At 40.1% G+C, this 144179-nt stretch overlaps 1 protein-coding gene across 4 annotated transcripts; it reads right to left on the bottom strand.

The window, feature by feature from the left end:
* Positions 1-8912: 8912 nt before the first annotated feature.
* fat1a (FAT atypical cadherin 1a) lies at positions 8913-90925 on the bottom strand. Of its 4 annotated transcripts, none has more exons than XM_040146052.1 (29): positions 90653-90925; positions 83846-87135; positions 69666-69980; positions 57538-57599; positions 51356-51688; positions 50151-50367; positions 47621-47760; positions 40132-40407; positions 39702-39912; positions 34961-39034; positions 34126-34322; positions 33848-34001; positions 32226-32459; positions 28413-28799; positions 27351-27565; positions 23712-23849; positions 23371-23514; positions 21466-21663; positions 20175-20780; positions 18842-19064; positions 18608-18739; positions 18367-18524; positions 17125-17593; positions 16242-16395; positions 15655-15765; positions 14866-15509; positions 13616-13753; positions 11750-11785; positions 8913-10535 (listed from the first exon to the last, which is right to left on the bottom strand). In XM_040146052.1, the coding sequence occupies exons 2-29, from the start codon at positions 87105-87107 to the stop codon at positions 9856-9858; spliced, it is 13908 nt and encodes a 4635-aa protein (XP_040001986.1). In that variant the 5' UTR covers positions 87108-87135; positions 90653-90925; the 3' UTR covers positions 8913-9855. The 4 variants fall into 4 exon arrangements, with proteins under 4 accessions (XP_040001986.1, XP_040001985.1, XP_040001987.1 ...); XM_040146051.1 differs by lacking the exon at positions 90653-90925 and adding an exon at positions 88756-88964; XM_040146053.1 differs by lacking the exon at positions 90653-90925 and adding an exon at positions 87391-87694.
* Between the last annotated feature and the right edge of the window lie 53254 nt (positions 90926-144179).

A 144179-nucleotide genomic window follows, 5' to 3' on the forward strand; every position in this document is an offset into this window, starting at 1 on the left:
GACATGAAGCCGCAACTTCAAACCTTCCCAGCGTGTGATCAAACAGTCCGGAGAGGAGCGGGGTTTTTATCTCGAGGGGGAAAACACTGACGCCTGGTGGCCGAGGGGAGGAAGTGCACATTTTAAACTGCGCCCCGCTCCTCTGTCATGTTCATTCATAGCTCCGCGGCCCCTTGCTTTGCTTCATTTCAGCCCATTCATTATTATTGTGGAGAATCATTCATGTTTTTATCCGTTTCAGGGAAAAGCCCCAATACTTACGGGGGATGCAGCTCACACGTGAGGAAGCTGCTTTGTGGCCTACGCGAACGTGCTGGTGATTGAAGGTGATTGGGTCTTTAAGTCATCCAGAATCCACAAGTCCTGCTTTGTCAACTTTTGCCCTTTGAAATTTTTTTTTTTTTTTTTTTTTTTGAATTGAATTGAACACTGAATTGATTCTGTGAAAGAAAAGGCGACATTATCCCACCATGCAGACTTCACAATCACAGAAATACTAATAAAATAACTTTGTGTGAGCAGCCCCGAGATTGGATGCTGGAGTTTCTATACATAGACTGGCCAATATGCTGTTAGTTAGTTAATGAAGTTCACAATAACCGAGTATATTTTTAGAGGACTAAATAGGAAACATTATGCAGAAAAAAAGCAAAAAAAAATATAGCATTTTTAATTTCCTGTTGTCTTTTCCTGTTAGTTGACTTGCGACCCCTTAAAATCGCATCTTGTGACCCTTTGGGGCTCGCCACTGATATACAGTATTGCCTCTTCACTCATTCCTGATGCATTTCTACCCTTTTTTTACTGACATATTTCTGTATTTCATGAACTACTGACTCAAACCTCGGTCCACTTTGTTTCAGGTGGTGCTCACAGAGCCACTCATCACTGGCAGACACTGATAAGTTCTTGATTACTTAATCATTTAAGTGAACTTTCAATTATCATTATCTTTTACCTGCATCATAACAAATACGATTGTCAATATGTTTTGATTTGGGCAAAGCTAAATCAATTAGCTACTCGTGTTGTCAGGATGTGACAGTAAACAAACAGCTTGTGAAGTCTTATTAGTCAAGAATCTCATTTTAATAAGGTTTGTTATACAGTCAGTGTTGTCTGTATCCTCAGCTGTCACTGAAAAAGAAAAACACTTGGTCTTTTAACATTATGCAACAAGACGCCCACAGCTGCTAATGTAAAGCTAGACTTGTTGAGAGCCAAACGCGTACTCTCTGAAAAGCTCGGACTTATTTGCCTTATGAAACCAAATCTATGGAAACGGTGAGGATACTTCTCTGTCATCAGTGCAACTTTGGAATAAAAAATATAGAAAAAAAATGCTGCTAAGTAACGCCACTCTTAGTTTCTTTTGAAGTCACAGAGTTCTCTTTCTTTAGACATGCATGCATGTTTCACTGATTTGCAAGTGCGGTATAACGCACTGACCGAGCCCTGACTTTGCTTTTTTCAGAGGAGACTCTCACCTTTTTCCTTTCCGTCCCTCACAACATTATGTTACTTCTCAACAACGTCCCAGAATGATTAGTCATAACAATCCTGTGCTGCCTTTGGAACTCTTCCTTTATGCTCCATTTCATTGCCTTTTGTCATATAATTTTAAATTTACAAACAGCTCATCATTATATATGTGAATTGCATTCATGCAAAACATTTTCTCGCCACGTCTATCTCTCTACATTACATTTTAGGTCGGTCTGTTTTTCACCGTGAACAACTCTGCTAGCGGATATTAATCAGCACACGCAGAAATCTGTAGTGCGTTAAAAAAAAAACACATTAGAGAAAACCCTGCTGTATATCAGAATAAACTGGAGGGAGGAAAAAGAAGCAGCAAGGACTGATTTTGAATAATTAAAGTAGTTAGCGAGACAGTGCAGCAAACATGCTGTAAGAAAAAGTAAATGGGGACCGAGAGGGAGAAAATGGGAGGAAAGGAAAGTCTGAATCTTTGCGTGTCATTTGCTGATGTTCAGTCACTTCCATTTTGCTCGATGATCAAAGAAGCTATGGCAGCGCGCAGCAGAGCAAGAGGAGCATTCTGAGCTGCTTCATCAGAGCTGCAAATACGTATTAATTATCTGTGATTCAGCAGTGACATTTTCTGAGGAAAATATTGCCCCTTTTTTTCTTGCTTTTTAACAAAATGAACAAAATAGGACTGTTTTACGGCTTTTATAATTAAAAATGAAATGCTAGTTGAACCCAGTTTCGCTCATTGCAAGTCACAGATTCTTGACCCACCCTTGGGGGACCCACCCTATTTCAATTTAACATGTTAAAATCGTATTGAAGCAAGATATTGCAATTTTAACTTCATACAATTATTTCATCCTCTCACTTTTTGTGAATATAAACTATATTTGTTTGGACGTATTTTTTGGAAATAGCATCTAAGCTTCAGGCTTCTCAGTGGACGTTTCCCATGGCACCAGTTGACTGATATTTGAGGGCCAGCAATGCTAGGAGACGTGCGGTCATCGGAGCATGAAATAACCCACAAACGTTGATATGGTTGGGGGGTTTTTTTTCATCCTTTTCAACAAGTCTACGTAGCGTTGGGCTTGTACCGTTTGTACGTCTGTCCCTTTGACATTAGCACTGATTTTCAGTAGACGTTACTTTTAATTCCTGTTATTTCAACATCTGCTGAGTCGCAGTTAACTCCGCAACTTAAGTGGCGGGTTATGCTACTGACCGGCGCAAGTTATAGCCCTGTAGCCTACGAACGTTGACACGCGATGTTTTTTTCAGCCTCCCTTTCAACGAGTCCACATAGCATTGATCGTGCGATTTAAGAGATCTTGTCCGTTACAGAATTTGGGAGGACAGATCTTGTTGTTAACTTTGTGAACCGTTTAGACAGTAAAAGCTAGGAAGCTAACCTAACTAGCTTCCACAAAAAAAAAAAAAAAAAAATGGAAGTTAGTTAACACAGCTTGTTAATGTTAGCACAGATTCCTACTGGACTTTACTTTTCATTCATGTAACAACAAATGCTAAATCACTGACAGCTCCGCGACCAACGTGCTGCACGTGCTGCAGTTTGTATTCCAAGTCGAAGCTAATTAGCCTAGCCTGCTACCACCAGTGCTGATTCCCATTAAATGTCAGAACTAGTTTTTTATCCACGTTGTTTCAACGCTTTGCCGAGTCATCGGCAGCTCCCCCTCACCCAGTGCTGTGTTTGTCGAGGGGAGGGGGTGTGGCTTTCATTAGCCGCTTCTCTGTCACGAGTCCAGATTCGGTGATGGGAAACAATCAGACTGTGAAAACCCCACAGCAACGTGTAGTCCCTTAACGTCAGCGCCCTAATTCAGATTAAGTGCGGAGTCACAAAGTAGCATCGGCAGTGCTCAAATCACAGATAGGACTAAGCAGCTTGTAAGAGCATTGGATCTCAGATGGTTAACTGCTTGGAATAGGGATATTAAAAAACTATTTCCATGACAATTGAAACAAACCCCAATGATATATATACTGATTTATTAGCAACAATGATTCAACTTCAGTCACGCACACCAAAATATTTCCCCCTGTAAATGAGTAGCTGAGACCTCTTATTCATTGTTGGAGCCCACGATTCACTGTTTTCCCTGCTGTACTTTTCCAATCATCCAGAACAATGAGACTTTTATCTAATGGGTAATTGAAGCGGTTTTACAAATCGTCATCAGTCATTTCAGTGGTAGATGAGCAAGCATAGAACATGTAACGCAGCCCAGGACAAATAACGAAAAAGCATCTGAAAGGGAGAGAGACGTATCTGCAGGGGATACTGTGTTTGGGTTTTTTTTTTTGACTCTCATGCTTTTAGGAAAGCATGCTGTCGCTACAAGGGTTTGCTTTTATTAAAATGGTCCTAAAGAGTAAACTGGATAATGATTTGGCACAGGAGGCACCTGTGAACACTTGCTTTATGTCACGAAACTTTCTGTCATTTTAAGTCTTGAGAGGAACATCAGAGGTAGAAAGATGAGACACGAGTACATTTTGTAGCAGCTTTGAATTTAAGTGAATTTAAGTGACAGAGAACAGGAGGAATAAGAGAAATGGAGGAATGTTATCTTCTTAAAAATGGCTTCAAAGGAGCTCCTTCGCTTTATTTGCAAAATGAAAAAAAAGGGGATCAATTAAAAGGAAGGAGAGAGATGGAGAGGAGATGTGCAGTGTGGTTTTATCATACCAAAAAGAGAAACACTTTCAAGAGAGCGGTTATGAGTTCTGTGGGGGAAGGAGGGGGATGAAAAGGGGAAGGGTGAAAATGGAAAAAGGCGAGTGGGAGAGAAGTGTTGTATGTGGGGGAGGGAAAGGGCAGATGCACCCGGGACGGGGACAGGAGGGTGCCAGGAGGACCCCCCCACACACACACACACACACACATACTCCTGCGCACGTCTCTCATTTGAGAGAGCTGTCAGCAAAATGAAGGAGAGGAGACAGAAGTAATGTAATGAGTGCAGTCCCGACACAGCCCTGGCATGTCTCTGCCGCTCCACTGGTCATCACTACATCCCACAGAGAAACAAGAGTGTTTGCTTTTATCTGCTGTTGTTCCCTCCCCCTCCTCCTCCACTCAGACGGTTGCCGTGACAACAGTGGAGCTCCACCCAGGAAAGAGATGTGTATGCTGGGAGAAAGAGGATTATTGGGGTCAGTGGTCTTTGCGCGAGCGTGTCTTTCCCTCTCACGGCATATGATCACGCACTAACACAGAACAATACAGTAACTGATTATTTAACATGAACCGGGGTTCAGGCAAATAGGTTTTTGTTTTTGTTGTTATTGTTTATTTAATTCATCAACCCGCCGGAGAGTTAAAGGAGCAGCGTGTGGGATTTAGGAGGATCTAAGGGGAGAAATGGAATATCACATTCGCCATTATGTTTTCATCAGTGTATAATCACCTGAAACTAAGAATCGGTCTGTGTTTTTCGTCAGTTCAGAATGAACCCTTCACATCCACACAGGGAGCGGGCCCTCTGCCGCCACGTCGCACCGCCACGTGTCTGCAGTAGCGCAGAACGGACAAACCCAGCGCTGGCTCTACAGAGGGCCTTTTGCATTTTTACGTTACCTGAAGGCCACCGTAGGTTCTCCTGCACGCTAGGAAGCGGCGGGGTGAGGGAGGGGCTGTTCAGTTGGACGCAATCTGCGACCTCACCGCTGGACGCCGTCAAATCCAACACACTGAACCTGTAAACTAAAGAATACATTTGCCACTGACGTGCGGTTTATATGTTAATGGATTTGCATTTATTTTGTATTTTTTGATTATTATTCTAAAATGTTAGGGCTCTTTCTGTGTTTTTGCACTGTTTTTTCTTACATTTTGGTTTCTCAGTTCCTTTAAAAGGCTACGCCAGTGATTTACTAATGCACTTCCATTAAGTTGAAAGTAAAATTCTAAGTCATAATGATGTATTCACATTTCTGTCCGGCTGATGATTGGTTAATCGAAAGCACTGCTCTCTGCCACCCACTAGTCACAAGTGGCTGGATTTGTTACGTGGCGAAAGGGTTGGTACAAGTTGCTTCCTCCACCATGAAACATTCCGTCGAGAAGCTTAATGCAGTTCAGATTGGCACGGCAGCCATCTTCGCCTTATTTTGACGCCCGCTGCGTCTGTTTTGACCAGGCCGCCTCCGCAAGCGCCTTTGTTTTCCTACAGCAGCTCAGTGTATATCGCCCTGTCTGCAGTGTCTGCGGAGAATAATTTCGGGGGCAGAGAGCCGAGGTGGGTCAATGTTAATGACACCTCGGAGTCTCTCTGTATAGATCAGACGTTTCTGGGTCTGAGGGGGGGCTCTCGGCTCATTCTTTCATGAATGTCTGGGCAGTTTTTCAGGCTCGGGAGTTTCGATTTTTCCTTTTTTTCCCCTAGACATTCAGTACTGTGTGGACATATTTAAACAACTTGGCCTCTAGTTAATCACCTTCTTCCACTCTCTGCATTTCTCTCAGACACTCCTGTTTGATTCCACTCGATATTTGAGGTAACTGGTATTTGCATATTGGCCGAGGAACCACGGCTTGCATTTATTAACGGTTTTGTGCACACATCCTGTGCAAACAGCAGATCATAGCTTGAGGTGTGGACTGATGAAAAACTAATCTTCCTGTCACAAGCTCTGGATTACACTGAAAGTTTGAAACTTTCTGTGTGAACTTTTTTTTCTTTTAGTGCAAAAATTGCATACACATAATATATATGGAACATTTTTTTTTGATTTAACAAATGTGGCTACTTGGCTTCGAGGGTACAAGAGAGAGTATTAGAACTGGTAGACAGAGCTTTGAGGGGGAAATCATGCAGGGTTTGTAATCACTGCAAGTTTTCATACCAGCTGATCTGCGAATCGGCTGATGTGGCTAATTTGTGTTACTTCATCCAGCCGGAAGGATCTACTGAGACAAATGGTTTCTGGAGACTGCACATCCCTCAGAACCATCCTGTCCCCGCTCAGCTCTTATGAGCTGCCATGTGCAGCCATCTTGTGGCTCTCATGTTGTACTACAGACTCCCAGCCTCCCAGCTGAAAGCTAATAACCACGACCCTTGAAGCAGAACACCTCCCTTCCCGCCGAACTGCATTCATGATTCCACAATATGACTAATGCATTAATAGGTACGAAAGTCTTAATTTATTTAATGGAAAAACGCCTGGTGGCATTTCCAGAGTTAATTGGATCCATCAAGCATGACATTAAGCAGCACATGAGTGGTTGCAAAGTTGAACGATTACCCACTGCTGCTAGATTTTGAAATACATACGTTTCTCCTCATTACAACTCGCAGACAGTGGAGCTGCTTGAAACCTGAGCGATGGTTTTGAAAATGTTTCCTTTTTTGTTCTGCAACCCCGCTGGGAGAGAATTGTCTACTCCCACTACTCCGAAGCAAATGGGTCTATGCACGAGCCTTCTCTCACAGCGAAAAAATGCATAGAGGTGGAGGAGAAATGCATAGGTGGAGTCTGCGGCCGACTGTTTCGAAACCAAGGAATGTATTCAACTGCACTTTGATGCTTGGAGAAGCGGCGCAGCGCGACAACACCACCCGTGGGAAAGCGGTACAAGAACGAATGTGGGCTGAAAAAAAGCAGGAAATTCTAGAGAACAAACAATTTGTCGAGGTGAACACATCAGACCTAACTGAGTTGATACCTGGCCGATCTTTTTTAAATTTAATGAGACTTAACCTGGTCAAATATAGTGTATGTCAACACAAATGTGTTATAGGTATACTTTATAAAGGATTTATGCGCTTTAATTCATAGCTTTATCAAAACAATAACTCATTGTTTTACGGGGGTTATTTTCCAAACCAGTCCCTGCTCAGGACCAGTTACCAATAGCATGACCGCCCGCAGATTCTTCCTAGTTTCCGGTCTTTACGCTAAGCTAAGCTTCAAATAAATATTTACTGCAGAGAGAAAATGGGAGTGGTATAACAATCTCCTCACCTGGCACTAGGCAAGAAAGCCAAAACACCTGTTTCCCAAAATGTGGAACTATTCCTTTAAATTTGGAACGCCAGGCTTGAAAGATTATTAGAAACTGATGAGTCACTCCGCAGTTATAAAATTACATCTAAAACTGCAGAGCCGATGGCTTATATCAACCTAACTCCACTAATAAAGGGTCTTTAGCTTCTCACTTTATAATATGCCATCGGCTCTGCAGTTATAAATGTTTTGGGTTCTTCCACAACGATAATCCAGGAAGTCTGCAGCTCTTCGCCTATTAAGTTACCCACTGTATGTGTACAATTTGAAAATGTCCCCCAGTGGTACTATCCCAAAAGACAGCAAAGCCCACTGCCATTTATGTGACTGCAGTAGAATCGCATTAAAAATGTATTTCCTCAGATCACTGGAGAGATCTTCCTAATGAAAGGACACCGTGAGTTATGCCGCACAACTGTTGGCTATTTAAGCATTAAGATACTTATTAATACAACTATAAAAGCCATTAGTTGCTTAGTATTCCTCATTATAAAGAGGCACTGAGATTGCATCCAGCATGCACCCCAGTATGTGGCACAGTAGGAGGACTAGTCAGTCCCGCGAGGGACCGTAACCAGGTCAGCGCTGCGCACCGAGCCAAACAGCGCGAAAAGACAGGGCGCGGACCGACTGCCGTGGTAGCCCAGGCCTGGATATGTCAGGGTCATGTTAGTTTATCGGCCTCATGTGAGACAACGAGCGTTTGTTGATACAAGCAGCCACAGGGAGTCGGAGGAGGGAGGTGATACCAAAGTGTCACTCTGCAACAAGATGTGATGGAGAGTTCATGATTTTGATTTTTTTTTTTTTTTTTTTAAAACACGATGCAGTTTCCTGTTTGGTTTCCCCTTAAACACTGAAGCCTCGTGATTGTTAATGTCCTCTTATTCCACGCCCCCTGACAGTATCATATTTTTCTGTATCAGCATGTCCCAACCCCTCATTGAAACCGTATGTTTTAAGAGAGTAAAATATTTTTTTTACTGAGGCGGCGTTGAATCAAATGGAAAATTTTAAACACATTTCCTCGAAATTGAGAGTGGCATATTTGGTATCTCTGGAATCTCCACTACAACTAGAAATAAAGGTTTGTGTGGTTTTGTTTCTTTAAAACCATTGAAATGTTACTCTATGTAAAATGTTTTTAAAACTATACACCGATATGCATATATATCTCTGTGTAACAATCAACACTGGAATATATTATTAGGATAATCTACACGTTTATTTGTAATTCATCACATAATGTATGTTATACTTGATTATGCACAGACAATACTAGCGACAGCAGCAGTACTTTGACTAGATTGCTTCTTACTTCTTCAACTTGGTTATACTCATTCACATGCTTTGGAAATGAATTCACTTGGAGACAGTAGAAATATTTTTTAGGAATAATTTATTGCCAGTAGGAAAGCGTGAGCTTGTGGCAGTATTCAATAAAAACCTTAACAAGACCATAGCATTGCTCACAAACACATAGACACCTGAAAAAGTCACGTGTCCATGGATAACTCCGCACTATAAATATATTGGGTCCCATTTTCTTGGTGGAAAAATAAAGAGGTTCCAAAGTCAAAATTTACAAACAAACAAATAAAAAAAACAACAACACAAGAATATGCAGTCGTTCACTGAAGACCCTTTTTGAAATGAGCAGGAGACGATAAACTTTACGAGTACACTGTGCGGGAAAGCCCACGCTCTTCTCTCTCTTTTTTTAACATTTCTTTTTTTGTGAATGTAAGCACAGTAAGGCTGATAATGTCACACCATTTAAGTCTTTTTTTTTTGAAAATAAAAGCATAGAATATCTACAAAACCTAGTAAACTTTGAAATCAAAACTGTACATTTAAATTTACATTGAAAATGAGGACTTGTATAAAAACATTTTGCTTGGTTGTATTTATAGAAACAAAGATATTGTGGTGAAATCTTCTCTTTTCTTTTTTTTCCTGTTGTACACTGAAATGTTGAACCTTCGGACAATCCACTTCCTGTGTGAGATGACAGTTACTTAAAGCAATGGCACCGCCAACTCAAAGGGGCAGGAGTTGGACTGAGCAGACGCAAAGATGCTACAGAGTCTCTCTTATAGCTTCTTCGGATCTTCTCAGGCGATTCGCCTTCAAAACCAGTCTCAACAACCCGTGTTTTGACTCGATTCACTGTGTTGTTGTTGTTGTTGTTGTTGTTGTTGCTGTTGCCGTTGTTGTTGTTGTGTTCTGTGTGTCCACATACTGTGCGTGTTTTGTGTGGGTGGTATGTGAGGGGCTAACATCAGGTGTAGCTGTGGGTTCAGGCACTTTTGTTTGGATCCAGTGTCAGACTTCAGTGTGCTGCTGGGAGTCCAGCGCCGGGATGGCCAGCCGCTCAAAGTGGCCCTCGTCGCCGCTTTCGTAGTCGCTTATCATGACCTCGGACTCCTCGCAGCACGCCGACATGTCCGAGCAAGAGGCTGTGGAAGTGTACAGAGACATGGACATGTTGTCCAGAGCTGAGGAGTCAAAGTCCTGACTACAACCTAAAGGGTAGCCCCCTCTGTAGCCACTGGTGCCCAAGGTAGAAGCTGGGGTGGTGTTGGCTGAGGTGGAAGTAGCCCCTTGGCCCTCGGTGTCACCCCCATCGCTCGGGTAGGAGTGCTGCGGCAGGTACTGGTTAAGGCTGTAGAGCTGGGGCAGGGCCGGGCGCTGGCGGACCCCGCCAGAGCCACCTGGGCCGGCCGCAGGCGGGTCCAAGTCTCTGCCCAGGGGCCGCAGGGTGTCGCAACGGTCGCCGTACTCCGGCAGAGGTGGCGGCGGCAGGTCGTCGTTGGCAGGGAAGTCCTCTGGCGGTGGAGGGAAATCGCTCTCAATGTCGAAGCCGCCGGGATAGTAGTCGGTGTCGATGGCACTCGGGTCACTGTACAGAGGGGCAGGCGACTCCACAACCTCATACTGTGGAAACTCCTGGATTCCAGGAAGTTGAACACTTGGCATCCAATCAGACGTGTCCCAGTGATATCCTGTTTGAGAAAGAAAAAAGCGCACACCACACATTAGTGTTTGTAAGGCTCAATGCATCACATCCAGTTATTAACAGTCACCAAATGCCATCATGTTAATGTTAAAGAACCCACACCATGCAACAGGAACACAGTACAAAGTCACACCAACACAATTTGTTCATTAATACACACTTAGCTTCACACCACTTTGTGAGAGAATCTTTTAAAAACACACTGTGGACACACTCACAAACTTAAAGACAGTGAAATGAAAAAAAATCTCCCTGATTTCTTCTTTCAGCTATCTCTTATAATATCCCAACACTATGTAAAAGAATACTTTTTGATTATTTCTTTTCCTCCTGTAAAACATTGATATATTCGTAATGACTCATCTTGAACTTGGGACATATACGTGGATGTGTCTGATCAAATGTAATTTGGGGCGATGACCTAGCCCCATGCTCGTGGGTCGTAGTTTACATTTTCAAGAGAGCATGTTTCAATCTAACAACACGAGTGAGGGAGATGTGGGTAAGATCCCAGAGTCCGCTACAGCTCTGTACCTGATTACAGCTCCAAAATCGATCCAATCAGATCTGTAGGATTTGATTTTAATCTCTCTCGTAATCATACCTCGCCCACATATTCGGATTCACTCAGAAACACGTCACACAAATGAAGCCACAGACGGTCTAACTTTCGTTTCACTGTGACTTTAAGGCAGAGTTATCCTTCCCCCCACCGCCTCACCAAACGTATCTAAAAATATTATGGAACTCTGAGGTTAAATAAACCATTTGAACAAACAGTAAATTTCAGGGTCTAAGTCTTTTAAAAATAGTTACTGTAGATCCTGTGACAAACTCTTACACAGACACACATACTGTATACAAACACAAACGACTGAGAATATTTCCAGTTAGTTGCTGAGCAAAACCTCAGATCACATAACACTCGGATTAACATCCTCTCTAATGTTGTCGCCACATCAAAGCCATGCAGGGGAATGGTTTTTGGGCTAATAAATAATCTTAAGGAGGCGGTCGTAAAACCTTACGAGGCCACCGATGCAGAAAGCGCTCAGCGTCACACCAGCTTTACCTTGCTGCAGGAGGTTTAACCCTCTCCTCATTAAGCTTTGGGGTTAGTGGTTAAGAGTTAGAGGGTGGGATCGGGGGAAACACCAGTGTACATCAGGCAAACAAAGATGAAAAAAAAAAAAAAGTCACCTCTTGGGTTCTTGATATCATGAGCCAAAAAAGACTCTTTATGTGAGGCAAGGAGGAGAAGAAAGAGAAAGAACAAGTCACATTAGAACCTGAGAAGGAAGGAGCAATCGGCTCAGAACACAAATGAAATGAGGACAATGAAACACTAAAAGACAAAATAATGATAAAGAGTGACAGGTTAATTAATGGACGACAAGTTTGCCATTTTCTTAAACAGACTTCTTGAGGTGTGTAATCAAAAGTTGTCAAATATCAATGCTGGGACTTGAAGGCCCCTCTTCCGTGCCTGTTTAAGTCGGTATTTGCACATCTTTTTAAGCAGCAGCTGAATCTATAAAAGGCACATGTCAGGGTTGGATGGTGTTTGTCTGTGTAAGATAATGGCAACTCTACAACCTACACTTCGCATCCCGACACCAAGGACAAAACTAATGGCACATGGAAGCAGTAAAAAGAGTACCTTTCTTCTTCCACCATGTCAACAACAGAGTTGGCAAGGTGGATTACTGTCACTATGGAGGCTTGTGAAAGGGAAGGGAAGGGCGAGTGGATGGAAGAGATCTAGCATTAGTACAAATGCTTTTGTAGTTTAGAAAGAAAGAAAAAAAAAATATGGAGTACACGGTGGTGGGATTGATGCCAACACAAGTGACAATTCCCACACATTTTGCTGTCCTCGTCGACGGACACACTTTTTTTTTTTTCTTGGCTGGGCACAAGACGATGGGTGGAAGGTAACACAGTGTGGGGGAGGGTCTGTTTTTTTTTTTTAATGCAAGATAACACACAACAACAACAACAACAACAACAACATACTGAGATGCTACGGGGTGCCATTGACAGTACACATGGAAGAATCAGTGAAATTCCCCGGAGACAGAAACGCATTTCTAACCCTAAACACAGAGAAAGGCTTGTGTGTGTCTGGGAAACAAACTGAGGAAATAGAATTACCTGCTCAGAACATATCCCATGTCTAGTTTGTTTTGGGATTCATTCTCTTTTTCAGGGGTGCAGATGCAGGTTTTGATGACTTATGAGCAGCACAAACCCAATCATGATATCCCAGTGATGACAGAGGGGGATAAGTATGATATGAAGAGGAACTGGGAGAACATAACATGTGTGTATATACCCTTGTGATATGTTCCTTGATGCTTGCTTTAAACATCTGTTTGTGGCTATGTTTTGAAGAAAAAGAACAGAGACACACAGAAGGGGAAAAAAAAAAACATGCTTTTAAATAAAAAATGAAAACGCAGATGTCTGTCAAAGTCAATGACCTCGTGAGTGATTTTCAAACAGAACATAACTGCTGTCTGAGTAAGTCATCAAACTCCTTTTTTTTTGAAGCTGAGCACAGCTAAACTGAGACAGGCTGAATGGAAAACAGGGTCAGAATGCTTTTTTTTTTTTAATATATATAATCCCAGGAGAATTACACAGCACAAGTTGGTGTGATTGCTTCCGTCTGTACCGGTAGTGATTGAGGACTTACAGGCTGGACCCCCTATTTAAAACCTTGTTCTGGATCTGTGGACTGATTTGATCCATATGGGAGCTGAAGCCCCGCAGCGAAGAGAAAGAGAAAAAGAACATGTGACCCCAGAGTAACCGTTTGGGCCATCCATTTTGAGCATGCAAAGAAAGTGTGTTAGCGTTTAAATCATCAATGCTCTACAAGACAAAAGGTAACTGCTGCAAAATGGTGCAGGCTGAACAGACCAAAAAACAATAACTCATCACAAGTGCAAAAATGACATTTCCTACATGTGTCTGTACAGTGTTTTTTCAAACTATGCTGTCTTGTTAGATTTTCTCCAATCACTAGGAGGGATAGATTTAACATGCTGAGCGGCGGCATACCGTTATCATCACATGACTCCGACTGGAAGGAGCTGAGGGACTGGACCTCAGACATGCTGCCCCTGGTGTTATAGGGGTGACAGGCACTGTCCTCTACCGGCTTCTTGGTCAGGCACGGGTCCAAGTCCACCACTTTAGCTAGTAAAGAAAGCGCAGTACAATTTTAGTGTAAACCTACATGTGTGAGATATAAAAACGTCCTGTGTAGGGCATAGCGATAAGGTTGAAATCCATTAGTAGAGTACAAAGATGTGCAACAAACTTTTGAATATACAAATACGCGATATCAGGTGTTTGTGGATATTTCTGCATTTAAATAGTTGAAAATCAATATCAAACATATACTTTTTTGGTTGATCATAATACAATGGTCTGGTTTGTTTATAATATTGTCAAATTTATGTAAATTTTATGTAATGAGCTGTGACTCATGTCAAACAGTGGAGCACAGTGGAACACATGTAAAACCACAATGATTTTCTCTAATTTGGAATTTACTTTGGCAACACTTTATTTTAAGGGCCCATAATTTCTTAACAATTTCCTTGCCAGTTTACTGGGAAGAACTGCATAATGTGGAGCAAATTAGAGAAAACAGAGACAAAGTTCTGTTCTTTTAGTTTTTTAAAATAGACTTTAGTAAGGTGTGTTGAGTCTATAAGCAGTTGTTAACTTCCAGGGGAATTTCCCTCAAAGAACTGCCCCATTTAAACCAAAGTAAATTCATTCATTATGTATTTATTTAATTTTAGAAACTCCATTGTCCATACCATATATGCTGAATTGCAAGCTTGCCCCTGGAAACATTTACAGGTTAAACTCTCAAATAATTGTAACTGGAAGTTAATATAGTCTCTATTTTCTCTATAATTAGTACCAAATTACACCATCTGTTACAGGAACTCTCCAAGGAAACTATTAGGAAATCACAGAAACGTTAAATTAAACGTTACCTAGAATCTCACTAAATATGACGACACAGGTCCACTGACAGTTAGCGATGATTCTGCATTATCCTGACCTAGTCCTCCATATGTTAAAGTCTCTTAGGGGGCAGGCTGACACTAGGCCACCCGCATTAAAACATATGTGCACCCTCAATAAAAGCCCATGCTATGCACAGTGTCAAATGCATTAAATGTAAAAAAGTGTCACAACAGTAGTAATTTAGAACTCAATGGACCTCCTACCTGTTGCCCAGCAATAAGACACAGGTAACTAAAGCTGCTGCCAGCTAGAAGCAAACTTACTGTCATAATCATAGTCCCAGTTTGGCTTCTGGATGGAGTCGCTGTCTGAGACTGAGTTGGAGGGAGGGGGTGGGGGGAGATTGGGTGCTACGCTGCACACGGCCACAGTTTTGCGGTGACCGTGTACAGAGTCTGGGTTGAAGGTGCTGAACTCAGGATGCTCCGGGATGGCCGAGCCCTCGAACGAGTTCCTGTCCAGGTTGTTTCGGGAGTCGCTGGGAATGCTGGGAGTGTAGGAGATGGGCCGCACAGGGACCTGAGGCGGGATGTCGGAGTAGATGTTCTTGTTGAGTTTGGCGTCAAAGTAAGGTCTCTGGAGGAAGGAGTGAGGCACGTTTGAACCTCCAGGATGTTTGTCGTCATTGTTGGTCTTCGACTTGCTGCGACAGGCCTTCTTGCGGATGATGATGAAGATGAGGACCAGGATGAAGATGCTGGAGACAAAGACCACAATGCCAATCACCTCCTCCAGGCCGATGTTCCAGGAGGTGGAGATGAATTCATTGCGGACCTCAGCACGGAGTTCACACATGTGCCCGCTGAAACCCAGCGAGCAGTTACACTTGTAGGAGCCGTATGTGTTCTGGCACTGGCCTCCGTTGGCACAGGGGTTCTTGATGCACTCATCGACATCACTCAGGCACCTGGACAACACATGGGTATTAAGTGAGGTGTATTGGAAGGTGAAAAGCTGAATATTACAAACTACTGTTGCAGGGGATCAGACTTGTCAGGTTGGAAATATTACATCACTTATTCAGTTCAGTTCATGAATTTGAAAAGACAAACCTGTCTCCTTGGAAGCCTGCTTCGCATTCACATACTGGACCATCCAGACTGTCAATACACTTTCCGTTGTTTTTACAGGGGTTGTCTCTGCAGTACGGCCCCAGCTGGCACCTGATCTCAAAACAAGTTTTCATAAGCAACCCAAAGAAACTCCATTGCTGAGATTTGTATTCAGGGGTAAATTGGTGAAAATTACAAATGTAGCTTTTATATTGCTGCAGGATAAACTACTGTGCAAATTAATGGGCAAGACATAATTACAAAAATTGACAAATTAGAGGTTTGCAAGTCCCTCAGACTTGAGAAATGCTGGTCAGGTTCAGACTACCAATATAATCATTACCATTCATCATTAAATATTACTACTGAGCGTTAATTTCAGTATTAAATTACATTGAATGCTATAGAGCCTACTGATCATATTATCTTTATCTCCCTTCATCATATCATCATTATGACACACACACACACACACACACACACACACACAAAATCCCTCTACCAATGTTGCATCAATGCTGCACGTTTGCTGACTACGTTCACCTTTTCTATTTACAATTGAGACGAAAAAGAAAGAGTTGTTATACCTCTGTCCTGAGTACTGCCCTCTACACTGGCAGTAGAAGTCCTCCGCACGAGGGACACAGGTGCCTCCGTACAGGCAGGGGTTGGAGGCACAAGGGCTTATGCCAATCTCACAGTGGGTGCCCATGAAAGAGGCAGGACACTTACAGAAGTAACCTGGAGTATGAGGAAGAAAGCAAAGTAAGGACACTCATGCTGAGCAAGTGTCCATTTCTGAACTACTATAAAATCTCAAACAAAAGCCACTTTGGTTACAACAACTGGGACTGTGTTGTCTGTTAAAACAAGTAAAGGTCAGCAACGCTGGAAGTCAGGAAAAACAAAATTACTGGTACTTTCACTTTAATGGCTCGCTCGGTAAATTCTGCATAATTTACATTTTCTAAGCATAAATGTCAACAGGATAATAACACAGCCAGTATGTGCTGACTGTACTGTTGTTGGGACTTTTTTTGTAAGTAATATGATGATACTGAAACTCAACACATCCTGCAGATAATTTAAAAAACTCCTGGGTGAGAGATTATGCCTCCTGAACAGGTTTTTTTTTTGTTTTTAATGTGAAATGTTCTTACTATTAATTAACCTGCCTCAACTTGCCCATCTTGAGTGAGAACCTGGTTCAACTCTTAGATAGATAAATTTGAGAATTCGTGCTTCTCCATGTTGCAAGTAACAGAAAAGAAGCTATGACTGATTTGCAGTCAAAGAAAGCGAAGATATAGAATTTAGGACACGATTAAAACTCCTCTTAATCTCCTCCAAACCTAAGAAAAGGTACAAGCACTCAAGTAGTACAGGATACAAAAAAAGGAGAACTGGAAGTTCAAATTAAGCAGCTTCAGCGGAAATCTGACTGAGTGCAGTGAGCTGAGCAGGACAGACCTCCATTAGGCAGCGAGGTGCAGCTCCCGCCGTTGGTGCAGGGGTTGCTAGAACAACTCTCAGCAGGTGCGAGTGCACAGCCTGGAGCCACATCCACAATGTCCTCCAGCACAGCATGGGCCCGGTGAGCTTGGGTGTTGAGAGGCAGCTCCTGGCCATTCAGGGTGATGGCCTCCATGCAGCCGCGGAGCCCGTTGGTGACAGGCAGGCTCCGTCCATGGCGAGAGGATGCATGCTGGCGTACGTGACCGCCAAAGTATATACTGTTGTCGAGGTTGAGGGTACGCAGGGTGCCCGGTGCCGTGCCTGAGGCGGCGTGTACTCGGTCCAACACCAGCTTAGCATAGTTACCATCCACCTCTAGCGAGACAGTGTGCCACTCCCCGTCGTTAACCTGAGCGCTGTGGACTGACACGAGGCCGGGGCCACTGCCACAGTCAAACTTGTACTGCAGGCGGCCGTTCACAATCTATGATTAGAGGTAGAAAATACAGAGTTAGAACATGGTAAACCGTCAGTATATATCAGATTAACACTCCGCAAGATTAATACTTGGCTGGAGAAATTGTAATCAAATCATCAAGTCACCATTATAAATCAACGTATGGCACTGTCATTAATCACGCCCTATCAGAGAATGCAGGGCGCATCCGATTATTTTTTGATTAATGATGTCACACATTACCAGCTTTATACAACAATATAACTTCTGTTCACGCCTCTAAAATAAACATGGGATCTGTAGATATTAAAAGCCTTACATGGCAGTCTGATAAACAATAACTGCCTTCTAGTCAGGCAGGTTTTAGTCTGGCATGCAGTCTGCTCTACCAGACAGACTCTAAAAGGAATGTGTGGAAAACTGCTTTCTGTTTCCCTCCGAGTACTAAAATAGCTCTTGTGTGTGATTTTGTCAGCCCACCACCAGATTCCCATAGTCCCTCATGTGAGAGGAGTATCCAAAATGGCTTTCTGAACCCTGCAGCATAGTTGGCTGGTACCCATGGCTGGATGGTCTCAAGGGAAGGCAAGTCGTTTGGGTGTTTATTAAGCCCTTCTGATATGGAAATGCTGGGTGGTAATACAAGGATTGGCCAAGAAATGCAGAGGAACAATCAGTCTAGACCTAATTAGGATAAGTGAATTTATCATGTTCAGAGGCTGAAGGAACAAATGTATGATTACAGCGGAGTAATAGGGCTGGTAAAATAGGTTTACACACACACACACACACAAACACACCTCAAGGATGCTGTAGTCCGTTCCTTTAGCATACATGACAGTTGCATGGCTGGAGAAGGTCCTGAGCCTCAGGGACAGTTTCATCAATTCCTTGTTCTCATTCTCCAACAGGTGATATTTCACATAGCCGCTGCCGCTGAACGTCAGCGAGTGGCCATCTGACATGAAGGGACAGACATTTATTAAGCATAGCCGGGACAAAGATATCTAGGGACACGGATAAAGAGGTGGGTGGTCTTACCAGAGCATTTGCTCTTTTTGCCTTCTGGACAAACACAACTGTACATGGTATTTCTAGGATCTGCCACACACTCCATACCCTCAGGACAGGGGTTGTTCTCACACAGGTTGTTCAATACGGGACATCTGCCACCTAAGTACCAAAGTACATCCACTCAGAATAGGAGTTCTAATACACAATAAATGTGGAAATAAATGTGTGTGTGTCTGTGTATATGGGACGTAATCAATCTACCGTCACACTGGCAGGTTGCAGTTCTCTGGTGTCGTGGTGTGACGAAGCTGAGGCGAGCCGTGCTGTAAGTGGACATGGCGGTTTTATCCAGGGAGATGACCTCGTCGCAGAAGTGTAGCGGGCAGTCCAGCCCGGCACACAGCTTCTGCACCACCTTTATGATCCGGACCCCGGTCATCTCCTCGATGACAGCTGCAGACGAGTTCAACTTACGGAAGACAACCTGGGGAAAATTGAGGAAGGAACACCAGAAGACTCAATAAAGAGGATTAGTGCTCAGATAAGTACTCTGACATTCAAGGGTAAGCTGAGACAATTAGTTGATTTATCGGTCAATTGGCAGAATATTAATCTGAAACTATTTTGATAACTGACTAATCGTTTTACTTATTTTTCAAGGAAGTGACAATTGCTACAATGTTCTTGTACTCCAGACAGTTTTATGGACAGGTGAGCTGGAACATAAACTCTGACTGTAACTGAACAAAAAAATTCCACACAATGCCATGTCATCAGGTAAAAGAGCCAAAACATTGTGAATAAAATGAGTGCAAATGTGCAAGATGTTTTGGTTCTTTTACAGTCATTTTAACAGGAAAATTACCAACAATTTGCTGGTTCGTACTTCTCACTTGAGAAGATTTGATGCTTTTCTTTGGCATTTGAAAGTAAACTGAATGTGTTTGGGTTTTGGATTGATAATAAGATAAAACATGGAATTTGCAGATTTCATAATAGGCTCTGTAAAGAGCATTTTTCACTATTTCTGACATTTCATGGTCAAAAGCTTCTGAGATGGGAGTATTTGCTGATCTTTGCTGTTGTATATTAAATGTCTGTGACTTGCTTTTAGCTGAAAAAAATGATCTTCATATTATTGAAAATAATACTTAGCTGCAGCCCTAGAGATAATCATAACTTTTAGAGCTGAAATGATCAGTCAATTAATCAACTACCTGACTGACAGAAAATTATTCAGCGGTTTTGATAATGGTTTTAGTAATTTTGCAAGGAAAAATTCCAAACAATCTGTAGTTCCAACTTTTCAAGTGTTAAGATTTTCAGCTTCTCTCTCTTTTACTTAACTGCAAACTGAATATTTTTGAGTTCTGGACTGTTGGTCCAAATAACTGAGGAGATTACCTTGGGCTCTAAGAAATGTTGACATTTTTCACAAGTATTATAGATTTTACAATTAATTGATTGATGGTCGTTGGTTGCAGCCCAAATCATGTTAATAAATCTTGTTGCCTCAACAACAAAATAAAAGGTTGGCACCATCAGCTGCAAATAAAAGTCTAGACGCATTAAAACTAACTCTGGTTGGTCTTACCTCTTGAGACTGATAGGGGCTTCCAGATCTCTCTAGAGTCAGCAGCACATCCAGATCTCCTTGCTCTGAAGGCTGCAGGCTCACTAACTGCACATCACTCCTCCTCACCCCAGCAATGTTTCTCAGTGCCCGCTGGAAGTTGCGCCAGTAGTCCCCGATAAACTCCTCTGGAGCAATATTTGCAAAGCGTACAGCAATAGAGTTGTCCAGGGCCTGACGAGCTGCTTGCCGAATATGCACGGTGACATCAGCAGCCGTGGTGAAGCGTCCGTCAGTCACCGTCACATTGAGAGGGTAGTGACCCACATCGAGCGGCCGTAGGGCGATAACTTTACCATCAGCGGCGGAAACTGAAAACAAGGCACCGCTCTCATCGCTGGATGAGGAGTAGGACGAAGATGAAGGGGCGAGGCTGTAGGTGAGAGTGTCGTAGATGTCTTGGTCAGTGGCGTGGATCTTGCCCAGGACCCCTCCAGGGTATTCATCGCCAGCGGTGGAGATGAAAATGTCCAGAGGAAGAATCGCAGGAGGGTAGATGCTCTCCTCGATTACACGTACACTGATGAAGGCATTGGAAAAGAGCGGAGGTTTGCCGCTGTCTGATACCTAATATGAGAAAGGAGAAGGAGATACATCCATGAAGAAATAATGTGCACTTTTAAGTTTTTATCTGCAAGAATTATTTTTCCAGCAGCAGAGGGCAATCAAGCTCTTCCACTGCTGACATCCTTGAGTTGACGGCCTCTCCGTACAATAGGTGCTTTAGATATTAAAGTCAACAAAATAGCTACAGATCATGCACTTCATATGGATAGTTATTGGTTCTGTAAGAAAAAAAACAAAACAACTATGACTCAAGTATGAGTGTGCATCTTGTGTATAACAAGACTTCACACTTATATCTCATACTCCATCTGCCCACTGTTTTTGTCCACTGTTCTTTCCTCTAAGGTGACACATCAACATGCAGCAACACACACAACCGTGCCAACTCAAAGCAAATTGGTTTTTATTTATGCTCCTAGTATGAGATGCATTCTGATGCAGCAGCTTTATTGTATGCCTACTTCAATTATGCATTTTATGTGCAGGTGTTTGCAAGGATAAAAGCTGCATTTAAAACATATTAAGAGGGATTAAAGGGTGCAGACGCAGAGATAGCAAGTGAGTGAGGATGACAGAAAAAGTACAGAGTGGGAATAGAAGAGAGACAAATAGATCAGGTTGCTGTGGCTTGATGGTTTAATCAATACAACCTCTCAACCCTGGTTTGTCCTGTTCTATGACTCACCTGTGCTTGAAGTAGGTAGTGTTCTTTACTTTTCCTATTCAGCACCCCCACAGCTACTAGAGCTCCCTGCTGATTGATATGGAAAGCATCGCCCTCGTTCCCATCCACGATGGCAAAGGTGAAAGGTGGGCCATTGTGGGAAGCGTCCCGGTCCGTTACAGTGAGCTGAAGAACACTTGTGCCTTTTGGTCGATTCTCCTGTGGGATACAAAAGGGGAGAGTTTAATATTTGTGGTGAGAGGAGGTGGTTGTCATGAAGCTATTCAGCTCTGTGATTTTTAGCTACAAATGCTTTCTCAGAAGTTAAGATATGCACCCACAGCGCACTGCTGATGTCAGAGAAATGTCTTGCAGCAGTGACTCTCTGAAACTGTCAAATATCTGCCAGGACTATTTTTTTCCAGCTGAAAAAAGCAAAACTCTAGCAATCGTGGTAGGTCAATCAGGTCAGTCCACCACTCCAAACTGAACAAATACTTGATGCACTGCCACGAGATTTTGTACACATACATGGTCTCCAGAGGATAAATAAATTTCACTTTCAATCCTTGACTTTTCCCTTCACAAAACCCGCAGGTCAAAGTTTTCACTTAACCTGTGAATTATATCAAGGTCTACTAAATGGATTGGAACAAAATCCCGCACTAATATTCATGGTTTCCAGATGATGAACTCTAATGACTTTGGTGACCCCTGGATTTCCCCTGGCACCACCAAGAGGTTCACATTTATGATTCTGACTGAGATGACTAAATAACTATTGGATGGGTCACAATTAAATTCTCTCAAGACATCAATGCCCCGCTGAGGATGAATTGTAATAACTCTTGTGCCACCACCAGGTCAAATTTTTAATCTGCCAAATACTATGGTTTGTCGTCTGAGCTCTATTCCGAAAAACTTGAGGCGATATTTGAATTTGCATTTTGCAGTAGTAAAATCCATTTTCTGTCAACTTATAATAACTTCCATCATTGAGTCCTTCCAAAGGATGGATACAGTTAAAGATGAGTTGATGTTCTCCCACTGGTACTAGTGTTTGTCAGTTGTCCTTGTCTAATGGCTGGTCCGCAATTTTGTTTCTGGGCTTCTGATGAGTAACCGTCAAAAGGGACCATGTCAGTTTCACAGTCAAGTCTTTGTTTTTTTTTCTGTACATGAATGGGCTTCAGATGTGTCCCTTCTGTTGAGTCTTTCAAGAAATCACTCAAGACTCTCCTGATATTCCTGGTTTTGTGTAAAGTGTGTGCAGAGCCTGTGTTTTTTTTTTTTTTTTTTGTTCGGTTTTAGTTGTGACTTTGTGCTTCACTTTGATCAAAGTTCCAGAGAGAGTAAAATAAAGCCAGTCAGGATTTTTTCAGGGGCAAAGTAATGTTTCATCCTGATGGGCTTGAGCTGCTTTCAACGTGTACTGTGCCTCCTGAATCCCTCTTATATTACTTTTTTAGTTTTCTAAACAGACAAGAAAAGTGGAAATTAATCACCCTCCCTCCGACCTTTGGAATTGTTACCCCCCCTTTTTTTTGATTTTCCAAACAAGGATATATGTGCATTACCTTTCATTCTTCTCATCCTTACGCATTTTCCCTTTACTCCTTTACTCCAACCATCTATTATCAGCTTCAAATTTTCAGATAAATCCTTTATCTGCATTCTTATACTTAGGATGCAGGCTATGTCTTTCAATTCCCTCACCCTCCTTCTTCTCCTGTCTCCTTACCTCTGTTATTGCTCCATTCTCCTACTTGCTTCTTGACATTCTAGTCGCACAGTCTCCCATTATTCCTCCCTGTTAATCCCTCTCTATGTGTCCACCGCAATCCTCCCAGCACCTCCCCCTCTCTTTCTTCCTTTCCATCTACCTCATCCCTATCCTCTCGACACCGACCCCTTTCCCCCACTCACCTGAATGATGAGGCTATAGTTTGCCTGGGAGAAGAGGGGCGGGTTGTCATTGACGTCTGAGATGTCGATGTTGATCATGGCGCTGCTGGAGAGTGGGGGCAACCCGTTGTCTGAGGCTACCACCGTCAAAGTGTACCCTGAAGTCTGGGAGAAAGAGAGAGAGAATTACCGTAAATAGGCAAAGCTGCTTTTGTAAGCAATAATGCAGCGGAGATCGGTAAACAAGCCTCCCCTATTAGGCCTGACATGCCTCTGATTGGATTCTGCATAGAGTACAATTAGTTCCTCAGTGGATTAAAGTCAAAGTGTACAGTCAGCATTGTATCTGCTGTTTCTCTTACTCTCTCTCTGTCCAGCTGCCGAGAAATTTTAAGCTCTCCTCTGACCGGATCAATGGTGAAGGGGCTGCCTTGGTTACCATCCACGATGGAGAACCGCACATGATCATAAGAAGGCCCATCAAGATCCTCAGCCATCACCTTTGAATCAATCAAACAATCAAAACAATGATCAATCAACAACATTTGATAAGGGCTTAAAATTACAATTTAATGACTTTGCTTGTATATGTTATGTATATCTTATATCCTGTGCAGGTTTGATGAACTTACTGACATAGTATTATGTTACATTAGTTTCTGTGAAAATATGGTCCTCCCTTGCAAAACATGTACAACATTCTCTATTAATAAGCCTTGGATTAGTAAATCCCTGGCTGAAACTGCTGAATCAGAAGAAACTAACTTTTTATCAAGGGGGCAGCACTCAAAAAAAAGGTTCCAGAGGTGTTAAGAGGGAGATAAAACTAGCTAAACTCAAGTATAAAGACATAATGTGAGTCAACTGAGAAATGCCAAATCATGCAGCCTGGAAAGGTATCAAATCTGTGGTCGGAGTGCAGAATAAAAAGAGAAATTTGGAGTGTTTTGATGTGTCTGACATAGAATTGGCAGAGGAGTTAAATAAGTTTTACTTAATTTTAATTTATGGACACAATTTTAATCATGAACTCCCTGAGTTCTGGGACAGGGTACAGCGCTGTAAGATAGACTGATAAAGCCATAGTGTGTAAATACTTCAGCCCTTTCAAGGAGTGGCAAAGTCCTGTTCCTTGACCGCACTTGGGTTAAACTCCTGAAATGCTGTGCTAGACAACTTAGTGTTATGGTTACATATATCTTTCAGAAATATTTAGATATACACATACACACATATATATATATATATATATATATATATATATAGATGTATAGATATATTTTTCTTACAACAGCAGAAGTTACCCAGACTTTGGAAGGAATCTACCGTAGTTCTAGCGGCCAAAGCACATCACCAAGGTCATTAAATGGTTTTTCCCTGTGGCTCTTACCTCCTAAGTAATGAAAACCTTTGATCGAATTGTTAAAAACTAAATTATACATATGGTACAAGACAAACTGGATTATAAGGCAAGAGGAGGGGTTGAAAATCCCAATTTAGAACCGTTTCCAAATCCAATCGGAATCGTATGCCTCCGAGTTTATTAATTCCTTTTATCAATGAGGGAGTTTCACATTGCAAAAAAAAAGACATCAAACTCATGTCTACGCTACTCGAAACTTGCATAAAGAAGGCGGCCTGTTAACGTAGGTTAGGACCCGTCAAGGTAGATCAAATGATGCAGTTTCAACTTCTGTAGTTCTTATAGCACATCACCTTATTTCACTCTATTCAAACTAACTAATTTTTGGCCACACACCTATCTGAGTCACACGTGCTGCAGTAACTGACTGGGGAATAAAGGCTTCTCTGTGCGCAGCCGCCTAGCTAGCATCCACCAATATGCACGTGAGGCGTTTAGGGAACATCTATAAATTGCAGCTGCATAAAATAACCTGGGTTACACTCCTTCTAAACTGCATGAGTCTCTGCATGCACATCAGTCACACACCATGCCACCCACCGCCACGAGTAAATTCTCAACTTGAGGGAAACACTGGGTGGCTTCATTTCACGAAGAAATATGACGACAGTGCTAGTTGTAATGTCTGTAAAATGGTAATCTCAAATAAGGGTGGAAACACCTTCAATATGCTGAAACATATTTATATGCAATTTGGGCTTAAATTACAGGAATGCCATGTATCTTATGAGGGTAAATATCCTATGTTATACTAACATTAGCACCACGTAGACATGCTTCACAGATTTTTTTCTTTGACTGAGAGAATATTTGTGCAGCAGTCATTTTCATTTAAATTTTCTTAGAGACTCTGAGATAATAAAACAGTTGCGTTGATGCGGAAAACCTGGGTTTGCCTACTTTTTTCCCCCCCACACAGAAAGCTGTCAGGAATCGTTAAGGGAATTGATAAATAGTCAGACCGATAAACAGAATCGATAATGGCACTGGTATAAATAAAATCTTATCAATGACCATCCCTAGTGATGGGGTGCCCCCTTTCCTTTTCTTCCCTTTCTTCTCTGAGTTTTCGTGAAAAGTGACAATTTGACAACAGTGACACTGGCATTAACCTGTGTACTTTTGCTTATTTGTGTGGGTATGTACAATGGACTCCTCTATATACTGTGCCGATTATCACTTTTATTAATTTTTATATTTAGTATTGACTGTATTTTTAGAGTTAAAAGCTTTAAAAACATATTTTTACAAATAGCTTCTCACTATAAGTCACCGGGTCCTACATGAACACACAATTATCTGCCACATTTAGAATAAATCTGGTTATTTCACAGGAGAGATTTCTTTTGTGTCTGTGCTACTTAGTAGTTTGAAGTGGGCGGGATTCATTGGGAAAACGTGATGTCATATATCTACCTTCACCAATCAGGATTTAGCAACATTTCAGATATATTCTGATGACCATTGGTGATTTGTTGAAAGCACCCACACAGTCCTGATGAAGAAAAATTAAATAGATTTTTTTGAGTGTTAAACTTTTAATAAATAATAACTAAGGATTTTTTTTTCAAATCAACTTTATGTTTGATTGTTGTTTATTTATGAATATTTATTGTTAAAGAGAAATACTTTGGATTTGAAACCAAATTTTAGGAGCTTTAAAGCACTATCGTAAAGCTGGAACCATAAGTGGATTAGTCGACAGAAGAGTAATTATTATTACGACTAATATTTTTATAATAATTTCATTGAGTAATTTTTTTAAACAAAAATGTATTTATGTTTCATTATTTTCTGACATTTTATAAACAAACAAACCAATCAATTTATAGAGTAAATAATCGGCCTTTCGAAACTGAAAATATTCATTAGTTGTAGTCCTACTATGACAACGTCATACAGATACGTATGACCTTCTTCTCTCATTTGCACTCTTCCAACTCGCACGCATGCACGCACAGTTAAAACCCACCAGCCGTCACATATTGAAAGGAATCCCTGAGGAAATCAGCAGACAGTGAAGATTTACAAGTATGAGACAATGCCAGGTATTAAAATCTAATTTTATGATCGATAAGTTATATTCGGGTACATTAGACACACATAAATGACCATAAGCGGGTAGGAGGAGAGGTGGGCACCAGAGGTAGACAGGAATAGATGGAGTGAAAATTTAATATGCAAAAGGTAGAAAATGCCTTATCTTGGATAAGGGGCTTAATGAGTCAAATGCTTTTTAATTAAACTGTTAGAGCACGTGTGTCAGATAATGCACGAGAACAGGGGTGCAGTGAGCATGAAGAGCATTGGTCCTAATTTAGCTGTCCCACCAGATGGTGATTTGCCACAGGTGCAGATATGTGATAGTGTATTCAGTGAGTAATGGACAGAGAGAGGAGAAAGGCAGTGAGGGAGCAAAAACGACTGAGTGACAGATTTAGCTGTGGTTAAGTCAAGAGAGACAGATGAAAAATGTCTCCCACCTCATATGCATTTTATATTAATTATGGGTTATTTCCCCACAACAAGCACCAACTGTATGTAAACATGTCCCTAAAGTTAGTATGCATATTCTTACTGCCATCACGGTCTTTCCCAGCTCCGTGTCCTCGCTGATGACGGCTGTGTAGACATCCTGGCTGAAGACAGGTTTGTTATCATTGACATCAGTCAGGTTGATGTTCACAGTGGCCATGTCGCTGAGCGGTGGCGAGCCACCATCTGTAGCCTCTATGGTGATGTAGTATTCATGGGAGACCTCGTAGTCCAAAGGCTCAATCACAAAGATGTCCCCTGAGGACAAGGAGACAGGAGAAAGTCAGAAGGGAGAGAGTGGGCATGTGTCACATTACAAGAATTCTCACTTCAGTATCAATATTTCCAATATCTTCTATTGATGTTTTAATATTAAATACCACAATAATACAACAGTAATCACACAAAAAGCATAAACTTTTCAGAGGGGAAACTATTGTAAGTTATTGTCTTTTTTGCTGCTGTCATAACTTTTGTCAACTGGTTTGTAACTTTATAACTATGCAACACAAACTGCAAGTCAAATCGTCATCCGTCACTGACTCCAAAGTTATCCTTGGCTCAGCTGCTTTAACTTGCATCACTGCTTGCAGCTAGACAACACAACGGTATCCTATCCTTCTTTGGTGCTGCGTTGCAGCAATGCAGCAAGCCAATGACAGTCCAGCCTGACACAAAACAGGGTGTTGCTTTTGAAATTCAAGTTAAATTCAGTGGGGGCTGAACAGAGTTTGCAATGAGTTTTATTCGCAGTTGTTTTTTGTTTGCAAATGTCCACACACAGGGCAAGTAAGGGATTGCTTGATGATATGGCCATTTTTTGTCCCCATCGGCTTTTAGCATGATGCCATGATCAGTGTTGAGACAGGAATACAGACTGTGTAGACTCAACAACAATGTGACGGTATGGGTGTTGTGACTCTAGATATTTCACTCCATATTTAAGATCTGTGGTGATGATGGGAGAATAAATTTTGTTAACTTTATCAATATTGAGTTCAAGTTTTCAGAATTCATTATCAAATTTAATTGGACTACAAGTGGTACTGCACTAGTAGTAAGCTAAAAGCACAATGAAAGTAATCGATTTCATGCTACCACATACCTGTACGTGGGTCCACACTGAACATGCCATGCTCATTCCCACTGACGATGCTGTAGGAGATCTCTCCGTTAGCCTCCGTGTCCCGGCTCGCTGCCTGCACTCTGAGCACCTGTGTGCCCACAGCCACGTCCTCAGACACGGTAGCTGTGTATTCACGGTGCTCAAACACTGGCGGATTGTCGTTGATGTCCAGGACAGAGATCACCACTTGGCACAGCGAGGAGAGACGTGGCACACCTTGGTCACTGGCCCGGGCTTTCAGCTCATACACCGACTGCACCTCACGATCCAGGGGACGCTCCAGGCTTATTACACCGGTGTTCTCATCAATTGAGAAATATCCATCAGCAGAATCGACTAATGAGTAGAGGATGTCGCTATTAAGACCTGGAATGAAAGAAAAAGGACAATTTAATTTTTTTGTGCAACCTGGATCTTTTTACAGCATTTTGGCAAACATTCCTATTACTTATGATGTGATACCTTTCAGTTTTCAACCTGTCTGAGCGTGTGACCTCTCATGTTGCTTGACCTATCACCCAAATTTAAGCAATTAAGCTGGTGAGTAAAGTGTTATCATGACCAATAAGACTTGGGGCCACATCAACAGAAATACTCCGTCAACTATGGGCTGTAAACAAGTATATTGATTCTTATATTGACATATTGATTCTAGACTAATTCAAACCGTCACCTTCTATTCTCATTCAAAAGCATCCATCTTTCACATAGCCTCTGATAAACAGGAGCTGTAGATGTCTTATCCGTGCCATCCTCATAACTCATGTTCTCCCACTAGCAAGACGCTCCCAGCAACAAGACATAGATGAATCTTAATAATAATCATAATGCCTTTCTGCAGGTGGCCCCCATTTGAAATACGCTATTATATTCCCATTTATCAGGTAATCCCCCCCATCCTCAGTGGATCTCATTATCATGCTGGAGAGACTACCGTGGGGAGCCCTGCTTATACGGTTTCCCATCACGTTAATCTGGTTCGATCATCCTTGTGACAGCTGCTTGGTGGTTAAGAAAATTGTGTTGAATTATGATTGGCTATATTGCCTCATGCACATATGTTTACAGTTGTATGCTCATCTAAGTCCCGCGCCTGGAACATTTAATATTAAAGTAGAGCTGGAATGATTAGTCAACTGAAAGAAAATTAATCAGCAACATCCTTGTCATATTTGATAGTAAACTGACTATCTTTGGGTTATTAACTAGTAATACATCACCTTGAGCTGTTAAACCTTATAGTGGCCATTTTTGGGACTATATTTTTTAAATTTTATAAACACAATGATTCATCAGATTAATCGGGAAAATAACCAGCAGATTAATCAACAATGAAAATAATCCACAAATACATTTATTCATGTAAATCTCTGTAATATCACGAAAAGCAAACATGCTAACTGTAAACTGAACTTTAGAGTAAAAGACGGATTTCATTTTGTGGACAGCTGATACTTTTAAGACATCTTTTTCAACAGTTTTGGAGGCATGATTGTCAGGAACAAGTAAGAATCTGGCAAAGCACCAGCACAAAGCAGATTCCTAAATTCCTCCACAACGGCGCAAAATTAAAAATCAGATGAAGAAAATAGCAACAGCAAGACAGTGCAGACGGCACAGGGAGACACTTGGATCCCGGCAGTGATAAAGGTCAAAGCCGAATCAAAGAATCAATGTGTACTCGCATAACTTTAGTTTATCACAGACCAAGGGCAACAGTCTGGGTCTGTTTGTCTGTTTGATTCATAATCATTCCACACTGATAAGTGCTGCCTCTCAGAGATTGTAGCAACAGGCTGAACTGAGGAGCAGCGATGTGGGTAAGTATCAAACGTTTTCCAGCCAAATGGGCAGGCGGATCACAGAGGATGTGGCACACAGCAACCAGTGCCAAGAATGAGTCCACACAGAGATATGCAGAGTCAAAGATCGATGGAAGATAAAGCAACTCTTTTCTCTTAGAAGGGGGGTTACATTAGGCTTTGCATTTTGATGGTTGGCTGCAAGGCAATTGACTGGTGCCTGAGTGAACTGGGTCAAGGCTACAACTCCTATTTTTCTTGTACACTCTGCATATCTTTTTGGGACTTGCCAGTTGTTCAAGCTTGCACCTAAATCAAAAAATAGTAGACACAAAAAAAAGAACTCTAAATGTATGTGATACCCATGTGTGTGTGAGAGAAATACTAATCAACCCCCCCCCCCGCCTTCACTCAATGTAACTAAATAATTATTGCTCCTGGCTAAACTGCAGGGAGCACCTTTTTTTCTCCAGCCTTCCTTCAAGTACCCCTTTCCTTGATATTCAAAATGTGAAGCACTTTGTGCCAGCAAAGCCTCAGGAAATAAATGTCTTAGTACTGACTCTTTCCTTTCACCATTTAGCATTTCTCTCTGAGGGACCTAATTCTGGCATCCTTTTCATTCTGTCAAGCTGTCAGTCCACCCAAAATGAGGGACCAGAAAAAGGGAAAAAGAAATAGAGGGCGTGGATTCTCTGACAGTGAAAAGGCTGAAATGGTTCTTCGAGCTAGAATGTCCTGCTCCAGTAAACTAAAGGTGTAATCTGGAGCGGCATGTTTAATAGCTTTGTGGATAAAGTCTCAAGGATTTTAAATGACTGTTAAAACTGCAGGTTTTACGTTCTGAGTCTTACCCACATTTAAACCTCTCAGTGGTGGGCGATGCTTGCTGAAAGGTGAAGACCCCTGAGATAAATATGAGGCCCTCTGGCTTTGCACCAGGCAAATGGAAAATTGCAATCATCCCTTTTGAGAATTCAGCTTGAAGGGAGAAGAATTTCATTACAGTGTAATGGAGCTTTTAATTTGAGGGGTTTATCATTCATGAAATTCGACATTAGCACCCCCTTGCTATTTAGTGTAATGCATTTTCACAATGGAAAGATAATAACTGGTGCATTTTTAGTCAGCATTGAGATACATATGCATACTATATACCATGATGCTAAAAACCTTCGAGGTTTTCTTGAATTAAGTGCATGCTATTTATTGTGACTCTGAGTAATGCACTGAGATGCCATTAACTGCATTTTAAGCATAATGCTCGGGCATTTGTGAGCTTATCACCTCATAATTAACTTTTCTATTGCCTCAGCAGAAACTAAAACTGAATGGAAACAGATTTCCCTGTGCGCTCCCAGTGTCTCCAAAGTTTATCTAAACATAGTTCTGATAATATTATTCATTCAGTGCACTGTGGCAATAATGTTACAGCACCTACAATTTAAAAATGTTTTAAAAAGAAAAGAACTCTCGAAACAGGAAAAATTACATTAAGATCAAGATTTTAAGAACCATATCATAATGATTACTAATTGAATTGCTGTAGTTGTGAACGTTATTTTCAAAATCACATATGTCTTTGTTTAAACTTTCTACTGCCTATCATCATTTTACAAAGAAATAATGAGCAGTAAAATGATTTGAAGAGTGGTGTGAGACTTTAAGTTAAGGGTTTTCTTTTTAAAATGTTTTAATCGTAGATGTGCTATAATATTTAACAGTTTCAAAATCTGAATTTTCAGACTAATTTGATTGTTCACTACACCCCTCCCCAAAACTGCAATTGTCCAATCATAACTTAGCAAGCCTTTGATTTCTCCACACTTTGAAGTGGTTTGCATTGGGCTGTAGTAAGAGCAATACCCTCATATAAAAAGAGTCTGAAGGGTGGTGTCTTTTTTGCAGCCTTTCCTAAACTAACCGGATTTAGTTTCTTGTGGTAGTACAAAGTCGTGCAAAAATTGTGCCCGAGAATAAAATTCCTCACCAGTGTCGATATCATTTGCCTGCAGTTTTGCCACATATGTGCCCATCTCTGTGTTCTCGAAGACTGTAACGGTGTAGGGATCGGATGAGAACTGTGGCGGGTTGTCATTGATGTCTTCCACGGTGATGTGGATGTCAGCCTCACAGTACCGCCCTCCTCCATCAACTGCCCGCATTTTGAACCTGTGCTCGTCTTGCTCCTCTCGGTCCAGGGGTAGTAAGGTCCTCAACTCCCCTGGAGATGAGACAAAACTATTTTGAACAAAATACACAGAGACATCGACTCTTCTGAGAGTAGAAGGATGCCATTTGGGATAAAAAAAACACATCATCAAAGTCATTCCCTTTGCAGACAAACCTAAGATCTGTGTAAGGAAATAATCAAGAGACTGAATTTGTGTATAGGAGAACACACCATGTATACTTTAAAGCACTGTAACCCCCTTGTCTGCTAACCAAGTAAAAAGCATCTAAACAACTAATGGTTTTCACGACAGAGACGAGAGGGGAATAAATAAGTAATTGAAGCGTGAGAGGAGGGAGAGAAAGGCAGAGAGAGTGGGGTGATGAAGGAAAACATCAGTGTTGGCAGCTAAGATCAGCTTGGAAGTGAGGCAGCCAACATTACCACAGCCTCTCTGGAAAACTCCAGAGCCTCTTGGCGGTCCTCATCTGCAATTATCCTACTTGTCTGCACTGAGAAAAAAAAATATTCCCTCTCCAACCCTCTCCATAACAGTAGCACTGCTGTTAGAAACTCAATACTGAGAGTTGCCAAAAGACAGCTGGATGGCATTGTTGCCTCGTTGTCTGCCTTGGTGTTAGTCTCTCAGCATATTAAGGCTGAATTTTGCAATTACTTAGGGATTCTATGTTACAGCAGGTGTGTCGTATAGCTGTTTTAATCTACAATCTTAGTATGTTTTGTCCTTTGGTGTTTTTACTTGGTATTTATTTTAAAAAAAAAGGTTGTTGGTGATTAACTGGCATTGTTTTTCTTTCCTTTTTTCTCTCTTCATTCCAGCAGCCAGCTGGAGTGTCTGATTTAGAAGGTCTCCCAGAAGAATTCATTTGCAGGCAAGAAGTAGAATTCAATTTAAGTGTTACTCTGTATTTTAGTGGGGGTCTTTCGGTTGCCCTGCAGGGGAATGTTCTTGGCTCTTTTAAAAATGAGTAAGTAAATAACAACTGGGCAAAAGTAAACTTGCTTGACTCCTTCATGGCTGATAATGATTTGCGCATAAAGAAGCACAAATATAGAAACACTAACATTTTCCAGAGGGATACAAATTCCTGAATCTTAAGAGTGTAGAATGTAAGACTGCTGTCATGCTGAGCTGCCTTTTTGATTTTGTGGCTCGAAGATGAGGGCCATGAGTGTTTGATGAAAGATTTAAACATGAGTGTCCCATATACTGCTTCCTAAAATTCAGAATAACCTGTAACGCAGCTGGAATCAAATCTAGCTCAATAGCTGAGGACTCAGATGGCTTCAGAGAGAAAGAAAAGACAAATGAATCAAATAGAAATATATTACACAAGTATATTAGGTCATGATTTTACACTGACCACAAAACATCACACAATACAACTACAAATGCCCGTCACCACACAGATACACACCTGTATTAGAATCAATGACGAACAATTCTGATCCAACTCCCTGGAGCTCATAAGAGATTTGGGCATTTGAGCGAATGTCAGCATCTGTGGCAGAGACCTGCAAGATGAGCCTGCCAGCAGGGGAGTCCTCTGGGACACTCTCACTGTATAGGGACTGGGGGACAGAGAGAGGAAAAAGGGGGGAAGAAATTAAAATCAAAACTATGAAGAAGAGGGCACAACATACTGAAATTAACTACTGAGATTACAACACAGCTGGGGAAAAAAAATTACTATACCTTTTCGCATACGGGGCTGTTGTCATTTGCGTCCAGCACCTTGACTTCCACAACGGCTTTGGCAGTGAAGATGCCATCACTGGCGGTAATGTTAAGGAGATAATTGTCCGTCTTTTCACGGTCCAAAGGCTTCCTGACAGAGACCTTCCATTCATTCTGAATGTGTTCAATGGCAAACTGGCCAAGTGGGTCCCCTCCTGTTTTGTGTTCAAAAGAATATATCACTTTAGAATGATCAATAACTCAGAAGCAGGAAGCAGCCTGATTCCTTAAAAAGACACAAGGATAAGGATATGGCCTCAATTTTAAACTCTATTCCACTAAATATCAATTAATAAACACTGAAATCATCTTTTAAGTATTCAGCACTACTTCACAAAGTATATCCTTACTTCTAAATCAAATATGTTTGGTACACAAGCAATCCTTCAAACCTAGCAGAATGTTCAAAAATGTACATGAACTAATGATAGTGCTGGTTTCTGATTCCTATTGATATTTCCAGACATCAGATAGATATTCAAACTTTGCTAATTAGTACCAGAGGAAGTATTTTTCCCCAGTCTATTTCAAAGCATTATTCAGATAATTATACATTTCTGTATTATGATGACCTAAATATTTGCCTAGAGCTAAGGCAGATTAAGCAATAACTCAGACTCCTAACAGATAATAGGAATGTGTAATGTTTCAAAGATGAGATATTATCGTCATATTAAGTGGCATAAACGGATAATCCCCCCCATAAGCTCTGTTTATGAAAAACTGTTACACAAAGGAGTAGGGAGTAAACTCTCTGGGTTTACTAATTATCTGAGAAATAATAATCGCCCACCTGTGATGAAGTAGTTCACTTGTTTATTGATGTCCTCAGAATCATCATCTGTGGTGCTGAGGATAGCAATCACCCCGCTGGGAGGAGGGTCATCTTCACTCACTGTGCCTTTGTAGATCTCTGCAGTGAAGCGGGGTGGGTTGTCATTCACATCAGCGACTGTTACCTCCACTCTGGTGCCAGCAAAGTGTTGGACTTTATCCCCTTGGTCTGTGGCCAGGACAGTGACTGTGTATTTGTTTATCTTTTCGCGGTCTAGCTCTTTCAAAGTGGTCACCCATCCAGTTTCACTATTAACAGCAAACAGCTCACAGATCTCTTGCGAGTTCTGCTTGGGGTCGAGGCTGTAAACGACATGGCCATTGGTTCCAGAGTCTTGGTCGGTGGCTTTGACTTGGATTACTTGAGTCCCACTTGGAAGGTTTTCCACTATGTAAGCTTCATAAGGGTCTGATTCAAAGACAGGCTTGTTGTCATTAAGGTCTTTCACTTGGATGTTTACATTTACAGATTCAACTATCTCGTAGTTCTCATGTTTGGTCTGGGCAAGCAAAGTTAGTTGGTACCATTTAGTAGTCTCATGGTCAAGGCTTTTCTGAAGTTTCAAGGCTCCACTGTCTCTGTCTACAACAAACACCTCATCTTCATTGCTCTCTGGAGTGTTGCCTTTCACAAGGCTGTAGACAACAGGTTGATCACTCTCTGCCTGAATCACATCGATTTCTGTGGCAATGGGAAGGTCTTCAGCAATAGTGTAACGGTAATGTGGTTCCGCAAATTTGGGAATTGGGGTCTCTGGTGCGACAATCCTGATGTAAACCTGTACAACTGAATGTTTGGATGGATTCCCAGTATCCTTTGCCCTCACAAAGAATGCATAGAGCACATTTTCAAGTCCAATGAGACTCTCTTTGGTTTCAATGACCCCAGAGGTTGGATGGATTTCAAAGTTCTCCTCCACGTTTTCAACATCTGCTTCGAATGAATACTCAATGTCAGCGTTGCTTCCTTCATCCATGTCCGAAGCAGCAATTTTAACCACAGAGGTTCCCCTTGGGACATCTGATGAAATAGTGGCTTTGTACTCAGCTGCTCTGAATTGTGGGGCATTGTCATTGACATCTGTGAGAATAACATTGACAATACAAAAGCCTACTTTACCACCACCATCTTTAGCCATGACAGAAATGGGAATAACCTTCTCAACGGTGTTCTCACGATCAAGGCTCTCCAGAGTGAAAATCTCTCCGTTGTCATTGACAGAGAACTTATCTTTTGCAAAGTCATTGACAATCTGGTATGTTATTTGCCCATAAATGCCTTCATCATCATCTGTTGCTTTTGCTTCTGCTACCAAGGTACCAACAGGTGAGTTTTCAACAAGCTCTACCACGTACTCCAACTGAGAGAAGGTGGGGTTGTGGAAGTTTGCACCGATAACTGTGACCATGACAAGGGCTGAGCTTCTGAATACACCATCAGATACTGATACATTGAGGTTGTAAAGAGACTGCATGTGTGGCCTCCTGTGGTTGGAAATGATGATGGCGCCTGTGTTTTTGTCTATGGAAAAGTTCTGATCTTCATTTCCAGATATAATTGAAAACTCCAACTTATTTGAGTCTGAGCTGTCTGCATCTGATGCTTGGACTTGGGTGATGAAGTGTCCACGTGGGGCCAATTCGCTGATAGTGGTTTTGTAAGTGTGTTCTGTAAATGTTGGAGCATTGTCATTTAGGTCGGTAACATCTATCGACACAATTACATCACTGGAGAGGGCTGGAACACCTCCGTCCACCACACGGACTCTCAACTTGTGCTGCTGGATCTCCTCATGATCAAGTATTTGAGCTGTAGAGATTGTTCCTGTGTCACGATCGATGGTGAAATAATCTGAGCTTTTCCCCTTTTCCTCAACCAACTGAAAGAATACTTCTTGGTTATTACCAGTATCAGAATCTTTGGCGTCAACTTGCAAAACTGATGTACCAATGACAGAGGCCTCAGAAATATTGCCATAGTAGGCCTTTGACAGGAACACAGGGGCATTATCGTTTACATCTTCCAATATGATATCAACAAACACCTCTGAGTGTGCTCCAGTCAGAGAGTCTGTGGCTCTTACATTTAACTTATAAGCAGGATGTGTCTCAAAGTCCAAAGGCTGAATCACATGAATAACACCTGTGTTGAAATCAATTGAGAACTGTTTGAAAGGATCTCCCTCAGAGATGGTGTACACAATACGAGGGCTCTCGGAATCATTGGCCTGTACATGAAGCACAGGTGTGTGTAACTGAATGTTTTCAGGGATTTCAATGCTGTAAAAAGGCTTCTCAAATATAGGCATTGCTTTGTTCACCACTGTTACTGGCACTTCTACTTCAGCAGAGAGTGCCGGTTCTCCATTATCTTTTGCCATGACAGCGATGACAAAGTCTGTGTTGAGTGACTCCTTCTCAAATTTCTTTTTGAGAGAAATTTCACCATTGGTGCTGATTTGAAAGTACTCCTGATGTTCCTTCAGGTGATAATTGATATCTGCATTCGAACCCATGTCCTTGTCCACTGCTGTAACCTGTCGGATGACCTGCCCTTCCTCTGCATCCATCTGGACTAGGGCATGATAGGGAAGGTTTACAAACATAGGTTTGTTGTCATTCACATCTTCCACTGTCACAGTTACTAAAACATGAGCCCCATCTTCAGACTTGTCCTCTCTAGTGACTTCAACAATGATATCAAAAGTGTCCTGTGCCTCGCGATCAAATGGAATCCCAGTGGTTGAGATTACTCCAGATGTGCGGCTGATTTCAAACCTGCTGTCAGGGTTCAAAATTTTATAGAACAAAGGCTCGTTCACCTGGTTCCCAACAGCAGCAATGATTGCTAGTGTCTTCTTTGCAGACGAGTTTTCTTGGACATAGGCTTTGTAGAAATCCCTGGTGAACTTGAGCTTGCTCTCCTTGTTTTCTTTTACATTTATCTTCACTGTAGCAACAGTGGCAAATCTACCATCTGACACCCTAACCTTTAATTCATATCGGCTCCTCAATTGTGTGACATTCTGAATAGAGATTATGCCTGTGTTTGGATCCATCTTAAATTTCTCACCAATATTACCCTCAGAGATGGAGAAGAGAAGTTTGGAGTTGGGCCCAGAGTCTGAGTCTGTAGCATTCACTTCAATAACTTCCACCCCTTTATATGTTGGCACTATGACAGTTGTCTCATACAGTTCTTGGCTAAAAACTGGTGAACGGTCATTGACATCAATTACTTCAATGGTCACGTTGGCCGCTGTCTCTGCAAATAGGCGTGGCATTCCTAGATCATGGACCTGGACTGTAAAGCGGAAAACACTCCTCTGTTCATAATCCAAAACTGTTGTAATTCTGATGGCTCCGGTGCTTGAGTCAATGGCGAAATGTTTGTGTGCAAAAGGTTCGACAATTTGATAGATGAGCATTGCATTCTGGTCACAATCAGCATCAGAGGCACGAATGACAAAAGGAGTGTTTTCATGGGTCAGAACAACACTGTTGATGGGAGCGGACTCGCTGATCACTCCTTTGAATTCCCTCTGGAGGAAGATTGGAGCATTGTCATTTTCATCCTTTAGATGAATCTGAAGTGTTGTGTTGCTTGCAATTCCAGCCATGTTGGTACCCTGTATGATGAGCTTGTATTGAGAGTTGGTCTCATAATCTAAAGCTCTCTGCGTCACAACCACTCCAGAGTTTGGGTTAATATCAAATGCATTGTTGATGTTGCCACCTTTTATTTGATAGAAAACAGACGACTGGCTAACAGCTGTGACCAAGCTCACAAAACTTCCTGGGTGGGAAGATTCACTGACTTCTGCAGAGAACTCCTTTTCAGTGAATCTGGGAGCAGAATTATCAGAAACTGTTACCACAATGTGTACAGTGGCTGTAGTTGACAGTGCAGGAATTCCATTATCAGATGCCTTAACAGTGAGTTCAAACAGAGTCTTGCTGCTGCGATCAAGCTCTTTGGCTACTGTAATTGTCCCAAGAACAGGGTCGATAGCAAATGAGTTTGCAACATTTCCTGTAAGACAGAGAAGACAAAAGAACAATATGTTTATGTGGCTGTACTAGAAATGTTTTTCATCCTGGCCTGTGATGGCAAATAATGCAAAACACACATGATTAAAAAAAACAACCAATTAACTTCATTTTGCTATTAGTTGTACCAGGAAGATGTGTTTGATGAACATTTGAAAACAAAATCTTCAAAATGTTTCCCCCTTTCAACATTAGATTGTAAACAATGCTGACTTCAATTTTAAGCCCTTAGTTTAACTAAAAAAAACAAAAAACAAAAAAAAAAAAACAAGCCACAGTTTAATTACATTAAGTCATCTTACCTATTTCAAATATGCATGTATTCAAACAAAAAGCTAATCACCACATATTTCTTATTCTCATATAACAGCTTACTGTAGGAGAAAACCTTTGTGGGGAATTCTGAGGGGGGATCTGCTCATCTCCCACGTATTTGGAGATCCTCTAGACAAAGTCTTCAATATTCTCCTAGATTTTGTAACATATTCCATTCATGACCAAAATCCAGTGGGCAGCAGGATTCTAGATGACTCATACATTTTTTACAAGCTTATTTCATTGGCATTATTTTACAATGAAAGCTTTCTGCTGTGAGAAAAAAAGGAAACTGTGGCTCAAAAGAGTGGCATAGAAACATTGTGTATATTTACCTGATTCAATGCTGTAAACAATCTCTGCGTTATTGCCCTTGTCTTTGTCAAGAGCCGTGACCTGAAGCACAGCTGAGCCTATGGTAGCGGATTCAAATACACGACCAGAGTAAGGTGTGCCTATAAACCAGGGTGCATTGTCATTGGTGTCATCCACGTTGACAATAACACGCACAAGGTTCCTCTTTACCGGGATGTCCTGGTCTCGAACCTAGAAAGAGACAAAGGAGGGAGGAAGAATAGGAAGAAAAACAGAGAGGACAGTGTGTGACAGCACTCAAGGGATAACGCCTTCATGATTATTATTATAATGCAACAAACTATTCATATATTAAAAAGCATAGAAACAAACAAACTTAATTTCATTGCACACAATTCCAAAATTAACCATTAAACCATATGTAGGAACTCTGTTTTCACTGATTCATACCATGACGGTGAGGATGTGATGATGCATAGTCTCATGGTCCAGTCGCTCAGCGGTGTACAGAGTGCCTGTTCCTGGGTCCAGTCGGAACTTCCTCAGGCTGAAGGGATCAGTGCTGCTCAGGAGCGTAAAGGTCAGTTTGTTCTTCTCATCTCTGTCCACAGCGCTGATCTGCATGACCTCACTCCCTGCTGGTTTGTCTTCAGGGACATTCACGACATACGACTGCTGAGAGAACTGCGGCCGGTGGTTGTTGGTGTCAATGACGCGGATAAGCACCTATAGGAGAAAAGTTAATTGTAGAGAATATCTTTTAACACCTGACTAAAGCCATCTTCCAAATCATTAAAAGTTAATTTTTTTTTTGAGGCGATTATCTGAGCCATTTTTAATTTGTCATTGAGTGCTAAGGACTGTCATGTTTCAGAGGATAACTGGATGGACAAATCACTCAAAATAAATTCAGTGTTACAAGTTACTGTTCATTTATTTGATAAAAAGCCTGAAGAAGGTAATTCTACAGCAGTGATCCCCAACGTGGGTTGGGTTTATGTAAGGGTTAGGCTTAAAGTTAGGTTTACATGTGCAAACACATAAATTACATACTCCAACAACCCAATAATTACCAGTATACCAGTGAGTTTAAATTTCCTTAGAGATTTTAAACAGATTAATGATCACCAAACAATAAATGTACAAGTAAATGATTAAAAATAAGGTGACTTTAGTATATGCTGCAAAAATAGAGTCCAGGACACTCAGATGGTCAAAAAAACCTGTTAATGGTGCTTTTATCTTTATTTTCAGTCTCTAAATCCATTTCCCCTGCAAACACACACTATAAACTTTCCAAACCTTTCTCCTGCACTCCTGTGGTGTTGTGTAGGTATATACCAGATCAATAAATATGATGGCAAAAGCAATATTTTAACTGAATGGCCCCTTGATGCTGCTAACAGTGAAAACAAGAAAATCGATGCTGAATAACCACAATGCATCTAAATGAAATCTGAGATAGTTACAGGTGCTGGTGATTAAATTGAGAGTACACGTGTTATAAACCATGACAGTGAATGTCAGCCGTGGAAACAGGAAAAAATAAACAAACATGTCTAAATGTAATATAACTTTTAGGATGGTTAAATATGTTTTAATGATACTGTTTTGCAGATTAAACAATTTAATAATGTATACACAAATGACTGATCAGACTCAATCCATGAAACTAATTTCTACACATTTGTGCTTCTTGCTTTGGAAAGCAAAAAGTGCAGTGCTCTTTTCCCCATACACACAACAAAGAATCTAACATCCCCAAACTGTAAAATTCCACTGGGAGCGTGTTTTATCAACACCAGCCACTCGTCTACTGGACTTCCGACAGAGGATTATGGAGAGCTGCTGGAATGCCATCTCTGCTTCCCAGACCAGCGAGGGGCTTCTACCGTTGCCAAACATGGGGAACAAAGGGATCAGCCCATATTATACACCTGCATACCAGACACCAGGGGGTGATGTCCCATAAGGAAACAGTCGAAGCCGAGCTGTTTGGTGGAGAAGAGTGAAGAGGACTATAGTCACAATAGCTCTGACCAGTTGACATCTCACTAGCTGACCAGGATTTGTCAGATCTCTGGTCAACACAACTGCCCGCTGTCGCTTTTTGTCATAATATTGTTTGTTGAGCACTGTGAGCCTATATCAGAGACAAATATAGACTCAACCTGACAGGACTGATAACACTGACAATCTGCTGTGTGCTGTGATGTCGGCAATGCTGCCAAGGCTCGCAGATGTCATCTTGCAGGGGGAGCGCTGGGCTTGTTGTCTGTCAGTGCTGTAAACTGGCTGTTTGCCACAAGTAATGTGTTATGAGAGACCTATGTCACACTGTTAATCAGGATCTGTAATGTAAAATAAATACACTTTTCTAATGACACATTAACCTGGAAAAAAAAAGTATGGAATTGGGTCTCAAGTGTATGGTGCACCCTCAGAAGCCCGACAATTTATCTCATTCCAAGCATGTCTTCTCATGTCATGCCAGACATCATATAGCACCAGATCCCTGATGTCTCACAATCTACCTTTTACACACAAAGATGCATATAAATGCAGCGACACACACAGCCTCATAAAATATGCTCCTCCACACATGCAGTACATCCACAGAAAGAGGCTGTCCAGTGTCTCTCAATCTGGCCAGCCCCAGATAATGCATCTTGTGAATAGTGAGTAGTGTGGTGAGGGCTGACAGGGCTGTCAAGAAGAAAGAAACGGAACCTGGTCAGTAGTATTCACATCTATCTAATGTACTTTTTCATATGGTTTAGAAAGCACACAAAAGGCTATTCAGCCACCGTCCATTCCCCACTTGCACACAAACTTGCCTCTCCCTTTGCAAGGAAGCTCGACAACACTTCAAAGGAACTTTGCCCCCGAACATCACAAAGCAGCATGATACACCCTGACTGCAGCAGAAATGCTGGTGTAGAAGAAAACTCTGTAGTCTTTGTATAAGGCTTCCTCTGGGAATGCTGAGGAGGAACAAGATTGGGACTGAGACAGATGTGACAGATGGAGATACTAAAGAAAGAAAAGTGCTATGAGGGTGAGATGAGAGTAAGAAAGAGAAGTGACAATGAAAAACCAAAGAAAGCTAAGGGAAATGGTCAAATTTAGAAAACATAGGCTGTGGGTAAAAATGAAAGAAGCACACAAACAATAGATGGGGCTAAGAATTAAATGCAAAAAAAGTCCAGGAGAAGAAGAATCCTAGATATAACAGTCAGCTTTGATACTGAAGGCATGAAAACATGCAAGTATGAGTGACTGAGGTGAACTTTCGGGTGAGACATAAAGAGTGTCTTTGTAATGTGGACTGAGATAACATGAGAAACAGGAGACCAGGAACAGATTGTGAGCAGAACAGCTTGAGGTACTTCTGCACGGCCAAGGGAGGATGTCATATAGCTGGAGATGGGGGGAAGGGAGCCTGGGCTGTATGCCTTGTTGGCGCAGCTCCTGGCTATGAGGTGCCCGAGCTGGAATGCGGCACCCCTTGCCTACATCAGCTGATCCTTCAGAGACGCCTTCATAGAACTACAACGGTCAAATTGAAAGCACACAACAGAATGGCCGACTGTTCTCCATAGACCTCCCACAGAACAAGATCCCTCAGACTGATATTACCACTGGAGTCACAGGATGGCTGGATTAAAAATAATTTCAAATTTCAAACAGTTTGTCACTCCAATTTATAAATAAAAGACATTCAAGTTAAAAAAAAAAAAAAATCTGCTTAAGAGACTACAAATAGAACAGTGCCTTCTGAATAGCGAAACACCTTTTGTGTGGTATCCCGTACAGGACACACGGGAGCTCTCATTGTGCTCACTGTCCTCCTGTGCCATGTGTAGGAGAGGAAGCCCCCCTGCCAGGTGGCAGGTTCTGGGCAAAGGCAGGGCACTGGCACAGAGCACTCGAACATGTTCCCAAAACAGGATTAGCACAGCCCACTACCCACAGAGGTCCAGCGCTCTTGTTTGCGCTTTATTCTACCCAAACAGAATAATCATCATCCCTGCATGCCTGGCCAATAAATGTGGAGATTTTTGAAAACCAGAGAGGGAGAAAATCAGAGAGAAAGACAAAAGAGGGAGAGAGGGAAACAAAAATGGTAGAGAGAAAAAAAAAAGAAAAAAAACATTCCAAGGAGAGAGAAAATAGGCCAGCCTGTCAGCAGCAAAGCGTTCACATGACTTTGATTTAAGGAACAGACAAGTATAACTTTGAGCTTTCACGTGGTGCACTGCATGTCTGTGATCAGGTAGATCGGATTTGCTCTGAAATTCTGTGTGACTTGTTTTAAAAAGGTAAACAACATACTGTCCCCGAAGAAAACACTTCCAAACTCAATAAGAAACAATTATTGTCTCGTTTGCATTTGTTTTCTTGTTAAAATCCTCTTTTCTTGGATTCATTCATGTTGCAAGCACAGACATGGGGAAAACCTAAATAATTTTGGCATTCATATTATAATCTAGAGATTATAATCTGAATGTTGATTATAAGTGTTTGATGTTAATCCTAATACTGTACAATCAAGTGGATTAACTAAGGTGTTAATATTACAGATAATATTTGTCTTGAGTAAAACTACCTCAAGAAGTAAATTAATACATTTCATTGCGGTTTCACACAAGCTTTTCTAAACCTTAGCCCTACTAGTTGCATACCATTACAACAAAAATGCACTTCCCAGCTAGAGGTTCATTTGCAGTTTTCTGTTAACCCCCCTGCTAACGGAGCAAATACAGACAATGCTGAACAATGTTATTGGATAAACAAGTTGGTAGCCAAAACACTCAGATGGCTTTACCGAAACATGTTGAAGCACAGTGTATTCTGAGTCCTCATGACATTTAAGGTAGCCAATGCGCAAGCCAATTGGTTGGCTTGCGCATTTGTTTTTGTAACCAATGTGATATATCAAACATGCAAGTATGCAGGTTCCAATATGAAGTCTATATACTACACTGAAGACACATGCTTTGTTCTTACCTAAATGCTGCTCTTCAAAACATGAAAACTACTTAGGCCAACAAAAGTTAGTGGTTTTTCACAATGTTTTTTTTTGTTCAAACTAATCTGTGAAAACAATAGCTTTGCACTTTCTGCGATGTATCTATTACTAGCCAACCAAATTTGGGTAATTGCTATGTTCTCTGTTAGTGCTGTGTGCCTCTTTTAGTTTGAGTCACTTATTGGGCTCTCAGCATATCCCAGACAGCTGGCCTGCATCACTACGTGTGGTTTATGGAGCATACAAATTAAGCAAATCCATTCCCCAAACAGAAAACAGCTGACGTACAGTGGTCAGCTGGGTATACAATATCTTACACTCTGGCACTCATCTGCAAGAGAGCCTCTATCAGTCACAGCACTAATAATATAGACAAAAATACGCACATTCAAAATCTGATGGCACTGACAAAGACTGAACTGTTGTTGGCAATAAGCTTTATCTGATATACCGTACAAGTGAGTATTGTTTGACCCATTTCTTGTGTGAAACTGAAGGTTCAACTGAGCTGTGATGGCTTGTAGATATACAATTCACAAAGCTAATCACTCAGCAGATCTTAGAGTTAAAGCTGTCATTACACTATCCTTTGGGATTCGTACAGGAAAATATAAGGTATTGTAAGTTCTGAACCAAGATCTGAAAAAACTACTCCAGGGCATCAACATTTACAGCCAAGGTTGTCCAATTTAAATACATCACAGGCTGATGAACACCTGGTTTTCTGATATTCTTTCAAAAACACACTCTAAACTTTGCTTTAGCTTCAAAAAAAAAAAAAAAAGTGCAAATGTGACGCTGTCTTTAAAATTTCTGTAAATAAAATGTCACGGCATCATTGCATATGATACAATATCGAAGTTTCTCTCTTGTGTAGCCTTCAAATAATGCAGTCTTGTAGAAAAAAAAAAAGTGAACAATCTAAAATGAATTTAAGTTTGGAAGTCCATTAGGTGATTCGGTATTTTTTTTATATGAACACTGAATTAAATATTTGCAAGTAATGTGAAAAGGTTGCTAGTGCAGCTGGTTTCACTGAGAATCAAGCCCCACTGAGAATTAACCTTTGAAAGTCATTAATTTGACTTAAATGTCCCTGCATGCAGTATGGCTGAGGGGCTTTCAAACTGTCTGTCGCCAGGGCTTTTAAGAAAGTGCTTTACGGAGGGAGAGAAAATCACAGCTGAAAAAACAGGTACTCTGTGGCTGTTTTTAAGGTTCTGCACTAAACTAAAGGACTTGCTGCTTCTGCGGATGAGCTGCAAAATGCAAGTGAAGGCGGCGCTTCATTCAAGGCTCAGTGGAGCACAGCAGCCAGATGATGAAAGGCTTTATTCATACGGAGTGACAACAAATAGATTCCTTTCCAGCTACAGTTCTCTGAAGCTCCCCTTCGAGGACAAAGGACAAAACATTTTGAAAGCCGCCATTCCATATGACCCAAACTACCATGTAAAAATGTTCAAAATCTCACGGACAGGGCATGACCATCTGAACAAAAACCAAAGACAATTTGCATGCTTAAAAGCTTTTATCATGGCAGTTCAGCTTTGGAATCAGCTGGGGAGCAAGATACATGCAAGTAGGATTAAATTAGCATATTAATATATTAAAATTCAAGTATGCAACTGCTTTGGAAGTTTTTTGGAAGCAATCTTCATCAAAAAAATACTTTACAGTACCCAATACTTGTTTAATTTTCTTCTACATTAAAGCGCCTTTTCAGTTGATTTTACAGTTTGCCATGAGCATGTCTGCGTATGCATGAGTGTAATATATTTTGTTGATTTCATTCAGAACAGACCGAGGCAATCTGTTCCTCTCAGAGAAAAGTGAGATGGTTCACAGGTTGAGCGAGAGAGACAGCATAGGGGAGAAGTGGAGGGGGCTCAAGAATGCACACTTCAAAAAAAAACTCTGGCTAGACGGCACCATCATCACGGCAGCCTCGCATCAGGAATGAGACAACAGAAGATTCCTGGAGCTCAGTGCTAGACCGAGATGGTAGAGAACAGATGAGGTGGAACGCTAACTACCATATCACGGTTTGAAAATTTGTTCTTTAGGGTATATGCTAATTTGCTTTCTTAGCATGTCTGTATGGATTTGCAGTCAGGGTATGATTAGTTTAGCTTAGCATGAAGACTATAAACTAGGGGGAAACAGCTTGCGTGGCTCTGTCAGAAGGCTGCAAAATCCGCCTACAAGCACCTCTACAGTGTTGGAGTCTAGTTGTTGCTGTAAGGTTGCCAGGCAACCAGCAATAACTCCAGGAAGTCACTGCACCTGGCCAAGAAATAATCCTTCACATAACCTTTGTAACAACTTGTCATTTTGACACTTTGATTTTTGTAAAGATTATACCAACAAAATATAATGTGTTTATCATTGAGCTTAAGAAGTGCTAGTAGGTGGATTTTACTAGCTCTAACCAAGAAAGAAAATAAGCATAATTGAGAAAATATGCTTATTCGTGTTCGATTTTTCTTTTGATCCAGTTAACTAAATAAAACACAAAATATAATGGTAAAACACAATTCAGCCACACCGCACAGGCAACACCAGACAATATAAGAGGAACTCTTAATATAGCAAGCCTTACCTTTTCATATCCCGTTTTTTAGAATTGTTTATCATCTATCAATTTTTTTCGAGACAGCATCATAGAGTTAGAAGTCAGGTCATGTATGGATGTAACGAGGTACAGAATTATACAGCGCCATTTTCCCTGGCCGGTTGAAAGCACTTATAGCTTCACAGCATAAACATATCCCAGCAAACAGGACAGTTTGGCCACTGCTTCACTCATTACCCTTCCCTATCCTCCTAATATTACTTACATGAGAAAAACAGAACCATGACAACTGCCTCATCAGCTTCCAACCGTTTCATTAGTATTTCAATTACCTGAGTGCTGACAGTTCGTGTCCCATCTGTGGCTTCCACCGTCAGGTTGTAATTTGATTTCTGCTCAGCGTCCAGGGGCTGCGCTACAATCAAGGTTCCACTGGCCTTGCCCACGTCAAAACGGCTGTCATAATTACCACCTGTGGAATTATTTTTTTGTACAAACAACAAGGAAAATCGCTTAGTTGTGTGCATGTACCAAGGTTACACAAACACTGAATGGGGGTGCTGAGATGGACATACAAACATCAATTTTCTGCAGTGTTGATGTCGCAGATAATAATGAACAGATAGTTAATGACATCAACATTAATTTATCAGTGTAGATAAGTTTATCTAAACATCCACGTAATAGCTATTTGAAGTACACAATTAACCCTAAAACCCACGGTGTGTGTACATAATTGCAAAGTGGTGAAGGAGTAACAACAAAATATACACGGTATGAAATTATTCTAAAATCTCACAGATAAACCACAAAACAATGGATATAAAATAGAACTCAAATTCACACAGGGTAAGGAGAGGAGCTTTTCCTGGCCCTTATGAGATTCTATATCAGGTCACAGGTTTAACAATGTGGGAACAATGTGGCACAACATCCATCCAGTGGCACAAAATCAATTCAACCACAGCCAACAGGCAGCACCAACAGACAATGTAGGATGATCTCTTAATACAGCACAGCCTATTAGGAGATCCCAGCAGCTACCTTCTGCTGTACAGTTGTGGTCACAAGCCATCTGGAGGATGTAAAACACCTCAGTATCCTCTATGCCGTCTTGCAAATATCCAACCAAATAGAACATTCCAGAGAAAAGAGGAAAGCAGTAGCAGAGCACAGAAAGAGACAAGAGAAGAAAAGAGATGTGTCAGTCAGACATTGATTAGAGGGAGGACAGGCTGGGAGGTAGGGAGAAGAGACAAGCATTTTTGAAAAGAGTTAAAGTAAGTATTCTCATGCACATAGTGACTAGCATAAGTCATATTAAAAAGAAAATACACACACACACACATTCAAGAGAGGATTCATTAAGTTTGGAAATTTCAAAACACAGTTGCCAATAAAAATTGTAAGGAAATATACTTTCTCTTAATTGCCTTAAGCAGGGAAGCTGGGATAGTATTTACTGTTTTTGGCCCACTGATTCATGATACAATTCCGTTATCTAAACTGTTCTACACCGACAGACAGACGTAACTGCAGAAGCAGTAAAATTGAGAAAAATGGTTTAAAATTTTCAGACTGGCCAGTAAACCACATAAAATATAGATTGAAGTGCCTTAATTTAATGTGTGTTTAGGGTAATTCAGAACTTACAGCTGCCACAAAACTTACATAAGCCTTAAAAAGCCTTAAAAATGATACTACACTCTGCCTTTGAATAATCTTCGTAGGAAACACAGCATCTACTTTTTAAGAAAATAAACTTTATTTGACTATTTACAGTGCTTGACTAAAGGGATAAAACATATCTGTTTTGCTAGTGTTTCTCTGTCTGCTATAGAGATTTTCAGTATTTTGAATAATACATTAATAGACAATTTAATACATTCAAATATGTGATTGTAAAGTAGCTTAACCACACCATGAAATCAGGTCAGAAGCTGAGATAGCAATTACTGCGGCTCATCATCAGCATCAAAAAAAAAAAAAAAACAGGCTAACTTGTCTGCGTTAGGATGCTCCGTCAACTTTTCATGTTTAACGCTTGAGGCTTTGAGTGTATGTTCTTCAATGGTTCTTGTGCTGCTATCACCAGCTGATATAGTTCTATTTTTGGAAATCATGAATATGGGCAGGTGCACGCTGGTGGGGTCTGAGTCTGTTGTTATCACTTCAGTATAAAATAATTAGGTTAAAATGATTTAAAATGCTGCAAATACTAGCTTTTATGTTTATTTATTATTTCATTAGGCTAATGAGGCTACCAGGTAGAGTAAACTCTATACTCACTATGGACCATTTTGTTAATCCAGAGATAACATAAAGATTTGTTTATCCCCGTAGGTACAATTTCAGTAGACCAAGATTTTCTTTGGTTGACTAGGGCCATACCTCGTTTAGTTGTGTAAAATAATAAAACTCAATTACTAGAAGTTGGTTCATCAAAATGGGTTTTTTTTTCCCAATTACAGATCAAAGCTAGTAAATTCAGTTTTAGCTTTAGTTAAACTAGTATTTATTTATTTTTTTATTTTTTTAAATCTCTTTGGCAACATTATAGGCTGTTTTCACAAAATTATAAACTTCTATGGAATTGTGGCGTAATAATTTTTCTATAAAACAAATTTTTACCAAGTATGAAGTTACCACGTTTTGGCTTTGCAAGGCAGCAAACATTACAAAGTATTTTTGTTTTTGTTCTTTAAAATTGCCATATTGCCCATCTATTTCACACACAACTGCTATGTTAGTCCTAAAGTGCGAGAGTCTTTCCGATCTAAAAAGCATTTTTTTTTGACAGAGCATTTCTACAGGATGCATGCATACACACAATGACAGAGATGCATGTGAAAGAGGCCCTACCTGTGATTTCAAACCACACAGGAAATTCAGAGGATTCGGTGGCGACAACGCCCACCATGTGCGCCACAGGGTCGCTTTCCATTACAGAAAAGGTGAAGGGGGACTCCTCAAAAAGCAGGGGAGCGGCATTGGCTGGTACTTTTGGTTTGGGAATCCACTCAATATGCAGACGACAAGTGGAGGATTTCTGAGGACGTCCATTGTCGACGGCTTTAATCTAAGAGAGTCAGAGAATGAAAGACTGTTACACAGTGTTATGTAACATTTTTTTTTGCAAATGAGTTTCTGTATAGCTCTCTAGTGGATCCTTTGCCTGAATCTTTTCTGAAGTACATATACAGGAATGTTTGGCTATGCAGCTTGACAGTTAATGCTTACAGATAAAGTACAGCGATAAACCATATTAAATTAATATTAAACATACTGGATGCAATAGGAACCAATGACTTGTGGCACAAATCCACAGAGGGTTCTGTTCTGTTTGAATCGTAAAAGCATTTCTAAACTCTCAGCTGTCCACAGGGCAAGAAAACCTTGCATTCAGAACAACAGAACACCTTTTGTTTTCCGTTGCACATAGTGCCCAGCATAAGTTAGGCACTATGTGCAACTCTTTCACGATTCCACCTTTTGTCAGGACTTCAGTTACTGTAAACTGTGGTGATCCGTGTCTTCTTGCAGCAGGAGAAAGAACTTTAGAGATATAAATCTGGATAAAATCACTTTAGGTATTACTAAGTGTTTCACTGCAGTTTTGACAGCCAACTGAGATAACTAACCAAGTAAATTCTTGCTTTTTTGCCTCACAGGTGGAAAGATTGACAGATAACATTAATTTCACACATATAACACAGTGTAATCCTAAAAAAAACACTGAAAATACAACTGTCATAATGCTGAACACTGACAAAATTAACAAATATAACATGCTCCCTAAAACTAAAAATAGATGTCTTTGCAAGTAATTTTATTCTACACCTGTGGTCCAAAATGACGGGTGGGCCAATTAGCTCTTGGTCTTACTCACAGAGACCTTTTTACTGCATTTTAAACAAAAACTGAAAACAGGGCAGAGGAACAAAGGGGGTAGAAAAGATGAGAGGATGGGTGAGTACAATGAAAAAGCATTTGTTGTAAAAATTTTACTGCTCATCGAGAGACTATCAGGCTGAGGAAAGGATGAAGGCCTGGGATTAGATACTTACTGTAAGAATGTCGTACTCTCCAGAAGAAGAAGGGAACTTCTTGGAAGACACCAGGCCAGTCTTGGGCTCAATAAAGAAATTGCCTTGTTCGTCTCCCTCATCAATGCTGTAGGAGATTTCAGCATTAGGCCCCTCATCGCGGTCCGATGCAATGACCCGATACACTGGGTCTCGCTTTATGGCTCTGTCCTTCTCTGGCTTCTGCCGCTCAGGGAGTTGGATCTTGTAGATCTTCTCCAGGAACAACGGCCTGTTGTCATTCTCGTCCCGGACTTGGACGATGACGCGGACAGTGGTGGATTTAGCGGGAACCCCATGGTCGGTGATGGTGATCTGAGAAGACAGAATAGAGAGTTCAGACCAAGAAATGTATAGACTCAAAGGCTTGGGGCTAACGACAAGTATTATCACAATAATATCCACAGAATATTCAGAATCCACAATATTATCACTTTCAATATCTCTTCTCACCTCAACTCACAATGCCACGATTGTTTTCTTTTAGATATAGATACAGTAAAGACCCAAATCCTTCATAGTTACAGTGTTAGAGTTGTAGAACAGGAGAAAGTGAATAACAACAGCAATATCATTGAACATTATATTAAACTATCCTGGGAATTTTTAAAGATGAAGACACTCCGTTAGAAATTCATCATTCCAAAGCCTAAAATGAATCAAAGAAAAGACGAAAAAGGGAAGCGTGCTCCTTCCCTTCATCATCTTTTCATTCCACGTCTTTCCCAGCAAGTTAAATGGCAGCCTAAATTAAAGGCAATTCCCGCTGAGAGCTGCTGTCAGGGGTTTTTTCTAATACACATTCCTTACCTAACAAAACAAGTACACATCAGTACCAGGAGACAAGTTGTTTAATTTTTTTTTAGCAAATAATTTCATCTCTGCAATATAATTACTTAACTTAGTCAAACATTTATGCATTAAGTACTTAGTGAGGATATTTCTTCTGACAAAAAATATCTTCATGTTGTAAAAAGGGACTTTCTCAGAACTACAAATACAAATCTTTGAGTCTTATAAGGCAAATTCTCCAGCATAAAAATACAAGACTAAATTGGATTTCATGTACAGTATTTTCAGCTCTGCAAGAGAGTCCATGCATAATTCTATTGGCAGCAATTTTGGCCCATTGGTTTTGCGATTGTTCGGTTCAAACCACTTTAATCCGGTTGGATGTAAGCAGTAGCATATTGGGGCTTTAAGACTCTTGGGCACCTATTTTAACCTATTAATAATGATTTAATAATCTAATTTTATGCATAAAGGTAGACTTTCTGAAGCATCCAAGTCTGATGATTTGGTGGCATTTTGGGGCACAATAACAGAATCTGGATGTATGCTTTTCCGTGTCAGCTCTTATACCCATTGGCAATGTAATTAACATTCAACGATCAATCACTTAAGAAATGGAACAATGTAAAAAAAAAAAAAAAAAAAGTCAGTTTAAATATCATTTTCGTAATTACAGTGATTATAGACAATTTCGTATCTTTAAGATAATTCTGGACTCTTCTTGCCCCTGAGGAGTTACAGGCTTTAGTTGGTGTCTTCAGGTAAAAATTATTTGTTTCACCGGAAAAATTCCCTAATCTGAAATAGCATTTAATATGTTTGCCTGTGATCATGATAACAGTATGTTTTCTGGCTGGTACACGAACAACCCACCAGAGCTAATTATATTTAATTAGTTGCCCCTTTTCATACTGTTAGCACCAGCTGCACTGACTCTGCTGCTGTGCAAACTGGAAAAAATGACTTTGCAGGGCTAATAAACATTAAGACTTACTGCCTTTAACTAAAGACCAGGGGCTTTTTTAAACCCCAGAAGTACTCAGCATTAAAGACAGTGTCGCACGACTGCATTATTAATTGAGTATCAATTTAAGTCTTGACATCAAATATTACTGGTGGCATGCTGACTCGTTGTCTTGTGTGCCATAATTTAACACTCTGTTTTTGTCTTCGGACGTTTGAGTGTACAGCTTGTGGAGTTTAATCAAAAAGCAAAGAGCCACACACTTACCTAAACAAACACATATTTCATACAGTCCCAGAAAAATGAGCTGAAAGGTTGTGCATCTGAGCACTGGCAGAGATCTGAGCATTTCTAGCTGCAAAATACTGTGGAAGGGCAGGACAAATGTCACAGTCATTTAAAACCATCTGCTAAGTGCTTCACTAAAAACAGTCCAGTGCCAGGCACACACCATTTGGTACCATAGTTTCAATTACGAAAATAATATGTTTTTGTTTTTCTCACAGTGTCTGCAGCTGTCCATGCTATTCAAATGAGCAGAATTAATTAAATGGAATGACAAGAAACCTGAGTGTGAATGTCTCTCTCAGGGAGGATATGTCGGTGCCCATCCAGTGCTTTATCATGAAGATTTTCACTAGCCACAGGCACTTGGATGATGTTCCACTATCACTTATTATAAAAAATACGTTGAAAAAAAAAGCTCTGTTTATGTAAGAAGATATATGACTAAAGTTATTTAAAATAAAATAAAAAAATTAGAAAATAAATAATAATTTAAAAAAACAAAAAACAAAAAGCAAACAACAACCCTGTGACCATATCCCAGCACAGTCCCTAATCATATCTGCTGTGTGTGAGAGCGTGTGTATGCACACTGGCTACGCAACTATCCATCACCATGTGCCTCTCTTTGGAACACTTTCATCAAAAGCCTTTGTTTGATAATTAGGCAAATTGCACAAAAGGCAGAGAAGTTACACCAGAAGGAGTCTGTCTCTTTGCACTGCTGTGAAGCTGCAAACTGAGAAACTGAGACAACTCATTATGCTCTGATCTGCTTTTGAAAAACTTTTAGCTTTATCTGACTGACCATATGTAAGTAATGTGGTTTTAATGTATTCAGTGTTAATTAAAATAACCTGGGATTCAGGATAAACTATGTATGATTTTTAGTTACTCTAAAAGTAAAAATGGCATGTGTTTATTGTGCTTTGCTATAATAGTGGGGGGATTTAACTAAAGCTGAAGTTCCCTACCAGATGTTTAAATAGCGCTCAATTTATATAGTGCAACCTGCTCTTTTTTCTATTACCATCAAACATGGATTGCAGAGGAGATTCTAGCCCCTGCTGTAATAACTGGTAAATTAAAAAGAAAAAGAAAAGAAAAGAAAAGAAAAGAAAAGACAATACCCTATTACAAGATGGCTACCACTAGGACGATTCCACTGCAGGAACTTTCCCAGGGGAACTAGAACCTTTTAAGGAACTCAAGAACTTAACCTGCTTATCAAACGGAGTAAATGGACTAACTTAGTTTCTGTACGACAGTTCAAAGTGGCAACACGCACACTACGGTATATATACGCAACAGTATATATTAAACAGTAAATACAAGAACAGCAGGATGACTGCACATTATATCCATGTGAGAAAATTGTGTTTCAAGTGGCGTCATTGTTTTTCAATCCGTCGTCGGTGTAATTTGTGATTCTCACAAATTCTCACAGTTTTTCAGATGTAACAGAAACTCAAACAGGAACACCTAAAGGGGATTTTTAGTTCCGACAGTAGTTTATCACCTGAGTGTACTCCCTTTAGCTCCATAGTGCCTGGAACTATTTGGTCAAGAAGGTTTGTATATTCTCTCTCAAACTTAATCAAAAAATGAATTCACAGTTTCTGTATTATACCTGTTAATTCAGTGTGGTCAATTTTTGAGTTAAAAAAACAAAACAATTTTCATAAGTAACTATTGATAAGAGTCCTCATTGAAGACATTTAATAAGAAAAAATGAAAAATATTCATTGGTTTCTGCTTCTCATGTGTGACTATTTGCTGGTTCTCTGTTTTCTGTCCTTGTAGACTGCATATCTTTGGGTTTTGGAGCGCTGGTCGGACAAAGCAACCATTCTAAAGACATCTGGGCTCTGAAAACGTAGGATGCTGATTTTTACTATTTTTTGACATTTTACACATTTACTGATTAATCAGAAAAAGTGGACTGGGTAGGATCTAATATCCTAGTCAAATAGGCCACACTGGTGACCTGTTCAAGGTGTATCCGTGCATCTTGGCAACTGCATGCCGCGATAGGGCTCCAGACAACAGATGTGAACAGCCCGTTCAGCTCTTCTTTTCCATTACAATGTGTTCCCTACAGTTCAAGGCCTGAATCCACAGCATGTCGTGGCATGTCCCACTTCTGCTATTTACCCTGCCCCCTCCTTCCTGGGACGGACGCCTCTCATCCTGCCGCTAGGGCCCACACAGACCATCAAGAGCAGCTTTGCCTTTTCTCAAATTCCCCCGCTGCCTTTCTGCCTTTAGCTCTCTCTCTCTCTTTCACACACACACAGGCACACGACAACTACCAACCCCCATCCGTCTCATCATAAAAGCTGAAGCTCCCTCCACCTCCTCTTGGCATTTGGTGCAAACAATGCTGACACAGCCCCCAACCTAATTGCTCCACATGTTCCACATGGCCCCACATGTTTCATTTCTTCTTCTACAACAAGCTAGTACAAAAACTTCAACACTACCTAGGACTTCAATGTGATTTGCTCTGCCAGCACCCAGTCCAAACACGAGGGCATGTGCACACACATCTATTCTTCTGAGTCATGATTAACTATTAATTAGCTACTCTAAGGATACACTGAGGTGTGAATGTGCGCGGGGAGGTCTAAATAGTAGGGTTTAGGGGTCTATGCCGGTCTATTAATGTATAGCCCCATAAAGCGCTTCCTGTTGGATTCCAATAATCAGTGACCAACACGGAAAAACTTCTTAACATGCCATAGTTACACATCTCTTCTAAGGCTGTGTTAACTCAGCCACTTTCTATCTATTTGGGTCAAATATTACTTGCTTTAAATTATCCCCCAACTTGTACTCAAATCAAATAAGAATGATAAATAGTTATTTTCCTGGAAAATTTGGTTCTTTGTGCACTGGAATTGCAGTATCTGATTAATCATAGTAAGCTCTAGTAATAAACATTGCAAAGAAGAGCAAGAATATTAGCATGAAGAGAATAGGGGTGTTGAATTTGGCGTAACATCAAAGTGTAACAGAGTTTGAGCTGAGTGTTTAATGTGGTTATTAAATGTCTGTCTGGAGGCATTTTGTCAAATGAGACAAATGAACAACATTCATGAACTCAGCTCAGATGGGAATTTTATTTATTAATTTTTTTTTTTCTGAAGACACAAAGACTTTGCTTCAGACATTAATTCCAACCTAGTAATTCAACAGCTTTCAACCACATGTTGGAAGTAGCAATTCTACGTCTACAGCAAACCGCTAGACGGAGAAGCTTTGGGTTTGCATGGCGGCCTTTTTCTGACCCCGATATCTGATAGTCTGCACAAATTAAAAAGGCAAAGAATAAAAGATTCAATTGTATTTTTTTCCTTTATAAATTTGTTTTTCAGTTTTGTTCATGATCTAAAAATTTCCCTCGAAAAATACAGTCTTCCCCTTTTGCTCACTTTCATCCCTATCATTTACTCTCTGTCCTGTAATAAAATTAGTGCAGTGCAATATACAATCAGAGTATGAAAAACAACACTGCTCTGGCACCAGATGCATGATCACCCAGTGATCATTGAATGGTGTAGCTTCTGACAATAATTAAACAGGCCTCCAATCTGCTCCTTGTCAGCGCCGGAAACCCAATTAAAACGCCTATTATCGGCCTAGGGTTCTGTGGTGTGAAAGAGATGGAGGGAAGCATCAGGAGAGAACAGAGCCGAGCTCAATTAAAACCCACAAGTTTAGACGTTGGTCTGTTGGTTTGACAGCAGTTTCCTGTCCCAGCTTGCTCCATCCACAAGACGGAACAGTGGGAAAGAACAAAGGAACAGTCACCAAGATCTCCCACACACCTCCCACCTATCCCTCCAACCCCATCCGGAAATCAGTACAAGGAGAAATTATTCCAAAAAGGACGCTTCTTGCATATACAAGACGACTTGTTTCTGTTGGCAACATGTGGCACTCAGCCAAAGCCAGAAAATCTCCTTTTTGAACAGTAGAACTAAACAAGTTTAACATTGAAGGCTCCGGATGATAATGTTACTAATTAACTTTCACATTCATAAAAGAGGCTGATATTGATCTGTCTCAATTTTTTTTTCTTTAGAAGTGAAAATCGGCTAAAATATAGTGTACAACTCACCTCAAGAACGTGCTCATCTTGCTGCTCTCTGTCCAGTTTCCTTGAAGTGGTTGTAACCAGACCTGTAGGAGAAAAACAATGATGATAAAATTAAATGCTGTATCACAGCCCAAAATATGAATTGACCAGGTCAAAATATTAGTATATTTAGTAGTATATGTTGACAAATAAGAAAAAGATACTTTGAGATACTTTAAAAACTATGTCTCTAACGCACAGTTCAGAGAGCAAAAGTTAACTTTTTTTTTTTTTTTTTTAAACCACACAAATCTCCTTATTAGTTCATTTGTTAGGTTTTCATTTTCAGATTTTTAAAACTCAAATGCTGACATCAAATATTCAGCTATGTGCAGGACAAACTATATCACAACCCCTTTTTGTCTTCTTTTCTTAAAAAACACGACACCAAAGCAACACTTTCAACAAGCGCTTGTTCAGTGCAAAAGGCCAGAAACAATATGTGTTTTATAAAACAAAAAACAATCCTCCAACTCACGGTTGGGTGACATAAACTGAACCCTGCTGGTTATCTCATCAGTCACCCATGAGTTAAGAGTCTGCTTCTGGAGGAGTGCTATCCCTGTAGGTCTTCCCTGTGTTTGGTCAATCCAGTTGCCAGACAGACCACCACACTGCCTTACATATGTGAAATATCACAAAGGTCTGCAAACTGTGCCCAAACAGCAGTAGAGCCTTGACACCATGCTTTTAGTTCTTCCACAAGCTGACTAAACAGACAGCCAGCCAGACATCACCCGCAGTCCTGAGCACTTTTTGAAACAGAGAAAAGGAAACTTCAGAAAAAGATCCTGCCGCTAGCTGAAGTGTTTCAAGGGTCTTTTTGAGCTCTATCATTCATTTAAAGTAGGGGGATTGATGTCGTGTGACATCAATTACACAGAGGGGACTTTGTTGAGCCAGGCTTTGAAAAAAGTAAAAACTACACAAGCTTGATTTCCTGGCTAATTCCATTTTGAATCAAATTCATAAACAAGGGAACAAAAGCAAAGTAGAGGATATTGCAACATGGCTACATTATAAGAAGCGTTCTGTTCTCACTCCCGGTGTAATTACAACTTTGCAGAGACACTGAGTGTAGACATGCCAACTTCAACCGCACCAGAGCTGTCTGCTTGCCACGCTGCGCCTGATTAGCATAAAGGAAAGGATTTCCGAAACCCAAACCCATCAATGGCACATATGCCTGAAACAAGAATAGCAGGCTGCAACTTACAGGTCCTGAAATAGCCCTCCCTCAGCAAAGCAATTGAGGCATATGAACCAAGTGCTTTTGCGCCCCCTTTTTTGTCATCTCCTTCTTAGGCTTTATTAGATCTTCACAGTGAGCTGGTGGTCTACTGATATTTTGGTAAGAAACAATAGCACCAAACATTTCCTGTAGGTGTAACCCCTGTTTTTGCTCTGCTTACGTAACAGAGTTAGATTACATATTGATGGGACACAAATTACATGTTAACTTTACACTAACATAAAATAGCACCCACTGAGGGTACAAATACGAATGATAAATCTAAATTAACACAAAAAGAAGTCCTGCCTCTACCCCCTTTCCCAGTACTGTTACATACACCTCCTCACTTTTTGGAAAGAGGTGTTTCAACACTGACAACAGAAATTAAACTTAATAAAATTACACAACCTGCCAGAATTCCTCTTTGCCATGTTGCATGATGTCTGCTAAAAAGTTAGCACAGGATCAGCATGGGTTACATGAGCCCCGTTTTAACCAGAGATTCCACTACATTGCCGTTAAGAGGACCCCTCATTATGCCGTCTTTGCTTGTTTACACTGAACCAATTAAAGCATGCCGGCGTTCTGGAATCAGAGGCGTTACATGTAACACAACAGCGTCAGCGTCAGCCCCGCCATGCCCGCTTTCCTTTTTACGCAGAAGTCGATTGGGCACTGCGACTACCTCCACTGCTGGCTTAAAAGGTGGAACAACAATGCCCCCCCCCCCGCCAATTCCATTTTCGTAACTTGTATACAGATCGACGAGGCAGAATAAAGGAACATTCCCGCCTTGAACAAGCTGTATAAGAGGGGCTATGAGCTAGCGAGCTATAGATTTTTACCATAAAAGCTAATCTGTATCACAACAAAACAGACCACCCTGACTAATTATTCATGTGCTTTAGCAAGACTGGAGCTAATGGATGATAATGTTTTTAGGCTCCCCTGTGTACCGTGTTAGGTACCTCTTCTCTCTGTACAGTTGTTATAGAGCAGAATACAGATGACAACGTTAACCACACTGAGTCTAGGTCTCTAATTTATAGTTCCTCTTCAAATCAGCCACCTAATCCTACCTATCTTGGCCAGCTATCATAACACATACAGTGCTCGAAATGTAAACAGGATACTCTGAGCACAGAAGCATAATATGGCAAGAAATATGACAATAGTTAAACCAATGAAATCCCAAAATGACTGGCCTTTATCCCAAGCCCACCCTGGAGAATAGAAATTTGGTTTCAGTTCTACCTTGTATGGAAAGTCCCATTTCACAAACACAATGTACACCTTGATGCTGCAACAGTGCGTACACCGGAAGATGAGTTAATGACAGTTGCCAAAACATTGCTGTTTGCCTTGTTTTTCTGCGTACACACGCTTGTTCAATAATCATTATCCACTTAACACCCAAAGATATTCAATTTACTATCACATAAGACCAAGAAAAGAGCACCTCTTCAGATTGGAGTAGCTGGAACTAGGTGTGTTTTGCATTTATCTCTAATAAAATTACTTTAAACAATGGATCAACTATCAAAATAGTTGGCCATTAAACTGTATGATTCAATCGCTAATTATTTCAGTTCTATAACAGTCAGCCAAGCGGTTTTGGGGCATGGCGAAACAGTTTAAACCACAAGCTCAAGTTTAGTGCTCTCTCGCATTTTTAAAGCATTTTAGAATTTTGATGGCGCATGAAACCAGGATCTGCCTCAAGTTGTAGAAATGGCTGAGATAAGAATTAAACATCTGAAATGAAAAAATTATGTTGCATACGCTGCAGATCAGTAAAAGTTATTTTGATATGTGCGGTGTTGTAGATTAAACTCTTTTTGTTTGCTTCTCTTCCAATTCTATAGGACACGCTGCCAGCTCGTTGCCAGATCTCTGACTTGCCTCCCACTCTAATATCCAAGCGCTGATGTTACTTTTAGAGAAACAACTTATTTCCAAACAATCTAAACTGGAATCTATTTAATCTCATCCTGCAAGGCTACATGCTCACCAGAAACGGTCCTTTTATGCAGGACTCGGCTGGCATAAGTGTTGCAGTTAATAAAGGTGCATTCCTCTCTCTATCTACCTCAACATTGCGGAACTGTAAAATGAATGGTTGGTAAGCAGGAGCTCACCAAAGAAGTCTGCGCTTCCAACCCGCAGTTTTTGTCACCACACACACACACACACACACACACACACACACACACACACACACACACACACACACACACACACACACACACACACACACACACACACACACACACACACACACACACACACACACACACACACACACACACACACACAAAAGCCATCCTCAGGCGTGGGCTGTGCTGGGCCGACAGTAATTATAGCCATGCTGTTTTGAGAGGGTTAGAAAAACAACAGCAAAGCAGCAGTGGCACTCTCAACCATGTCCTTGAGTGCTACAACCACTGCTTCAAAATGGAGGCTTGGAGGGAGTTAATGAGTCCAGGACATTGTTGGACATTGTTGGACTTCAAACCCGGGCATTAATGCTGTGATTAACAGTCTTGACAGTGGTACACACATTTATGTGACACTCATTTTAATTGTGACTCCAGACAATCAAGAACATGCTGGGTTTCCGCAGGGGTTGGACTTGCTGTGCAATTTTTAAGTCACTGAGATATGACAATAGGCTATGAAAATTCATTAAGCACTTGCTATTTCTCTTGAGTGAAGAAATTAAGGAACATAGACTGTAATGTTCAATGTCCAAGCAACAATAGCAATATTCTCAGCTTCCTAATGATTTGCGTTTATGCCACTTGAGCCTAAAACAACACTGTAAACGGTATTTGTTTTCACTGCTCATGGTGCTATCGATACTGTCTAGGGGTCGACCGAATTTTTTTTTTCAGGGCTGATTCCCATACCAATTACTAGTAATCAAGGGGACCGATTACGGATATGCATTTGCAGTAAAAATTAGAATCTTGGTGTCAAAATTAAGAATAACACAAACTCCATCACAAAACTACTGCTACATAAAGTCTATGGACATCCGTCATGGTGTTTCTATTATTTTGTCCACCCAACTAATACGGATGAAGGTACGCTAAAAAACAAACTCTCTGTATAATGGAATACAGCTCAACAGCAAAACACAATGCATCCTCAAAAAATGATCATACAGTCGATTTAGCAACTCTTTAAAACAATTTTAATAAAAACTGAATATTATAACCGTAATGAATGGAGGATTTATTGCAGGACTGTTGTGTAACGCTGCATTAGTTTTAGCTGAGTACATTTTTACATTTTTTTCTTCAATTTTTTTACATCTACTTGAGTAAAATTTCTTTTAAGTAACAGTAGTGAGTGGCCATTCACGTGCTGAGGTAAGCGTATTGTCTCACTTCCTGTTGCCAGCGTTTCCTTCGACACACATCTCCGCTCGCTCACCAGAGCTACTCTAGTCAGCAAATGCATTGCGCTGTGCCCTTCTGTGCCTGTATCCCTCAGTATTGATAGGCTATTATTCGAGACGTGTAACCAATCGGATAGTGCTGTTGGCAGGATATTGCTCAAGATCTCAGAGTGGTGACTACACAGAGAGGCGGCCACATCACACAGTGCAATTTTAAATGAATCTATTTTATTGGCAATCGGATAAAAAAAAATTAAATTAAAAAATATTCCGATAATCGGCTAGACCTTTAATCAATCAAATGCAAACTATGGAACGCCAAAATCCAAACGGACTGTGGGAGTTTAAAAACGGATTGGTATTTCAAAGCAGGAGCTATTTGTCCCTTTCTTTATAACCAAGCCTCCAAAATGCTGCTGAACAAGAGCTAGGGACCGTTTTCTTTTACTGAGAAGGAACGCAATGCTTGGCATACCATTTAACAGACCGTGTAGTCCAACAAATATCCTGTCTTGCCATCCAAAAACACATAAAATTTGACAAATGCAACAAAGAGAGGCCATGTAAGCTACCGCAAACACATGCATGGATACTTACGGTCTTTGTAAAAATGAGTAAAAAGACATTTAGAGGGGAAGCATTGTTTACATTAGGATTGAGATATCTCAGCACCTCACAGCTGCAAGGCTTATTTGTAATCTGAAAGGACAACCACGTCATGGAAGAGCTGGGGCTATAGGGGATTCAGGTTCCCAAGTGCTTGTGAAAGTGAATGTTATGTGGCGTTGTGTAAATGGATGGGATGTTTGGAAGCTGTGGAGGGGCTGGGGCACCATTGTGCTTACTGGTGGTTTTGACCTATGTAAATTCTGTTATGTACACATAACATCTGTAAGGTAATTAATACAAGACATTACAGAAATTTCATGAGAAGTCTCAAAATATGTTCATATTCCTGGTGGATTATCTGGTTCTCATACATATTACTTGGTGAGTATATTCTAAGGCGGTATGACATGAGAAGGAGTCTGATTTAATGATTTTCTGTTCTCCTTCATAGAATGTATGGACATGTAAAACCAGCTAAATCCAATTGTTGTGACTTGTTTAAAGGATAAATCTGAAAAGCCAATTAGACTGTTCACCCTCTGCCAATAAAATGCTCACTGATGAGTGTAAAAATGATAAAAGTTGAATTACTGAGTTCTGGAAAGGCAGATAATTACTAAAAATTTGATCCTTAGTACGGAATTTTAGAACTCACATGGACAAAGACTCAGAAGCAGAACTTTTGTTCGGCAATGAAGTCCTTTAGCATATGTTTTTGATAGACTTAATGGATAGGAACTGTGTCTGTTTAAAAGGCCTGAATGGTGACACCAGCATTTATAACGGTGAATACAATTTGTGGCAAAATCAATTTATCCAAATCACAGCGACTGGTGGATTCACTCACTGAGGCAAAAAAATTTTTTGCATTGAGTTAAACTGGCAACAGGCTTCTTAGCTTGCACTGCTTAATTTCCCTCTTCAGCCTCACTCTTTGCTAAATGAAATGATGTACAACCCCAAGGATGAAATGCTAGGGGGGAGTAAATGGTAAAGTAGACAAAACAGAAAGATGTTTGGTGAGCTGCTGTGACTGACTAACAGTAGCATGCCCCCATCTGGCTAGCATTTTAGCAATTAGCTTTTCAGCTACAGTGGTTTACCAACTAGCCCCGGGCATACTCACTGTCTCCCAGCTTCTGAAACCAAGTATTTCAGAAAGACACCAGATGAATTTCACTGTGCCAGTCTTTGATGTGACCAGACCTTTACACGGTATATGCCCATATGAATGGGACAAAAGCCGACAACATACTTAGAAATTAGAGTTCCACAAAGTACAAATACAGTGAAAAGTAGTGCATGTACTGTTCATTTTTTCAAGGCACTCTTACACCTTCCACATCCAAAGCGCTTCCTTGTACGATTCACTTGAGTTGGAGAGAACACCCTAATCGCATTTTGATGTACACCAACAAGAGTGACCTGGTCCATTAAACAGAGACGTACTTCCACATTAACCCTTGAAAAAGAACATTTTAAAGTGATAAGACATTCAAACTTAAAACACTGCACACTGTACCTGCACTGCGTCGTGATAGCGTAATGTTAGGAGAAATGTTTAATCTGCTCAGCTGTCTGACTGTATGTTAGCTTTGGTTTACTTCACTCAACCTCCTTGTAAGAGGGATAGTGAGGACATGCATCTCACATCCCTGAGAGATGTGTCAATACACTGTCTTAACCACAGTTTTTGTAAACGCCGCCTTTCAGAATACGGCCAGAAAATCAACCAGTCAAAAGTCTAATTAAAAGGGGTCACTTGATCTGTTGATGACAGAGATGGTTGTCATACTTCATTTTACACAGAATGAACATACCTACCAGGTCAAGTCTTTTTTCGTGCTTTTAGGCCATGAGGTTGGTCACCTGGCACATAACGGTTTGGCATTTGCACATTAATTTATCCAGCTTCCCTTTGCACTCGACAAATCAAAGTTCTCCTGTAGTATTCTTATAAAGTTGAGAGACAAGTATATCTTTACTTATGCCCCCTCCCAGTTGGAAGGAGCATCAGGAAAATCTTTACACAGAATTTCTGGGTGGATTATCTTCAATCCAACTTTCACACAAATCTGTCATGATTCAGTGAAAACTTCATAAACCCACAGTGCCAACATGTGGCAAGACGTGGCCTTCTTTACTCTTAGAAAAAAAGAGAATGAATGCCACATGTTTAAAGATATCAAGCCACAAAGGTTGAATTTGTTCCACAGACACTGTGGTTAAACCGAATCTTAGCCAACTAAGCCACCCTGACCGCTCTTTGAAGTTTTAAGAGGAAAATAAGCATTTTTTCATTTCCACATTTTCTTCTCACAATCTCTTTTGAAAGCTGCGACAACTGTTCGGCCCCCAAATCACCGGAAACATCAGGAAGTTGTTGGAAGTATCCATTTCCTATCTCACTTCCCCCCGATAGTTGTTGGGGCTTTTGTAAACCACTGATAACACCAGTGTATGTGTGTGTGTTGTCTCTTCCAAATAGAGAAGGCGTTACTGAAAGTTGATATAATACCACGAAAAGTGGATGATTCGCAGCTGAAATTCCCGGTGGCTTTTTTTCCCTTACCCTTCATTCAGCCCCGGGGATGACAAATGCAGATAAAACCTGTTGAAGGTATCCAAGTTTGCCAAAGCATGACCCATAGCATTCCTTTTCAGTTGATGACAATGAGTTGCTGGCTTCAGGCGAAGAAAACGGATGGGCTAAAATTGTTCAATACGCTTTAAGAAATCACTTGGGTGTATCTTTCTTCATTTGGGTTTAACCACTGGAATGAAAGCTGCCATTAAAGGGCAAATATGATCAGGTATAGACAGCCATATCCTTTTAAAGGCATGCTCTTGTTAGCTATAACTACACCATTGTCTGGTGACGAATACAGATAGGCGCCATTATTACAGGGTGGAGATTTCAACAAGCCTTAGGTGCTTCAAGCATAAATCTCATGTGTCAGGTCAACACAGACTACTGACAATTTACTCTAAAAAGTCAACAGACAACATTGGGGCAATTAGAGAAGCTTTATAACATACTAATACCACACACAGAAAGGTAGAATAGGTACAGCAGGAAGCAGAGTAATGAGCATTCAGCAAGATAAGATAGCTATCATAGTGATCTTTGCTCCTGCTCTCTCTCCTTGGCCAAGATATGAAAAACTTCCGGTGTGTGTGTGTGTGTCTGTCAGTCTTTTCTCTGAGTACATGTTCTGCTTGGTTGCCCTTTCCTAACACATGCATGTTCCGGCATAAGAGTGCTGCTCAAAGTCCACTAAGTCATAGCACAGTAGAGGCATTTCAGAGAAGAGAGAGAGTGATTCACCAGGTAATAACAAAGCTCACTCTCCAACAGAAAAGGTGGGCAACTCGTGTCAACAACCTCAGGTGAACTAGCTCAGACTGCTGACAACTCCTTTATAAAGAGAAAATAAAACTAGACTAGCTAGTGGGCTGGCTGTCTCAAGAATTGTATGCAGGGACAAACCATGCTTTTTCTAAATTTGAACCGAAGTAATAAACAACTTTTTATTACTCTACAATACAACCAAGTGACATTTTACTCAGCACAGCACATATAGTAATGTATGTCTCATAGCTTGATGGGAACTGTTAACAAAACACGTGTGAGTCTTTACCTAGGAAATGCAGTTCTCCTTAGCCACCAAATGAAGGTGCCTGGAAGAACTGCGGTCATCTCTGTGGGTGGGATGAGATCTGTGCCATCAGACAACTGAACACTGGTTTATCTTTTAAAATTTCAGACCTGAACAGCATTATTGAAATTAACTGGTCTCATTCTGATTTACAACACATAATTCATATCCAGCTGACTGGCACAATTTTCACCCCATACGGCTCTGCCTCATTTTTTCTCTTTCTTTCCACACCCTTCAAAAGCAAGGCTATATCAAGCCTTTACGTTCTGAGGTCTCAAACATTGGGATTGCTATAGTGACACTAGAGAGAAGAGCTGGCCTTGCACTTTAATGACAAACTAAAGTCAGAACAGCCAAAACAGCAGGACTTGTTTACTTGGCAGAAATAAAGTAGACTTAAGCCTTTCATCCTGGGCTTTACTGAGCCACCGTGGGTATGTGCACAAAAAGGGTAACCAATGCCACCCAAGGCGTCAAAAAAAGCCTTCACATGTGTTTGAAGCTTGACAGGCTGCTTGGAAAGCAGTACAAGGCCCTAGCCCACGATAGAAGGATAACTAGTTAGCCTGGAACACATGCCTACTAAGTTCCAGAACCCACACACAAAACATAGGCCTTAACGTCTTTTCCTTCTTCCCACCCCCTTTGCAGAGCTTTGTAGATATGCCAAAACAGGGCCTATGCTTCCAATGCAATTTTAGAACATGTAATTACAGAGACTTGCATGTTGTAAATTTAAACATTTTCAAAAACCTGCAATATGCGGGTGAATCTCATGTTGAGTTGATAATGTGAAAAGATATCAGGCCAGTTTTGATCTTGTTTAATACCACAGATTTACATTAAAATATAAATTGTAATCATTCCCAATCCTTGTAAAAAAAACTGTCTATTTATGAATGCTGCTGCCTTTTTTAACTGGCATCTTCATAAATCACTGTTTTCTCTCGTAGCAGGCTACACTTGGCTTCATGTTTTCTCTCGTTTTCTCTCCTTACCTACCTCTCTACCACAACCTTCAGAAACAAGGACAAAGATTAAGAAAAAACCAAAGCATCAGAGCAGTGATTTAATGACGTTTTCCTTGTCCAAACCACTCTTTGTTGAACCTGACACAAGGGGCTCTGGTGTCCTACTGATAAAAGTTTTAAAATGCTTTGATATGCATGAATGGGTCTTATCCTCATGCTTCAGTTTCCCCTGTACTACCATTTTTTTTTTTTTTTTTCAGAGAGCTCTTCTGTCATGTATTAAAAAAAAAAAAAAAAAAAAACACGTGAAGATTCAGTCAATTGTACTCTAAAGAAGTTCTGCCCACAGTGGACTTGAACATAAGCTTCATAAATACTCTGTAATCCTGGGAGTAGGAAATATTTACTTCAGATATGTGGGCTAAGAAAACTTCACTCAATTGCTGAATAAGTGGTGTACTGCAGGTTTACCGTGGGTATTTATGGTGGAATTTCTATTTTTTTAAAAACACAAAAGAATTCATCAAAATAGAAGGCCATGCTTCTGTGTGAGAAGAGATAAATATACAGTCTTGCAGCAAAATGAAATACCAAAATGCAGTGCCATTCAGTTTATAAGCAGATGCTTCAGTGTAAACATTCCATTCCAACTCTGATCCCGTATTATCACTGGATACTTGTTCACAGAAGGGCAAAAAAACTGTCTTTAAGACACAAATGATTGCAAAGATATTTTCTCCACAGCTCAGGGTCTGCCTGCGTCATTAAAACAGCGTTATGTATGACTGCTTTGTTTGGAGGATATATATTCAATCTCCCAGCACTTTCCTCTTCCAGCCTCCCAAACTTGTTATCAGCATACGTAAGCTGATCTTGTCATGCGTGCAGACAAAACACCAACCTTATGTGTCCGCATACCTTTGGTTTCCCCTTTTCTTTATCATTCATTTTTCTTTCTTTTCCATTGCAGCGTGCACAGCATTACACAGAAGCATGTCTCGGAGGCATGCTACATGATGAATCCTTATTTGGTCAGAATATTCACATTGCTACTTCCAACAAAAATAACTCCAGTTTGTTGATGTGACTACCTTGGGAAACAGGACCACACACATCAGGGAGGACAAATTGGAGCAACTGCTTCACTACCCATTCCTCATTTCAGTTTAACAACCACTTTCATCCAAAGCAATAAGAGGTCCGTGTTTAAGCTAGGTGAGACGGAAAAACAAATTCAGTAATTGGCACTTCAAGAGTCAAATGCAGAGTTTAAAGATCTCATTTTGTGCCTGCGATCTGTTAATCAAAAACATAATTTAAATTCACACCAACTCATGTCCTTGATTTATTTTATTCGATAATGGGTCATCAGTGAAGTAAACATAATAGTTCAAATGTAGAACAAATTCTTCAGCACGATCACAGTCAAATTCTGAGTCCAAAATTTAACGAGAATAAATTTGTAAATTTACAAAGTCGCTCTGTCTGTACATACAGCTTCATTTTGCACTTATTACACATATTTTTTTTCTGCTGTTCAACTAAACATAGCCTTCTCCAGCAACTTTAAAAGAGCCCAATGAAATATTAATCATCATACCATTTCCAGAGTACGCATATGAGAACACACTTTAGAGTGTTAGAGTGGAAAAACCCCTGTAGGCTCAACCCACTCCTGTCCTGGGTTAAAATATTATGTTCACACTGCTTTTCCTTTTCACAAGAAAGGACACAAGAACTTCACAGAAGCGCACCACCTCATCAGCCATACCTACAGTATCCAAACCTAGCCGAGTCTCAAAGGATAATTTAATATATATAGACAATATTTTTGCCACATTTATGGTATGTAAAGTAGTTAATGTTTTTTAGATATGGAAAATATATGTGGAACTTCAGGCTAAACTTGTTCATCATTTATATCCATCAATCAGCCTGGATATCTTAATTGATTCCTGCTCTCATGGAAATCATGAGATGTGACTGTAGCGATAAAAGACTACATAACAAGCTTTCGTTGTTAACATTAATTCATTTGGATTTATGGTTAGATAAGCACTATGATCTGTCTTTGTAGTAGTTACAAGTTTCTTTCTCAAGCTAGCAGCCATATGCAAGGTTGGAATTTGTCCTGGAATACAATATAAGCTCATGACTCAGAGCAGGGACTTACTGCTCTAAAGATCCAATTCACAGTGACATGAACTGCAATCCAGTTACAGCAATCTTACCTGTCCTGGCATTTATGGCAAAGAAACCCTGGGGATTGCCGCTTGTGATCCTGTAGGTGAGTTTATCGCTGGCCTTGTCATCTGGATCAACTGCATTTATCTTGATGATTGACACATCTTTAGGGGAGTTCTCCATAACAGAGGGGTAGTAGACAGGTTCTGAGGTTTGCGGTGCATTGTCATTGACGTCCTGCACTTCGATGTAGACCTCGACGAAGGCAGAGAGCGGCACCACGCCACGATCCATGGCGTAGACCGTGAGCCAGTAGTGAGGTGTTGTCTCATGATCCAGCAGTTCTTTTGTTCGAATAATACCTAAGAGATGAGAAAGACATACACAAACCCTTAAGTCTGCATCATCTCATTGAACATTTTTATGTACATCACATGCCCTGAGTCTCACATTACTACCTGCAGTATCAATGATCTCTGAAATCAATTTCCTGGCCATGACGAGAACAGAAGCTTGAATACCGGCTGCCTCTGAGCAGTCAGACATAGAGGTTGGTTGAAGGCTCCTCAACTGAAACATGTCAAGGTGGTGTATAGACAACAACCATTCAGTGCTCTCCTGTTTACATTCACTGGCAGGGAAGGTTTTTTTTTTCGTTTTTTTTTTTTTTTACTGCCATGTCAAGGCTGTAGCTTTCAGCTGAGCAAACAAAGAGCTTTCAGAAACATGAGTCCTATAAGTTGACAATGATTAAATGGAAAAGTGGAGGATGGGTAGATTCTGCAATTTGGAAGAGCTACAAAGAAAATATTGGACTGAGTGACAGCATTAAAAATTCTAAAGCAGTATGGAAAGAGGATAGGTACAATACATCTTGTGTAAGTATGCCCTTATGAACTAAGAAAAAAAAACATTTTAATGACATAGAAATGCCATATAATTGGTTTTAACAGCAACGCAGTTCCATTGGACATGTACATTCCCTGGTCCATGACCTGCTAGACTAAAGTATTAAAGCAATTATAACATCTGTCTACACTAGCTCAGATGTTAAAATGGCTTAAACTGGCCAGCAGCGTGAATTTTCTTGCTGATCCTTTTGAGGAAAAGCTAACAGCAAAGTTCACGGGAGTGTATTTTCTTTGGTGCTTTTCATCTCCACCCGACCCCACTTACAAGCACTCACCAGGTGCTCAGTGGGTACCCTTGGACTGTAGGAAAGGGATAAGCGTGCATGTGTGTGTGTTTAAGCAGTGGTAGGTATTTCAGTTTGGTTAAGAGTTTGGTGAGTTTTTGTGAAAAGTGTAAAATTTAACGTGTTTACATGCACACTAGTAATTGCGTTATAACCAGACTAAGTTGATCTCTTAATTACTGCCCCTGTCATACAACATTTACCTTAAACTGGAGTAAGTTAGTAGATAGATCTAAACATGCCAAAATCTTTGGAATTTGTGTGCCATGCCTGAAAGCTGAGACCAGTTTTTTTGTTTTTATTCTATACAAGTTCAAAAAATGTTAAAAAGTAAAAGCGAAGCAGTGCAATGTTTCTATAAACAAACGTTGGTTCTCAAGTTCCTCTAGTGTCATGTTGTAAAGCTTCTGATGGCTAATACATATCTTTCCCTATACCTACTTTCTGACTATCAAACAAAAACGTGGGGATATCGATTTACTTGGAGGGTTGTGAATGCAATACTGTAGCAGTTACCTTGATTGGTTACTCACTCAAATCAGGTTAGAGTGTGAATAGAAAGAAACTGAAGTATGTTAAACAGATACAGTGTAATATTCTTTCCATTTGTTTTTTCAAAAGGGAATAAAACAAAAAGGAAAGAGGGCAAAAGTACTGAAAAAACCCCCCCCCAAAAAAAAGGGAGCTGCTGATAATGACGCAACACTATATTATTTGGATAACTTGCACATGTGAGTTCCCATTATTTCAACAAGCACAAAATATACGGCTGTGCAGGGCAACATAAACACACCAATATCTTCCAGACAATGGAAACACTGAGGACCTTTATAATAACAGCCATTTTCATGTCTGTGTTATTTGCAATATCGGTATAACTTTGATAATTGGAATGGAAATCTATAGCTATATTTGACTGTATTATTCTCTGAAACTAATAAAAGTGAATCATGGCATAAGCACATCCGTATCATTACCAGGTATGGGTGTTGTCCATTTCCTACAATGAATCTGAATCTATGACACACTTCAAGTCACTACTGGCCCAGATGAGGAGCCTCCACGAAACCATATACATAAGGACACGTTTCAAAAGGTTCAAATAGTTTATATAGACTATCTCTTTGCTGCTGCTGCCTTTGTTCACACACTGTAACTTGATGAACTGTGATGAAGGATTGTAACTGAGAGCAGCCAAAACCCCTTGCCTTCAGTAATTGAAGATTTCTCAGAAAGAGAGATAGCACGCCACATGACTTGTCATAAAAATCTCAAATTTATCAAAAGGAGGGGAGTTTGGGGGCACAGCTAATTTACTCTCTCGCCCTGCTTTACTTAAGTGCCCCTGCAATTTCTGCCTGGAATTCTCTCTTGTCATTAGTCATCATTACAGCTCTCTCAAATTAGCTTCAAGCATGTAATAAGAAGGGTAGTCAAGCAAGGGACAATAGGTAGCTCCCCAATGATTCCTAAAGCCAGGAGTCCCATGAAAAAAAATGACACAAGCCAATACTGCATATCAAGAATGCAAAATAGATGACTCTGTATAAGCAAACAAATGGCGTTAAGCTGACAATACAGAGAGAGAAACACAACCAAGCATTTAGAGACATCATAATATAAGATTAACAGATGTAACATGTTAAATGTGATGGAATTAATTTAGAAATTAAATAACACAGTAATTACTAATTTATGATCCCACTGAAGCGGACTTTCAGTGGATAATTAAGATCACTACGGGACTAAAACATGCAGGAAATTGCAAATGTTAGACATAAATAAGAAATAAAAATGATTATGTGAGACATCCTGAGAAGAAACACTAAAGGATAAGGGAATAAATGTTTCAGACAGCCATAGAGAGGGCATTAGTGGAGAAGGGGGCATTAAAGAGAGACTATTTAATATGAATGAGAAGGTTAAAATGGTTAGATGTTGGTGTAGGGAGAGGAGTTGTGTGCACATGTATACGTGCTAATAAGACAAAATACAACAGAAAAGACGACACAAACTGGAGAGTAAGAGACATCTTTTGTGCTTTTTCTAAGGAGATGCTCATGCTTGACTGCTCATCTGGTTGACTGGCAGTCACCAGCATAAAATAATAATTCAACTTTCACCAGTCATGCTTTTTGGTCACAGTTCTTCACCTTTTATCGATCAGCATAGAGGAAATAACTTCAGATTTAACAGTTAAAAAACTTGCAACATGGATACAACAGCAGCTGCAAGAGGAATGTTACTGTCCACATTTTTCTTTTAAAACTAACCTTCTCAAACTAAATGTCAAAGCCAGCTTGCACGCTTAAGAGTTTTTTGTTCATATGCATCTCAGAAACTGACCGACTTGACCTTAAAGCACATAAAATGAAATGGTATCTGCCCTGGCCTTTGGGTGAATAGTTACTAACAAAGCACAAGAAAGATGAATCTGAAGAATTTAGTTGCCACACCCAACCCATATACCTAGGCTACCCAGTAAGGCAGAAGCAAAACCTGCCCTAAGGCCACAAGAAAGAAAGAAAGAAAGAAAGAAAGGAAAAAAAAAACAGACCGCGCAACAGCCTCTGCAAGATTTGCTTTCCGCTTTTTTTCCCCTGCTTTTTTCCTTTCCTTCTGGCTTTGTTCTTCAAAGTTACTTCAGCACATTGGCGGTGAGGTGGAATCTTCAGACAGGCAATGGATTTTGAGCTATCAAAACCATCAGGTATTTTACATATAGGTGTATTTAAATCAACATCCTGTACAGAGAAACAATGGGTTTATTCTATAACAATTTACAGTCACAGTAAAGGCACACTTTTCCAGTTTGAAAAGGATGAAATCTGATTTGGAAAAGCTTCTTGAAACTGTTCACTGCATGTCATAAGTTGTTCAGTGAAAGAGAGTGCTAAATATAATATATGCTGACAATACAACATTTCTGACTTGACTCTGGTTACTTGCATTTTACAATCAACCACTGACCCAAAAGGTTGTGATTATGTGCAGCCAGTTCAACATCTACCCAACCTTCTTTGTTCATTCTACAGCTGAAAATTGGGGCTTGCTTTGAACTACCTTTGTTAATTCCACTTACCCCTACCCCACATTCCTCAGCCTTCTCAGGCCTCTAGCTCACATGCTTACATAAACTTTCTCAGTGTCTGCCCCCCCCTTCTCTTTCCACAGCCCTGGCAAAATGCTTCAAATTCCACCACCACGTTGTAGGGGCAAGTGTAATTTAAAAAGTCCTAAACTAAGCTTTCTGTTACGCAGCAACTTAATATCACATCATCCTTAAGTTCCCAGACATCTGTAGCCAAGATCCATGTTTTAAAAACATTAAGCCTGTTATAAATGTCTGAATCCTTTGAAAATTTTTAGTGCAATATGATCCAGTTGTTATTACTCAAAGGAAAAAAAGCCCTTTATACATTTAGTAACTACAACTGATTTTTTTCTTAACTGCAAAGATAAAAAAATTTTCCTTTCCAATTGAGAACAATGCATCTTTATTGGGTTGCACCAGCTATTCATTAATCAATTACTAAATGTATGTGTAAAGTCCTTCCCAGGCTCTTAGTAACTACTTACTAGTTTCAGAGGAGTGATTAACAAACAGGTTGCACTGTTAAAACTTTAATAAAAATGTCTTTAACTAGTAAAGTGTATAGTAATGTGTTAGAGCCAGAAGGAAGGAAACATCTATAGCACCATCCAATCAAAAGCAATCAACTATGTAAACGGGAAAGTCACTGTGGCATCACAAGCTAGCATGACTTCCAAAAATTATGGTTTTTTTGGGGGGGGGGCATATACTTTCACTTTATTGCCTATCGTTTGTAAATGTAGTTATTTATTTTATTTATATCTATATAATTGGAGAAATACTCATTTCAGAGTTAGTATTATTCGTGTGGTTTAGCATGACTGGGAGATATTTGACTATGCTAACCCAGCTAACATCATCTAATTTCAGGTCAGATTTGTCGACCGTCTTCCATATTTTTTCATCCTTCAATCTAAATGGCTCATCTATTACCAGGCTAACATTAGGTTTGTCTGTTAAATCAGTTAGCTATGTTAGCTACACCTGGCAGTCAGTGGTTATAAAAATGTAATAATGCATAATATACAGTACATCTATTGCTTTGAATAGACTTACAATATGTACCATTACTTGCTAACTCACATAATTCCTGTATTTTGTTTGAAGGGCACACAGGGGTCATAATACATAAGGATCAGTTTCAGAAATAATCAAAGATTATACAGTATCACAAATGAAAATCAATGAAAATAATTTATTTGCGAGCCAGTGAGCATTGGAAAGAAACTGAAAAACTATTTAGATGCATTTGTTACATGTCCGTGATGCATGACTGAATGGGGGTTTCTTTTCCTATTTTTTTTTTTTTTTAATTCCTATTAATTCCAGTTGAAATAGCTTTTGTGACTTAGCTGACGGTACAATGCTTCCATTGTTACTCGGAACAGTGTTATTTCAGAGGCCTTTGAACATGCCTCAGAGCAATACTCCTTGATGCAATAACAGTATTTTTTATGAGCAGTTACTATACCTCGTAGTCCTTAAGTACTCTCTGCCTGTGCCTCTGATAACAATAAGGGAAACACAGGGTCCTTTTTCATTAATTTCTGTATCTGCACCCCTATTATCTATATTCCCATTGTATACAATAACCAGTTTCTCCAGGACAGCATAACATGAGGGAACAATCACATTATCTCTCCTAGATATCACTCCAGTGACTGGGACATAATCCCCCGCTGGCTTCCCACATGTGAAGCCAGTCATCATAGCTCATGACTACAGATCAATTCCCCCTTTAATAGCAGTGTTTCCAATGCACCGATATATTTGTGGCGGCCTGGCTACAATCTCAACACTGACCACCACATATTGATTTTCTTTTTTTTCTTTTTCTTTTTTTTTAAACTATTTGAAATGGGTACAATCTTAATTCACTGCGCCCAGCGTATTGATTCGTTCAGCCCCTACTTGCTCCATTCTCGCTCTCTCTCTTACACACACAAACGCATCGACAACCGACCCTACTGTGAAGAGCCCGTTCTCTGTGCACAGTCTGAATCAAAACATGATCATGTGCAAGAGGAAGGACAGTTGTTGGCTATTTCCCGCAATAAAAAGGGTAACATAGCTGCTAGTCAACACCGACTGCTTGTGCAAATGGATAATGTTTGCTCCCACCATTCAGATGAATATTGAAAAATATTTTGGTCCTGAGGAGGTGCAAAGACAATCTGGACCAGAGGTATTAGGAATTAGGTATTAGGTCCAGCCAGTGTGATTAGCTATCAAATTAATTTGTTTCCAATATTTCCAGGCTTCAACCAGCGTTGCTGTGGCAGCTGAAGCAGCAGGAGAGGGAAGCTAATGTAGAGAGAGATGCGGGAGAGGAGGAGGGGGACAGCAGCCAACATGCTGCTTTGGGAGAGCCAGCTAGGGCAGAAGCAACAGGCGAGATTGACAGCAAAGGCAGAAACCAAACTGTATATATTGTCTGGTTGTTATTTTGTCACAAAGTACTTGGCAATTAAAATATTTGCAGTGGAGTGTATAAAAGTGATGCCACTGGTGCTGAGGAGGAGGTTACTGCGGTAAAGTTGGGGGGGGTGTCTCTCTGCTGTCTGGCAGCAATGTTTTGAAATGGGAACAAATGGATACATAATTTTTTGGAGATACTAAGTTTATAAGTGCTTTTACATGTTGCCAAATACAATTTTATTGATTGCACATGCACGAAAATGTTTTTTTTCCCCAGGCATGTGCCTCCACTGCTACAACTGCATCCTAGGGTGAACACTGAACAACAACAACAAAAGAATATTAACTTCAAAACGGTGGTATTTAAAGAAACAGTTCGATATTTTGGGAAATTCGCTTATTCGCTTTCAAGCAAAAGAGTTAGATGAGAAGGTTGATATGTCTATACAAAATTGTCTACCAGCTTTTTCCCCATTACCAGTCTTTATGCTAAGCTACACTAAGCAACTGCTGGCGGTAGCTTCATATTTATCATAAATGATATGAGAATGGTATCAATCTTCTAATCAAACTCTCAACAAGAAAGTGAAAAAGCAAATTTCCCTAAATTTCAATCTATTTCTCAAATGCAAGGCATAGTAACTGGATTACATTATATTGTAAAGGAGGCGATGTCGTTGATTCCACCTCCTTTAGTTCCGAATACTTTTGCACTATCTTAGGGAGATTTGACAAAAATAAATGTAGGCATACTGACATGTTATACATGGGAGGGTTATGGTGGCCTAATGGTTAAGACGCATACCATATGTTGTGATTATAACATCACTGCTTCAGTTCACAAAAATACATTAAGTTTAATGATTAAATAGTACAGTATTATAGTCAGCATTATTTTTATTAATAATTTAATTTAAAAAATGTAAATTGATAGATGAAAAATTTTGTTATCAGCCAACATGACCATAAAAATTATGGGTTGACAGACAAGCAAATGTATTTTAGTAGCCCACTTCACTGCACCTGAGTATATTTGTGGTCAGGGTTGTCACTTGTCAAGTATCAGACAGCATGGAAACTGGCTATAAATGCCTGAAATAGTTGCTGAAATTTGAATAAAAGGGATAAAAGCATGTCAGTATCTCTTATATCTCTGCAATAATTTAGCAGAGAGCCCCAGGTAAAGATGCTCAGATGTTTTGTTTGGGAAGATGCTAATGTTTTCAGAATATCACAGCTGTTTGTACTACTAAATGCTATAAACTACTGTTTTTGGCTCGGGTTATGGTAAGCACCAATGACTTTAGTATTCAATAATAAACTAATAACAACATTGGGGTTTTGAGTATTTTATGAAATAAGCAAATGTACTTATGGACTTCGGAATGTTCTTTGGGGCCCACTGTGATACACAGTTTAAAAATGTCAAATCTGCCATGCTATCCACGGTACATCAACAGAACAGAAAGTATAGAACTAATTCATTAAGGTGTCAGCATGACATGAATCAACAAACAATGAAGCACGTCCTTTGCACAAGGCAGCACTCAAGTTTCTTTAAAAAGATTTAATGGACTGAGAGAATAACATACTTTTAACTAGGGAAAGTGTGTTTTTCATTTAGCAACCTACAATCAACTTTGTCCTGCTGCACATTCCTTTTCCTGTCTCCACAGTAACAGCACTCAAGCAAAGACTATTTGGTATCATGTGCCACTTTGCAGTGCCACTTTTATCTAAAACATATAGGGCCTGAATAGAAAATTGGGGACAAAGGGCAGCAGTTTTTTCAGCTTTAGTAAACAATCGCTGATGTCAAAAGACTTCATAAACAAATACAAGCAAACATCTTTTCATTACTATTAAGAGTAGAGCCCTACCGATACTGGATTTTTTGGGCCGATGCCGATACCAATTTTAAGAGGTAAAAAATTCCAATAGGTATCTGCCAAGATTCTTTATATGTACTTCAATCAGCCAATATGCTGTATATATACACAGTATATTTATTTCTATATTTATTTAGTAAATACATACACGCGCGCACACACGGACAAACATGCACATGCGCACGCGCACACACAGGTATGTAACTGCACAGCAGTCAAAAATGCTCTCCAGGATGTAGGCGTACATGTTTCCTTGTCAAAGATCATAAGAAGACTTCATGACCATAACCGCAGGGGATTCACCACAAGATGCAAACCCCTGGTAAACCTCAACAACAGAAAGGCAAGGCTGAAGTTACAAAAAAAAATAATAATAATAAAATAAAAATAAAAATTTCAAGAGAGTTCTGGAAAAAGTTCTATAGACTGATGAAACAAAAATCAACTTCTGTCAAAATTATTTAAGAGGAAACTGAGAAAAAAGGAAAAACTCATGACCCAAAGCCACCACCTCATCTGTCAAACATGGCAGTGGTTCTGTTATGGCTCAGGCATGTATGGCTGCCAATTGAACTGGCACGCTGGCATTTATTGATGATTTCAATCCTGACGAATACAACAGGATGTATGAAGACGTATACAAGAGCATTCTGTAAGCTCATATTCAGTCAACTGCATGAAAACGAATTGGACTATATTTCATCATTCGGGAGGGTCAACGATTCTAAACAAATGACCAAAGCAACCAAAGAGCTTTTCAGGGTGAAGAGGTGGAATTTCCTGGACTGGCTAAGTCAATCAGCTGATCTCAGTCTGACTAAGTAGCAGTCCACTTGGTGAAGACCAGACTAAAGGCAGAGAGACCCCCACAACAAGCAAGAGCTGAAGGAGGCTGAAGGGAAACTCTGGAAGAGAATCACCAGGGAAGATATAAAGTGTCTGCTTATGTCTGTGGGTCAGACTTCAGGCAGTCATTGACTGCAAAAGATTTTCCACAAAATATAAAATGATGATGATTTTGTTTGACTTCATCTGTATAGGTCCAACCCCTAAAATTTGGACACAATGCGTTAAAAGGGCTACGTCTACCACACAGTTCTTTCTATATTGATATAAGCCTACTCAAATTAAAGCTGAGACATGGCACTTGAATGTAGTATCCATTATTTTAGTTCAAATTGAATGTAATGAAGCTCAGAGCCTCAGAGAACAAAAAAACGTGCAACTGTTTAAATACTTCCGGTTTTGACTGTACCTGTGATAGGCCAATATCAGCAAATCAAATGGGCCAAGCAATATATCGGTCTGACTCAAGTTAAGAGTCTGTTTATTTTAACAGGAGAAGTTTGGAAAAAGGAGTGAAGGACTGGCAATTTTTGTGGAAATGAAAAAGACGCTAACAGAACTTTTGCTTTCACAAAGAACGCTTTCACAGCACAGGCTCCAAACTGCTTCCAGTGAAAGGGCAATGCATACATTATCAAACAAGAAAGGGCAATGCATACATTATACAATCAGCATCTGCGCCTCATCTAGACAGCACACACTCTGCTTTGGTCACTTTGTATACTGGATAATTTCACTTCAAGCCGAGACACAACTTGCTTTGAACAGTTGTGTCTAGTTCCATACCATCACCTCCCTGACAATATACTTTTACTTTGAGTTATTCTTTCCTTTCAAGTAGATATGCACAAATTGATTATCCTATGACATACGTTAGTTGATTATCACTCAGGGATTGGGTGATATGGCCTAACATTTACATCAAAGTATATTTCTACCTAATGTATTTGGATGTACCTGTATGTACATAAGTAAGTTTTATATCTACAGTAGAAGGGTAGGTATAATGAAATGGGTAATGAATATAGGTACAACAAAATGGCTTAACAGCAGTGGACCTTTACTCTACCTTTATCTTTAATCAAGCAGAACCCATCATCCCTTCACGTCCCTTGAATTATGCAACTAACTTGCCGTCACTGTTCTAGGACTAATGTAATGGTGGTGTTTGGCTACAGACATTTTTAATTCCAGATCTTTCAGTAGTTTTGTTCTCTTGTCCAATAGGAAAACTGAGGACTTGACTGTCCCAAATCCTTCAGTTCAAACCCTCAAGACATTTTTCTTCAACATCACTCGATCCGGCAGCATGAGATGGGAGATCACCCAATGGTTATTTAACGGAGGTGCAAAAGGCATCCGGTCAGGTGGCTCTTTCCCCTTTCCCTCTGACGTTCCCATATTCCTGCAATCATCTACCTATGCTTTTGATTAATTAAGGCTCGGCTTCCTGATTTGCACAATGTCCCATAGTCATTCCAGACGATAAGAAATAAAAAGACAATTACTCACTGACAATAAAAACGCCCTCGCCTTTTGTATCTGTTCATTTTTGCCTGATGTAAAGGTGTGTCAGGTTTCATGTCAGCCAGCTGTAGTCTGAGGAGTGGAGACTTGCTGAGGTCCATCGTGAAAAGCTTTGCTTTATTGCAAGTCTGTTTTGACCAGCAGTGGATTATGAATTATTTTACTGATCTTACCATTTAAATGTGCAAGAGTGCCATCATAACTGTTTCAATGCACTTATGCACATATCTTTCTAAATTTCTTTCAAGTTTTTTAGAGCACTAGCTGCAAAGCCTCTCTGAAAGGAAATAGGTAAAAACAACATATTACATTGGCCATTTGCCACACTTGCCTATTCAAAATTGGCATCAGCCTTAAAAACCAGTAACAGTTGACCGCTAGGGCCCTAATGTGAAAATATGTAGCCAGCCACTTATGGCATACAAGCCCTCACAAGTGAAGTTATGCTTCCTCCCCAGAACAAAATGGTGGAAAAAGTCCACTGGTGGCTGGCATAGGGAAATCTCTCACAAACTGTGCGATGTGAATATATTTCTCAAAAGTTAAGTGATTAAACCAGGGTTAAAAGCTAATGCTGGAATAGCATTACACAGCAGAATAACCATGTTGTTCTGTTTCTGCTGTAACTCTTAAGTTGGCTGATATGTTAAACATAAGCACTTGGAAAGCTTTTAGTACATCAAGGTTCATTTTCATTGCTCAGAGCCTTCGTGGTCTTTATCTGTCAAAAATCGCTTAGCGACTATTAGCAAATTTTCCAATTAAAGCAAGGAGTGGTAAATTTGGTCTACATTATGGTAAGGGGCCCACAAAAAAAAGTCTTGATAAGAGTAAGTTTAAATCAAGATGGCACTGAGCCAATGACCACAGAGCTCTTAATAACACGGAGAATGTCTGGGCAAACAGTTGCCATGGACTCCCTAAGCAGTCTGACAGAAAATGAGCCGTATCTGGAGAAGAAGACATGGCTTGCACTTAAGTTTTTCCTTTACTTGAAATTAATGTAAATCAGAACAGGATTACATTTGATAAACAGCAATTACGGACACTACTTTTACATCTAATCGCTATTTCTCACAAACAAACAATTTGTTTGTTCTGTCATTCAAGTGGGTAGCAAGCATGGCCTGTTCACCTGTTCTGAAATACATCCTCTGCTCAGATTTGTTACATACACCTACTCTACAAGAATCACACACTGTCTTCTTGCATCGGCGATCACAGAGTGCAATGTTTTCGGAAGAAACACTTTGTTAACCACAAACTAGTATTGTTGTTTTTATGTTATTGTGGATGCCACTATAAGAGGAACAGCTGAAAGAATTTTGATTTATATTGTGAGGATTAAAAAAATTAAAATACAACAACAAAGATTAAGGTTGTGCAATTGACTGATGTACTCTTAACAAACATGCGAGGGTTTAAGATTAAAAGAATCAAGTAAAATTCGAAAAGACTGTCAGTCTTCCCTGAGTCCTTCCCATTCTGAAAAACAAATTCCATAACTGAAGGTGCGTGGCCCCTGGCATTTTTCCTTATACCACTTTTTCATTTGATTTCCAATTTTAAACCATTTTAAAACATTCTGGTTTAGATTCACAGCATGCAGCTGCAGCACTGAGTATATAGAGGGGTGTGCAGCCGTGCTTATATTTTTCTTTTAGAAACATAATATTCTAAATGCATATGGTGGCCTAACAAACCACACCCTTAATCTAGTGAAATCATAGGAGAGGCATTACCACCTTGGCTGCATTTAGTTGTATACTGACCTCAGATGTAATCCATAATAACAGGACCCAACCCAGGACAATCCTATCATTGCACCTCCTGATAATCACTTAATATAGGCCTCTGAGATTAAGCAGAAGATTTTGAATCTGTATCCTACACAGGATTTTGAGTTAGACATGGATGCCAGTTGCTGGCCTGCAAGTGGCTCCATCTAATACTGTAGTACTGTATTCCATCTTGAATCTGCACCATTTCTTGCAAAATTCAACTTCCACTACAGTCAATTTAGCACTTACATAGGAAAAAAAAAAAAGAAACAAAACAGTGTAGGAAAGCACTTGAAATTCTTACTAGTTCGAACTTTAAATATCCCAGCATCTCTTTTCATAAAACAAAATCTTACTGCAAATCAGTTGTACAGGCACTACTACAGAAACAATCACAAAGGCATCACAGCTGACGCACAGCCATGGAGGACAGAACCTTCATAAAGGCTCATCTCCTCATGCTAAATTTACCACACAGAAGAAAGTATTTCCCAACAGGTTCACTGAGGAGATTTCCTGTCAACTTACTGAATAATTCACATATATCTGATTCTTAATAAACATTAAACTAAAAATATAAACCACTTTTACGACTAAAAGTCAGCAGCAGACAAATAAATTCCATTTGCAGATTTTTTTTACTTGGATATGAACCTTTGAGGTTACGTTTGCAAAGAGATATCAATGTATTATGCATTAAGTTTCACTGCTTCATTTAGACATTAAACTTGTATAGTGCAGAGAGAAATTTAATTTCAAATAGGCAAAAAAGTCACTTTAAGCAATCCGAGAATGTGGTTACCAAGTTAAAAAAAGGAGGGCAGCGAGCCAGGTCCAAAACATCCAAATCAGGTGATTGCTGGGTTTTTGGGTAGGAACTCCTGAAATTCCAGCGTGCTCATTTTGAGCTAATTTGAGTCAGCTGTTAAATTCATTCTGGGCAGCTGAGCAAGTATTAACTATAACTTCCTTATAAATAAGGAACCCACATGCAAATCCTTGCCTTTAGTACAAATACTGAATATATGCTGTTATAAAAACCATGTTTTAAATGTCATTAGAATGTCATATCCTTAGGTCAAACAGATTTGACCATTTGCCAAATTTTAACAGTTTTAAATAAAGGAGTATGTGTTTACACAGTGAGAGCATGACGGCGGAAAAGAGAAAGTGAAATCACTCTCAATCTTCTTAGTACCACAACAACTACTCAAAAATGTGCACACAGGTCTGAGAGATGGCTGGTCCATCTGTTCCAGGCATCAATTCTCCCAAAGAAGAAAAAGACTGGAATCAGGAACCTTACCTGTCTCCTGAAAGACCCCCTTACCTCATTGTTTCACAGCCTAACATGATTAAATAAACTCCCGCCCCATAAGTTTCCCTATGAAAATTATTTAAAGCTGATGCACACCTATTTTAAAAATGAACACAAGCTTCACAATGCTCTATAGTGACATTGAGAAAAGAGACTCACCAGTTTCCTCATCAATGGTAAATATCCCCAGGCCAGATCCATCTCGTATGGAGTAACGAATCTCTCCATCTTGTCCTCTGTCTTCATCCTCAGCTGTTACAGTCATCACCGAAGTCCCAACAAGTACATCTTCTTTTATAAATCCCTTTTCCACAAATGATCGGAATAAAGGCCTGTACAGATTCTCATTCACATCCACCACATCCACCTCAATGAAGCAGGTTGATGACAAAGACATGGGCTTCCCTTTGTCTTTAGCCTTTGCTGTCAGGTTGTATACCTGTTTTGTCTCATAATCTAGGTTTTGCACAATCCGCACAGCACCGCTGAGTTTGTCTACTTCGAAATTCCCGTCTCCATTATCAATAAGGCTGTATCGTACCTGACTGGAAGGTCCAAAATCAGGGTCATGAGCCTCCAGCCACATAATTACCGTACCGATAGGAAGGTCTTCCCTCACCTTCACGCGGTAATTGGGGGGGACAAATTTAGGTGGATTATCATTCACATCTTCCAAGGTGATCTTAAGTAGCACAGTGGACACTAGCTGTGGCTCATTCACTGCCTGGTCACATGCCGCGATCTTCAAGATATAAACTGGATGGAGCTCACGATCCAGCGGCTTTGTCACGGTCACCACACCAGTCTCTTCATTGATTGCAAATTGATCTGTGCCTCCCAAAATGGAATACTTGACGACTCCATTATCTCCTTGATCCTTGTCTGTCGAATCCACCTGGATAATTTCTGTCCCGACAGGTGTGCTCTCACTCATTTCAACTGAATATGAATCTTGCAAAAATTGAGGGCTATTATCATTGGCATCTAGGACCTTAACATCCAAAAGGCGTGATGAGGATTTCTGTGGTATGCCAAGATCGTATACTGTAATATTGAGGGTATAATGGTCGGTTGTTTCCCTGTCAAGAGGAGAATAAACCAAAAGCCAACCAGTTTCCATATCTACAATGAAGCGGCTTTCTGTGTCTCCTCCTGAGATAACATATACCAGTTTCCCATTGAAGCCACTATCTGAGTCTGTGGCACTTAAATGGACAATCCGGGCCCCAACAGGGAGGTCCTCTTTCACTTCAATAGCACTGGGGAAAGACTCTGCAAACTGAGGAGTGTACCGGTTGACAGAGTGAATGTCCATAAAGTTGTCATCCGGCTCGGTTTGCGTGTGGATTTTGCTTCCCTGAAGTAGCTTTTCAGCCAACATAGTAGCGACACCAGTTTCGACACATTTTAACTGGACAGGCTTGCGTGCTGTGATGACAGTTATGTTCATCATCATTGGCCAAGTCTCGTGTTCGCCGTCAGTTGCGATGATTTGTAAACTATGAAAGGAGACTTTAGCTGCCTCTCCCTCACTCAGTGTGTGCTTCAGTGAAAGCATGCCGGAGTTTGGGTTCAGTTCAAACAGATCAAGATCATTCCCAGCTTTAATACTGTACCGTACAAGCTGCAGTTCATCAGCATCTATGGCAGACACTGTTGTTATCTGCTCTCCCACGCCGTGGTCTCTCGGCACAGTCACTTCACAGTCTACATTTTCAAACAAGGGCTTATTGTCATTCAGGTTATTTAATGTTATGGTGACTGATGCCTCCACCTCTCTCCGGAAAGGGGTCCCCCAATCTGATGCCCTGACTTTGAGATTGTAAATCCTGGGCATAAGCTCATAATCTAGGACCTCCGAGGTACTGATGACACCGGAGAAGTAGTCAATGACAAATGGTTGAGGGCTCATATTGGTAATGCTGTAGGTCACATAGCCATTCTCACCTCTGTCCAGATCAGTGGCTTTAACCGTTACCACACTGGTCCCTATGGGTACATTCTCATCAACAATGGCCTTGTAAGATGTCTGCTGGAACTCGGGTGCATTGTTATTCACATCAATCACATCAACAATCACTTTTGTTGCTGCTTTTTTGTCACTGGTGATCAAGTCTAGCTCAAATCGGGGGGCAGAATCAGCATTGATGGGTCCAGCAGTGCTGATTAGGCCAGTATCTGGATTGATAGTAAATCTGTTCTTGTCAGATTTGTGTCGAAAAGCGTATTTTAGCTGTGGATACTTTGGCACAGCTGTTACCATAGTGACAGGTGTATGAAGAGGGGCAAATTCACTGAGATTGACTCTGTAAACTGCCTTTTCAAATACAGGAGGACCCACTCTGAACTGTGCAGAAGTGACATGTACCAATTTAGCAGATGAAAATTGAGGGGGGCTGCCTTTATCCTTCGCCTGTAAAGTAAGGTTGTAACCAAAAGTCTGGCTGTCCCAGTCAACATCTTTGACTGCTTTTATTTTATACTCTTTGCTCCCAGGGCTGCTTCTTACAGCTTTGAACTGCTGAAGAGGGTCACCGGCAACAATACTCAATGATGCTATCTCTCCATTTGGTCCCTGATCATTGTCCTCCACTGTCACGATAGCGTAGGTGGGGTCATGGTCTGTATCAGAGGGGGCCAAGGTTACTGCGGTGATTACAGGTGCATGCTCATTGGCCTGCTCCACCCTCACTGTAAGTTTGGCCATGCTGCTGAAGCCACTGCTGCCATAAAGCTTCATCCCTCTGTCCACTGCTAGGATCTCCAGCTCGTACAGCTTTGCCTCAGAGTAGTCTAGTTTGCCAGTCAGTGTCACCACACCGCTTGTCGGATGAACCGCAAACATGTCCGTCCACTCTCTGAAACTATAGTAGTATTCTCCGTTCGTACCGATATCTGCATCAGTTGCCGTGACCTTGGCCACACTCGTGCGTATGGCTGTGTTCTCTGGCAGGGAGATGCTATAGGATGTTGGTGAGAAGAGGGGCCGCAGGTCATTGGTGTCCAGTACCTGCACCTTAACTCTAGCGCGACACTCTAAATTGGTGCTCCTCTCCGAAGCTTTAACAGTCAGCACGTAGTGGTCTTTAACCTCCCGATTCAGAATGGCAGTGCTGCCTCCTTTGGTCCTTATTCGCAAAAAACTGAAATCTCCCAACAGGTAGTCCTCAGCTTTGAATAAGTTCTCATTGTCTCCAGAGATGATTTTGTACCGTATCTCCCAGGCTGGGTCTGTGATATAGATCCCCATCTTAGTGTGACTCTCTAAGTAAGTCTTAGCAGCAGAGTTCTCATATATGGTGGCATTGTAAACAGAGTTGGTGAATTGCATGGAGGCGGCCCTCGCCATCCTTTGGTTCCCTGCGCAGCCACAGAGGAGCTGCAGGAGCAGCACAAGCAGTGAAACCAAGCGCTTCCCCATTATCGTACCTTGATCTTCACAGAACCACCTGGCGAGAAACAAAATTATGATTGTTAATGTTATTACACTCAATGTAAATTAATTTTATTAGTTGTAATCACAGATAATTACCGAAAAGTTTTCACTTTTAGTAATTATCTGTGATTACAACTAATAAAATGCAAAAAGCAGAAACCCACATGCAATCATCTTTTGCTACACTCATTCCACGTGTCGGCAACCTGGTAAAATAAAATAAATACCGCACACTTTACTTCTTTCTTCATTGTGCGCTTTCCCTTACTTTAAGGGCCATTACAAGTGATGGCTGGGCTGATACATGGCTAAATAGGCCCAGTGTGGAAAAGATGAGGCAGAGCAGTCGGTCAGGTGACGAGATGTGAGCCTGCCCTGCTCCCGTGCATGCACAGAGCCATATGCCAACGATGTGCAATTCACACCAGTGGAACCTCATCTATGAAAACATCAGCTTGATGAGCTCGGCACTATGAAAAAAACACATCAATCTTTAATTTCCTTATTTATGCAAAAATATTTTCTTTTTCTCTTGCATGGAAACGCAGCAATTTCACATTTCTGGTCACCCGCGAAGGATTTAACAAGCTTAGCAAATGAACACGTGTAGCCAAAACTATGCACGGCAACTTGGAGCGACACTGGACTTCTCTGTCGGTGGTACCAGCCGTTTCCCGGAGAAAATCCGCCGTGTTAAATCAAACACAAGGGCGCTCTTTGCAATCTCGTCGGGCTGCAATCGTGGTCAGACCAGCTGGGGAGATGACTAGGAAAGTGCTTTAAAACCGCAGATTCATTCGTTTACAGCCGCTTTACGGCCGTCTCGGGCTCTTCGTGGGAGTCCGTGCAGAGACAAATAAAAGCAAGACGCTGCTATGTCTGCGCAGGAGAGCTGCATATAAAAAAAAAACAAAAAAAAAAACCCACGCTATTTACTTTTGGCGTGTCAAACCGACCCGGTCAGGGTCTAGTTATCAGTGCTTTATGCGAGGTTAATAAGTGACAGAGTCGAGCTCCAAATCGCCTTAAATCCGAAACTATCGCTCGCAGGTACAAAAGAACCATCTGCTTGTGGACGACCATTGTAAAAAAAAAAAAAAAAATCCAACTAAAAACTTGTAGCTTATTAGCACACAAACCAAAAAAAAACAAACACTGAGCATCTGCAAAAGTCGATTTCTCTGCAACCTCTAACCGGTGACCCGTTTTTAGAAAGAACAAATATATATATTCCAAGAAAATAAGTTAGGTGCTTCCAGACTCCTTCATTTCTAACCCCATCCCCCATCTAAAGCCATTCACTTCATTACACGATGGCAGCCGTTTGCTCACACAAAAAAAAACCCCATATACACCTTTCCAACACAACACAAAGCGACGGCACTTCAACTCGCCGTGTTAGCGAACACGACATTAAACCCGTAGTTTTGTGGAGGCTAAACTTCTCCAAAGAGGCAGAGAAAGCAGCGGCGGCCGGTTTCTTTCCCAGCCCCGCTGCTCACAATAGCCGAACTAACCTCTCTCAACTTTTTTACGTGTTACGGAGATGCCGAAGCTAACCGTCGCTGATTTAAAAATTAAAAAAAAAAAAAAAAAAGAGTTAGCCGAGTGCACAACTATCGACAAAACGTACCTCTTCTATTGTTAATCTCATAGATTTGGAGGCTTTGCGTGTAGTTTACGGAGTCCAAATCCCGGCATGGTAATACACGGACTTGTCTCCTCTCCGCTTCTCCATCTGCCACCGCCAGGCAGCGTCTCTCTTTTCCTCCTCTGCTTCCCTCTCTCTCCCACACTGGATCTGCCCGGTATCTCTCCGCGCTGCGAAACGTCCGGATCTACTTACCGGCTGGCAGCGGCACGAAACCGTTCCGCTCCGTCTGAACCCGGAACCAGAGCCCTTTCATTTATATTGACTACATCGGGCCATATATATATATATATATATGTGTGTGTGTGTGTGTGTGTGTGTGTGTGTCAGATACTCTGAAAATGGCCAAGAAGGCTGTGCTCAACTAAATCAGATGAATTTTAATCTAGTACCCACCACTTCACCTACAGCCTCAAGGTAACCGACTCATTATTATGTCCGTAATTTTACTGAAATCGTTTTTTATTATAACCTTCGAACCCCCGTGCATTGACTTCTACCGGGAAACTAATTACGGCTATACCTTAAGACTATGAACTTATTATTCTTTTTGCTCGAATTGCTCCCATTTGGGCTAAGATGTGACCTAGGCGGTGTGAATTTTTTGTTTTCCCTTTATGAATTGCGGTTCAATTTCATGTGTTTTATTCATCTTTGCTCGTCGTTACAATAAATCCAAAAATCAAAAAAAAAAAAAAAAAACCTACTACAAAGTCCTCTTGAAGTTAGGGCATGTGAGATGTCCCTACCAGGAGCAAAACCTCGTCCTGCCCAAACGGGGACTAACCTTACTCCAGTATTCACCTCGCCTGCTGCAGCACAAACCACTTACGTGCCGCGACTAGGTTATTTTGTCCAATTTTTTTTTTTTTTTTTTTAAGTTGAGTTTGGTATGACCTCCACTTGGTGGTAAGAAAACAAACACTATAATTATGTTTTCAGTTAGATATTGATTTATGCTCCCTGTACAGCTAAAAAAGAAATGGCCCCTGAATTCACATCACACTTTTGTTGTCAGCATAAAAAATAAAAAAAAAAATGTGGATTAACTCTGTTTTGCAAATGAAATCGCAGATCAGGGCCCATCCCCTGATGATGATAAAGAGCCTAATAATACTTGCAAACGCAAAGTTCCATGCGCTTGTTTTTGAAGGCCATTTTGTGTGTTTTAACAACAATTCTCGGGATTATCTTCTCCGCATTATTCTTTCTAATGCTGCTGGGGTTTTTTTTGTTTTTTTTTTAATAGCCTGGGTTAGGCTGGAAATATAGCGCTCGGCGGTGCGTGCCTGGGTCTGTATTTTGGCATTAGATCAGGGTGACTGATGATGGAGGTACAGTCGCCATGACGGCGCTGATCCCATTACCCCCCCCCCCCCCCCCCCACACACACACACACACACACACACACACACACGCACACGCACACACACGCACACCCCCCACCGCCCTCCTCCACGTAGTCATCCGGACTGCTCCTCAGACCTAAGCTGCACTACCTTCCCCGTACAGGCGCTCAGGAGTGTGGCTGGTATGCGATTGATGGCGCTGTCTCACTTCTCTTGCCCGGACTGCAGCGATCCAGCTGGTGCGCCTGCAGAAAGCCTGTGCTGCATGCGGCTTGACAACTTGTCAACTTATACTGCGTGAGTGTGTGAGTGCGCTAAGCGTGCGTATTAGTGCGTTTGTTTGTTTGGCACAAGTCAGACAGCCAACACTCGCTTCTTCTTCTTCTTCTTCTTCTTCTTTTTTACCGCCCTCTAAAAGATGCTTTCACTTGAGCACAAAGTTTTAGGAGGGATTTTTTTCTTTCTTTTTAACCTCCCTTATAAACAAAACCATGCGTGCCTGTCCTCTAATTTTACTCGAGGCTACTCACCAGACCAGCTGGATGATCACCGGCGACCGCTCCACACTTGCCTTCACATAAATCTTCGCAGTGTTCGTTAACTGGCTTTTGCGAGCATCTCCGAGATCGGCGAGGCTTGTGTTCGTGTGAATCCGTCACTTCATTCCTCCCTCAGTCCCTCGCAGTTTTTCAGAGCCGTGCGCTCGCTCAGAGCCTCGGAGTCCTCGCACATGGTGACTTGCTACAGTTGAGCCGCAGGCTTTGGTTCGCCCCGCTCCTCTCCTCCACAGCGCTTCAGGTGGAGTTGCCTACACTGTTGCTGCCTTCAGGTGATATCGGAAATATCGCAGTCCTGATAGGGGCGCACAAAGAGAGAGAGAGAGAGAGAGAGAGAGAAAAAAGAAAAAGTCGAAGTCGTGATTTACTCGTCTGCAGTTCTCCCTTTCGGAAAAGTGATCGAGCTACTGAGGGGGCGGAGTGAAAGGAAGTCACATCAACAACTGATAGAGAAAGTGATGTCTTTGTTGTCGGTTTTGTTTTTTGGGTTTTTTTTTTTTTTTTTTTTTTTGGCTTTGTATGTTCTTGTTTTGGGCTTTTCTGCTCAGCTATATAATTATTTGTCACTCAGATAAATCTCACATAGTCCTAACGAATTAATTAAAACGTGAACTGCAGCCTGTGACTGATGCATATTTTCTCCTCTAGGCATTGCCTAGTTTGATGCACTTCTTAAATGAACAACAGACACTAGCACATTTTTGTTACAGGGGCATCTAAAATATATATATATATATATGTACATATATAGATATATATATCTCTATATATATATCTCTATATCCTATATTCTATAGCAAAAGCCCTTGAAATTCGCCGGGAAATCAACATTATTGATTGATTATCACCTGAACGAGGAGCGTATCAGAGCTCCTCGAAGGCACCGTCTGACACCCTCAGTCTGAGACTCGGCTCTGACGTCACGGATTCTTCTCCCATTCCATGCATGCACAGCCCAGTGTGTTTCCAGCTGTGTAGCTGTGTCTCCTCTGTCCAAAGACACAAGCAACCACCACGCAGCATTTTTGTTTTTTGTTTTTTTGTTGTTTTGTTTTTTTTATCATTTTCTCAACTCATGCTGCACATGAATCAAGTGCCTTCCACCCTTGAAGAAACCACCACCTAGTTCTTAATAGTAATCAGTAAATGCACTTGAACGTCAGAAGAAGCAAATGTCTCCATTCGGCTCTTTGAGCGTGTGGGGAGCAGCTAAACTCGACACCCCGCTGTGAAGTGGCTGCCAAAAAAAAAAAAAAAATGCCACAGCAGAGAGGGCTGCCGGAGCCGGCGGTCCAGCGTGAGAATCTCTGCCTAATGTCCATTCAGCACGGGCTCATTAAAGTCACATTTGCCCACAGGCTGAGTAAACGAACGAGACCTATGGGCCTGGTGGGTGTTTGCATGTATGTGTATGTGTGTGTGTGCAGGAGGGAGGGAGGGTGAGAAAGTCTGAGTTTGTGTGTCAGGGAGCAAGTGTGTAGTGTTTCATCTCTCTCCTCTCTTGGTCTCCCCTCTGTCTCGCCCCCAGTTTTGTCTTAGACAATGTTGGGTACTTGGAACAGCTTTTTTTTCTCTCGCTTAGCCTCTCCTCTGATCTGCCTGTAAAGCTTTAATTAAATTCAGGTCAGGTGATGCCCAGGGCTGGTTCCACTGCTTTGATCTCACCAAGTGTTTGCAGTCCTGGATGCTGGGGTCAGGTCCTAGTGCCTTATAGACCTTATGGATGTATAGTGTTTGCTTTGGGGAGCTCCTCCAGTCCCTTTTAATAACAAGTTAAATCAACTGCACAGAGAGAATTATATATAAACTTGAAATCAGGAGGCACTAAGGAGCGGTGTTGGGCAGAAACTCATTACTTAAACTGGAATTACGCTTCTCAGAAGATACACATAAACATTTATGCGAACCTATGCAGAGGAGGGTGTCTTGGGTAACCGTAGGTCGCAGAGGCTTAGGGAGGAACCATCACACACACATCCCAAATCTCAACAACGCGTTGCGCAGTCCTGCACGGTTAAAACGTTCACTTATGTTCTTTGGCATAAATAACGATTCCAAGCTGTTAGGCCTTAGAAACCTAAATTATCAGCATTTAAAGTATGAAATGAAATTGCGCCAACAAATCAAGCTAGTCTCTTACGTCAGCAAAAGTGAGCGAATCCTGATAACTTTGAATCTTTATTTGGGATTCAAAGCGAGAAAGTTGTTTCAGCTTGCGTTCTTTGGTTGGGAAATGCAGGAAAATGATTTTTTACTCTGTGTTTAATTTATGCTCTGCACTGTTAATCTCATTATAAATGATATTAATTCAACTTTCTTTTTCTTATTAACTCTATAGTTAGTCACTTTCAAGTTTAAATTGTTTAATTCTCACTTTCTTGATTTCTAATCATGATTTCAGATGAGCAAATGTCCAATGGATCATTTACTTTACTCACCCAATTAAGTTGTTAAGAAACATTGTTAAAATCCTCTTTTCTGATATGTAACAGTGACATGTTGCCATTATGTCTTTTTATATGTGTGTCTCAGAGGAGTCAGATGGCCTTCACTCTCATCCAAATTAAAATAATGCAAACTATGATGACGATAGGTCTTCCCTTCACACACATCTCATACCCTTATTCTGCAACATGAACGAGTCTTGTGACTGTTAGCAATGGAGCAAAAGCTGCCAGGAGAAAAAAAAAACTTAGTTACACAATAAAGCTCCAAAAAAAAAAAAAGAAGAAAAAAAAACGTAAACTCATTTTTTAAGCCACTATTTGCTAGTTGGCACAGCATACTATAAGTTAGAGTGAATTAGCAGAAGTAAAATATTTGAGTTGTGATGATATAAAATAATACGTAAGTCTCACTTAGATTAAGTTAACAGGGGCAAAAATTCTAAGTTGAACAAACTCAAAACCTAAACTGAAGAAATTAAGTTAATTTTGCTGAAGTTTTCTCAATCTTGACAATCTCAGGTCAGCTTGTTGAGTGTGCAATCCAGAGTTTGATAAAGGGTTGATATCAGTTTGGTCTCCCTGCATTCAGGGGACAGATCCCGGCGCGGTTAGCTTGGCGCTGGGACCGGCCGCGCGGGGATGCGGTTAGCCTCCACCAGAAGAGGTTGTTGTATCTGCTCTCTATGTTGTGCGTTCTTCGCTGGCTAGCTAACATTAGCCACCGGTAGGCCTACATTCAGGAATGGGCGGATTTTGTTCAGAGGTGGAGGGTGTGTGAGGACGGTAGCTTCACTGTGAGCAGAGGACTTCGTAAGTGCTGCTAAGTGGGGCTAACATTAAGTTAGCTGTTGATGGTCAGTAAACATGGCTGGCTGCTTGTGAGCTACAACACCTTGTTTTCAATTTCTACGTGTATTACAAAATATCTGTGTAGGTGTGGAGGATTTAGATTCGTTTTAAGGTGTCTTGGACGAAACTGTGCTGAGTAACGAGTAATATAACCACTAATAATGTAATTACTCTTCCACTGGGTATCATGTAATGAGTAACTGAGTACATTTTTCAAGTAACTTGCCCAACACTTCTGCGGAGTAACATTTTGCATCCAGGAGACTTTTTGTTTTCTTTTTTATGTCACTCTGACTGCATGCAGTGTGATAGCATGATGACTGACCCATCAGTCTCTGCATCTCGTGCCATACCGGTGTGAAAGGCACCGGAATTTAGTGTTCAGTCTTGATGCCTCATTATGTTAGAGTCTACAGCATGCTGCTTATTTTTCTCCCATGTCACACACTGCAGGCTCAATTTCATCTTAAAATCATACTAATCCGCTACAGATTGTCCTCATGTTTTTGAGAGATGTTAGGAACAGGCATGGACTGGCATGCTGAGTGACTTACTTCTCCTTTCCCCGTGACTAATGTCTTAAGCTGCAGGTTCCCCTGCAACTTGAAACTGGATAGAGATCTGGAAAAGATACAGATGATTTGTACTGTGCCTGCAGCAATAGAGCACCCAGGTATCTGTTTCTCCCACCATCCAATCCGTGTAGAATCTGATTCCTGAGGCAGAGCTTAACTGTAAAAGAGATTAGAATAATTCAATATCTACCCTGCTGAAGTGTCCTCAAGTTAAGACAATGACCCTCTCTGAACTGGTGTCGCTGTTCATAAGATGATCCTCTGTGCAAAAAGAGAATCCGTTATCGCAAGATGATCACACAACACAAAAACTTATGTCAACAATGTACCTGACTCTATTTTGGTGTGGGGATTGGCTTTTAGAAAATAACATAAGACATTCGTGGGAAATAATTATAATAAACAATTGACATTTCCCCTGCAGTTGGAGACAAACTTCTGTGCTCTGAAAACAGTCTTCTACTGCCTCCAGCAAAGGAAATTATCTTAGCAAAGCCCCTTGGTTGTAGAACCTTCCGTAATTACCTAAAAAATACTGCGTTATATCTGGAGCAACCTGTTTTGGAGAGTTAACAATCACTGCATTATTTATTGGTGTTGTTACTTTAAGGGAGCACGCAAGGGAAAAAATAAAAGAAAACATTGTGAAATAGATGAGGGCACTTCTCTCTGCATGCATGGCTATGATGAAAACGTATGTGTCCTCAGGTAAATCAATAACCCCCCTTTTCCTGCTTATAAACTCTGTATCTGACTCAGACTGTGTTGCATTTCGAAGCTCTTTGTTATTCACTGGTTCATAACCCGAATAAGATAGCTGTGCCTGGAGACGACCCGAGGTGGATCACAGAAGTGCATTCAAAATGTATCGAAAACAGGCTTTTCCTTATTAGCCCCAAGAACAAAGTCCATCTAGTCACCCAAGAACAGAAAGGGCAAAGATGATGAATTTATAGACAACCAAAGTCATGACGTCACATCTGGGCTAAGCTCTGCTTTTGTAACTGAATACAGTCCATCACTCAGCATTTATTTCGTCGGTCTTTGTGAAAAAACAAAGAATGTCCCCCAGGATTTCTTTCAATACTCTGGGACAAATCACCAACCACTGCAGCACTGGCTATTAGAAGCTGAAACCTTTGTGATTTTAACAAAGTTGATGAACGTTTTATTTTTAGCCTCTACAGTTAGAACTACAGTTCCCATGAAATAAAACTACAAGCGCGGCAGCGCGGGTACTCGCGTTGTCATAACTTAGTTTCACCCAATCCGTACAAAGGCTTAAATGTAAAACCAACAATATGTCTTTAACTGGTGAGCTTTAGAGTTGATGTTAAGCAGATTTTGTTACCTTTTGACAGAGCCAGGCCAGCTGTTTTCCCCGGTTTCCAGCCTTTATGCTAAACTAAGATAACCGGATTCTGACTTTAGCTTTATATTTAGTTGACAAACAAAAAAGTGTCAAACTATTTCATGAATCTTATCATAGAAAGTATTGTCATTGGTCTTGTTATGTCATGTAGCTCTGATGCATTGAAACATCTTATTTCTAAGAGTCAAATCACCTCAGCTGCTCTCCTCCAGAGAGTCTGGACTCTGAAGTGCTGATTGACTGGCTGGTACAGTAGGTGGCTTGGAGAGATAATATCTTTGAAGTGTGCTAAACATATCATGACTGCTTACCATATGCAATGCAGTCAGAGTGGTGTCACTGCAAGCACAAAGCTAGACTGAATTCGAATAGTTTGTCATATAAGGTAAAGTAATTTAATCTGCTTGTACATGCAGACTAACCCCTCTAGTTCTGAAGAGTACTGTATTTGTTATTGTCACACATAAGTAGCCCATCAACATACAGAATTTGGTTAAAATGTTTCTGAAGCAGACCTCGTTCAGCTTTTGAGTGGCCAACTCTTTGATGTGATGTAATATATAGGCTAAAGGCAGAGGGGGATAAACAACAAACTGAACACAACACTGACAGATATTTTTGATGTACTGTATTCCAGTCATTTTTTTCCCCTTGCTAAATCCTAATCCCACAGAAATTGTGTCAGGATTATACACAAAAGGCGCATTTTGGACATGGATTTGCATGGATGGATTAGCAAAGCCTTGTAATGGAGGCTCGTGTTTGTAGAGAAACCTCCATCTTTTTTGTTGTGGCACATTAAAATGATGTGGTGCTCCACTTCATGTTAACACACATTACTCATCTCCCACCCTGGGAGCCCAGATAATTTGTCATTGCTGTAAAAATTGTGAAATTTGTATGTATCAGCAAGAAACAGATGCCCAAGTCAGAAATACTCTACTTTACAGGGACAGTTTCAAGTGTCAACAATCCTCTCAAAACAACAGACATCCAATGCTGTATGTTCATTTACAACTCAAGGCTTTAAGACAGTGATACAGAGGATTGGGAGTGCTTTGAACCCCTGAGGATGATGTTGCCTTTCACTGCCACCCAGCCCACATTTTCCCTTGAACAAACTGGTGCTCAGAAAATAGAAAATTGCAAATAAAATGAAGCCACTAAGTACTTCACAGTTTCATTCGGGCTCCACAAGACACTGCCTCAGTATTCAGATGCATTTTTCTGTTAAAAAAAAAAAAAAAAAAGCCAATCACAGTCCTCTGGCATTCATGTATGTATTTGCAGACACATTTGCTTATCTAATAGGAGCCATATCGCGTCTCAGATTTAGACAGCTTAGGGAATGCCCTGAGGCCTTCTCGCCGCTTTCTAGTCCTCAGATCTTGGGGATGTCAAATCACTCATGAGAGTCAGATGGAAGGACCTAAAAGGACCCAAAGTTTCCCTCGTTCTCTCTTTCTCCCTGTCTTGTGTACAAACAGAGAACATTTGTGTGACTAAGTGCTGGAATAATGTGTGTACGTCCTTGGCACAGTCACAGCAGAGGATGGGTGCTTGGTCCTTGCCTGCAGGCAGTATTTTGTGTAATCACATCTGCGGCAAACAGACAAGCCACCATGTTCAGGCCGTATCCTTTTTCACAGGAGGTACAAATTAAAAGTGTAATTATAGGTATCTTGTTGCTGAAATCTGTAAATCACCAGTTCTTTATCGCAGGTAACCCAAAACTATGGATCACTTTTTTTGCTCATTAACCACTCACTAAACCCCTCCCCCAGACAGCAATTGTCCAATCATAGCTTAGCAACTGTAACCAAGTCAAGCTTTGGATTAGCTTCACCTATTGAGCGAGTGTGCATGAGGCTCAGCAGGAGTGATACTTTGCATCTAAATATTTTGGAGGGGTTGTCTTTTTTGTAGCTTTTCTAAAACCGCAAACAAAAGAGAGAAAGTATCAAGAATGTATTAAATATTGGGTTTTTTACTCTAAAGTAAGCAGCCAACATTAGCATACTAGCTAACTAGCTTATTACCTACATCTAGCCCAGCATTACTCCCAAGGCCAAGGAGCATATCATCGGTTCAGTGCTCGCTATATTATTTTGTTCCCCAGAGTTACTAACATTCAAGGGAAATGAAAGATGAATTCTGATGGTGCATTATGTGCGTGAAACTGACACCGTGAGTTCTGCCCCCTCTCCACACAGACTCTCCGCAGGAAAACAGCTAAGTGCACCGATGGCAAATAATCTGCCCTCGGGGCATGTCGAGAGAGGGCTGCGCTGGTGGCACTGTCACTGTAATAAGGCAATATGTTCTTCTGTGTGTGTGCATGTGTGTAATCATCGTGCGCTTTCAGATGTGCTACACTTTATATAAATGAGCTGGCTTGAAGATGCCGAGTTTAATTGATGTGCAGTTGCGTGTTTAAGTCCCCTCTGCAAGACTCCGAGCTGGATAGCGGTGCCAGGAAAGAGATGCAAATCAGTGGAGCAGCAGGTGGAGAGTGTTATTAATCAATGTTTGATGGGCTTCTTTCTTTCTTAGTGGCAGTCTGGTGAACTCACAACCGCGTGGAGTGATGAGTGAACACGCACAGCCAAACCGCAGCATAGAGGGTCATTATCATGTCATGTTCTGTCTAAATCAATACTCCATATGTAAACATTAAAAAGAATACAAAGACCCTGAAACAATAAATCATCCCATATTCAAGAGTAAAAGCTCAGTCTTCTGTCTGTCATTCTGTTAAATATAATATGGTAAAATGTGCCCTGTTTGCAGTGCTCAGGGTTATTTCTGATGCATCAGTTTCCACCCCTTGTTGTAAAGTAGGACTGTTGTCTTTCGACTAGGTTTACTCAGTAATCCGGTCGTAAAGTTCTTGAATTTTTTTTTTTTTTTTTGGATAAAACAGAGTTTTAAATCTTGGAACTGTTAATCAACTGGTCAACTGATTATCAACACTACACCTCATCAGCATAATAGAGAGTAGTAGCTTAAGTGGTGCTCATGTTTTACATATTGCATATGCCTTCTTAAAATGAATAATTCCTCGTGGCATTATAGGTGTAATGCATCATCATATACGAAGATGCCTTTAAGCAAGATGCAGGACTCCTGGGATTAAGATGAAGATTTCTGAAGCACTCTTATGTCGTGTATCCAGATTATTTTCAGATCCAGTTGAGAGGGACAGCTGTTCACATCTGGCATTAGAATACGTTTCATGTCATACACATTAGGATAACAGGGATATTGCATCTGTGATGTCACGTGCTACTTTGTGAACAGATGTTTTGAAGTCTGGAGTTGAGTTTGATTTGCTTGCTGTCACCTTGGCAGTTGTTAAAACTTAAAAAATTCTAATTCACAAACAAATACAAGCAAGCAACAAGCACTGCAGCTGAGTGTGACAGTCTGAGAAACGTGTCACTCAAAGCAAACACACCTCAGTACATATCTGTACTGTATCTTCTTAATGAAACAGTAATCGTCACAATCACAATGTCAGAAGTTAAAATGAGCTATTAGGAGCCTACGTTAATTGCACCCAAACTGAATCAAATCCAGACGTTTTGTTGTCACATCAGCATTTGTTAATTGAATGTATACATTAAAGATATTCACTTATGATTGGATCACCCATACATTTCAGTAAAAAGATGGAACAGGGCCTTAGGGGTGCCCTCTGCAGAGAAAATACAGCAGAACCTCTACATGCCTATTGAACAATTTGCTACTCATGATTTATTTATCTATTTGCTTCGTCCTTCTTTTATCTTTTATTGTGAAGCACTTTGTGACATCTGATCTAGAAAGGCGCTTACTTATTTAGTAATGCATTGAGCTCCCGACCCAAAAGGAAAAGACAAAAAGAAACAAGAAGTGGGCAAGGAGATAGATAGATGATAGTTGTTTCTGTGGAACTGACTAACTGTGAACTTCTAAATTCCCAACTAAATTAACAATGAAAGCTTGACCTGATCACCCAGAGGACTATAAAGCATTATAGACTTAAAAACCATCACATGGAGTCTGCTGAAAGTAAATCTATCTGGGTGCCATCAGACAATTGCAGTTATTAGCTATTTACCAGACAATAGACTGGCCCTCGTTAGCTAATGACCTACCACACACAACTCTAATGCTGATTCAGCACAGATGTCCAACCAAAGCCAAGATAAAGTACTGTACAAATTACAACAATGTGCATGACATGAAAATAAACTTCTAGTGCTGAAGTAATACTGAGCTAATACAATTACATGCAATTGTCTGCCTTTGGAGGCGCAAAACTGAAAAGTTCACTGTCTGTTTTTTTGCTTATCTAATAACAATCGCCTCTCAAGTGCATGACCTTTTCTGAGAACAGGGATCAATAAAGCTTGCCACGATGCTGCAAACAAACCACTGTTTACTTTACCTTAGTGTATCTTTCACTCGTTTAAAAAGGTCAACAGACTCAGTTATACTGATAGGGCGAGAACCCTGCCCTTTCTTCTTTTGGATTGATCTGCAGGCTGTTGCAAAATGGACTGTGCTCACTCTTATCCATCTTTTCCCTGTGGCATTTTGTATGTATGGCCATATTAGTGTGTGTGTTTGCGTGGATGACAGAGTTTGTACAGTGAATGTGCACTGACATTTTTGGTACAGTCAATGTATTGTAACACTCTTCAAAGAGATGGGTCAAAGCAGTGCTTTATCATCAGGCAGGTTGGGCTTCCCTTTGAAGGTCTAACGAATGTTTCTTGGAGCCCAGGCCCTCTTTGGGTTTGTGTGCAAAACACTACCCGGGCAGTTGTTGTGGGGGAAGTGGCAACAGCGGCGGCTATTGAAGTTTGGGAAGAATGAAGGCTGAGGATTAGGGTGTTCAAACATTGCTGTCCTGTGCAAGCCTTGATATGACTGCACCTGGGAACAGGCTGTTCTGTACAGTTTCCCAGAGTCCAGGAGCAGCACTGTAAGTGCAACAAAACAGTTAGAGAAATGAGCGCAAACTCTTAAATGTGAAACGCATCTTGTGGACAAATGTGTAAAGATGACACTCCTTTACCATCATGAAAGAGATGCAATACTTTAAGTGTATCTATAGCTTGAGCAACTTTGTAAGAAAAGGTAAGTGTTTGTCAAAATGAAAATTTAACTCACATAGAAAAACTTAATGGCATTCAGTAAGAATGCAAGTTTATCTAAGCAATCCGTCACCCCAACCTCTGCAGTTTTAGTCTCTACCATTCTACTACAGTGTCAAACTATAGCCTTTTACTAGGTGCATTTTTTGACGTGTAATCCTGTAAGAGCAGCAGAAATGGCTTGGAAGTGACTGCCGGTTATCATGTAGTCTTAATGGGCCGCATTTCTGTCAGTGTTTCATACTTGTTCCGTTGTAAGGAAACAGAAACGGAAAAACATCAAAATGAGATTCATGACGACGTCCTGACTATGCTAATTAGTTTATTACGTCATCTAGAGCCATTTAGCCACTTTTCAAGCAGGCTGTAGTTACTCTCCATTGAAGTGTTGACCGTACGGACAATTGACCATACGCGGTCCAGCCATATACTAGGTTTTGACCTAGTTTTGTTCTTGCGTGGGGGAGGTTAGCATTTTAAGAAATTTTGCTCATTTCTTGGAACTGCTAGAGACCAGGCTGGTCTTTGTGATGTACAAAAACCAATGTAAGAAAGAATTCAGCAAGTTTAAGTGGGGTTTTTTATTGTAGGAACTGTTGTGAGAAAATCTATTTGTTCAGAAGGTGAGAATAATTGCCTGCCTTGATTAGTGTTGGGTATGTCGCTTTAAAAATATAATCAATCACTCATTATTTATTACTTACTTTACTAATTACTCAACAGAAAAGGTAATTATTTACAGTACATTACTCGTTACATTTTTCCTTACTCAGTTCAACCTCTCTCAAAGATGTGTATAAAGAACTCCCAATCCACCATTCCCGCATGTCATATTTATACGTGTAGTAACTGAAAACAAGACATTGTGGTTCTAGGTACTAACCTTCAGCAGTGTTAATGTTAGCTTAGCCCTGGTGACTGACTACATGCAGCATTCACTCCCCACTTGATGTGTGTACTATCTACTCTGATCTACTCAGATCACTTTTGCTAATCTTGCTCCCTTCTCTTCTGTTGCAGGTATTGATGGTAGGTTACGCAAAAGACAATATACTTTTATATTAAATATACTTCAATTCTATATAAAGGTTAAATTAGCACCTTCTATTTTAGTAAATCAGACAAAATTATGTTACTGAATTCCTCCTCTCCTCACTCCAGAATATGCTCAACAACTACACTTAATTTTCTTTAATATTTTACGCATGCAGTACAGAGCGCTTGTGCAGCTCTTTGGTAAATCAGACGGTTGAAGGTTTCGTGGATGAACTGCATTAGCAAAAGTTTTACGGTTTTTATGGTTATTGTATTACTCACAGTCAAGGTACTTGGTGTGCATAAAATTGAAAATTTCTTTTAGTTTTGAGGTTCCTGGTCAAACTTTAGATGTTCACAGCGAAATTTAAAAAACCATTTTCACTTCCTCATAAAATTTATGACCATGGCAGAATAGAGGTACACCTGAAAGATAAGAGAAAATGAGAAAAGACAGAATAACAGTATAAAATTTTGTCTTGGAGCTACATGAATGAAATCTTTAGCTAAATTCAATATTTTCATTAAGGATCAGATATTCATATATTATGATCAGAGAGAATTCCAACTGAGAGGGAAACTGATAAGGTAACATAAGTACAATTTACAGACTGCTGTGACAAATCTAAAGGAAAGCTTTAATCTACTATTTTAAGGTTGCGGCATATTTCAGGTGAATAAAAGCAAGAGGGGAAAATTTGACTATTTTTATACCATCTCTTGTATACTGTATTTTGGAGTAACAAAAAGGCAGTATAGTCTGTCCATTTTCCACTTGAAACAATTCCCTTAGACAGTGAGTTTGTCAAAAATTTCCATTAGAGATTACACCATTTATGTTCCTGTATTAACAAATACAACACATACAGTCCACTATTATACGCTGATGCACAAACACACAAGCTAACTGAACTGACCGAGTGCTCCCATCAGAGTCAATAAGCCTGCATGTTTAGTCTGAGCATAATTGATGAAGTGCTGTTGTACTTCTGGAACTAACAATTTGATATGGTGCTCTCTAATGCTACCTGTAACAAAATGCCGTTACAGTCAACTCCCTGCAGAGAAAGACTGCTCAACGCAACAAAACATTTTTTTTTTTTCTCTCCACTTCTTGCTGGCTGGAAATAACAAAGGGAATATTCTCTCACTTGTAACATTTTCTTGGTATACCCCCTGCTCTTCACAGACTGGAAAATGCCAACAGGAGAATATTGAGCCAGATAACAGACTATGACAGTATTGCTTTAGTGAGGTGTCAGTGACATTACAGAGGATTGCTCCTGAAAGTGGAAAATCCAATCGAGCTGTGACTCTCCGTGAAGCTAAAGGCCCACAGATTCATTCAAATTCTTTGATCAGACCGAGTTATCTCCCAACTCCCCTGGGACTGAGGACAAACTGAGGAGATCTGAACCTTGAGGAGGGAGACAAGAAGTTGTCTTTATACCAGGATAATGTAGAGCAAATGTAATGTAGTGCAGCGCTGAATCATTGCAGTTATACGTTATGAAACTGTCAGAATTAATGGGGTTTTATATCATCCACATGGTCATTAGAACACAGTACACTAATGTCTATGTGCTCAGCCTAAGGCAATAATATTCTCAAAATAATGCATGCAGCATGTGTCTTTTTGTGAGAAGCCTGAAAAATAATCAGCATGGAAGTTAAAATATTTATAAAGAATAATATGACTATTTTATCATAAGCAGTAAAGAAATCATGAAAATTGCAGGGTCCTTACAAAGTTAGTGAAATTGAAGTGAATATTTCATTCTTTCATTTCATCACAGACTGACATTATGCAGCAAACTGGGCACAAGTGGCTGGAGAGCCTTTGGACTTGGCTGATACTGGAGAATCAAAAATACATTAGATGGGGCAAAAATATTTCACATAACTGCAGGGGTGACCTGGGATGTTATTATTATCATCATCATTCATTTAGTTCCACTCTGAAAGTTGCCCTTGGCTAGTGAGACACGGAGTCCACCCTTCAACCTTTTAAAATCTGTGGCATGTTTATGCCCTTAGTCTTTTTTCATTGTGTGAATGGCCGGGGCTCCGGCATCCAGGCGTGTTATTGAAGGATCATGTGCACATGACCAAGGCTTGCAAGTTCATAGTAAGACACACCAAAAATTGCTTATACATTTATACATTTATTCATTTCACAGATGCGGATGTTGTGACCTACAAGTCAAGGGGAGGGCAACGCTTCTGCAGTGACATCTGGCCATTATGCTTGGCCATATGTTATTATGTCCCTTTTATTAAATTTCCTTCTAAAAATAACATTTTTATATGCTAGGCATAGGATTCACTGGGGACAATCTCGATGGCTATTTAGTAAAATGCATTTATCACATTGTTACAAAAATGTTTAAGATAAAAATCTTTAGGAAATCCTAAGACGACACTTGAGGTTACTAGTGGTAACAGCAAATGCCATTTAATACAGGTTCCACCTCTGATAGGCACCTCTGGCTATAGCAGGGTGAAAATTAACAATGAGGCTGAATAAATAAAGCTACAACGGAGTACATTTCCTGTGTATCCCTTGTGTGTTGGTAAATGGAATCCAGGAAAGTTATGGTGGACTCCACAAAAAACAATAAAAACTATGCAGAGAGGAATGACAGAATCTAGACACATTGGATTGCCATTAATGAAGAAATACAGACCATAAATAGTATCAAAAACAGGGTTGGAATGAATGAAGATCTTGAAGATATCAACTTAAACGAATTTTAGATGCAACCTCCCTATTCAACATTACATCACAGAAATCTTTTACGCATGCCTTTATTGTTATTTATGTGCAACAAATGTCCTAAAACCATTTTTTTCCAATTTGGCCTCTATCCATTTATCTGTCAGCTGGCCCCTATTGTGAGAAATAATAGTACCCTATAAAGATGAGGTTATCTGCTGTTCTATCAGTAATATAGTGTAGTAGCCCACTGGCAACTAAACGAGTAGCAATGTTAAATCTCAATCTAGTAACATGCTTTTTTTACACAAACTGTTTATCTCCTACACTGGACTTCCTTGTCAAGATTACATCAGCTAAATGGTGTGTGAGCTTTATCTATGTCGTAAAAGAAATCAAATAGTTAGAGCCTCCAATTCAACTATATCAACAATAACAATCCCATACTACGACTTTCTATTTCCACCAAGGCAAGAAAAAAATGGTGCTGTTTGCTTGCAGTACAAAATACAATTATATTGTCACCAACAACTTATATATTTCCCATTTATTGACTGCTTCGTGAACAAAAGGTAGACACTTCCTTTTTTTCCCCCTCCAACTCATTTATTCTCAAAACGGTGCTTCCGCCATAAGTCTTTGTCAGGCTTTTATTTTCTATTGAGCCCTTAAGTTTGCTAAGAAGCAGTTTGGTGCTGGGACCATTGTACAAGTAGAAGAAGACAAATTTACTGAATTGATTTGGTGAGTTAGATTTAGGCATTTATCTTTGGAAGCCATAGTTCAATATCTGCAATATTCAGTGTCTTCCTGTGTTATCACCTTGGTGGTCTTAAACCGACCAACTAATGTTTTCCTCAGTTTGATAGAGTGTAGGTTTGTTAATTCTTATGGTATATTAACTTACAATATTGTAAATCCAGAAAAGAATTCTTATATGGAGGATTTTCTTTTTATTTGTATGACTGTACATAAGAACAATGTTTTAGGTTGCTTAGATAGTCAGCTTCAGACAGTTGCCAACTTTATTAGTCTGCCATTTCATTTGGCTGGACGGATAGGGTAGTCGATATATTAGAGCTGGGTTGTTAAAAGCAGCCGCCTGCTGCTGCTGTAAATGGTTGATGAGAACACTGTGACATAACCATACAGTAAAAGCGAAACAATGAGCTTGAAGAGGCAAAAAAGCTCCATAAAGCTGCAAAGTGATGTTTATCTTTGTCCATCACTAAGGGTATCCCCTTTCATATTACACACAGTTATTTGATTTAGTGTTAATATAAAATATATTAATTCATTGAGCTTTAAATTAGGACAAAAAAGAGAACAGAACATGTGTAATTTGTTGAATTGGGTTCCCTGGTGGCCATTGCACTCTAAGCAGCCACTCTGCTTGTTAACGCCTCAGCAGCTATTTTTAATAATGAGAGATACGATAAAATTGTTCTTCCTGCCACTGCATTTAGTTCTTTAGGCTTCCACTAAAGCCAAATGGAAATGCCCTTCAGTTGAGGCAGTAGACCACCCAATCTGGCCCCTGGTGAATTTATGACAGCCCCCCCCCCTCCCCGTACTTCTGAGCAGTTGTACCCTGAGGTGACAGGCATGTCACCATTATTTACCCTCATGCCACCACCCGCAGAATCAGCAACTGGCTCAAAGGTCAGCAGGCCGTGCCTGTCTGCACCTCAGCCACCAGACGCTCACTCTTTTCTCAGCCCGCCTGTGAGTCACGGACACTCCGGGGAAATCTGATACCCCCACAGCTGCAGCTACCAGAATCAACAAGTACAGATTCTGTGCAGTCCCAGAGCACATTTGAGGCAATGACAAATAGACGTAATTAATTATCAATTCATTCTAATGTGATCTCTGCTCTCTGGATCCCTTGATCAGCCGCTTTTATCTATCCTTTTGAGATGACAGTGATATCAGCTCACTGTGGCTTATTAGTTTACAATATCAACTGAACCATTAGCAAACATACTAATGGTATATATAGAGAGGAAGTGCGTGTGCAACAGTCTGCTGTAGTAGAAATACCTATGTCTGCCTTACAGTTTGAAGAAAAAAGCCATTTACCTCCACCACCACTACTACTACTACAACCACAATTAATAGAAATAGTAATAACGTTGACAGAGTAGTGTTAATAGTGACGAAGAATATAATATGCCCATAGTATTTAACGTTACATAAAGTCATGTGTATTGTTTCATTAATACGGACTTTATGTTCTGTTATTAACTGACCACTTGCTAAACCTCTCCCCTGAACAGAGATTGTCCAGTAATAGCTTAGCAACCTCAGGTAGCCACAACAGGCCTGTCAGAATTTCTCCACATGCTGAATGGGTGCAGATGGGACCCTAATTAGAGACATACTTAATGTCAATCTCATTAGTGTCATCTCTTCAGCCTTTCAAAAATCAGAAACACAAAAGTAAAGTAAGGCATGTTTTAAAGAAGGCGCCTGTATCTTTAACATAAGCTGCAAAGTGTAGCATGTTCAGCTAACTAGCCTAGCCTACTGCCTACAGGGGTGACCCAATGTTACTTCCCAGGCCAAGAGTTGGCATATTATTACCAAACTAAATTTGTTTTGTGGGGTTACATTTTACATTGGATAAAACCCCACTCATGACGGTAACATCTAATGTATAGTATTTACCTGCCGCTCTGGAGCTGCTCCTAGCTACCTCGCAATACAAGAACAATGCTGCTCCTTTTATCCCATGTCGTCTTGCCACATGGATTGTCTACTGATGAGGATGCTGACTTTTTGCCTGGGATATGTAGCATGATTATATGTATGAAGCCATCAAGTGCATATTTAAGACCCTTTTACAGGGTTCTTGTTTTAAAATGAGACAGTCGGAGACAGCATTATCTACCAACTCACGGAGTTAACATTAATTAGCGAGCTAGCTAGAACTAAACAGCACTAAACAACAATAACTGTTGTTATTGTAAAGTATTTATGTGCCATGGAAAAATTAAATGCTTCAAAGGGATAGCATCAGTAAATGAAGTAGTCTGGGCTTAGAAAAAGGTCGTTATGTAGGTGATCAGAATTTTTTTTTTTTTTTTTTTTTTTTTTAAATTATGTCTCTGTAAGGTCTGGAGAAATTTGACTCTACACACGTGAGGTAAGGGCAGACCTAAGTTTACTTTCTGATAAGTTGACGACAGAATAAACATACAAAATCCACTATGATTCCTCTAGGGAAATATCTGACATCTTTTTTTTGTCAACCTCTTTGTGCGTAAGTCAGAAAATATGTCATTAACACATTTTCCCCTAAACAGAGTGTTTATATCTATGTGCAATGACGTTATAATTCTATCCTACTTAGTTATGGAAATATAGGAAGGTCGATGGCAGATTACTGCTCAGACAAACACATAAACTAAAGATTTGTGTTGAGCTTCTCACAAACTATGTAAAACCAAAGCTGACATCACATTTAAAAACATCAAAAGATTTGAGTTATGATACTGGAAATGTCAGCTTTTCCCATCTAGAGAATGTTATTTGCTTTCTAAATAAGGTTACATTCTGCTCACATCCATCATCTACAAGCCTGGAGGGATTTTGAAACCATAAGACAGCTGTTCAGTATGTATGTGTGATGTCTGTATTTGTATGTGCCTGTATGTTTGTATGTGTGTGTGTGTGTGTGTGTGTGTATGTGTGTGTGTGTGTGTGTGTGTGTGTGTGTGTGTGTGTGTGTGTGTGTGTGTGTGTGTGTGTGTACCAGTCATAGGCTGGTCAGTGATATGATACAGGTGCTGGAAGTTTATATGAAAGAAAATGAAGCATCGGCTAGTGGTAACTCCCACTTGAAAACTGTATTACACTATGTATGGTAAGGGCAGTGATGTTACACCCGATTGCACTTGATTACAGCTATAACCGCACTGCTCATGGCACCCTACATGTGTATGTGGTCACTGTAATCTTGAATATCCCACAGTTATACTATTATCAACACAGGCATTCTAATTTCTTGCCTGATTCCAGACCAGGACTTTGCTTTGGGCCATTCTTAAAGTGGGGTAAAGACACAGACAATTAGCCTTGCTGCTTTATGCCTGAAGGTAGGTAACCAGGGCTGCAGAGCAAATGTATGTGGTAGTGGTAGCAGAGGAGGATGGACATCATGGAAGGAAATACTGATTCCAAATCTGAGCAATCGGAATAACATTCAGCTCCTGAGTGCAAGGCACGGACAGGGTATCCATCACAATATCATTCTAAGTATGCATGAGAAGCCAGTGTCTGACTAATGGATGTTATGGGAATTTCATAGTCACAACCAACATCCAGCTTTGCTTGCTTTTCATTGTTTATACTTTTGGAAAAATGAAAACTTGAACCACTGTGACTATGAACACAGACCAAAAGTAGGACACACTGCACACCTCTGCCAAGGCTGCACAAACCTCTGAATTCATTATTGTGATAAAAAACATTTATTATTTAAAAAAAAAAAAAAAAAAAAAATCCATATGTGGTTGTGATTTGCATACAAAAATGGTACTGGACAATTACGGGACATTTGTGCAAAGACCAAAATCATCAATGTAATAGTTAAAAATAGTGTCAACAATTTTTGACATCCATACCCTGTCAGTTGCCATCAGCCCAAAGCTCATTGAGTGCCACTGGAGACATAAAACTTTAAAAATGGGTCACAAATATGAAGTTGTGGAATGCAATGAAGTACATTTCCTCAAATACTGTACTTAAGTACAAATTTGAGATACCTGTACTTTACTTGAGTATTTCCATTGTATACAACTTAATACTTCTATTCCACTACATCTCAGAGGCAAATACTGTACTTTTTACCATACCAAGCCATTTCCTAGCTGCTGCTCTGCACGGCTAAAATCCTGATCTTATAACTGCGATTTCGTCTGAAAAAACCCCCGTACACATAAGTTAAAGACAAAAGCTGTCCTGTGATTTTGGCTATATTTACCTGTAAAATTATCACTCAGAGAGAAAGTTAGAGGCACATTCATGTCTGTGTCAGCTATTGTGCAGTCAATTGAATGAAATGAATAGAGAGGTGTGCCTGCAGAGGGAAGCGCAACCTCACGCTCGCGGGGCAATACTGGGGACTCTCTTCTACGGAAAGTAGCTAAGGTTTGTCCATAAAGTTGCTAGATCTGTCTCAAGGGCCTTTTGTGAAGAACCAATTAAGTTGCTAAAAAGGTAGTGAAAAGTTAGTAGATCTAGTGACAAAGGTGCTAAATTGACAACACTACCTGTAAATGCCCCCCCCCCAAAAATGATGCCATTGAAACTGTTTGCCCCTGTTCATTTTGAAAGAGCAGCGGCCAGTGGTGTAACTTCAGCCCTTAGTCACACAGCATTCGGCTGACCAATGGTTGAACTTTATCACTCACTCACTTACTCATTCACTCACTCAGTCATTCACGGACATTTACATTTATAGTGCTGGCCCTGCTGTTGTGATAGGTTTAACAAATGTTATTCAGACATGAGGAAATATCAATTTCGTGGTGGAGTATTTTCAGCTGTAGAAAAATACACATTGGTAGCCAAACCTGTGTTCATTGTAATTTAAGAACGTGTCACCCAGTCCACGCTGTGGCTCACTGATATATTTGGGTTTTTGGACAACAATGGAGGTCTATGGCACAGAGGAATGAGATACTGTATATGCAGCCTTGGCAACACAGATAATGTTTGTTAGTAGGACCTATTTATTATTGACTCTGGTCTTTTAATAGAAATCGTTGCCAATAAGAAAATTTGAAAAATTGCCAGCCTTGTCCTTAATCTCCTCTGTGGAGATAAGTGTCAGAGTCAGATTTAAAGATGAGGAGATCATTCTTGGCATAAAAGCCGGAGAGGGCTTACTGTGAAAAAATTTTAGTAGTTATTTTATTAAAGAAAGGGGACCTCGGAAACATGTTGTTTAATCTTGTCTAGAGTATGTGTCCAGGTACACATACTAAAAAGTTAAACTTTTTACCCAAGGTACAAATATTTTGTAGTGCTTCCAACAGCGAAGATCACAAGACATATGATAAGTATCAATGTGTATGTTCCACTAATAAATATGTAGTGAATCATGGTGCTAGTTGAGGCATGTAGATCATAGAATCACAGCTGTAAGGCACAACATCAAAGAACAGTCGTAATGCGTGAGCTGACTTTGACTACTTGGAAATACACAAGTGTAGCTTGATGTCCAAGTCGACCCCAGAACTTGCCAGCTGCCTTAGAATATTAAGAATTATTAGTTGTTATTATGAATTAAGTTTTTTAAACAGCTACTTTTGCCAACAGTTCTCAAAATGTTCCTATTTCCTGTTGTAAAGCAGCCAATCAGGATGAAGGGATTTACAAGTATCACCCAAAACATTAAATCCAATAACCTGTTTTGATGTTGTGGCTGATCGGTGTATGTGTTGTCTCTTGATGTTTCTCTGAACACACACACACAACCACACACACACACACACACACACACACACAGAAATTAAGGGCCGCTGAGACCCAAACTGTTAAAACCGGTACTCTGAAATATAAAACTAAATTTTATGATATTGAGCTAAAATCTATTATACAGTTGTTTACCTTTTAATATATAACACGTGCACTGCACACACACACACAAACACACAAAATCCCAGGAGCAATCATGGCAGATAGCAGCTGGCATAGCTTGCTGGCATGTGTGTGCAGCAAAGGAGTGCGAAAAACATTCGGAGGGCATTGCTGGTGACCTCTCTGCATCTGCACTTCCATTGGACCATTAAACACACAGAAGCCACACTGCACTAGTTAGTGTGAAGCATTACACAAAATCACACAGGCGTACAGTCAGTTTTTTGAATACCTACGCATGATATGCTTAACCCAAACATAAATACTGTTAAATGCAAAATTTTGCTCGAGTGGGTATCAGTACAGGCGTGCGGAATGAAAGCTCTCAATATTATACAGAAATGTGCCAGCATATAATTTCAAAATAATGTGACCAGAGAAAAGTGTGTGGCAATCTTCTCAGAGCTTGTAGGTTGTTTTATTACACAGAAAGGCCTTGCAGATTTAGTATGTGGGGTGTGTTTGTGTTGAGACCACAAAGCTTTGCTCTGTGTGGTGAGACACATCCCCAGAGACTCTTCTTCATCCTGCCTGGAAGCTTAGTTAGCTGCATAATCACTTGTTTGCCTCTGAAGAAGAGAAAGGAGGTTTGTTAAGATACAATGGTTTTCATGGGGCAATAGCCACACACACACACACACACACACAAAATCCCAGGAGCAATCATGGCAGATAGCAGCTGGCATAGCTTGCTGGCATGTGTGTGCAGCAAAGGAGGGCATTGCTGGTGACCTCTCTGCATCTGCACTTCCATTGGACCATTAAACACACAGAAGCCACACTGCACTAGTTAGTGTGAAGCATTACACAAAATCACACAGGCGTACAGTCAGTTTTTTGAATACCTACGCATGATATGCTTAACCCAAACATAAATACTGTTAAATGCAAAATTTTGCTCGAGTGGGTATCAGTACAGGAATGAAAGCTCTCAATATTATACAGAAATGTGCCAGCATATAATTTCAAAATAATGTGACCAGAGAAGTGTGTGGCAATCTTCTCAGAGCTTGTAGGTTGTTTTATTACACAGAAAGGCCTTGCAGATTTAGTATGTGGGGTGTGTTTGTGTTGAGACCACAAAGCTTTGCTCTGTGTGGTGAGACACATCCCCAGAGACTCTTCTTCATCCTGCCTGGAAGCTTAGTTAGCTGCATAATCACTTGTTTGCCTCTGAAGAAGAGAAAGGAGGTTTGTTAAGATACAATGGTTTTCATGGGGCAATAGCCACACACACACACACACACACACACACACACACACACACACACACAAGTGACACTGCATCCTTATTGTTGTCAACATGACTCAGTTTCAGTAAGTCACTGTAATTGAGGCCCATCTCTCACTGAGAGAAAGAGGATTACTGCATCAATTCATCCATGCATCTGTCTGTCCGTCCAACCATTAATGATTCGTCCAATCATTCATCCACTCGTGCACCTGTCTTTGCATTCATCCATCCGTCCATCCATCCAATTATCTGTCTGTCCATCCATCATTAATCATACATCCAAAATGTATCTGTGCGTGCGTCCATCCATCCATATATCGATCCATTCATCCATCCTTCTGTTCACCAGTCATTCATTCCTCAATTCATCTATCATCCATCTGTCCGTCCATCTAACCATTAATCATACATCCAATCATTCATCCAGCCACTTGTGCACCTGTCTGTTCATCCCTCCATCCATCCATCCATACACATCCATCTGTGTCTATCCTTCCAAGTGTCCATCCATTCAGTCATTCTATTCATTCATTCATAACTCCAGGCATCCATCTGTTTGTCTTCCGTTTGTTCTCCCATACATCCATCCTCACACCCACTTATTTCTATTAAGGTTCACTGAGGGCTAGGGCCTCCCATTGAGCTCTGGGCAAAAAGCAGTGATACCCAGGTTATTATTTTATCACAGGACTACAAAGAGGATTATTTTCAGTATAACTTTCCCACTCCAGCAATCTGATCTTAAAACACATCAGGGCTAAATGGATCAGAGTTAGTTACAATGCCAAAACAAAACCTTACTTAGACCTCAGAGTTATTCTGAGTAATGTTTCAGGGAAGCGTCTAGCTCTGAAGGTTTCCTACTTTCTGGGTCTGATAGAGATACAGTAACACGTATGGGAGAGACTGTCATATAGATGTTATCTGTAAATGTCACATCTGTATTCCAGGCTGTTTTTGCAGAGCCAATTACATTTCCCTCCTCCATGATTCGTTGCTCACTTAAGGGAGGTTTTTGTTCAACAGAGTGTCATTTTCCAGTGACCTGTAACTCCCGTCAAACCCTTCACTCTCAGACTGACAAAGTTTTCATCTTGATTCTGTCTTTAGAAACCAACAGATAACAAAGTTTGCTTTCTATCACCTTTAAAACATAGTATGAATCAGATGTTTCATATCCAGGTATAACTTTAGACAAAATTTTAATTTCAAGCAAGTTGAACTACTGTGACAGTCTTTTTTTTCAGATCTCCCCACAGATACCTGTAGGCATCTTTATCTCATTCTAAAAGCTGCTACTAGGATCCTAAAAAAGAAGAAGGAGACGGACTACGTCACACCTATTTTCAGGTCTTTGTGCTGACTTCCCATCTCTAAACCTCTCAGTGGTTCTGACCAAAACACATCTCTGACTCACTAGTACATCTCAGGTCTGCAGGGCTAACTGTTCCCAGGGTTCAAAATAAACATGGAGAAAGAAGCATTTATTTACAGATCCACAGAGCTAGGAAATACACTGATAAGACATAAAGACTTGCCCAGTTTTGACTACCTTTAGATTTACATTAAAAATTGTATGTTCTTCACTGGCTCTCAATTAACCTTAAGTACTCACTATTATCCACCCTGTGCTTACATCCTGATTTACCTTTTTTTTTTAAATTAAATTCAGTTTATTCAATTTATTTTTTTTGTCTTTTAAAATTTTCTCAATCCTTATATGCTTCATTTTATAGTTAATGTCTTGAATTACCATTTTGCAGGAAATGTGCTATATAAATAAACTTGCGTCACCTTATATCTATCTATGTATATATATATATGGATAGATAGATAGATATAGTATCTACACAGTTTATAGATACTGTATATATACACCATTTAGCCAGTGTATATATGATAAACATTAAATAAACATTAAGTTTTTGGTTCTTTTTTTCTTTTCGAGCTTAGATGTTTTCTTGATCAGCACCTTCTGTTATTTTTTTTTATTCAGTTTTGTTACATTTACCAATGCAGCTAAATGAGTTTGAAACCTTATTTTGATTTTTTTTTACCTTATTTTGAAGAGTTTAATCTTACACACATCAATTTTTATCACAGATTTTATCACACCAATGCGTCCTTGTAGCATAGTATGATACAAGCCTCTCAGAAATTGTATAGAGGTTCATTTATTCCTAAGAACGCACAGAAGTTCGCAACATCTGTACCTGATAGTTACATCTTTTTTACACTTGACACATGGCATTTCTAAGCTATACTCATGTCACTTTAAAAATTCTTACAAGGTACTGTATATCTTCTGTGCACAAGGACTACATCATATATTTATGTTTGGCTATACTGAGGTACTGCTATAGAATCTGTCTCCCTGGTCGCAGGCTTGCAGCCACTAGCTCTCTTTATTCCAGTGTGCAGAATGAGGGAATAATCTATTTCCTTGCTATTTCCTGCTTGAAGGGACAGATTTGCGGTTAACAGCATCTGAGCAGAATCCCAAGCCAGCATGCTGTTCCAGCTGCCAAGGGACTGTCAGCCATACACTACAGAGCTGCAGATAGACAGGGGAATCAGAGTAAGAATCAGTAGGGGAGTAATGAGTAAAAAAGTAAAAACTACTATAAATAGTAATCATAATATATACACAGTGAGTGAATAGAAAAATGTACAAAGGCAAGTGTGCAAAAATTAATATGCGAGGTAGAAACTCCAGACCTCTTAGTATTAGTGTATAGCAGGTCCAGGATCCTGTCTCCTCTGGTAGTTCAGTCCACAAACTGAGTGAACATGGTTTTGTCCAGTTGAAGTCCTCGGAGATCATGAAGAAAGCACTGGGGTGCAGAGTCTGAGGTCTTGTGGCAACAGACTGACATGACGTCACACCCAGTTGCCGGGTTAACTGAGGGGTCGATGTAAACAACAACCAAGATTGCATGTGAAAACTCGTAGCCCCATGGCTAACAGTTCAATGTCCCGGCTGCAGAAACGTTCCGGCCTGTCGGCCTTAACCATCTGAAAGCCGTCAGTGGCAGCGATGGGCCATCTCTCTGTGAAACACATAGCACTTCACTCATGGAAGTCCCCGTCATTCCTCACTCGGGCCGCTAGCTTAGCCATTTTATTGTCCAGCGATCTCACGTTGCCCATGATGATGGGGGGAGATAATAGGAAAATGCACACATATACATAACCTCATATTCAAACAGTACAGGATTATGTAGGATAAAGGATACAAATAAATAATACCACTGAGAGCAGAGAATGTTGTGAAAGGTCTTTATAAAGTGCCCACATATTCATTTTCATCATAAAGAAAAAAAAAACGTTATCGAAAAATAATTTAGTATCCTTCTGTTTAAATCCATAAGCTACAACAGACTGTCACAAATGGCAGATCACATGAAGCACACTGAGCTCATGTACTCCTGGAAATAGATTGCCAGTCCACTATGGTGTGAATTGGCTGTGCTTGTGCTCCAAACAAAGGCTTGTTTCTCCTCTGGAATAATGAAGTGCCCATCTGCAGGGAAGGTGTGTGTGTGTGTGTGTGTGTGTGTGTGTGTGTGTGTGTGTGTGTGTGTGTGTGTGTGTGTGTGTGTGTGTGTGTGTGTGTGTGTGCGCGCATTATATGGACTACCCAGCTGCTGACTTATGTAAGGGTGGGGTTTAGTGTAAACACATTTCCACGGTCAGAGAAGTGTCAATCCCTCTCTTTTCTTGCCTCTCCTTCACAGCTCATTTACTCCTTCCACAGGAATCAAATAACAGTGCAAGTCACCTGAAAGAAAAGCTTCAGAGTTTCTCTCCTCTCTGATAAGAATCGGGCCTCACCTTTTGGGCAGAAACGTTTGGAGAAGGTGAGACAATTACACACTGAGGCAAAAGTCTTTTATTAGACTCAAAATGGAATTTTTTTGCTGTTAGATATGTTATACTTAGAACATCCATACTGCCATAAATTCCACATCCCTGTCAAATGTTCTTACCTCACAAGTACTATGAATTATACATATTAGTTTGCGTGTCAGATGCCCTATAAAGATTACTCAGTAACTAACCAGGAAGTGTTTTATGGTGAATGATATATGTTTCTACACCAAGGGAAGGGTTAAAGCTTAACTAGGCAATTTGTTTTATGTACAAATACACAAATTGCATGAGACTAAATGACATAGTGGAGCTGTAGTAGCAAATGGTCCAGGATACTTAAAATTGTTGTTTTTTGCCGATTATCTTGTAAGTATTTTTTCAAGGCTGATTTTTTTTTGTCCCTTTAGTTGGATTGTTAAAGGTTGAGCTCTTAGCCTATTTTAAAAGGTGATATGCTAGTAGGCGGTGTAAATACACAGCAAGGGAAATAAGCACACATGGTAAAAGTGTGTCTGCCAAATGTTATATTTAGCACCTGGCTTATAATTCCACAAGGCATCATGTTTAATATTGAGTTATTTTATTTTTATAGTTTTACTAACTTTTCAAGTGAGTATTTGTGAGCTAGCAAGACTGCTATATTATCTTAACACACCCTCATTCCATTGTGTTTGATGAGCGAGTAATATTCCTTGGTTATAATGGCTTTGCTAGTCTGAAGAAATGCTCCACATAGGAAGTGGTAAACTGAAAAGTACAAGTTAAAGGTGGGTGTGACAAAAATGCATTGTGTGTATCCTAGAGCTCTAACAAATGTGTTGAATTAATTTCCTTCCTCATAAACCATTCAGAAAGGTTTTTAAATCCAGTATTTTTCTTTTACATCCATGTTTACTTGCTAGAACTCTTCTTCACTTTCTTTGTTGGCGTATTGCTGCATTTCTTGACGTATTATCACCACCTATAGATCAGTGGGACAGTGGGACACCATTGGCAGAAATTACTGCGTCACCCGCGTGTGTGGAAAAACAAAAAAAAAAACGGGAAAAACAAAATGGGGACCCACTCATAGTAAAATGGCTCCATAGCACAACAAGATTTCAAAAACACTACAGGGAACATTTAAACACACTACGTGGTAAAAGCCAGTTTCAAATAAAACTGGATTCAACCATTTTTAGATCGGTTATCTTCTGGTGCAGTTCTAGTGCACTTCGTACATGTAGTCCATTTCATAGAGTCCATACTAGCAGCATGTAGCATATCAACGAGGACTTCAAGCGCTGTTACTAGGTAACAATATTGTAAAGATAGTACAACATACTAAGATTCACTGTTTACGTGCTACTTACAGTATAGTATGTGAATATAATATGTTTGTTATAAAATGCCAAGCCCAAGTAAAAGCACAATGGGTAGACACAAAGAAAAACTAACTAGAATAACAGATATGCCATTATACTACTACTAAGGCTATTGTTATGGGATAGTAGCCTATTATATTTCATTAATGTTTCCACTCCCTATATATAGCAAGTGCGTACTTCATACTGCTGTACTCCGTGATTGCTATTAAGTACATTACAAATTAGATGATATTTTAAGCACAAATGTTCAATGTACAAATCCAAGACAAGAGCTTGCAAGTGGACACTCCATTCACACACTTAGTGTCGGCCAGGTCAGTTTAATAGGAAAAAACATTTCGTGCCACTCTGTTCATAAAGGCTTTATCTGGCACATCAACCCTGAAGTGCTTCCATTAATCCCTTAACTGTGAAATGTTTAGGGTTATTCAGTCCTTGTAATAGCATTCAATTATTGTAGTAGATGTTTTAAAAAGGTGCTCCATCACTAAAAGAAGTCTGTGTTATAATTTAATACAACTGAGCTTTATTCAGAAATATTATAATTATTATTATGCATGTCCTAGAGGCAGTGCACTTTTCATGGAGTGAGAGGATTTTTATTTATGCACTTCAGTGATAAAGTAACCACAGGCCACTAAAGAAAATGGCGAGCATCACAATTTATCCCAGGCAGACCTCTGAACTAGACTCCTGTGTGGATACTACAGAGTCAGTGCACTCCATCTCTATCCATTCTGAGTGCTGCACACAGCCCACTCTGTCTGTCATACTGAGCACACAGATTTATCTCTGACAAATAAATTGGGAACTGTAATGATGGACTCTGACTTAGTCATGACTTGTAGCCTGAATTCCCCACTCATCGGTCACCAATTGGCCTATCTGTCAATCAATTGGCCCCGTGATTTTCATGTGCCTCAGATTATGTGTCATTTATCATTTCAGCTCATCCAACCCCTGCAGCTGTCTATCATTTAACATAATCATCTCTCTCTCCCCCTATGAAGTTTGCCTGTCTCTTTTTCAGCTCTCTCTAGGATAATTTTTTTTCCTGTCATAGGCTAACTATAAAGTCTACCTCCCGTTCCCCTTCCACTTTCTCCTTCTCTTTTCTTCATCTTCCCTCCCTTGCTCGCTGCCCTGGGTTTAAATCTAATGAGTCCTTTACATTTCCCCTCTGCCTGCAATAACATTCAGGACTGTTCCAGCTCCTACATGGCATATCAAACTGACAATTTAAGAACTGCCTCCACAGGAAGCCATTGGCACCAAAATACAGTTCCATATGTACTAACAGGGGACAAATTCATAATGGGCAAAACACTCTACAAAATGCCAGTATTCACAATATGCTGCTTTCTATTGATAAATCTCAAAGGTATTGCAAAAAGTCGTTTGAAATCTAACACCTTCATAACTAAAGAAATTCTTAAGCTTCATCATTTTTATTCAGCTGGCAGTGTCAAACCATACAGTGGGTTTATCCATTGTCACCTACACAAAACTCAGCCTAAATTGACATATACATTATAAAAGTGGATTCATTTTCATGGGTCTTTGAAGACAGATCAGTATGGACTGCGATATCCTCCCAATATCATAAATACTCCCAGACTATACTCTAAGGTGACAGTTCCTTTTCAACTGAGTCCTTGACCTGTGTCAGACATGATCAACCATCAATGGAATAATGTTGCTGCGTGTCCAGCAAGCCCTGTGGATGATCCACCTTGAGATCCGTGTCACAACAGAGTGTGGGATGCGGGTCACTCGATGAAAATAGGGGTTGATGTGAAATCAGTAAGTAACTGGCTGATTTACACTGTCCATGTACTTGCTAATAAATAAGGTTAAACCCCCAGGAAATAGACCAAAAATGTTTTGGGGTAAAGACATTACTTATCATTAAAGTGACTATAGTCTCTGGTGTTCAGCATTTATCATAGTCAAGCTATGAACTCTTACACATCGCTGCTGGAAATGGGGAGGAGGACTTATGGGAGTCACTTCATATCATCTTTGAAAAATGGTGCTTTAATCTCCTCTGAAACTCATGTACAGTGTTCAGTGTACAGTGTCTGTAATGTGGTTTAACACGTAACCACTTTCATTTCCGTGTGCATGAGAAATGAAACAAATGTCTGACACGGTGTGTCTTTAGAATTAGAATTTTACTCACCAGCCTTGGTAAAGCCGGCTACTCATTACTTGAGTTGCATTATCGAGCCAGCAATGTAGGCTAAAGGAGATTTATTTTAGAATAACAAAATAAATTCACTTAATTTTTTTTCAGCTTCATTGTTCAGTTAAAAGTGACAAACCTGAATTTATTGTCATGTCAGCTGCACAAAGATCACGTGAAACTACTATTTATAAAAAGTGGACTAATTTTAATGGTCCTTTGCAGTCAGGTAATTATGATCCACTCATGTGCCGTCAGGACAAGCAAGACAAGCAGTGCATGACCAGTTGAAGCAGACATCAGTTAGAACGATACCAAAGTGGAAGCAATATCTGATCTTACATGACAGAACAGCGTTCATGTCCCATGAAGGACCTGATATTCCCATTTTGAATTCATTTTGTGATTTACTACCCACTTGTGGCCAGAGTAGGCTATTGTCTCTGGAAGCTAGGTTGACTACCTGGACGTTTGTGCATGCACATTGTGGATAATCCTGGGATCTTTGACGGGTGACTAGCTATGGCTAGCTACAGACAAGTGTGCTTGTCAAGCTGCCCTTGACTCAGCTTCCACTGTTCTGAGATCAGTCATGATGTTGCACGTAGTATTATACACCTGCGAAGATGCATGTGAAAACTGTACTTGCGCATTAGAAAATTTCATCAATAGTGTTTTCTTCCTAAGTGTTAAGAGATAGTAGTGGCAAGTAGACAGGCAAATTACAGTGTGATTTATCATCTCAAATTGGTATAAGTTAGGTTTACATTGTGGAGCAGCTTTTAATAACTCCTGCTGCAAGGTAGTTGGGTCTTCGGCTCTGCTTGCCTATCTGTAAGAGTCAGCGCACACCACTGATATGAACTACCGATCTTTCACCAAAGGGTGATGACCAGGTCTGCTACCTCGAAAGACAGAAGCCTCTGGTTTGATTGTGAAAGCATTTATGGCACATTATTGGTAGCATTAACAGTTGCTGACGCAGGCATTGGCAAAGGCCAGCTGTAATGAACAAAAAAAGTTGGGCTAATTAAAAATAATGAGCTGTGTGGGTTGCCTCCATTGTAGCCTTGTAAAATATCATCAGACCAATACCGAACAATACCTTTAAGGTGCTCTTATTATTATTTTTATATTAACATCGGATCAAAAATGACTATATGTAATGTGAAAAGTGATGTACCCTCAGAGAATTATCACCCAAGTCTGCAGTTCCCTTCAGCTCTAGGGAGTATTTTAGCATGTCTTTAGCATTGTTTTGGTTTCAGGGCCAGCAACTTTACTGTTCGGATTGACTCTCACCGCCCTCATCCTTGTTGTTTTCATCAGCAGCAGGTGGCTGTTTTAAGTACACAAAAAAGCCCTAAAAACCAACTTCATGCTAACTGTCCAGCACCAAGGAATATACAGACAAAGTTAACGACTAGCTGGTGAACATAGTGGAACATTTAGCAGCTCAAGAGTCAGATCTTTCCCTCAGGAGTTGGTGGAGAGCAAAATCAGAGCTTAAAGGAGAGTGAAAATTGAACTTATAGTCATTAGATTGCATGAAAGATGACTCCAAAATGAATGATAATATCTGGATGTGTAAATAAGTCACTGTCTGCTAACACATTTACCATATAATTTTTATAAGGTTACACTGTATGTTGATTCAGCTTGTTACATTCCTGCCAAGCGGCCACAAAAAAAAAAAAAAAAATCAACAAACGCGGGTTTAAAAGCGACTTTGCCATGGCCATGATCTTTCCCCAACCTTATCTAACTCTTTTAGGTGTTTAAACTTTATTTACCTGAACCCCATCCTATTTCAGGTCTTATCTAAACGGCAAAATAGCAGAATATGAGACTCATCAAGTATAATTTACAAGAATCACACACAGTTCATTCCAGTAGGGAAACACGGAAAATATACCAGGTAAGAAGGAAAGCATGCCTGTGTTTTCCTCTCTCACCATATTGTCTATTTTACCCTCAGGAGAAATTTAAACTTTTGTATTTCTCATCTCTTCATATCTCTCCTCTCCTCTCTGGCCTGTCATGAGTAATAAATGTATGACCTAATGGGCTGCTGTGGTAAAACTTGGAAACTGAACCACCGCAGAGCGTCTCTGGCATCAGCCCAGTCTCAGAGAAAATTTCCTCACTGCCAGCCACCGACTACTTGAATCAAGTGGAGACAGAGCAGGCTGATATTAGGGATGAGGGGGCGCAGAGAGCCTCTCATATGTGATCTTCATATCTCATCACCGGTGGAAAAAAAAAAAAAAAAAATTGCGCGTGTGGGTGTGAGTACATGCAAATGGTTTGGGGAGGGGCAGACGTGCAGATGAAAAGACAGATTGAATTGAATTGTGAAACATTCCTGAAGACAGTGAAGCAAAGATGTAGTGAGGAATAAAGGCCATGGTAAAATCAAAAATATTCACTTTTAATTGAAAAAAAATGGATTTCTAATTTTAGCAAGTCTCACATACAGTCAGTCTCACTTACAGTGTCCGCATACAAAGCACACACATGTTTCATTGCATGGTTGTCATTTCAAAGAATATTCAGTGAAAAACATGTCTCCTCCAGATCTAATGAGCATCAGTGACATACAGCTCCCTGATCTCAGAAATGAACACAGTTTAATTAGAGACTAAAACTTAGTTGTTCTTCATTTAGTGATTTTTTTTTCTTTTTTTTCTTTTTTTTCTTCCCAGTTTTCCTTAATAATGTAGAGGAACAGCTGGGCAGAATATGGGCTGCACATTAATTTGAACTCAAGGAGCTGGAAGTACTTTAGTAGATAAAGGATGACTCTTCAGTAAAGTGGGATTGTCATTACTCCTGACTCATTTAACACTCATTACAGATGTATAAATTGTGCGTAGAACATTGCAGTTGCGATCCCCTCATTCATTCACACTTCTCCAAGACTCACTTGACTTTTTTGACTTAGTGTGTAAATCCTCTGCGGGTGTCCCTCCTTAAATATGAGTTTGTAACCATTCGGCAACTCATCCAGTCTCGTCAGACTTTATCGCAGTGATATTTCGCACAAAGTCGATAATGGAATTGTTGAGATCAACGGATTTGATGTCGGCATCGAATTTCATCCTCATTTGACAGCGACCTGTTGGTGTTGAAAGTGTCGCAGCCCAGTACGTCAAGGAACTATTTCCACACTGGATGATTCCCCCCCTCACAATTTATGTTCAGTGCCAATGCAGGACTTAGTGTGCCGTTAAAGTGGCACGGTCGACTTACATGTAGGAGTTGCATCCCATCACGCACCTACAATTACCATTTGCCTGTTGTACAATAACCACAGTGTTTCCCTAACCTAGATGGTTTACCTAAACTGTGTCGTATTTGTACAGTAGTTTATGAGCCATAACCACAATCTTTCCCTAATTTTAACCATACCAATGTGGAAAAAGAAAATTTTAAAATCATTGACATATGTCATTAATTTGGGGTTTTACAGGATTGCCTACTATCAAAGTTCTTATTGGCTAAATTGCAGCTATGCATTGGTTTAGCAATAAAATCACATTGAAAAAATAATTGTGAATGTTATAAGAATAATAATGCAACAGTTGCTGCAGTGTCTCACAAAAATTATATATAAAAAAATTATAGTTTTTTTTAACCCAAAAGAAAAAAAAAAGGGGGGGTGATACAAAGGTTTCACTCAGGGAAGTCAGATGCTTATCTGAGAAGTTTTCTGTCGCTGTGGGCTGCATGCACAGGGGCTTGAACTTCTAAAACAATACATAAGACGAATTGAAAAGCCTGCACAGTTTGCCTAATGGTACAGTTGCACATAACAGCGAGCCAACATTACTGCACAGTCCACATGTCATGTCACTAAGTTGTCAGCATCACCTTTCTCAAGGATGTACAAATTCATTTTGCTCTGCCATTTTCTGGTGTGACTATAGATCTACATATTAGGCCTGTGAAAAGGTTATGTTGGACTATGATCAGTACCTGCAAAAAAAACTTCTTCAGTTTAAATCAGAAACTGCAGCGTAGTTCACAGTGTCTGCAGCGGAGCGAAACTCAGACGCATACGGACCTCAGATCAACAAAATCAATTCCAATTTCATCAAACATCACCCAGCAAAAACTGCAAGGTCAGTTTTAAGAATTTCTATGTAAATAAAAGAAAACAGTCAAAGTGGAATAAAAAAGTTTCATGGATAAGAGTTGAAACTTTAAGGACTTACCTACTGGGATTATTTGCATCGTCAGACTTTGTGGTGCCCTTGACTGCAGTGAGTTAAGGCAATATCTTGCACTCTTGTTTACTATAACTCCCCTCTTTGCTCTTCTTTTTCATTTATTTCCTTCAGCCTATCCAGGTACTGGTATTTTTCACTCCCCCCTTCCTATCTGTTTTTCTCTCTCGCATCCAGCTCATAAAAAACTGGCGACCTGGTTAGAAAGCAGACGCTGTCCTGACACCCTCACAGATAGCTGGCTGTTTCCTGCCCTCAATTTTACTTGTGAAGTTTTAATGTTGGTAAAATTTCAACTTCACAAGTATCTTTCTCCCCCACATTTTATGACCACTGTTGTCCACATCTGGAACCCATGTGTAACTTGATCATGTATTTTTTTTTGGTAGGTATTTTCTTTTTGCAGTCATTTGAACGTAATAATTATTAAATCATAATCTGAATCAAATATGGGCAAATATACTGTTGTGTAATATACCTTGGAATGGATATTACCATATAGTAGGATAATTTACAGTAGAGCAGACACCCACACAGTAGCTAAACTAGAACATACACAACATATATTCACTGTAATATATGAATATGCAATTATTAAATTGGTTTTCATCTAAATACACACAAATAAATGAAATATTCTTATAGTTTGTCTAAAAGACAAATAATAAGAATAAAGTATTTCAAAGTAATCAAACCACTGACTTTATTTGCTGCTAACATTAGACACTAATGAAAAACAACTATAAATTACTATTTTTTGGTTATGTTAGCTAAATCCATGTCATAATACACATATTTATTTACATTTTATTTTTGTAAACCTTTTCAGAATTTTAAAAGCCCAGAATGTTTACTGGTTTAGTCCCCCATCACGTAAAACTGCCTCTCTCTACTGCAATTCTACCAATTCTAAAGGTTTTACTCTGTTGTATTTTATGTCTAGTCATCATTATTTCGTGTTAAAAAAAATTCATAGCGACTGTAAAATGGTCAGCTCAACGTAACACTGCAAAACCAAAATGAATCCTCCGTCGTCATCCTTTCCCGTTTCAGTTTATTATGCCAGGGATGTTGCACCTCGACACTGATTGTGTAATGTATTCATCTCTGAATGACAAGAAGGACCCCTCTGTCTTAATGGCATTAGTAAAACAATGAGCTGATTACAGTGTAGACATACCATGACCACATTAGGCTGAATAATGATCCTTAAAAGGCCGAGCTTAAAACGCATTAGTATTGATGAGAAGTTGGTCCCGATATCAAAAACTTCAGGATTTACTTTAGTGTTAAGACCGGCTAGAATTTCTGGGCATAGCTCTAAGTTTTTTTCTCTGTGGGAACTTGGTCCACCATCATTAGCCTCCAAAGTGAAGGGCTACTGCCGCAATGAAAATAGAGACTCACAGACAACATTAAATGAAATATGATAACATGAACATAATTAAATCCACATTTGTCTGGCTTGAAAGCATTTGAGTCACTGTAAAAAGAAAGAAAAAAAAAAGCATGATTGATAGAAGTGTGTTATTGCAAATACAAAAGTGAGGGACAGTTTCTTTTAAAAAGTTCAGTAATTCATTGAGACGAGTGCATAAATTAGACATGGTCAACAAACACCAACCCGAATGTTCTGAAACGTTCTTTATACAGTATCGTTTAGAAATGGAATATTGTACATTCCATTGTGATTCAAATACATTTAAATACAAATACAAAGGGGAGAGATAATATTATTCCACCACTATCTGTTATCGCTGGAGAACAGCCCACATCTTTTAATAAGGATACAATAAGCATTGAATAACTGGCTTATTTTCTTCAGAAAAACTGATTGGTTCTGGTGGATTTTGTCATTGTGTGTAGGCTCTGGATGTTTTAAAGAAAAGAGGAATTTAATTACGTAGTTGACAATACATTGCACCTGTAACTGTATCGTCTGCCGTAACTATTGACAATGGTAAAAGCAGTAAGGCAATAAAACATTTCACCAATGCGAAATTTAGGGAAATTAATACACTGACAAACTTCAGAAAATAGACTACGTCATCGTAAGGGTTTGGTCGAGCCACTCTGACTGTGGGAACTCGGAGCAGCTGCCTAAATATTACTCTCTGAGCACTGTCCCCGTTCCTGGTCAGCAGGCACTGGCGTCTACTGTTTTCACAGAGTTGCTCTGACTTTGGCAGCGGCGAGTGACTGCGGAGGAGAGCCTGAGAGGCATTTTGGCCATGTGTTGAGTAACAGAGTAGAAAGTGTCTACAAATTATGGCATGCGAACAGGCCTAATTTGGGATAGCAGAAAAATAGAATGATCGTCTACAGTGAGGTCCAAAATTCACGTGTTGATACACGTGATGAATTTAAATCCAAAACAGTAAACTGTATATCCATTTTTCAGGGAAAAAAGCTTTTACTGATATTTACTGATCAAAATTTGGGAGAAAATGAACATTTAAATTGCTGTTGTAGAGGCAACCCACATGCTATCCCCCTCATTTGTAAGTGATACTCTAAAATATCTATTTATTGCATTCATATCCAACAGTAAATACTCTAGTACAGTCATGCATGTTTTAAAGTCAAACTGAAACATGAAACCCACGAAGGAGAGACAACTAATGCTAGCTTGACTCTTGTGTAATGCCGGTCCAACTCCACACTGAGTGTGAGAAGAGCCGCCGTTGACTCAGCATGTATTGATATTATGTGAACAAAAATTGTGAACCAGTGCTAATGTTAGCAAGCTAGGCTAACTGGCTGGCTTGGCGTAGCTTTGCCTGTGTCCACAAATGGCAAACACCACGTCTCAAATGTAAGTCGGCCGCTGCCAAGAGAAATGCCTACCCAGAGAGGTTCAAAAGAAGCGAGGAGAAATCAAATTTCAGTTCAACTTTAAAAGAAGAAAAAGAAAAGAAAAGTGATTACACACCTCTCAAATAGTGGATGTTTTATTCAGTGCTCTTTAATTTTAGACACTGTGCGCAGCTGTGTTCAAAGGAGACATTTTATCTCTTTTTGAGGGGTATAGTTGTTGGTCGTTGGTCAGGGCCAGAGGGTTTCTTTTACTTGTTATATTCTCGGTCCTTATCAGCTTCCTGCTTGCTGCTGAGAGCTGACCTTCAGACATTATCTTTCCCCACTCTCTTCTCATCAAAGGGAGAAACGATAAGAACTGACTGTGTAGTGATAGAAACCTTCCATTGTGAGTCCTCTTCGTGCGCTCCTCCTCTACAACCGGACAGACTGGTCGGCCCTGTTATGGGGGCTCCCCCAGCAAGAGATTTACCGCTTCGGTGGTCATTTTGGGAGTTTGTTGTGGGGGGGGCTCATTCATAGCACCAAATCAAAAATGAGACATGACCTTGAGGTCAAACACACAGGAGACAACCAAGGTTCAGTAGATTGCTGTATAAGGCAGCCTAATACTAACAGAACAAAACATTTCAAATTAAATCTTTTACATAACTTAGTTTTTTCTTCTTTTTTTTGAGAAAAATTCATAACGTCAAATAAGTGCAATTGCATGTAACAACACTGAATAGGGCTCTTACTGCTTTTGTTTGTTTTGTGTAGTAGCCTCATCTCAGCAGTCCTGTCGACAAGAATTTTTCTTGACCCGAAGATAGTGACAAAAAAACTATGACCAAGGGCGTTCCTGAATTTTGGTGTGAAGCCACGGCTGTGAGATGGCATTCACTCACCCATCTGGTTGCAGCACCTGGTGTTGGTATGTTCTGTTCGAGTGGGATGCAATTAATGTAACCTACAAAGGCAGGATTTGTTTGTGCTCATTGGTTGGCCCACCTGCAGCTGCTTTTGGCAGGAGACTATTCTGAGAGTGGCAGTCAGGGGAGATGGCTCCTTCTCCATGTGTTAATTAACATGGAGGTGACTGTACAAAGAGGGTGTTTTTGGCTGCGTTGTGCAAGGAACACTAGAATTCATCCAACTCTACTGTATAAATGTGTTCTCATGTCAATTCATGCAGGAAAACTGTTTAAAAGGCCTGTTTCTTAGTTCATCAGTGTGAGGGACCCTTTCAATAAGAGACAAAATCAAAAATACCAAAAATAAAAACTTGATCTGTCTTATTTGTACAGACCTTTACTAGAAGCAAAAATCACAAAATTCATATGAAACATATATTGATTAAACGAGCAGATATTATAGTGGTACGGACAATAAAACCTCATAAACTAAGCCGTATCCTTTGTCCCAAATAAAAACTAACACTGTGCATTTAAAGCTCTGGAAGCCAGTGGTTTGACAAAGTAATTGTAACTCAGTGTCTATCACTATCCTCCACTTACCAGATTATCAGGTTTATTTTTTAGATCCAAAGATGACTATTACTCTTATTACTTATTTTTGCTGCTGCAGCGGGAATAGCAGTAGTAGGTGATACTACTGCAGAGTAGGTGAAAAAGGAATCACCTCTTTTTGTAGTCTGAAAACTCAGGGCTAATGCTTTCTTCCACAGTTTCTTTTTTCCTTTTTTGCGAGGGGGGGGGGCAGGCGGTTGCCTTTATTGGAGAGCTGTCAGTAGAGCGGCAGACTGGAAAAAGGAGATAGAGAGTGATGTGCAACGCAGGCTTCTGTGCCTCATCCAAAGATATCAGGGTGCCCCATTCTCCCACATTTTCATTGCTTTGTTCTAATGGTGGCATAACGTCACTAAAAAGTAACCTCAGCTGTAAGTCCCTCTTGAACACAGTTATGTTTGCCCCTTACTCCCTAAGCTTTTGTCGTCTTCCCCTGTCCTTAGATATTTTTCCTGCTATTAATACTTTTTTTTTTTTTGATGCAAAATAATTACACTGAAATTTGTGGGTTGTAATCTAAAGTGTTACAGAGTAAGTAATAGGATTTGAAGCATCTGAGTCGTGTCTGCGCAAATATTTGCTTTTAAATCTATTCACATTATCCTGAATGTTCACAGAACCAGAAAATTGTGAGGCACACTGGAGATTACAAGCTGTTCACCATCTCCATGTAAGCACCATTGTGGTAGGTACCCTGCAATGGAGTGCATCTGTTAGTTTCCCTCCAAGACCTGTCTGTTATGATCCCTGCAGTGTAGTGATGGTGAGTGGGAGCTCTGTAGAGGAGGCAGGAGTGGGCTGTGTAGAGCGACAGTCCCACTGATCTATACCTTTGTGGGTCATTTTCTGAGAAATTTGTACTGCACTTAACACAGATGACTCACATCCACTCCAGTATGTTTTTATGCTTGATACCAAGAGAGCCCTTCATAGCAATACTGTACATCTTTGTAACAATAGCAAAGAACTGTCAGGTTTGCTCCAGTATCAACAATTCTAACGTTCCTTCTGGGTAGAAACATGTCAGAGTAAAAGTTCAGCATTATCTACTGAAGTTTGAAAGTTCTCTGTAGCCATGCACTCTGTAGATATATACAATAATACATTATATTAATTTGAACTAAATTCAAAGGCTACATTCTTATAACTACATTTATTTTTTAATTTGTGAAATATTGTGTTTTTTGGTTGTTGGTTTCCTCTGTCTTGCATATTTGAGCACTGTTTTCCTCCCACAGTTACTTCAAAAAGGACAACAACAAAACAAAGCAACAACTTTTCTGCAGCATCAGTGAGTAAAATACAAATTAATGTTTGCTTTGTTTAAGAGACAGCAAGGTAGGAAATTCTACATTATTGCACAGCAAATTGAGACAGTAAGTGCTGTGTGAAGAGAGATACAGTAATTATTAATGCATTACTGATGGGCTTTTGCATGCTCTGAATACCTTAAAGGAACATTGGATTTCTCAAAATTTAAGCAAACGTATTAGTTGCTTTGCTGGAACAGTTACCCCCTAAAAGGCCTCTCCAACCAAACCATGCAATATTCATCATATTCTTCTGGCTAGCGGCCCTTTGAGATTGCTTGTTTTGTGTCCATGCACAGGGATACGACAAATTACGAAGCAAGGACATCATTATTGGAACAGTGGCAGTGTCTATACTTATTTAGGCCTGAAAGAATCGTTGCGTGGTACTGCCCTTTGTGATTTCAGTATGCAGTAACTCCTTTTCTCTTGCTCCTTTGGATGTGAGGATAAACAGCAAAGCAAACTTGGTGTGTGTGATAAATGGAAGTTACTGACTAGTGAGTTACATTGATGTTGATTCACCCCGTGCTTTTTATAGCAGGTTTCCACAGCATTCTTGTGGCGTTCAGATGTATGAGTTAAACAGTTCTGCTTATTCACATAAATTTGTATTTTCATGAATGACACACTCAAGCATACTTTAGTTTGAAGCCATATAGATCGAGTAATCGGCACCCAAGGGATCGACACAAAACATCTAGATTTCATCCCCTTCCCGTTTTCTGTGCTCATTATCTGTATATTTACTGTTGGTATGCCATAAACACACCACTAGCAGTCTTTTCGTAAACTGAAAGGAAAGCGGGTTACACATGAGAGAAAGCTCTGGCTGGTAAAGGCCAGCAGAGGTAGACATATTTACATCAAAACGTTAACATGGGCAGAGTTCTGATCTGTTAGAATAAGTGAAAACATCTGTGTGGGTGTGGAGGAGCTCCAGTATAAGTGGCAATATCGCAGTCTAAAAATAGTCAATTTTTAGTGGACATTCTGTAGGTTACATTTTGAATAAACAAAGCAAAACTCAGGCAGTATTAGCATTACCAAGACGTTTCAATAAATAATGTACATACAGTGTTTGAGGAAGCAGGATATTCTGATCAAATATGTAAGCGAAAGTAGAAATAACATGCTATAAAATACACCCTGTCAAGTATACTTGACTTACTTAAACCGTAATAACCGATTTTTTGGGCACTTAGAGGCAGCAGAAATAAGCTGCAAACACAACAATGACATATTACCACCTTTTAAGTTGATATGGCAAACACGTTAGCAAACAGTTGCCTATTTCCACTTCCAGCAGGTACGGATTAACATTAGCACTCCTTTGGAGTCGTATTTCTGGCCACCTTGCCCTTTAAGATCTGTTTTTGGTCTCCACCACCCACTGAGGGGAAAAAAAAAATGTGGCTCTTTAGCTGCTAAATGCTCCACTTTCTTCACCAGCTACACGCAAAATTTGTCTCCCTGCTGCTCATTGCTAGACAGGTAGTGTACAGTGGATTTTTAGAGCTTTCTCATTCAAAAAGCAGCTTGCTGTGATCAAAAACAAGGCAGAGAGAGTGAACCAAAACAGTAAAGTTGAAGGAAATCAAAAGCAGAGTTTAACAATCTGTAGAGCTGAGATGAATTGCAGAGTCGGGTTGTAATTGTCTCTGGGTTTGTTGCTATGAGCAACACCTACAAATAGTGATGTGATTCATGGTTAATATAAAAAATAATGACTATAGCTTCTTTACAGCTGTCAATGTATTTTACTAAAATGCATATAAAGTATCAAAAATAAAAAGTACTCAGTACAGAAAAATGGCCCCAATTATTACAAATGTGCAAGTAACATTTTTTTGAAACACTTTACATACTGTTGAGTCATTTAATGGTATATTTTGTGTATAAAATCCTAATTTGTAAAGTAACTAGTAAGTATAGTTGTCAAATCAATGTGGTGAAATACAATGTATATTTCCCTGTGAATTGTACTGGAGTAGAAGTATTTTTACAGTAATCCATCATATTGTGTGATCTTTATTTTTTCATGCAAAGCTGTGCTTAGTACTCGAGTACCGCTATGTTGGTTCTTTCCTCACTTTTTTTTCTGCCAATAAACTGTGTTTCATTCTGATCCTTGATATCAAGTCTTTGTATTAACAACAAGTGGCAGATATTAATTCTACAATTGTTTTAGAAAATTTACTTTGACTGAAACAACAACTCAAGAACTGGTGGTTATTGAGAAGTCTAAAAAACAACTCTCGGGTCACTGTTTGGCTGCTCGAAAAGCATATTTTTGGATGATGTTATGTGGGTTGATCAAGATTATATTGCCTTTCCCTGTGTTCTTTTCAAAGTCACATGGCATTAAGATACAATGTAAAGTGATTTTTTTTTCCCCCTTTCCCTCTACTCAAATGCCAACTTTCATGTATAAGTTTCTTACACATCATTTGATGTATTTTGGTCCTTGAAAGGCCTGTAATTGTGTACAATACATACCTAAAGGTCAGTTTGTTTGAAAAAAATGAGAAATAACATGGTGTTGGAGAAAATTAGATCAGAACAGGTAAGTGAATGGCCAAGATGTTGTATTCTCTACCCAGCAGACAAATGTATTTAATGGAAAGGAATTCAAAAGAAATAAGCTCCTCTTTGCTTAGATAACAAATTGCTGCAAGTCCTGTTTGTTAATATCTCTATTTAAATGGGTCGGCGATATTTAGTGGTGGCCAGTGTATGATTTTCAATCATCCAAAATTAAAAACACAATGTCTACAGAATCGATTAAAATATATGATTTCATCCACAGAGAATGAATACATAGGTGTCAAACAAATATGGATTGCAGAGCAGCTTGTTGGTGATGAATGATGATAGTGAGGCCATTTCACCAGCATCTCTCACCTCTGCTGACTGTAGATTGTTCAGCAGAACCCCTTGACGCATAATCAGGAAGACATGTTGGGGTCACAAAGCACCCACAAGGTCCTGCCGCTCCCTCCCAACTCGCAGACCATTAGATCACTATCATGGATCACTGCTTAAAGAAATGTCATCCTACAGAGGACCCGCTGTAGAGTTTGCAGGGCCCTGTTTGAGCTTCTTTTGATGAAATTATAGCAGTTTTTCCATTCATTTCTATGGAGCAAAGTGATTCTGATTTTTCAATTGGTGTTGAGCGGGGGGTTTCTCAGGTTTCAGTGAAATTTTGTACAGACATTCATGGTCCCCAGAGGATGAATCCTACCGACTCTGGTGATCCACTGTCTTTTCTTCTAGCACCACCATGATTTTGATATTTGTTGTTCTGAGTGAAATGTCTCGACAACTATTGGATTAATTGCCTTGAAATATGGTACACACATTCATGTGCCCTTACTGGATGAATGCTATAACTCTGGTGATCCACTGACTTTTCATCTAGCGCCATCATCTGGTCAACATTTTATTTTTATGTTGTATTTTTAACATTTTATGTCTTATGATCAAGTACAATGCAAAAGTAGCGACAGTTCCATCAGTTAGTGGTAATTAGCAAAGGTTAGCATGCTAACACACTAAACTAATATGGTGAACATGGTAAACATTATACCTGCTAAACATTAGCACGTTTGCATTGTCATTGTTAGCATGTTATTATACTGATGTTAGCATTTTTATTAAATTACTCCACATCCTTTCTGTCCTGGGTTAGAGAAAGGAGGCTATGGCTTGTACCACGGTGTTCAACTGGGGGCCCATGGGACACATACAACATGTCATATGTTACACGATGAGACTAAATTCATCTTTCACCTTGGAAACAGCGGCTGACAAAACAATCTTACCATACGAAGATGTCAGCCACGGTGTTTGGCTTCTGATCTTTGCTCCATTTTCTTTATTCCTCTTCTGTGATGCATTTGTGGAGCAAATACCAAGACACGAAGAAATGAAGATGTTAAGATTTCCTTGTTTTTTTCCCCCTTGTAGCACTTTAAGGACTTCTTGTCCATGTTTCATTAAAAGCTGGGGCTTTAAGTTCATTCTTGACCTTGGAAAGAGTTAAAGCAGTTAAAGCCATCAGTTTCACCACAAGGTGAATTGCTGCAGTCAAGAATGATTAATCTGTTGCCGGTGGGGCTGATAGTTAGCAACCAATTTCAACATGAACCAATCATCATTATTTAGATGGACCTTAAGCATTTTAATTCTATCGTTTGTGTTTTTAAATACTGTTCTAATGTATTCGTTCCCCTTATATACAGGATTGTCAACTGCCTCTGTGTCTGAAAGGTACTATTGAAATGAACTTGTCTTGCCTTAACAGGGGGAGGCACAAGTGTATGTTTTGAATGCAGTGCACCGTTCCAGTTTCTATCAGCACTTCCCTCTATTCACTTCTTGCCAATTTTGGTGCAAGTGATGTCATTTCAGTTGCTGAATGAATGCAGGTTGCTTACAAATGTCCTGCATATTTCAGCATAAGGCTACTGAGGTATTGAGTTTTATCGGTGATAGCACAAGGTTTTTGCCTTAAGTACTTTGTGCCTCGAGTTCAGTAGGTTGGCAATTTCGTGAAGAATAATAGAATAAAACAATATTTTTTTAATATAGTTCACATTAATGTTAGTACTGCAGTGTTCTTAATTACTCTTCAACAAAGCCCTTTCAAAAACTGCTGTCTTGGCTGCATAACAAGATATGAAGCTCATTCATGTCAAATAACTGAACAGGTGAATAGCTGTAGAAATCCATTTGGAAGGTTTAATTTATTTGAATGCATAAAGTTGACAACGTAAAGAGAGGCAAAGATTTTTTTTTTTTTTTCCTTGAAAATCTCCTGCTTGTATTTCTTTATTTAAACTCACAACCATATCTGAGCGTGAAGAGAAAAGCACAGCATCCCTCCGTGGAACAAACCCAGAGTCTCACACTGGGGGAGGCGAGAGTGAACAACAATGCTGCCTTTTTCTCTCTCCAAAGCAGCAGAGACAGTTTGGCTCTATGTCCATTTGGCTTCTGCTCTGGCCATCCATCCATTCCCGAGTACAGAGCCCTCATCTAAGAAGTGTATTATGGTCAACATAATGGCTCAAATACAGAACCACTTAAGAATGAATTCCGCATTCTGGCTATTTGTATGAGACCTTTGACCAACCAGGTATGATGGAGCTGTGAATGAAATAAAAATACGTCTGACAGAATTAAATTCTCCTTTGTGAAGGTGCAGGAAAGATCGAGAAAAAAATTAACTTTCCCTGAAAATCTCCTAAGACATGCAGTAAAGTTAAATTAAATTATGTGTTAAGAATATTTAAACAGAATTTCTCAATTTTCCACATGATCTACAGACAGAGTCAAAATCCCAATACTGATAAGTAGCAGGATATTTTAATTACTTTCAGACTGTTGACCATTTTTCCACTTATTTCTCCATTCGCACCCACACATATTTAAAAAAATCCATCCAAGCACATCTGTTCACTCCAAAAGCATTTAAGTCTTCATGGAATTGGGACATAATAGGTTAAAGACACGATCAACTTTTTAACAAGGATAAAACAAGACCATCCTCCCGTAAAAAACTAGCTCATAAGTCGCCTGTGACAGAAGCTTGTTCTGACCCATAGTTACACTTTCTTGTTATGCAACCTCGCCACATGCTGTAGTAATTATGACAGGACCAAAGGAGGAAGTTATGTGACGTAGTATATTGAGCGAAAAAGTCCATGTCAAGAGGCATTTGGTGTGGATGGATGGGTCAACGAAACACAGGACTTTGACACAGGTTTCCTGTTTGAAACCAGTAGTCAACATTGTGTCTTTTATCCATGACCTTAACTGCTTGTTTATTATTTTTACCAGGACGAAGGTCACCTAACCCTAAGTACTCATTTTAGCTCAAACCACAATCTATTCCTTGTTAACATACATTGATCCAGCTGTGCATTTCACTCAGGACTGCAGTGTAAAGACTACAGCTAGGGTGAACTACCGTAAAGGTTGAGGTTACTGTTGCTGGTGAGCTGACCACTAACAAGCTAGCCAGCTGGGAACATTAATAATATATCTCAGAGCTGGCAACTGTGTCTTTGAAAGCTAGTAAGCTGGGTGACTCAGGGCAATAAATTCATAAGAGCTATATTCAAGAGACGTATCTGAACCAGACTCCTGCCTCATAACTGTCTGCAAATCATGCCTCTGTTTGGAGCCGGTTCTACTCCGACAAAGGACAGTAAATAAATGGTACAACACAGATAATAAACTGCAAGAGCTCTTCCATTTTGGCCTCTATGGCTCTCTGTTCCCTCTAAGGTCAGCAATATTAAGACAGTTTCCTATTAGTCAGCATCCCTGCCTCCTAGAAATTATGTTTATACACAACTAAAATGCAACAGCAAATCAGTTTTGTAGGAAACATAATTGCTGGCTGGATTGATGTTCAGAGTATATGTTTTTTTTTTGAATGAATGAAGCAATACATGTATTAACGGCAGCAGAGTTGCCGGGAGGTGGTTGGGGCGGATGGCAGGCACACAGGGCACATGGCTGTCACACCAGAGACCAGGCCTCACATCCAGAGTTAGGTTTAGGAAACAAAAGCACTTTGGTTAAAGTTAGGGGGAAAACGGGGTTGAGATTGGTTAAATGGTGTTTCTGAAGTTAATATGAACTTTTTCTGTGTTAAACCGGACCACCATTTTCCCCTAACATTCAACAGGCGGTGCGAGTGCCCAAACATTACATTGAAAAGTTTAGTAATGCTGTTGTCACAACAAGTGGATATTGTACTTCAAGATCAGATATTTTGGTCGAAATCAAATACATTGTGTGTGAACAATTTACTGATATGTTCAGTAGCAACATATTCGTGACTTGCCAAATATGTAAATTAACAACGTACCCTCATTACGTTAAGAAAAAATGTAATTATGTTTCTTTTAAAACGAAATGTCATTTCTAGGAGACGGGGTTGTGGTCAGTGGTGTGACTTTGTGCGTCAAAGTTGATCAAATTTCAATGCAAGAAATTTGCTCAGATTTACTTCACCCCTGCAAGAGTGTCCACTGATTGCACTGAAGTGAAGTGATTTCCCCATGAAATTCTGCCGTTTCGTATGCTGGTGTGAAAGCCTTAAAAAAAAGGCATGCTGCTGTCACTGTAGCCACAACTATGCATCATTTCACTTGTATTAAATCGCATCGCAACAAATAGATTCACGTCAGGGGGAAAATGCCAAACATTTTATTAATAAACTGTTTAAATCACTCTCTGGAACTTTGATTGGATGCTATGCCTTTTGACTGCTATCAAATCTAAGTTGGCAGGCGTTCGTGACTTCTCCTGAATGTCACCTTTATTAACTTAAGTTCTAAAGTTTTTGATATCTTGATGACTACATTTGGAGCTATTTTATGCTCTCTGATTAGGACCTCATCGTGATTGGGGGAGACATGTTAGAGGTGGAAGTTGTTTATGGTGCAATAAAGCCTGTGAGTGTTATCATTGCCTTGCATTAGGGAGGCTGTGAAGCCCAAAGGGATTCAAGAGGAATGCTCAGTGACGTCAAGGTCAGAGAGACAGACAGTTGGCTTTCTTACTGAAGGACTGACCATCACACAGGAAATGCTGTCATTGCTGCAGGCTTCAAAGATATATATTGTGTGCAAAAGCTAGTTTTAAAGAAAAGTCAACATAATCTTGAATAGTTGAATCAAAACTCTATAAATAACTTAGCCACCTGTACCACACAATGCTGATAACGAATACCACATCAAAGCGTATTATAAATGTCTTTTATTTTATTCTGGTTACAATAAACATCACTAATAATACATCAAAAATGTCCTAATTTACACAATTAAAAAAATTATGAGGTAGTGTCTAGTACTCATCTGAGGGGACATTGTAGAGTAGAGTTAAAGTAAATGCAAATCAATTTAAATCAAATCAAATGAGTAGTAATACATACATGGAGATATTTTAATCACTGCAAGGTTTTAAATCACATACTCCATTTACTTTGCTTGCATGGCAGTGCAGATTTGAACCTTAATTCCCACAGAATTTCTCTGCAGGGCCACGCACGTGTAAGTTAATAGGAATTTTGCCTTCAGCCGTGAAAACACTCATCAGCAGCGGCCCATCAAATGTCCTCATCGGTCTCGACAACCTGGACCCTCATGGGCGGTAGTCAAATTGTGACAGAAAAAAAACAAAAAGATCTCACTACACCACCCTCAGCTCTTATTAGCAGTGATCCTTTTTGTCTACCTCCTCCTTTTGTTTGACCTGGATTATGTTCTGTCTGCAGGCACATACCAGAGCTCAGCAGCAGCCGGAGATCCGAAAAGGTAACAGGACTCAGGAACCAACAGCTGTTGAGCATAAACGTGTCTGGGGCAACCATGGCCCTGTTTCCAATTAGGACACACTGCTTCTGTTCAATAATTAGATCCATTTTGAATTTAAAATTGTAGAAAATCATGTATGAAAAAACATTTGTAGCTCACACATTTAGTGTAACATGTTATCTTCTTTTTCATATTACTTTGGTGCACAATTTGCAGCTTATTTGTGGGGGGTTTTTCCCAACCAATTTCTTTCTCCATTTCTCATTACTAGAATAATTTTCCGAGTTGTATTGCTCCTAAGAGACAGATTATTTCCTAAAAACTCTCATTAGAGTAGGAAAAAAAAAGAACTTTTGCAACAGATAACCTACACAACCGACTGCTAGTACGGCCTCAACCCAAAATATATAAATCCAGAAAGTATGGATTATTTACATCCTCTGCTGTAGGGAAAATGTCAAAGAATGCATTATAAAATCAACAATTAACAGAAAACAGATCTAAATAACGTATAGATTACTTACAGTATAAATCTTAAAGAAATTCGTCTCAAACATTTTCACTTCGAGTGTCACTTGAGTGGCTGCACTTCAGTCGAAGCCAATATTTTCAATGAATGTTTCCCCCTCAGAATGTACCGATTGCATTTTCTGTCCACATTACATGTCTGTTGGGTAAAGGGAAAATGCTGGTGGCTATTCTCAGGAGAGCTACAAACATTACTCCAGCAGAGGGATGGCTTCGGGGATTCCCTGTCCTTGAGTGTGTTGACATCTGAAGGATTTATTCAGTGAGGATGAATATGCTGCTCCAAACAACCATCTCTACAAAGGTGAGTTTAACTCACAAGGGGAGGTCTGTGGCACTGAAAACTGAATGTTGTTATTAAAAAGGTCAGCCTTTGGCGCAAGCTACAGATATAACACTTCACTAAATCAGCCCGTCCAGAGAACAGTCCACTCTAAAACAGACTATTAAGATACACCACATTCAACAATCAGCGAATACTGCTGTTCAGCTGAAGCACCTTCTTTTTTTGAACACCAGATGTTCCAGTACACGTCCTGTCTCAGGCCAGTAGTTGAGTCAGTCTTCTTAATATTTAACCACCATGATCTTTCCTGAACCTTAACAAAGTGTCATAGTTACCCAACCTCAACCAGACCTTGTCCATACTACACACGAATATTGTAGAAAATACTGTAACTAATAGAAATTTTGTTCAGCATCAGTACTTTGTGGACTGGAACAAAACTAAGCCTAAAGCCATACTGTAGCCTACATGTAATCTCCCTACTGTCTACTTTCAACTAAGTGCCCAAAAATACCTGGAAAAGAAAGTTATATGTATGTTACGCCGGAAAGAAGGACTGAACATTGCAGAGGTTTTGGTGGGATTTTTACTCTTGAGACGCCCTTGAGGCCACGCAACCGGTGGCAGACCGGCGTGGCCAAGTGGAGCACAGACGTTGTTCACTGCAGTTTATACTGCACAACTTCCTTTGATGGCAAACATAATTCCAAATCTCTGCTTTGGCTATGAGACACTGTGAGAAAACTCAGTGCAGCTGCTGCTGACATGCTATCCGGGTTCCTCAAAGTGATTAAAATGGTTACACCATTTAGCATTTCAGCTACAGACGGCAATTTTAGTAACCGCTTTTCACTGTTTCAAAATCAATAAGTTCCTTTCAAAAACTAAACCTACATGCTAGGCATCAGGAAACCATTTTAGTGAGCTGAGCTTTTGTTTCTTATCAAGCACATGTGCATACAGACTAACACACACACACACACACATACAAACACGTACTGTATACGGTCCATTATGCTTCTTTCCTGTAAGGGGAAAATAATGTTGAAGGGGAGTTTGTCAGCTAAGCTGAGAGCTATCTGTGCAGAGGAGGAGGAGGAAGAGGCGGCGGCTGACTAGCACGACCATATACCACATCGCAGCCCGCAGCCCTAAAGCACAGAAAGAGGCAGTAGCCATCTACATACTCCATTTGTGGAGGAGACAAATGAACTGCAGTTTTATAGCTTATCCTGCTGAGCCGGAACATAGGAATGTGCTGGGGGTTTTTTAGAGAACCAGTTGGTAGGAAAAATTGTGAGGGAAGTGCTGACTTGTGGGGAACTAAAAAAACATACTAAACAAATTTTGCTGAACAAAATGGAGATGGCTGGCAGTTAAAAAAGGTTATGATCCTGTGTTGAGAAAAGTGTAAATAAGTTCTTTAACTGACATACTGTTTAAAAACACCCTTTTGTGTGTTATGCAGACTGGCGGCTAATGTTCTCTCTCACAGAATATGTGAAGCAGGTGACATAAATAAAAAGGTTTTTTTAAGCAGCTGATGATCTATAGAAAATCATTCATGTGCGTTTTCTCACCACATGTAGATACTGCAGTCCTCTTTGTCTCTGGCATCAGCCACATGTCTACTTGCCAAATGCACCAGCTAGGACGTTAAACGCTAAAGAGATGAAATACGGGCATCTCCTCACTGCAAACTACTGGGGTCGCAGAATTAGTATCATATGTTAAACCTATTTTACTACAGCCTCTCTCAGATGTAATGTCTTTTATTTTGTCCTTTGTGTTGTGATATTTTATCCTTTATTTTTTGCGCTAACCTTTAAGTTTCTTTCTTTTTTTTTTTAAATTAACACAAAATGAGTGAGGTTTGATAGCATCAGAGGTTTAATATTAAAAACGGAAAGGCCCACGCCCCACAGGTGTGTTCAATCGTTCACCTGAGGGAGCATCCTCAGGACTGTGTGGGTGTGCAGACTGTGGATAACAGACATCTTCCTCAGTCTACCGATGATTTTGTTGCACTTGTTAGGACAGGATCCCGTACACCTTTACTATATGTATTCTTACATGTCCCAATTCCATACTACATGCTCTTTTAATTTCTTTCTTTCCAAATTTTATGTGTATGTAGGACTTTGTTCTATTTTTAGGCCTCTTTTGGTCAGTGAGCATTGTCCCAGTCAACTAAAATGATTAAAAATGAAATGCATATGTGTGTATTGTTGTAATGCAATGCACAAAGAAAATGGAGGAGCTACTCGCAGCTGCAAAAACTCAATAAAATTGGAGGTGGTAGTGGTTGTGGTGAGGCAGCTACAGAACGATCTAGGAAACCAACGAAGTAAATATCAACATTTTTGAAAAAGCCTTTTCATTTCTCTACGTAAAGTTTAATTAGCAGTACAAAACCATAAAGTACATATGATAATAATTATTATGATTTTATTTTGTATCCTATTTACTGCAAAACAATTTAATGAGTATACTATATAGCACGTGACCTGAGCTGAGCTCTAAACAGCCTAAATGAAAGCACCTGCGTAGGGGCATGCAGGTACTTTAAAAACAGATGTTCCACCTAAAAATCAAGCTGAGTGTGAAACACCCTTTCCCTGTCGTCTTGAAATTGCGCTGTGAAGAAAGGTTTTCGATAAACTTGTTCACAGACAACTGAGGTTATGATCAGTTTTAATGATTCTGATTGACAATGAAGACTTTCTAATGCATAAAGCCTCTCAGACCCCGTTTGCAGCATAACCCACTTCCTAGCAGTATGTGCAAAACTGCCATATTTTCTCCAAAATGACTAAAAGTACAACTTCCAGGTCAATCTTCATGCACAGCCCCTTGAGTGGTTGACTGCCAGGCCATTGTTCTATTTTCGGCCTAATGACACCAGAAAAGTCTCAGTCCAATATTCGTTGTCCCGCAACTCAAAGAGTCAAATAAATCCGCTGCCTATATAATATACCGTTTGAGTTACGGGCTCCACGTGACTGAGATTTTCAGATGTTACACAAAATCATATTGGAATTTTTTCACATAACAAATAGTTAAAGAATTTTCAACAAAACTCCGAGACCTGCAATAGCTGTCTGTCATAGATAAAAGGAGTATCAATTTTTAAAATTTTCTGAATGCACAGAAAAGATCGTTAGCCATGTCTTTCATTTTCTGCCGTCTGTTTGGTTCATTTTGATCATGCAAACATTTTTGATAAACATTTCTTCTGTTGTGCTATGTTTATGACATTTTGTATAATAAAATAAGCAAAATTACATTAGTTGTATTTCGGAATACGATTCACACCTTTGTCTGAATCATAAATTCTGAAAACATCCGGCTTGTTATAAACTCAGTCTTATTCTGTGATGGAACTTAATCATTACAAACTCCTGAAAGCATCTGTGTGATGTTCTGTGTGTCTGTGTGTGCTAGTGTGTGTCTGTGGTTTCTATTGGTACGATAACAGCGGGTGAGAGCTGAGAGTAAATCTTTGTAGAGGTGCTTGGCTCACCTTCCTGGTGCTAACTGCACACCTGCAGAGCATAGATTAGACCTGAATTATCTGAAGAGCGAGCCTGTGCTGCTGCCTCTCCTCTCTTAATCTCAGCTTTCATCTGGGGCTTGTTATTGCTGTTTTCCTCCTCCTGAAGGAACTACTACAGGACTCAGTGTCTCTCAGATCACTGTGGATGTGGATAGCATGTCAACTGCCCTACAAATGTTTGTATTTCAACACCAGCAACCTGCATTACAGAAAAAATATATGAATTGTTCATACATGGCTGCGTACCTCCGGCAAAATAAAGCGTTTCTTAATTGTAAGTTCAGTCACAAGTGACTTGTACAGACTCATCCTAAGCAAACAGGAAGTGCACAGATGCCATAAATTCTATTTTATCGGGTGGATTCATGGGTGCGGAGCGATCAACCACATACCACCTCTATTACCGCCTGCATTCACCTTGAATGACCCCAGCAACATGGTTGCAAAACCATATATGAAAACTGAATATAGATGCTTTGATACTACTCTGCCAGCAAACCGTGAACAAGTTTGTTCCAAAATCCAAACGTTACCGGTGCAAAAACTTTGACAGTACAGTGTGTTGAGGCTCGATGCAGACACTGAGTAAAACGTGTGTCCATGTGGTAATTAAACTACCTTCAAGCTGGTGTTTGACCAGCGGCACTGCTTTTGTGCTTCTCTGCTTGGCCAGTGAGTTTCTGCTCACACATTCCACCTCAGTATGAAAGCCTTTTTACCTCTTCTTCTTTTGCTAACTTACCAAAACTCAGCTTACCTTTCCTAAACCGTTGCGGCGTGCCGCTTGTATTAATCGCAGCGATGCAAACGTGTGATGGGATCAATCATTGTGACCTCCTGCGACGAATCAGACAGTGACGCATCTTGTCTGATGATCAAATTAAGACGGCCCTGTTGACAACTGGCTCATTGAAAGTGGCCTTTGCTGTGTAATAGTGCTTCTAAAGATGAATTCTTCCTAAACATATGCTTTTCTGACATTAGGAGGAGTAGTCTTTATTTCAGGTGAGGCATCTGCTATAATTTGCTGTGGAAAGCCCTGACTGTAAAACTTTTTTTTAAAACAGTTGTTACCAAATAATTCCAAACAAGCTGTGGAGAAACAAAAAAAAAAAAAACACTCTTCCAATATTTCCCAATTTTAGCCTGTGAGGCTAAGGATACAAAATTGCTGACACAATTACAGCTCTTTGGAACACAGCCATGGTTGAGATCAACTGACAACAATAAATTGGACCCAAAGGACGACTTGGGACTCAAAGCAGGTGTTGTTAAAAGCAGTTCTACTAGTACAAAGTTCAGGCCGCCAGTTGGTAACTGGCAGGCAGGTCGAACTCAGGCGAATACAGAGACTTGGCAGGCAAGCAGGACAGTAAAACTTAAGAAAAGAATTTCAGACAGAGAAAGAGGAACCAAACTTGGCTGGGCTGCTAAGGTACAGCGAGAGCATTGATTTTCAGGCAGAGAGACGGTGTGAGCAGTTCA

The sequence above is a fragment of the Xiphias gladius genome, chromosome 15 (assembly GCF_016859285.1).
Source record: "Xiphias gladius isolate SHS-SW01 ecotype Sanya breed wild chromosome 15, ASM1685928v1, whole genome shotgun sequence".
NCBI lineage: Eukaryota > Metazoa > Chordata > Actinopteri > Istiophoriformes > Xiphiidae > Xiphias > Xiphias gladius.

What these genes read in the sequence shown, in the direction of transcription:
- fat1a (XM_040146052.1), bottom strand. Translation starts at nt 87,107, where the DNA reads ATGGGGAAGCGCTTGGTTTCACTGCTTGTGCTGCTCCTGCAGCTCCTC. An exon ending in GAGAGTACGACATTCTTACA is followed by an intron (nt 50,368 to 51,355) that starts GTAAGTATCTAA and finishes TGACTCTCTTAG; the next exon opens with ATTAAAGCCGTCGACAATGG. An exon ending in ACTACCTACTTCAAGCACAG is followed by an intron (nt 20,781 to 21,465) that starts GTGAGTCATAGA and finishes TTCTCATATTAG; the next exon opens with GTATCAGACAGCGGCAAACC.